The following is a 144,179-nucleotide window of genomic DNA, read 5'->3' on the forward strand; positions in this document are numbered from 1 at the left end:
TGTCACTTTCTCTCTATATTTAAGTTAAATCTACTGATGTTTGTCTTTTAACTGAAAGCATTCTGCATGCTGTTGAATACTCAAGCTTTTTCAGATGAATACATACTGTATATCACAGCTCATACTTTTTCATCGAATCCTTTTACAACATTTCTATTTTTCTCAGCCCCTACATTGAGAGAAAGTACATTTCACTGCTGGCCTCAAGCAACCCTAAAGCAACCTCGTATTAAGTATCTTGCTCAAGAAGATTTTTCCCTAAGGTACAATGGCATTAGGGGAAGTCAGTAACTTATCAGGACATCGATCGAACCCTTAGGGGTTTGAGCCTGGAACTGTTAGCTTACCACTGTAGATCTGTACATGCGTTTAAGATCCTGACTGGTTCAAGTGAACTCTAGTATAGTGAAAGGTCACAAGACAACGCATCCATTTCTGATAGACAATATCTGATTTTATTGGCTGCTGTGTTTTGTCAGCAGCTGGAAGAATGTGTCGTGTTATCTTACATGGATAACAGAGGATCTGGAGAGGGTCAGCTTAGCCTGTGGTCACAAGCACCTCTTACAGTGCTGAAATAGTCTCTGTCTGCCAATGTGTCTCGCATATTGATAAACGTGAATGTGTGATTGGAATATGTGATATAGATTCATTTAATAAATTCATCCTGAGAGAGAAATGGAGTTTGGCAATAATAATAATCATTTAATTATTCATATATTTAATGCTTAACTTCACTAAGCACTGAAGCAGTGCAAATAAATGTTCAGGAGAGGAAACCAAATATCAATTAAGGCATAGAAATTAGAGATTTATAATAGAACATTGTATTTTTGCCCATGCATGGACCACAAAACCAGTCTTAAAGGGACAGTTCACACAAAAAATTAAAATTCTGTCATAATTTACTCACCCTCGTGTTGATACAAACCTGTATATATTTTCTTTGTTGTGATAAATACAAGTAAAGATATTTTGAGGAATGATTGTAACCAAATCGATCATGAGCCCCATTCACTTCCATAGTAGGAAAGAGAATACTATGGAAGTGAAGGGGGCTCGTGAATGATCTTCATCAAAACAAAGACATTTATACGGGATTGTAACAACATAAAGGTAAGTGATGACAATTTTTTTATTTTTGGGTGAACTATCCCTTTTAGTAGCTTTGGGTATATTATAGCAAACCCTGAAATAAACTGTATTAGCGTTGCATGGCGATTAATCGCGATTAATCTACAGCAAAATAAATGATTTTACATCATATATGTGTGTGAACTGTGTAAAATAATTATATATATATATATATATATATATATATATATATATATATATATATATATATATATAATGTAAACAAAAACATTTACTATAGATTAATTGCGATTAATTGTTATGCATCCCTACATTGTATGGGTCAAAATTATTGATTTTTCTTTTATGCTAAAACATTAGGATATTATGTAAATTTCCAATGTAAATATATCCAAACTTTATTTTTGTGAGTGGATACAGTTGCCATTTAAACAACTTTAAAGGCGATTTTTTTGCACCCTCAGATACCAGATTTTTAAATAGTTGTATCTCAACCAAATATTGTCATATTATAACAAACCATACATCATTAAAAAGCGTTTTATAAAAAATTATTTGGTTTTAAGTACAAAATCATCTTATGATCAACTTTAATGTATCAGAAATATAAAATATTATCTTTTTTATGTGATTTATTTAAAACAAAAAATGCATAATATAATATCTATATACGTCATTTAATTGCACAATTTACTCATTTTATTTGTCATTTTAAATATCAATTTTAATTGACTCAAATCTCTAACTGTCATTGTTTCATTTATATAGGGATTTTTATAGTATCGATCTATCTTTTCTATTCTATTCTCTCTCTATAAATATGTAACTTTATGCAAACACAGGTAATGACACATTTTTTTTTTACATATTCAATTCAACAGCTTTTACAGACAGGTATACATAAGACACAGCTTGCAGTTAAATGTAGGCCTGATCAGCTCTTCTTAGACTCTGCAACTCTGTAAAAGAGATAAATATATAAACATATAATATAAACATAAGCATTGTATTATAAAAATAAGAAATAATGTCAAAACACGAAGCAAACACTTGCACGCCTTTCACATTTGTTATCCCATCCCAGTGACTCCTAACCGTTATAAACATGCACGCCATTGGCTCCGATCGCTGTCTATCATTCCAGGCTCAAATTCTTATAGTTAAACACTAGCCCCGCCTCTCAGACGCTACGCGCTGATTGGCATTCCCGCCGCGCATAGTCCGGCCCATTTACTCGCAGGCAGCCAATCGGCGTCAGGCACTTTCAGAGGATCCTCAGCTGGCGTGCACGGGTGGCAGTCTACAGCGTGAACGCGAGCGCAGTACACATCGTGCGACTCTAGCGAAGAGGGAAAAAGAAAGAGACTGAAGGGTTTGTGTTTCTTCCTCTCCGCGCTAAAAATCAACAGCACCGTAAAATCAGCCGTTATATCTGGAAAGGGTCGCCGCAGCGTGGAGGGGGAACAAGGGATTTGATCTGCACCGTTATTTTTCCTTTTGTGTTTTCTTTTTTTTTTCTTTTCCTGTGGAAGGATTGTGAGGGTTCGGTTGTAAAGATGATGGTCGGGGAGATGGAGGTGAAGGAGAGACCGAGGCCGAGTCCCGACTATCTCATGCAGTTATTGAACGAGAAGAAGCTCATGACGAGTTTACCGAACCTGTGCGGCATCTTCACACACCTGGAAAGACTTCTGGACGAAGGTACTTGTGTGCTTCGACCTAAACTTGTGTGTTTGAGTTTGTGGCGTTTCACAACTTTGCAAACTCTCAGTTCTGAGAGGCTCACAAAGGTGGTTAAAGTTTTTGTTTGGCAGTAAACATGTTTTGTGGGATTTATTTGTGGTCGACTTGGTGTTTAAAAAGTTTTGTCCCCTCAGTGTGTTTGACCCTGTGTGCGGGTCGCTACCGCTGCTAGCACTCTGCTAAGCAGTGCCAACTTTTTAAGTCCAAAATATTTGCTAACTTGTCCTAGTTTTACTCTCAAATTTTAATTCAACAAGTTTGACTTGAATCTATTTTTATTTTTATCGTATTTTTTTTTAAATGAGACAATACCTAGGATTTGAAGTACGGTTGCTAACTAAATCTTTTTGGGTCGGTGTGACGTTAGCCGAGCTGCGTAGCCGCACGCGCAAGAAACTTAAAACTTATATTTATACCTCCTAAATCTTTATTAAACGTTTAACTGTAATATTACCCGGGTAACGATAGCTTTGTATTCATATCTACTTAATACAATAGATTTAATCTGAACAATTAGGTGTTTGTTTGCAGATTAAGATTTTTCAGGCGTGCGGTTTTGATGCGTAAATGCGCTCCAGGGAGAGAGAGATTAGAAAGAAGAGAGAGAGGGGGGAAATGAAAGCGGGATCGTGGTGAATCTGGATGTTTGGTGGTTTGTTTTTTCTCCCATTACATCTTGTAACGTTATCTCTAAGGAACTTCACTCCGCGTCTATTTTTTGCTTTGAAGCGTTTGTACTTTATTGTCAGGGGTCTTTGAATTCCCGCACACGCGGTATCCGTCTATACGGTTTCGTAAACCACACAAATGGCCGCACTGTTGACACGCGTGCACGCAAACAGCCGCAAAGTCTGCTGTCATGTTATCAAATAGTCGCTTTGTTTGTGCTCTTATTCTCTCGGCGTGTTGCAAAATCGCCCTGTGCGTCACCGGATAAACTAGTTTGGTTTGACTGATGACACCTCCACATACCGACACAGATAGCTCACTACACAGATTTTGAGCTAAACATAACTATTCTCGTCTGCCTTTTATATTAGCAAATGAATTGCTTTTTTATGTGAAAGGGTCTGGATTTTGTCAATTTTTTTAAGTTTGTTTATGTGTGCGTTTTTAACTTTGATTTATAGTATTTGTTTTTTTTATTAGGAAAGTAAACATGCTTTAAATACATATTTTTATACCTGTTAGAATCGCAAAAGGTTTACACTAAAACGAAAACTATATTAGCGTCCGCACCAATAGGCGATAACGTTATTTTAAAGGGATAGTTCACCCTAAAATGAAAATTCTGTCATTTACTCACTTTCATGTTTTTACGAACCTGTATAAACTTTTTTTGTTCTGATAAACAGAAAAAAGATATTTTAAACAATGTTTGTAACCAAAACATTCATGAGCCCCATTCACTTCCTTTGTATCCTTTTCCTACCATGGAAGTGAAAGGGGCTCATTACAGTTACAGACATTTCTCAAAATATCTTCATTTGTGTTAATCAGAACCAAGACATTTATACAAGTTTGTAAAAACATGAGAGTGAGTAAATGATTACAGAATTTAAATTTTTGGGTGAACCGTCCCTTTAACGTTAGGTTATTTTAAGTTTCGTCTCACACTTATTTTCACTTCACTTTTTAATAACGTTGTTAATTTTTTTTTTGTTTAGTCTCGTGCTTAATTTCTCTTTTAAATGCAGAAGCCCTTTAAACTATAGTGGATTTTGAATGCCTGTCAATGTTTTATTGTTAATCAGCTGGAAAAATGTCTACTTTGTAATGCGCTGCAAGTCGCTTTAGATAAAAGCGTCTGCCAAATGCATAAATATAAATATAAAAACATCACAAAGTAATCCCACTTATAACGTTCCCTTGTTTTTATCATTATAGTTGTTATATTTTCTTATTTGGACCAGGTTTTAAAACTTTTACTATCTATATTATACATTATTACTAGTTACAAATCTGCATTAGGATTTTTTAAAACTCTATTCACAAATGGCACAGTCTTCAGTCGTCTCTTTTTAGTGATACCGTGAGGTATTTCTCATGTAGCTGCCTACTTTGACACCAAGCAGTGAGCTCTTAGTTCGTCCAGCCGTAATCTTTCTTGTCGTGTGTGTATTTGCGCTGATTTCTCTCTGTTTACCTGCACTTTGTTCCTTTCTTGCTATAATCCGTTCTCCTCAATCCACTCAGAAATGAGTAGAAACCGTAGGGGAAGTTTTGAAACCTGGAGTTGAAACCCACAGGTCTTTGTTTTTCCTTTGACACACAATTTTAAAAGCTCTCAGTTTGAACTAGGTGTAAATCTCTGCTGTGCTCAGCTGAATTTGCATACTGATTCGGCTATGCAAATGAGCAGCATTGTGGGCCAGTCGTGTATTTGTAATGGTAAATACCCAGACGTAATGCTTACAGAGGAAAATTTGTACAGTTATGCACACCATCCGCTATCTCTCCCAAACCTCTGCTTTACAACATCTGTTGTTCTGGAAAATGGTTGACCAATATGGTTATACTGGTATTTGAAAATGGGTAAATTATCCATTGACGATTTTGACCCATCCACATTATGCTAAATGCCTATTCTTTGTTAATTTTTCACAAGTTGTACGCAGTTATTGACTGTGTTTACCTACTGCTAGTTTTCGCTACTTCGGCTGTTATGGGTATTGCACTGATCTAAGATCAGTTTTCATTCCAATTTCATGTTGCAGGTCAACTAAAACGGTTCATCTGGTTGTGTTGCCTTTTCAAGCAGAGATTGAATGGAAAAGGTTTTACAGGTGGTATTATTTTAAGTGTTTTGTTAATTAGTTTTGTGAAGGCATTTATGGGGTAAAAAAGCCACAGATTTAATTTGAGGCTTTTGCGTTAAAGTCCACGCACACAATTCTGTTGAGTGAAAGAGCCGTTTGTTCGGAAATGGGAAGTTTGAAGTGGGAACACTCTCAGTTGGCTCCTTGTAAGAGTTCTCGTAACAGCTGCGCACAAATGCTTATAACTCGAGAGGATTGCTTGTATTTGCAGCTGTTGTCATGGCAAACGAAAACCAACACCCTTGCCGTCACCCAGTTTGATCCCTGCAAAAGACAACTGCTCGCTCTCTCTCAATGAGCTGTGTTTGTGAGTGCTTGTGTCAGGCTGACGTGATAGAGACAGGTTCGCGGTGTGCTTGTGATCTTCAGAGGTGACCCTGCGGGTGTTTTGAAGAGCTGTCTTTGATAAGTTAGTGGCAGCTGAGTCCGGTGCTGGAGATTAAGGCAGGCAGATCCATAAACGGAAACTGCGATGGGTGGAAGTCAGGGTTAAAGATCTTGAGAGATTTGATCATGGTCGCATGTCTTATTCGGACGTAATAAAAAATAGGGTTGTTAAATCGTCAGTAAAGCCAATTCCTTGATTAGTAGTAAATCGGCATCACCTGCTTTCAGATAGAGCGACATTAACTACACAAAGACATAGTTCACTGATAATGTGGGCAATTTCGCCTTCATTATTGCGGATGTATCGCCTGCAAAAATGAATGCGATATTGGCCAGCGTGTCATTGCACTAGGGCTTTAGGGCTCATAGTTGTGTGTGTGTGCGTCCTATGGCAGAGCCTTGACGGCGTAGGCTATGCGTCGGTTTTCATGTATACTTCTGCGTAGACGTAGCATGACGTAGTGTTTTTTTACCTAATGGGAGGGGTTGTAGTCAACCAATCACAGCGATTGCGGTCTGCGTAGAACTGAAGCACTGTTAAAAAGTTGGTGAGGTGCACATCAGGCTACGCGTAGGCTACGGATACCCTACGGCGTAGACCCTCCGCACGACTATAACGTGGGCTTTAGTGTAGGAAATACTATAGTTTGATTGCCGCATGCGATTTATTGTGCAGCCCTAATAAAAATGTATGTTTATTGCTTAGTTTTCCGACGAAGCTGTCCAATTTTTATTTATATCTAAGTACTGCGTAACACAACTCCTTCACACATAAAAAGTAACTCATCAAAATAAATTTATTTGTTGATTAGCACAATACTACACTGCTAGCTAGTCATTGTTGCAAAATAAACCTTTTCCAACCAGGTATGTTTCGCAGTATTGCCCAAGTGACTTTATATTATCACTTACATAGTAAGTTTTAGAGCCTGTCCCAATACCCCCTTTCCCCTTAATTTTAGCACTAACTCTTTCTAGGGCGTCCCATTACTTAAGGGAGCAAGACAGAGTGCATTTTCACCTTAGAATCAACCCTCAAAATGCAGTCAGGTCCGATGTAGGCTTAAAACGAAGTGGGAGATGAAATTACCCAGAATACCTTGCGGCCAGGTGAGACTGGTCGACGCTGCATGTGACATAGGTGAGCATGTTTGCTACGTTCGCTACGCTACTTTCCATATAGTGTTGTCCCATTTCATAGGGAAAGATTTTAACCCCCACTTCCCTTTTTTTTAAGGGGGTAGAAATGGGACGGGCACTTAGTGTTAGTCACACGTTGCCCTGTTTTCATTTTTGTTTTGCCCTGTCTACACTATTCGGAATACATTTGTAAAAAAATGCTCTTTTAATTAACTTTAATCTTAAACGACACTATCAAACTGGACAGCAGCTAAAACAATTGTGCTACATTGTCGTCTAGCATTTTGATTTGGGCTAAATAGGTCACATGACTAAAATGCATCTTTGCTTTACAATAATCCGCAATACAACATTTTCACGTTTATCCACTTTGGAGAACGGTTTTCATTGACAAAAGGTATGCCAAAATGAAAGAAAAAGATGCATTTTTAAACAAAGACGTTTTAGTGTGGATATAAGGCCTCGGTTATAAAAGAAACCTAAAACTTTTTCATCCTTTGAGGTAGTGCTGGGCGATAATTCGATAACGATAATTTTACCGATATAAACTTTTTCGATAAAACGATAAGGGCAGTTCGATAAGTGATCGATAATGTTTACGCACTGTGCGTAATGTTGCGCGAGCACTTCCGGATGCGGCACGCGCTCTTGGTTTACAATCACAGTGACAGTAAGACTTGTAGGAGTGGAAGATGAGGCAAGTTATTCATTTATTAGTAGAGACCTAGGATTTTCGCGATGCGGATAACGCGGACGGAATCACGGAATCCAAATGCGCGGAAACAGTTTCTTGTGTGTAATGTTGGACGCGCAAACAGGGTTCGTCAAACACAGCAGACACAATAGGTGCAGTATACTGTACTTTCATTCAGCGTCCGCCTTGCGGACGTACAGCTTTAAAAGTATATTTACAGGACATTCACAAATTCAGGAAACTGAGGAAAAGCAGCAGATCCACCACTGCAGTGAATATAGTGTTTGCGTATGTGCGCTCCCACAGCAACGTCACACTCTTGACATCCATTTATCAGCGTGTATAGCTCGTATATGTACAACACACGCGTGATCACTGAACTAAGTTTTCTTTCTTGTTTAAGTGAACATAAACAGCTGTTACTCAGTATATTGAAACTTAAAGCAGTCTGTCTTGGGTCTTAAAGTGACAGTAGTCTGCTGCTTTTGTGTCAGAAATGTGTTGATTTCATAACAAATAGATTTACATTTAATACAGATGCATTAAAACAAGATTTTAGTATTTGTATTTGTCATGTTCTGAATAAAAAGTAGTTTAAAACCATTATTAACTGTCTGGTTTTTACAATTTTCATTCAGGAGCAAAAATCTGCCTTTAAATTTGACAGGAGTAAAGATTTGTTATTTATCATGATAATTATCGATATCGACTGATATGGAAAACATTTTCTCGATAATTTTTTGGGTCATATCGCCCAGCCCTACTTTGAGGTTGGTATGGGTTTATTGCTCTGTTAGACGGGGACCTTTGTCCCCTTACAGCATTTAGTTTAATTAGCTAGCTAGATCCATTAGCACAGGTACTCCGCTCGAGCCAGGGGTTCAGTATGTTGCACGTGGAGAGAAAGAGAGAGAATAAAATTATCTTTGTTTCTCTCTCTTTTTCTGTGTCCTGCTGGGTGGTGATAAATTGGATAGCAGGAAGAGGTTGACAGGGTTAGCACAGGGAATGGAGAAGTCTCGCTCATTTTCTCTCTCCCTTTCTCTCTCCAGTGGCATGGCTGGGTGTGTGTCTGTGTACTGGCCCCTGCCACGGCCCTTGTGTGGCCCCTGATAAAGTCATGTCACTGCGCGTCAGGCTGTGCCCCGTTATCAGGGGCTCTCTCCCACGAGCCCAGGGGTTTCTTATCAGACTCTACCCTGCCAGCGCTGCTATCCGCCTGATGCCACACAGACACCAGAACGGGCCCTCCAAACACTTTCCCACTCGGAGTGAGGCTTTGTTTTATAAAAAATCGCATTCGATCGTTTAGCATGAATACACTTTTTTTTGCGTTAAACCAGTGTAATGGACTTAAGCTGATGCAATTATTCAAACTTGGTCACGACTCCCTAACCACCATGACGCATACACACACGGGCCTCCTGGAGGAGAACAGCAAGACTTTTCACAGGAAGAGGCCCATTCAGTGTTTGGGAAGGGGAGGAGCACTTTTCACACAAAACGAATTACAGTCTCCAAACGAAATGCAAAATATATCCAGAAGTCATGCTTTTATAGCACAAGGCAGGGTGTGTACTTTAGTGTTCTGGTGGTTTCGAAATGGTCCGTACAGGACTGTCTAGTGTTTATCCTCTCTCTCCCCGTTTTTGGAGAAGGGGGAAGGGCCTCACCCTTCACATTCCACAGCTGCCTGAAATTTCTCCACACCCCTTCTTTGCACTCCTGTTTTTGTGCCATTTCTTTTCTCTCCGTCTGTTTTTTTTTGGCATCAGCAGCTCGGAGACGCTGTGTTTTTCTTTGTTTTTATTTAACTGTTTTCCTTGATGTCTAGAGAGAGAAGCGCTCTGTTCCTCTCTGTAATTGAGTAACAGAGGCATTGTTTGGCTAAATCAGACAGCAGTATTCCTCCATGTGCTCATCAACTCGTTCATTAAGTGCTTGAATCTTGCTAATGTTTGTTATATCTCTTTAAACGCTGCAATTAGCCGTAATTATGATTGTTTTTAGTTTTTTTTGTGGGCTGGAAAATGGTCCTTGAATCGATCTGTGTGGACTGTGAGAGGTGTTAGTGTTTGACTGTCTCACCCTGTGATTTCAACTATTCACCTTCATTTCGTTCTCAGCAGTAAATGTAAAACACGCAGCGATGCATTTCGCTGTAAAAATGTGTGTCTCCAAACCCAACATGTTGATTTTTCCTTTGTTTTGTTCGTTACCTAATAAAGGGGCCAATCGGTGCGTACGGTGCACCAGGCCTCATGGGAGCACACAGATGTCATTGTGTGATAAGTAGGTTATTTGTCTGTATCTTTTCTACAGTAAGTGATATCAGAGTCGTTCCAGTTTGATTGTGTTATTCGCTTACAGAATAACTACTTCCCGTTTTGTCGTAGTTCTCTTTTTTTTTTAAAGAAAAGGAATTTATTTCTCATTTCTCTTCCTGTATGGAGTAATTTAAACAATGCATTCTCGCAGTTTTTATTGTTTAACGATGTACATATGCAACAGATAGTCTTCAGTGCATTATTTTTATGTAGCGTGTCAATTTAAAAGTAGTTCAAGTAATCTTAAGACCCCTCCATGTATGTCCGATTGCTATTACTAAGTGGACTCAGAAACAGAAGTTTTATAACCAACTAGTTGACTAGTCTAATAATAGGAAACATTCTGTGTATGATCCATTAGAAAAATTGTCTATGAATCGAACAATGAAATCTTATAACTACTTATGCTACTTAATACTAGGGCTACTTAGTCACGACTAATCGTTTCAGAATAAAAGTTTTTGTTTACAGAATATATGTGGGTGTATTGTGTATAATAAAATAATTGTGTATTTATATAAATGCATACACATGCATGTATGCATTTAAGAAATATTTGCGTGTGTGTGTGTGTGTGTGTGTGTGTGTGTGTGTGTGTGTGTGTGTGTGTGTGTGTGTATACACCTTATCTTTATATATAATTTGTGTTGTGTGTGTGTGTGTGTGTGTGTGTGTGTGTGTGTGTTATTTATATATATAAAATTTATTGTGTCTTTAAATTAAACATGCATGTGTCTATTTATTTATATCTAATTATTATACACCGTACACTCACATATAGAGCTGGGCAAAAAAAAAACGTCTGCGATTTTCTTGTGTATTTTATCAGTAAAGCCTGTTTGGTGATTAGTAGTAAATCGCCATCACCTGCTTTCTGATGGAGCTGCATTTGCTACACAGAGCCGTATTTCCCCAATGCGTAGCTTCTCTGTGAATTATGTCTCTGAGTAGTAAATGCCGCTTTATCTGAAAGCAGGTAATGGCGATTTACTACTAATTACTAGGGATGCCACAATTCTCAATACATTATTGAACCGTTCGGTTCGACCCCCACGGTCCAATACGCGCAGGTGAATTGCGGTTTTTCGGTTTATCCATCCAAATCTGTCAGTTTTATATTCCCTGCACTTTTGTTAATGTGCGCATGCGCGTGATCTGCACGCAACGCCACAGCGAGTTGATATCCAGTCACTGTGCGCTAGCTGCGTTAAACTCTGCTTGAACTCTGCTTGCAATGCTGGTGTCAGATTTCATTCGCGTGCACACGCACACAACAGAAGTACAACAACAAAAAGAAGCAGCACGACTGTCTTTTAAATCTGAGGTGTGGATTAATTATTTGCGCGTGTAGATTACATACAACATCAATGTAAAGATGCAAATTCGCGTCGGGCAATGCGAATGACGCAAATTGGGCTTGTTATTGATGCAAACGCGCGTTATTTGCCTCAAACACGTCTTCTGCGCAAGTTGAAAACGTTTAACTCAAGAAGTTGATATCCAGTCACTGTGCGCTAGCTGCGTTAAACTCTGCTTGAACTCTGCTTGCAATGCTGGTGTCAGATTTCATTCGCGTGCACACGCACACAACAGAAGTACAACAACAAAAAGAAGCAGCACGACTGTCTTTTAAATCTGAGGTGTGGATTAATTATTTGCGCGTGTAGATTACATACAACATCAATGTAAAGATGCAAATTCGCGTCGGGCAATGCGAATGACGCAAATTGGGCTTGTTATTGATGCAAACGCGCGTTATTTGCCTCAAACACGTCTTCTGCGCAAGTTGAAAACGTTTAACTCAAGAAGAGAATGCGCCTGATGCTAAAATAAATCCCACCAGTAATGTTGATTGAGGAACGCATTTTTGGTTTCTACACAGACAGCATGATGTTGGATTTAACAGTAGTGCAGTAAGGTATAGCCTTCATTTACAATGTAAAGTTTAATTTACTAAGTACAGGTATATAAAATGGCCAATTTATGTAATGTAATGAATTCACATGTTCCCCAGTTTGAATAGGATATTATTTTTTATATGTCTTTATTTAATTATATCTTATATTATTGTATCAGTACACTAGAAATATGTAAGATGATTTTTGCATTTACATAAAATAAAGAGAACTGCAATTAAAACCAGTATTTTTTTCTTCTTAACATCTCAATGTTCCTGTTACCTAAGCATAGAATAATTTAAAACACTTTAATAGGCCAAGGCATCAGAACCGAGACCGAACCGTAAACCGTGAACAAGAACCGAAATATGTATTGAACCGTGAACTAAGTGTATTGTTGCATCACTACTAATTACCAAACCAGGTTAACTGATGAGTTGCGCAAGAAAATTGCATGCAAATGTATTTATTTTTTTTGGCCCAGCACTACAACAATTTTTTTAATTTTGCAAACGATTAATCGTTAAAAAATTTGTGTTCCGCATGTCTGGCTGGCTGTACGATATACAATTATTGAAAGGCTATTTACCACTAGTAAATAAATGTATACAAAATATTGATTTGATATGTTATTAGCTTATATGTAAGTAACGCAAACCTTTTGGAAAAAGTTTCAACCAAGACAAACATGCATTGTTTTTTTATTTGTAAATATAATCTCATATGTTATTATTTATGCCTATTTGTGTAAAATAGTTTTGTATTAAACTGCACCTGATGACTCGCAGTACCCAGATGATGCTGTTATTGATTTTAAGCAGTCATTATTCTGGAATAAAATACCTTGCGATTATCACAATGGGCCAATCAGAATCAAGCATTTGAGTGACGTGTAGTAAGATTACTTAACATTTAGGCATTTGTGAGCCTTTTGCGACTTACAGGACAAAAACTAATTCAAGAAACCTTTTAATTTAAGGTGTTATATATAAACAATGTTTTTAAATGTAAAATTAAAGCGACAGTAATTTGAATAATAAAATCTAGTGTGTTTTGTGTAGCATCTGTACCGTTAGTACCAATAGTGAAAAGCCCCTCATTATTCTGAACGTGTAAACGTGTTTTAAACCTATAAAAACTAATTGTTGACATTCTGGAGTGAATAAAATGTTGTAGGGCAAACCATTTGTTTCTACAGCACTTAACAACTGCTAAAAAGTATAAGGTTTCATAGATAAACAGAAACTGAATAGTCATTGAAGCTTATACTCACCTGTTGTAACGCTACTACAGCTGTGTGTGTGTGTGTGTGTGTGTGTGTGTGTGTGTGTGTGTGTGTGTGTGTGTGTGTGTGTGTGTGAGTGAGCGAGATTTCTGTTCTGCTGTGAACATTACATCGGTCTCCATAAATTTTCCTGTCATATATTGCTCATAGCTTTGTCTGCTAGCTCTTTGTTACCCTGCTGCATTTGTGCTCGATTAGCTCTTAAATGTGTCAAAAACAAAAGAGCATCATGGGAGAGAGAGAGTACTCGATTTGTGGGAAGGGTTAGTTGTATGTTAGTCGGGTCAACACGGCACTGAACTGATTGATCGTGCGCACAGAGAGAGATGGCGAACTGAGCGCGGTGGCAGGAGACATGGAAAGACAAATAGTATGTGTTGTGAATAAGGTCAGCCTGCATGGAGGGGGGTAGCAGGGGTGTCTGTGCGGTTTCACAGGGTGCCTGTGCTCGGACAATGAAGCATTATGTGCTCGACATGACTCTCGTATACACACATGACATCATTGCCCAAGCAAACAGGACGTTAACCTCTGCTGGCGTTTCCTGTATGAGCTTCTTTTACAACCGGTGCGACCAACACAATGCTGATTGTATGAGGGTTTGTGTACACTTACACAATCCATAAGCCTTCAGCAAACGTAACAACAGTAGTCGCACAAAGCATTGATAGAGGCCATAAATGAATTTGGCTTTATGGCTAAAGTAGTTTAGATAAGCGTGAATGGCCGATGCATTTATGTGTGTGTGTGGATGTGCACGGTGAAAAATAACAAACATACTCCACACAACTAGGCTGATGACTACAGCTTGCTACAACTCTATTCATACATGTAAACATAACTTTGTAAAGTACACTTATTGTTTACCTCCTCATTTGTAAGTCTCTTTAGATTACAGCTGAATGAATGTAAATGTAATGGATGGTTTGCGTCTGCAGTCGTGTTATACATGCATAATAAACATGTTTGCATTAGTGTGGTGATGGCAGATCTGTTTTTAAAAGCATGATTGATTGATTGACCCAAGTATCTTAAAGTGTAGGTAGCTAGCTATAAACATTGAGGTGGAATCACACTAGCATATTTGGTGCGCACCCGGTTTCGATTGCCTTCGGAGGTCGGTACGTTTAGTTGATGTGAAAAACTTCCAAAATCGGAGTCTGCATATAACGGGTGGTCTCTAATGTTCTGCTATTAATAATGTGCACGCATGTGTGCTCATTTACATTGGTGACAAGCAGTAGTGGCGGCACTGTAAGCATTCTTTCTGATAATTTCTGCTTACCCCTGCTAACTTCGCAGACAGTAGGGTTGGGCAGGTCTACTAAATTAGCATCAGACAATGTCTACAGCATCTTAATACCAGGTTAGACGATGGCATCGTCTATTGGCCCAACCCTAGCAGATAGCACGCTTTCTTCGGTAAATTTTGTAATTTCGCAGCACACAGATGCGAATGGGTTTCTGATTTTGTTGTATTGTTTAATAGCAAAACCGAAGGTTCAAATAAAGAACCTGAATGATGTGAACATCTCTGTACATTTTGCCGCCTTCTCATTCTTAGCCACGGCCTAACAACATTTGGTATATGGCTGCAGCTTAAAGGCCCTGTTTAAACCTTGTATTAAGATGCATTTTCGTCAATCGGATTACAAGTGGATGATGCTAAAGACAGGTGAGGTGTAAACGTTTTGAGCTCGTACACTTTCGACCACATTCAGAGGTATTTGAAAACACTTTCAACCGTATTGGTTTTATGGTGTAAACACGCATGTGGTCTAATGGCCACAAACGACTGTATACTCTCCGCCCATTTATTTAATATGATGAACGGAGCACAATGTTTAACATAGTTTCTGACTTAAACCCACAGTTTACAGCGCCATCTTCAGGCTTTCATCGATAAAACCAAAATGGCTGCTATTAGCATCTTTCACTAGTTTCATTTTGCGAGTGTGTGTGAAAGTTGCGCAAGCATGTTTCATCAATTGCTCTGATATATCAGAGAAAGCTCTTACATTTACATGTACAAAATAATGTTTAGCATGTTTATTAACAACACAAGCAGCGGGCTCACCTAATATTACTTTGCGTCAATTTAAACGAAAATGGACAAAAGTAGACAGGATGGATTTTCGTGCTAGGCAATCAAAGAAAGTACGAAAGCACCCTTAAACTGTTTGACTAACATGCTTGACAAGATTTTCTTGATTCACAAAGTCAGTAGTTGATCTGATAGGGGCTACTGGTTGTAGAACGTTAATGCTTCTTACAAAAAACTTTTTTTCTCCCACAAAGCAATGCATGCAAAACTCTTTTTGTGCCAGAGGGCTGCATCTTCCTTCTTTAAACTAAATACTGTTAGTCACATTTAAACTCCATAGCAATGTCTGTTTGCATTAGTCAAGAGTCACATGCACACACTGCTTTTAGCATGTTACTCGTACTTTCCACCCCTCCTCCATCTTTCTGTTTTTGTCCTTAGGACCATAACTTGGAAACTCATCATGGCAGCTACTAAGTCAAATTGCAACTCTTTGTGTCCTTAAAGTCCCCCTGTATTCGATAATTTTATCACTTAAAACTTGTCTCTTGGCCTCATAATAGCATATGTAAAAGTTTTTCCTATGACAGTAATTTTTTTCAGGCTTTAAAACAGCTTGAATGTAACACTATATCCTTGCCTCATTAGTGTATGTGGATCTATGAATATGCTAATTAGTCCCTGCCTCCACTCTTTCTCGCCATGTCGGATCTAAGAGCCTGTTTACACTTGGCATTAACATGTGTTTTCGTCGATCGGATCGCAAGTGGACGACGTTAATGCCAGGTGTAAACGGTGTTCAAAACGTTTTGAGCTCGTCCACTTTCGACCACTTTCAACCACATCCAGAGGTAGTCGAAACCACTTTCGATCGGATCGCTTTGGAGTTGTGGAACGCATATGTGGTTGAATGCGTTCGAACAGCTACGAAAGACCGCCTAGTCCCCGCCTACTGACCTAACGCGTAATCATTGTGGGACGTGTTTCCGGGTCAGACAGCATTTAAACTCTGTGTAGCCAAACGGAAAGTTTATTTTAAAACCAAAATCAGAAATCTAAGCAATGGATCCTCGTGGATGGAGTTCGAGTGAGACTAGGTGCCTCATCTCTGTGTGGGCAGAAGAGGAGGTGCAGCGAAAACTCGTAGATTCCTATCGAAACCGTCGTGTTTTCGAGGTGATTTCGCAGAAGATGGTGGAAAGTGGACACAACCGGTCGTGGCAGCAGTGTCAACGTAAAATAAAGTACTTAAAGCTTGCATACAGAAAGGCAAAGGACAGCAATAGCAGGTCTGGCATGGAAAGGGTAACCTGTCCGTTTTTCGACGAGCTAGACGAGGTTCTAAAGGACAAACCATCATTTTGTCCGGCGGATGGGTTTGTTTTGGACTCTGCAGACGCCGGAATGTCTACGGAATCAAGAACAGACTCCACCGACTCCGACCCTACCGGCGATGCCACCCCTGAGGAAAACGAAGGTAAAATTTATTTTATGTAAGTTTTGATTGAACCAAATTTGATTGGCTTTTAGAAACGGAGGGAACCAACTGAGAATTTGTAAAAACATTATGAGCCCCTCAAAACGGTATCCATTCTTAACTTAAGTGAACCACACGGCTACAATCGGTTAATAAATGTGTTTTGTGGCTTATCAATGCAATTTTGTAAGAAAACAAACTATATTTTAAACTTTAAAACCCACAATCACTAGCTTCCGGTATCGACGCCATCTTGGATTCGCGCGTTTACCATGTTGTACTAGTGTGAGTATATGGTTTGTTTGTTTTGTTTGCAAAATCACATCGATTACCCACAGAACACCATTATTAACACCATTTTAACACCGTATAGCCATGTGTATTACTTATGTTAAGAATGGATAAACTTTGTAGGGCTAATGTCAGAATTTGTTTCCTGTTATAAAGTTTGAAAGAGCAAGGCCATTTATCCCAAAATCTAAAATGTGTTTGTCTGAAAGATGTTGGACTGAAATATTAGGGTCATTTTGAAAGTTTGTAGGAGTGTCCATTCGACGTATCTTAACATATCAGTGCCAATGAGTTCACATCAGTATTGTTTTTCTGTACGGTATGTTTGTAAAAAAAACTACTTAAACGTCCTAATAAGTAAGGGTTAGTTTGGGAACCTCCCAAAATGGGATTGTGCAGCAGTAGATCTCTGAATGTGAAGATGAAAATGACAAATAATTACTGCAACTGTTCTTAACCAATGTTATTTGTTTGTTTATAGATACTACAGTTGAAAGTGAGGCTGATGCTTCTTCGTCACAAGTGTCGTCGAAGAGAAAGAAGCCAACCCGAGGTCGAGGCCAAAAAAAGAACAAATTTGAAACAACCCTCGAGATGTTTGCGAACTCTATCAACGAGGGAAATGGTGACGAGGTGCTGCTGAAGATGCAGGAGAGGCAGCATGCCCACGAAGAGAGACTCTTTAAAATGATGATGCAGTCAATTTCAGCCATGGCATCACCCGTGCAACAATCCCCCATAAGACCATCACCATATTCGTGGTACCAGCCGCAAGGGCCCTGCACATCCACATCTTTCCAGCCCCAAGCACCATCGTTTAACCATCCATCGGGTTTTGCCCCTGAACTGCCGCACACATCAGAATTTGTACGGTGCAGCACACCTGACTTTAGCTCTCCTCGCTCGGACGACTACTAGCATAAAAAGGACACTTAAAATATATGCCGTAAGGACATTTAAGCAATATCGGCCATAATGACACTTTTTTTTAAATGCACAATGAAACGTACAGTCCGAAAACGTTTCCTTTACAAAGAACACTTAAAGACATGAGCCAAAACATGTATATATTTTTTAAAATATTTTTTTTGTCTTCTGTGTTCAAAGAACTGTATTTTAAACTGTTCCCTTTATTGTTTTATAACAAGAAGACGTAAAGAGAAATGGGCCAAAACTTGTATATATTTTTTTTTAAATATCTCTCTTGTATTCTGTGTTTAAAGTACTGTATTAAAACAGTTCCATATTGTTTTATAAAAAGAACACTTAAAGAGAAATGGGCTCAAACTTGTATTTTTTTTTATTTTGTAAAATCTCTTTTTGTCTTCTTTGAACACAGAACTGTATTTTAAAAAGTTCCCTTTATTGTTGTATAAAAAGGGCACTTACAGAGAAGTGGCCCAAAACTTGTGTGTGTGTGTGTGTATATATATATATATATATATAAATTTTAAAGTTTGTCTTGTGTTAAAAGAACTGTATTGAAACGGCTGCTTTTTGTTGTTTCTATAAATGTTTATTTTCAAGATCAGAGTCCTGGTTTTCATTTTACTATTGTTTCGTTGGCTTCTGCAAAACATCAAATAAAACAAAAGGTTACTCTTTAAAGACATGTTATGAAATCCATCCCTAATAAAGTAACGCAATGCAACTACAAAGTAAAAATATAATTATGAGGCTTAAGAATCTCACCCAAAGAAAATTTTTTGGTTTTTATAAATGATGGTGAGCACACAGCTTTTGTACCCATTGAAATACATCTTATAAACGATATCTCATATCTTATCAGAAGTCAATGGTCAATGTTTGCAATCAGCTGTGCGCTTATCATTATTGGTCATCTTGTGTGTTCAACTGACTTAAGAAACTCTCATAGGTTTATAACAATGAGGATGAGTATTGAATATGTATGTTTTGGTGAACTATCCCTATAACTTCTTGCCAGTCAATCTCATTTAAAAAAAAGTCACACTCAAACTAAAACAGATACATTTCATGATGCCCTTGCACAAAATAATACATTTTTATGGTCTCATTTGGATCGCAGACTTTTAATGTAATACAAGAGTTATTGTTTTCTAATACTACAGTTAAGTTATGAAGGCCTTAAAAATATAGGTATAATTACTTTAAGATAACTATATATCATACGTTTATTGATATGTAATTTCAATTGAATTAATCTATAAATGCACTGTAGCTAAAGCCAGAGGTCAGACCATGTACTGTTTAAAATCTGAAGAAAATACATGTAAACATTGGAATTATCTGAAAATATGTCTTAACACATTTTATTATTACTTATATGTTATAAAACAACATTAAGTGAGAATGTGCACATTAACTGTAGTTAGTTGCATGCCATTTTAACAAAAGCCCTGAAGGATGTTGTTTTTGTGAAGTGACCAAAAGACACGTGCTCATCTATACACTGTAGGTCAAGATGAAATAATGTGATAAAATGTTTGGACATCATAATAACAAGGATAAAGCAGACGCAGTATGCAGCTGGACAAAAATCAGAGATTTATTGAGAATAACACAATCAAATCAATACGAAGTAAACAGAAACCTAAGTTTAGATACTGTACAAGTTCTATACAAGGTTTCAGTACAATCGTTTAAACTGGATTTTTGTCAAAATATAACGAGAGTGCCCGTCTAACACACTGTGGGCCTTCAGCTCTCTCTTGAGTCACTGGAATGTCAGGTGCATTCACTTCCACCGGCTCCTCTACATCCTGCATCCAAGCATCCAAGAATGTGTCGTCGTTCATTGAACACAAGTTATGTAGGACACAGCAGGCACTGATAATGGTTGGGACTCTTGTTATGCTGACTTCAATTTTTTTCAGCAAACACCTCCATCTCCCTTTCAGCTGTCCAAATGCACATTCAACAGTCATACGTGCACGGCTCAAACGGTAGTTGAAGAGCCTCTGTTCTCTGGAGAGATGACCATTGTCAGGAAATCCCTTCATCAACCAGCTCATGAGTGGGTATGCAGGGTCACCAAGTAGCATCACTGGAATGTGCACACCCTCAATTTCTTGTGTTTCCTACAGTAGAAACAAACACATATTATACAAAAGTAAAAATCATGCACCGCACAGCTGCCAGAAAATGTAACAAATGTTTTCTATTAATTTGCACGTCTTACCGTTGGGAACAGCTGTCCATTCTCTGCTAGATGAAACAAGGTGGAATTACGCAACACTCGGGCATCATGAACACTGCCTGGCCACCCCACATTTATATTGGTAAAGCTGTAAATTAAACAGGTATTAGTTTGTTTATAAGAGACAATACAATAAAACAACCAAAAGTAAATACGGATAAGAAAAACTACTGAATGTGACTGGTTACTCACCGAGATCTGTGATCCACAACTGCCTGTAATATAATTGAGTAGCTTCCTTTTCTGTTGTAATAGTCCTTTGAATCCTCAGAAGGTGGGGTAACCGATATATGGGATCCATCAATTGCTCCAGCACACTGAGGAAAACCCCATCTCTCTTTAAAGCCTTCAACAACTTCCTGGAGCTTCTCTCCCTTTGGCAAATTAATAAAAAAGCTTTGCAGTGTTCGTATTGCTTCACACACTTCCGAAACAATGCGGTGCACAGTCGCTTTGCCCATTCCAAACAACTCAGCCAATGTTCGGTAGTCTGTTCCGGATGCAAGGTACCACAGAGCAGCTGCAACTCGCAGTTCTACAGTAATAGTCTGTCGTAAATGGGTTTGTTTTTTCTTCAGCAGTGGCCGCAATTTGTCGCACAGAACATTAAATGTGCGTCGTCGTATACGAAAATGTTCAAGCCATTGATCATCATTATACGTACCGAGCACAATATTGTTCCACCATTCCCGACTTCGCCGACGATTCCACAATATTCGACGGGGTCTTGATGCTATCATTGCCGAAACGAAAGCGGCAGCTCTCCGCCTATTTCTCCTCTGTTTCATATTTTTAACTAGTGACATTTGTGTGAGCGTATTTCGTCCATTGCTCTGAAATATCTGAAAGAGCCCGTACATATACATATACAAAACCTCGTGCAGCATGTTTGGAACAACAATACAAGCATGGAAGCTCTGACGTAATGTTACGGAGCATAGACTCTTAAGTTCCGGCACGCGCTTATGACGAAAGCATTATAGACCCTCCCACTGACCCTCCCATGAGGACATAAGTGGTCGAAAGTGGACAAAAGAGACGGATTTAAATACCAGGTGTAAACGCAATGTGTCTCTCTCGTCCACTTGCGATCCGATCGACGAAAACACATGTTAATGCCAAGTGTAAACAGGCTCATAGATGTATATGTAAATAGATGCTACTTTCTTCAGTTTCACACACATGACTGCTAAGTCTTGTTTTACATTGTTTAGCTTAGTTGTTAACAGGTTAGACCATTCACATGGCACGAGTAGGGTTGGGTATTGTTTTAATTTTAGTGATTCCGATACCAATTCGGCTTAACGATTCTGGTTCTTATTGATTCTTGGTTGCGATTCCAATATTTTTTAGTAAGAGAAAAAAAAGAGCAAATACTTTAAATAATTTTTATTCTATTCTTTCCACATTTAGTCTGTAACTTGTTGAGTGTAACTGTTAACAATATTAAGTAATGATCAGAAGCAATTACGAACCAAAACTATTTAGGTATAACACAAAACAATAAAACAGGCAGTTTGCTATTGGAGACAGTAATGTACAGTAAGAGGGAATAAAACCCTTCATGGTGAACGCATTGTCTTAAAATAATAATAATAATAATAATAATACTGAATACATTAGTACACTAGGTAACAAGTGACTGTTTAAAAAGCATTCAATTAGAGTCATTTTAAGCGATAGCTTGTCCATTAACTAGTTTTTTTATTTTTTATTAATAAAACATTACATTTTGAAAGTGCTAGAATGAACGATTCAAATGTATATAATCTTAAAGTGTTTAATCTTTGTTTTGTACCTGGGTCGAAGATGGGCTATTGCTAATATTGCTAGTTGCAGAAGGACTTGCAGCTTAAACACGGTACATTGCTTCAGATTAATGCCATGTTGAAGCAGATGTTTCATCATATTAGATGTATTTCCACTTTACACGAAATATCCTTACCACATGTATTGCATTTGGCAATACTACAGTCTTTTTTCACAAAGTTTAACCAAACGTTTGCTGCGTTCAGTCATAGTGCCCAGTGTAATGAACTGCGCATGTGCGTAATGATAAAAGGTTCTTGTCTCAGGTCCTGTAAAACTCTTGAAAAACTCAAATTTTATGAAGAATATGCTCAGCAGTGATGTTGAATGATACATTTGCACATGGTTTGTCTCAAAGCCTGTTAAAAACAACACATAGACATTTAAATAAATATAAACTTTTTAAACGGTAAATTTATACCATAGGGGGACTTACAAAATTAATAGAGGCGATTCTGTTCATGTTGCATCTAATAATGAAGAGTTTTACTCAACTCACATCACAGCCCCCGAATCTCACACACATGGAGAGTAATGCTGTAAATATTTGTTTTTATTCGGATGGCCGTAGGCAGACGGATTTAAATGACTAAACCTCATGTCAGCACTGCTCTCTCATTGGCTTTTGAAAGCAAATCTTGAACAGGTTTTACAAATCTTACAGACCTGTACTGCAAATTTTGTGATAATTATCTACCTTATCGCTTTCTAGGTTTCGGGCAGCACAAGATAACTAGGCGAGAGGCTTCACAAACCATCACTTAGTTGTTTTCTACTGACATTCCTGAACCGCTCCGTGTGTTTCCACCTCACAGCCTTGGGCATTTCCCCATTCCCGTGTATGTCACATCACATACAACAGTTTTCTTTACAAATTTCATGTGTAGATTCAGCGTATGACCATTGCTTCAAAGCATTAACGTTTTGCTGTACAGTGTGTATGCTGGTCGCTACTGATAAAGGTTTGCAGTTTTCCCAAATGAGCGCTGTCACCGTTGTGTGAGATAAAGTGGCAAAAAAATAGGAGTACTGTAATACCTCTCTTTCTCACTCATTAATTTGTGTCGCTATATAAAATTGCTTGACAGTATCTTCAAAAGAGTGGTAGACGGTCTCCTTCCCGTCGCACAGGGACTTGCTCAGGCTTGTCTGGGAAGTTTCTGTTGTTGTGATGCCGTTACCCAGAGTGCTTTGCTGTCATTACTACTCCCGTGAAGGACGGCACTTTATGTTGTCTGCCTTCCTGTGTCCCCAGGCATCTCTTATGAGATCAGTTACATAGTGAAACTAGCACCTTGAGATCACACATTCCCTCTCTCTCTTTCTCGCTCGCCCTCTCGAGCGCTGGTGTAAATGGTCCTTGTCATTGACTGCCCTCATTTCCTGCTAATTAAAAGCAGAGGAATGCAGCCCTGCCACTCCATCTCTCTCGATGATGGAGAACTGAAAAAGATGAGATGATGAGGAATGCAGACTCGCAGGCCTGCAGTTTTTTCCAACGCTTGCTTTTGACCACTATATCCGTATGCAGTCCTGCACATAACTGCTTATTAGTGCATTTGGTGGTATTTTTGAGTTGCTTTTTGACAGCACACATTTATTAGCTAGTAAAAAGACATCATTTGTCACACTAAATCACTAAATGAATTGGGAGGATGTGGGGGTGTGTCTTGTCCAGGAGGAAGGGGATGGTTGGTTATCTGCTCTTAGCACATTTTCTGACTGCTTCCTTCCTTTCTGCCTTTAGTTCTTCCTGTCATTGTTTAGCAAGTTTACGGCACTGTATGTGTGACTACCCGTGAGAGCATTCCCAAAGAATAATTAGATACCCAAATTATGCATTTGCATTGTGAGTGATTTGTTAGCGTGTAACCTGCGGCTGATCAGATTTTTTTCTATCCTAAACTTGTGGGACCGGGTTCCTGTTTTCTTAAGTCACACGGTGTCTTCCTGAGCATAGCAGGAAGTCTGAGCACACAGTGGATGGTCTGTTAAAACATCGATGGCTTTTCCTTTCTGCATCACTTCAACTTCCTACGTTAACATCCTGTTATTCCTCTATCCTACATCCGGGTGAACCTCCTTTCTATGTGCGCACAGATGGATTTCATTTCAAGTCATATGGTAAATGTAGTGAATTATCTGTACATTTGTTATTACAATCGGTTTCTTTTCATCTCTCCATTACAACCTGTTTAATTCAAGAAACATCTGCTTGGTGTCTGTGTGTTAGAGAGATTTCTTGGTCCCTGATGTGTTTATGCGCGATGTTACATGGCAGGGTTTAACAATGAGGATGGCTCTAGGCCATTTTGAGATAGTTTCAGGCCAGTTAACAGAACATTCATTTGCCTTATTGGGTTGTGGCTGTGTTGTAATTAGGTCTTGTTGGTTGATAATCAATTTGTTTTTAATTGGCATTTACATTTTGTTTCATGTATTCCGCATTTGGCATCACATTCTGACAAATTTGGTGAAATTCTGCTTTGCATCCAAACAAATGCCTCCATTGCCATCTCTGTTTGGAATATCATCACTTAGTATAACATTTAATATTTGCGTTTTTTTGTATTAAGCTGCTATGAAACAATGTAACTTTGTAAAAAGGCACTGTATAACAATTATTTTTTTTATGATTGAAAAAAGCAGGGCTCCAGACTGCCCCCAAATGGTGCCATTTTTCCCCTAAAATTTGAGAGTGTGCCACTGAATTTTACATCCAGTCGCACATGTGCAATATGTAAATTTGACCTTTTTTTTCCAAAAGTTCACAATAAAATGTGACACTGAATTTGAAACAGCACATTGTACTTTCTGCATCTATCATTAAAGTATTTATTAGTAATACAGTGGAAATTAGTAGAAATGTGAGTATTTGGTTAGCATGATGATTTACGGTGTGTGCCCCTAAATTTTCTGGTTGCGCCCCTAAAATTTTCAGTTGGGGGGCCACTGTGCTCCTAGTGAAAAAAAAGTTAGTCTGGAGCTTTGAAAAGCATTTTTTTTTTTAAATATAAAGAGATTTATAGTTATCAAAAATTATCATAGATGACCCAAATCTATAAAAAAATTAATTTGTAAGTTTGAAACTGTATATCACAATTATAGTAACCATAATCACAATGGTATTATCATGGTTTTGCGAACAATTTTTAGAAATGTAAAAAAAAAAACATCAAATAAATAACATTAACCATAGCAAATTTGGGGATGTGAGAGAAATGTTCATGTAGTTCAGATAAAATACAAGGGAGTAAATCAGAAAGTCATCTGTCTGCATATGTTGCGAGAAATTTGGTGTAATTTATGACCCAGGAATAAGCTGACCGACACTTGCGCTCACAGCAATGGCAAAAGAAAGAGTAAAAATTTGCTTTAAACTCACTAGATCACATAATTTAATGGAAAATGAAAAGAGAAGATGGATCTGTCTAAAGAAATATTAAGTACACTGCAAAAAAAAGATTTTCAAGAAAAACTTTTCTTAGTACTTGTTTTCAGTAAAAATTCTTAAATAAAGATGCTTTTTCTTGATGAGCAAAACGGCCCAAGAAAATAAGTTTAGTTTTTAGACCAAAACTATCAAATTTAAGTGATTTTTGTGCATAAAAAAAGCAAAAAATCTGCCATTGTGGTAAGCAAATTTTTCTTGAATTTTTCTTCAATTTTAGTGTTTAAGAAAAATGTTCAACATTTCTTTGCTTGTTTTATGCACAGAATCACTTCAATTTGATAGTTTTGGTCTAAAAACTAGACTTATTTTCTTGGATCGTTTTGCTCATCAAGAAAAAGCATCTTTATTTAAGAATTTTTAGATATTTTTACTGAAAACAAGACAAAAATACTAGGACATTTTTTTCTTTAAAATATTTTTTTGCAGTGTATGTGTCAGTGTACAACTAAATTTCCTAAATGTGAAATTTGTTTTGTCTCACGTTCTTGCTTAAATTGGTTTATGCTGGAGTCACACTGGCATGGTTAAATGTTAATTAAAAATGACGTGGTAATACTAACCGTTTTACACATCACGGTTTACCATTAAACTGTTTATCGTTACATCTCTAGCTAACTATATAATAAACAACACATTTTTTCTAGTATTATTTTTTTTTGTTTTTCAGTATTAGTTTATTATATTAAAATTCATATCACAGCTGTAAATTAGATTTTTAAATGCTCTAATGTGAGCATCTAATAACTGAGTCGTATGATAATTTACCCCGTTCAGATTCATAAGACTGATTCAGAGCGAAAAATTGTGCTTTCATGATGATGTCTTACTTCATAAGTCATGACTTTTAAATATTAAACCAACCAAATCATGAGAGTTGTCACTGTTCTTAAAAACCCAAAAGAACTGACCACCTGTGACCGGCCTTTCTAAAACGGCATGTTCTAGATTCTTAAACAACGTATGGTTGAGTCTCCAACAAGGATGTGGTTAGACCCGTGCCACTGCAGTGACTGTGGTGTGCTCTCATCCTGAATGATAACCCAAACCCCTCCCCGACCGCTCTACTCTATAACCCTGCGCCATATCATCAAGTGTGACAAGCCTCACTGCTAAATTTAGCTCTTCATAATGGCTCTGCGGAAACCCGGACTGCAGCAGGACAATCTGGGAATACGCAGGGGGATGAAGGAGAGCTCAGTCTGTGTGTTTGGTTAGGGATCAGGTTCATTCCAGTACCGATGTTAGAGTTGTAATCTTTTAATCCGCAGTCTTTCTGATATCATATAACTCAGAAACACTTGTTTTTGTTGGCTGAGATCTCTCAGAATGTCAGATATGACTGAATAATCTCTCCTAACTTGTTGGTTCAGTTGGTCCTGTTGATGCTCTCTGAAACTGTCCTCTTGTCTCTTTCCCCTTCCTTACTGGCTTATTTTAATACAGAGGATATTTTCCTCATGACTGATGATCTCTGTCCTGTTTCTGTTGTCACTCAAATATCTGGCCTGAACTTAAATGATCTGTTTCCTTAAAGTGTGTTAAGGGTGTTTGGGTGCATGCATGCGAGCAAAAGAGAGAGAGAGAGTTTTGAAGTGGATGTGGTTTTGAATCTTGAGTACTCAAGTGTCTCAAGTAAACTTAAGTGTTTTTGTGTCAATGTTAGTAACCAAGTTCAATGTTAATGTCATGTCCAGTAAATTTGTGCTCATTTCAGAGTCAAGACCAATGCTTGGGTTGTAAATCCAGAACTGGTTCTTATTCAGTATTTAAACAAAACACCATGCCTGCACGATACTAAGAAAAAGTAAGATTGTCGAATAACTTGCTAGACAAGTTAAGTGATATATGATAATGCAAAGTTTGCAAAATCAATTTAAATTGTAATAAAATATATGTAAAAACCTGCATGTGTAACCAGCATTTGTTTTACAATCTATTTGCATTTAATCTTTGACTGTACAAAGTTTATAGATAATTCACTTCAAGACTATACAAATTATTAAAACAATCCGTTCTTGCAAACTATTGCAAAATGCACATTTGCAATAATTTTGATGTTGCAGCGGAAAGGAAATACTGGAATGTGTACTGAATGATTTGTAGGATTCAGGTTGACTAACAGTGCCTAAACTTGGCTTAACGCTGCACTAAATACTATAACAGTGCTTTCTCCAATGCAATACAGATTAACATTGCTGCAGCAAATCCTTTTAACACAATTGTGAGCTTGTACTATGAAATAAGTTGGACAAGACCGTGATAAAAACAGTGGCGGCAACAGGACTAATAACTTGAACTTGTGCTGAATGATGCAGGAGTTTCTTTAGCAGATTAGGGGAGAGCGGGGTACAACCTAACGCTTTTTGGTTTTGGCTCAATCATTCAAAAAATATTTGAGTTTGATTAATTATATTTTTACACAAGCAGCACACACATCTCTGCTACAAATTATCATTTATAGTTTGTTTCTAGTACTTACCATTCTTGGAAAATTACATCAAACGTGACAGAAGTGCAAACGTTACAACTTACCCCATAGGCAGGGGGTTAGTTGTAACACTTGCTAAAAATTAAGTTTGCAGTCAAATATTTCAATACTATTTTGTCTATATACTTGAAGTGGATATTGTTTATATATCTGTCTATAATAGACAGGCATCCACACTGTATTCATTCATCCAGCCCTTTTCTTACAATAGTTCAATTATAAATGGATACAAATGTCTAAATATGTGAGCACAATTATGACAAAACACTTGTTTTATATGTGACCCAGTCTGTAATAACCATACTACAGTTTCAAAAATCACATTCTGAGAAAATGAGCATCAAAGTCTAATTTTTAGCCATTCATTTTATTATAATTTCAGTCTTGGACGTGACCTTAATCAATCAATATTGAAGATATGAACAAAAATTAATTTGACACGATTTTTGATAAGACCGGCACATTATTTTGTTGGCAGCCAGCAATCTTTTGTGTGTAGCTTATTTAAAACAACGTCAAGAATTACGCTAACGTTAGTGGTTTTCATATCGTAACTGCTGAGGGGTTAGTTGTAACACAGCGTTACAATTAACCCCGCTGGGTGAAAATATTTTCAACCCCACCAAAAAGGTTGCTAAGACACTGGTTAATATGACATGGCATTGGATTTGGTATCTTACACATCTAACTTAGAAACCGAAAAAAACATATGATGAAAAAATTTACTTACATGCCACCAAAACACTCGTTCATCAATAACTCTCTGGAAGAACATTATACATTTCCAATAATTTGCGGGAGATCGTCATTTGGCAGCGTGAAAAAAATACTGGGAAAATAAAACTCTCCACCTTGTGCAACAATGTAAACAGTCCGTGTTACGACTAACCCCGCCTTAGTTTTTGCCCCACGCACCCCTATAATTTGGTTTCTGTTTACTTATTACTTTTTACTTGGTTCGTGGCAGCACCAAACATGTAAGTTCGGATAAGAGAGACAGATTCTTCACCCCCGTTTCCTCTCTCTGAAACACAATTCGCTTAAATTTTCTTCTCTCCCGACAGGGGACTGAGGCGCTGCCCAAAATAATGAATGTTTATTTATGAAATTTTGTTTTCAGCTTCAATATTTGCAGAAGGCAGTCACTGCGGAAATGTGATTCTCCAAGCTGTTTTTGTTTTAGGTTTTAGTCACGTAAAGAAGAGAAGCAATATGTTAAAAACCAAAATCGGTTACCCTGAGACCAGCAGTGAGTGCCGTTACTTGAATGATAATCTTGCATTTCTAGATTTTTCTTTTAAAGTAAAATGTTTTCTCTAATAGAGTTTTTATGTGTTACCTATCCAGAGTTTCTTTGTGTAGTGTATTAACGTAATGCTTTTTTGCCATAATGAGTGTATATTGTTAAATTCCTCAGCGTTCTTTGTTTATTCCGACAGCTTCAAGGAAATTTCAGAATCTTTCCCGAGTGTTGTATCTGCGTAAACAAACACCCATCACCTGATTTGACAAGCTGTTGCATCTCTTTTCTGCAAAAATGCTGTATTAATGCTGCCAGCAAATCTCCTAGGCAAAACATGAAATGCAATGCTGAGCTCACAAAATTCAAACATTTTCAAGGATAGTTTTACTTGCTGGTCGTCAGCAGCAAAAAACACTAAAGTTTGGTTTCGGAGGCAGAAGATTTTACTTTTTTAAAGGAGAAGGTGTGGACATTTGATAAGACTGCCCCCTCTTCTCTCTTTGGAGGTTTTAAGAGTAGAATTGAATTGTCTGTTAAGAGGCCGAATAAAGCAGCGAATGCATTAAGGAGAAATCTTGGGGCTGCAGCTTGATGTTAGGTGAAGTGCATTGCTTCAAAGTGAAAAAACTTGTACATCAGCAGACTTTCATCTCAAGCACATCTCTTTTATTTTAATCTTTAAGAGCTTTGAGCACTCTCCATTCTTTTGTGTAGCATCTACTACAGTATTGGTGGAATGACTATTTCTTTTAGTTCCTGCATTTTCTTTTCTGTATCAATTAAGTTTTCTCCTTGAACTGAACAAAAGCCAGAAAGCCCCGTGTAACCATTTTTTATGTCTGTAATCTTGTTTGGGTGCGGTAAGGCTTTTTTGTTGTTCTTGGCTGTAATAACGTTGGTGCATTTAACTGTCTCGAGCGTTATTCTCCTGTGATGGAATGCAGCGATCTGATTGGGCACTGTTTTCGATTTCTGCACCCTTTCATTCCTGCTTATTACTATAGATGTCTGTTTAATAGCTCCTAGCAGCTAACTAGTTTTCAGATGGCTGGAAGCTGATGTTTGCCGAACTGCTGAAAGCAGCAGGTTTCACGGCATTTTATGTGTCTACTTTTTTCTTGGCCATTTTAAAATGAGAGCCAAACCTGCATTCCCTGAGGACGAGCACCTCTGGACGCCACTGATAGCATTAATATATAAAACCGTTTTATGTATGGTCTTAGCTCATCTTGACTGCGGCGTTGATGCTACTTGTATATTAAATGTATAAAGGCCGGGATGGTTATTTTGGCGGATGCTGATAGCGGGGAATGTTTTGGAGAGGGATGAAGAGGAGAGAGAGTGAAGTCTGTTCAAACAGCCTTTGATTGGGGGTCTCAAGATGTTTAACCTTGCTTACCTGCTCTCTGGCTTTGAGGATTGTTTTGCTTCCTTAAATGCGCTCTGTCCGTCTTGCTTACCAATATTGTGTGTGAAGTTACATCAGCGACTGCAAGCACATTTCCATCTCTCTGCTGTTTCTTATCTACCACTTGCACCCTGTGTTACTCGGTTAAGAAGGGGTGGGAAATGCGATTTTGAAAACAATTGTAAACCCATGTCTGTTTTCAGACTCCATTAGTTTTGTGTACTGAAATGTATGTCTGCTCAAATCTGATATTACTATTAATACGAAGCCACACAGTAACCTCGAATTTTTACACGTCATCATTGTTGTTCAGTTAATGATTCATAATTCTGGTTTAACATCATTGTTTTTGGCTATTAACACGTTTACATTGTTCAAAACACAATTGTGTATTGTCACTCTCTTGTGATGTATGCAAATATCGTGATGCATTGCACTTCATTATATGCTAAATAATTGCTAGGATGCAAACGTCGCTAAATGCCACATCAAAAACGAGATAATATTAAAAGGTAGACCGATTAATCGATTTTAAGTACATTTGTGGAATGGTCGATTAATCGGTTCTCTGCATCCCAACTTCGTTATCGTATTTGTAAATCCACTATTGGACGACCTCTGAAAGTAGTAGCCGAATGCTCTCTGCACATATTGTACGTTCATCAAATACTTTAGCCTAACATCAGCCTTGTCCCGCCCTTAAGGGGGTTGCACACCAGACGCGCAGCTAGGACTACTAGGATGTATCGTAAACACATTAAATAGCACAAGCTAAGCCAGATAGCGAATACTTCAAAAGGCTAAATAGAAGTTGGCAGCCAATGTTAATTGTTAAAGATTTGGGACAAATATGATGTTATTTAATGTTAAACTATTTTAGTGGCACTCTGTGGTGCGACAGGGATTTGAGTAACTTCCTGATTCAAAGCTGGGCACCGTGGACAGGCGCCACCTGTCGGTGCCAGTGTGCCCATACTCGTATAAAACTATGTTTGTGTGGTTTTTTTTGTTTTGTTTTTTTAATGCCGCAGCGCTGAGCTGCACGTCCGGTGTGCGACCCCCTTTAGGCCACTCTGAAATACCGGATTGTTGGAAGAATGCTACTGCTAATTTACAAGAAAACACTTCAGATGTTCTTAGCGGGTTTTGCATCTGAGCTCTTCAATTGCAAAAATTTTTTAGTTTCTTACGTTCATCAAATAATTAAGCTTCACACCAGCTTAATCCCGCCCTTAGGTCATTCTGAAATACCGGATTGTTGGCACAATGCTAATTTACAAGAAAACATGTCTGACGTTCTTAGCGGGTTTTGCATCTTAGCTCTTCAATTGCAAAACATTTTTAGTTTCTTATGTTCATCAAATAATTTAGCTTCACACCAGCTTAATCCAGCCCTTAGGCCATTCTGAAATACTGGATTGTTTGCAGAATGCTAATGCTAATTTACAAGAAAACATGTCAGACGTTCTTAGTGGGTTTTGCATCCTAGCGCTTCAATTGCAAAACATTTGTAAAGTTTCTTATTGTTTTCTCCCTCCTGAAATCTTAAAACAAACCCACGTTTTGAGTCCTAGTACAGGTAGCCCTTTTTTTCAGTAAAAAACCTGAATCTTCATCATTAGCATATACCCATCACACTGACCCCAGATCAGCCACACCACACAAATAACCAGCGAGCACGCAACCAGCCTGACCCATGAGCGAATGTGTCACTTTGTGCCTCACCCCACAGTTGAATTTAAACCGTGACCTTTGTGCTGGCAAACAGGATATACTAACCATTAGGCAACCAGCAGCATGGGCTTTAAAATTAGGAACTCATCTCGAAGTTTGTGCCTGCTAATGGCCTCCGCTCTCTCTCGCATTATGGTAATGTGGCATTTCGCTGTGCCTCTCTCGTTCAGCCAGAGGACAGAAACACTTTAGTTTCTATTTTTCTTTGGCTCTTTTTTTTAAGTGCACACTAAAAGGCTGTGTGAGTGTATGTGTGACAAAAGGCAACTAAAATATTTCAAGTAAAGTAATATTGCACTGCTGTATGAATGCCGCAAATTCATTGTTTACGCGAATGTATGATGTACGCACAGATTAAAAGGTCACATGGATGTTAAAGCGTTGTGTGTGTCTGCCTACCAGGCTTTTTTACATGAACGAGATTTTTGTTCATGACCCACTTCTGGTTCAGTCAAGGATATTTTGATATTTTTTTTAATTCTCTCACAGCAGTCCAAGAATATTAAACATGCAGACATGCAGCAGGCTTACTCCAACGAAACCGAGAGCGAGAGATTTTTTTCTGTGGCGTGGAAAGAGAGAAGGGTGGAGAAGTGAGGTTGCTCTCGGGTCAGAAGAGGGAAGATGAATTGGATTTTGTAAATGTGGCTGGAAGGTTTACAGTAGATGCGTCACCTCCTTTGGCGCTCTGTACATCTGAGAAGATACGCTGGGCTAAAGGTTTCATCCATACGTGGCCTATTAGCTGCTGCTGTTCCCATCTGGGTGTTGCATCAGCCCACCACTATACCCGTCCCGTGGCCCAGTGGAAAAACAGTGTGTCAGTGTACTAGCTTTCCTCCACGTCATCTTTAAGCCCGGAGTGTAGTCTGTTTTTACGTCTATGCGAATGTACGCTAAAAGCTTTGCAAAACATTGTTTATTTTACTCATACATGCATGAGGACATTCGACACATGAACACATTGTGACAAAATGCAATCTCCTGGGCTACATATCATGCTACCCACGCATAAAATGTACGTAAGGTTTTGAAAGTCCGAGGGGTGTGCGTACATTACGTGCACACTCTTCTGATGATGAAAATTGCGTCACGTGCACTGTATGCGGACCCTCGCGTACACGTAAAAATGTACCGTATTTCCGGACTATAAGCCGCACCGGAGTATAAGCCACATCATTCAAAAAAGCGTCATTAAGACAAAAAAACATTAATAAAATACGTTGCATTTATTTGGAAAATTATTTCACAAAACACTAAACAATAGCAGACAGAACAGCAGGCTGAATAGATGTCTGTACGTTAAAGTAATATTATCAGTTATTTAAACGATAAACCATAGCATACAGAACTTACCTGGAAGGTTGAATAGGCTAAATTAACCGAAGCCAACTAGCGTGAAGTTCGCATACTCGTAATTCCACGTTACTGAATCCATTGAATTACATAAATACAGAATCAACATATTGCGGACTCTCGCGGCTGTAGATGGTAATGTTGTCTCTTGCCTCCATAAATGTCAAAATTAATTCATGCTGACTTACAAGGCACACCTGACTTCGGCTTTAAGACCGAAAAATACAGTAAGCATACTTTGGCCTTTAGGGCACCTGCATGCTAGATGTAATCTTGAAAACTATTGCAAATGTTTGCAAAGTCCTCTTTTTGTCTGGTTCTGAAGTCTAGTACATTACTGATTCCAAAATGTTGCTTTGTATACCACAACTAGTTAGGTAGCTCTAAGTTTTGGTGCACAGCCCCTGTGTGTTATAGAGAAACAATCTAAAAGGGAGGTAATTTTGTGTAACAGGAATTACTCTTAACAGCTTAATCGTGTTTTTACAGCAGCATTTTGATCGTATTGGGGACTGCCAGCTATAAAAGATTTTGGAGGGAGTGAATTTTTGTAGATTTTTGTTTTTGCTCATGGACTTTGGCAACATTGAGTTTGACAGAGAACGTGTTGGAATGTGAAGCGTGCTAAAGCTACTTTCTTGCAGTTGATACGTGTTGGAATGCGGCAAATTAACTCAATGAATGTTCCTTTTCTTGTGTGTTTGTTTCTCGCTCTCTTAACAGATCTTTTTGTTTCCCCACAGAGATAACCAGAGTGAGGAAAGACATGTATAACGACTCGATAAACGGTCTGGTGGACAAACACCCGCTGGAGTTACCCGAGGCAGTGGGAGCCATCGTACACCTGCAGGAGAAACTTTTCGTACCAGTCAAAGAATACCCAGATGTGAGTCTTGCGTGCAAACACTTTCTCAAATCCTAATAACCCCTTCATAAATGAGTCCAGAAAAGTAACATTTACAGTATTCAATCCCTACTGGTGGTAGCTGGAAATGGTGCCGAATTTTCTTAGAGATCTGCCGTTTGCTTTTAAGGAGTTTGAGAGGAGGATTCCGGCTAACGCACGCATACTCGACAATGTCGCTTGACTTTTAGATGCCAGTATTTGACATTTGTCTCTTATTCACAGACACAAATGCACGCACACAGATACCATGTGTCGCATGGGGAACAATTTTACTTCCTAATTCTTCTGCTGGGTGGGTTAGAGGGGAGGGAAGAAGAGAGAAAGGGGGCCAGCAGAGCATGAAATGCATTTTCCCTCAGACAGCCCTGATAAAGACCACACCATCCGTCCCGATGGACCGCCACACAAACGCAAACACGCTTGTACTTTAGGTTCCCTGCGATTAGAATGGAGTTAATTATGATGAAGGCTACTGCTCTGCTTATCTTTATTTTTTGCAGAATGGTACATTTGAAATCTTCACTGAGGGCATTTGTGCTGTTAATTGTGTTGTTTAATGAAGCCTGCTTTACAGAATTAAGTTCACCTCTATTTGATATGTGAGGCTGTGAGTTACAGTGATTTTACTATGCATTGGTTTGTACCCTATGGTTTGGCTTGTGGTGCAAAATTATTTCGCTGACATGAATATCTTGAAACAAACACAAAGTATCATTAGTATAATTAATTATATGAGCGAATGATGGACACATCAATATAAAATTAAAGTTGATCGTCATAAATGCAAAGTTTATGGGGTAGGGATGCATAACGATTAATCATGATTAATCTATAGCAGAATAAAAGTGTGAACTGTGTATAATAATTATATATAAATATGCACACTTGTATGTATAATTTCAAGAAAAATATATATTTATATATTAAGTATTTATATATAATAAAATTATACAGAAATATACAAATGTATATACACATTATATAAAAATTTCTTAAATATATACATGCATGTGTGTGCGTACAAAGTTATTATACACAGTTCACACACGCATATGATGTAAACAAAAACTTTTATTCTGCTATAGACTTTTTCATTGGACACACATGCGCTGATACAATAAGCGTCTGGATCCGAACTTGACTTCCGGTTTCGTTTTTTTAATGGTCTGACTAGTTGCTAAACGGATCTCTTGAACAAATGCCTCGTCGAAAATAACAAATGTTCTGGTTTCCTAGGTAATCTATGTGTTGTTTTTTTGCTTGTTCTATAAATAAACTACGTTTAAAGAACTTTGTTATTATTTATTCTTAGCGGAGTTTACCGGAAGTTACGTGCGGACCACGACAGCCGCTTGTTTATGTTGTTACTGCTGAAACCGTCTATACATTAATCGTGATTATTTGTTATGCATCCCTAGTATATGGATATATTTTAATTTAACAATGAGCTTTTATAATAATTCGGATTGTGCAGTCAGAGTTATTAGTTATATATTAGTTATATATTAAACGTTACAGGGAAGTTTGTTCAGTTCTGTAGGAGCTGGTATACTGCTGATTTTTTTTTTTTTTTTTTTTTTTTTTTTTATAGGGGTGAGCGGGGCACAAACTAACACAGGGTTAATTGTAACACAGCTACTTTAGATATTTATACAGGGCCGAGCAATCTGTGCTTTTGGTCTTTTACCTTATTGTCAGAAGATGATCTCCTGTTAATTTGTGAAACATTTTGATTGTGTTTTGGTTAAGATATCGAGCGAAGCGTGTTTTGGAGGCATGGAAGTTAATTTCTTCATCTTGTGTTTTTTGAGTTGGGTGTGTAAGTCACCAAATCCAACCTTATATTATTTTAATGACTGTCTTGTTACTTAAACATAACACCATTTTGAAACACATCAGCAACTCCTGGTAACTGATAGTTGGGATTGACATTTTTATACAGTGGGATACACCCACATACTGGTGCATTTATTTTATTAGTTAACTGACTGTAAAGGGACGCTTTCTCCTGTAGTGTCCTGTTGTTCAGTTTTATTTATTGCTGTGTGTGTGTGAGAAGTGTGTTTAAGTGACCCTCTGCCCCAAAATAGCAGTAACCGCTACTCGAAAACATGGCCGACCTGTATAGTGTGAAAACCACATCCCCACCACGCCATGGAAAATACTAAGTGACTGCAAGCATGATGAACACATACATAAGTGTTTACACAATCCCCAGCTGACCCATGAAGTCTGCATCTTTATCACCAAGTTTTCTGCAAGTCATGTCTCATTATTCATCCCCCTGGTGGTTGGCATAAGTCACCATCTCGAAACATGCATGCCTATCTCATGCTTAATGTTTTAGACGTGTGGGGAAAGGCTGCATAATTGTAGCTTCTAAAAGTGTGCTTTTAAAAAAGGAAACCATTGAAGCGTCGCTGCTCTTACAACATTTACTTTGTTCTTAGGATCTCTTTTGATTGCCTCTTTAAGATAGGAGGGTTTCTCGGTCATCCAATTAGCATGATTTGCTTTCAAGACCTGTTGGCATTTAAGTTTTTTTGGTTGTCTTCGGATGAGAGGAGTTTTATAAGTTTTGTGTTATGCAAAGTCACTGTATATTTAACATTGTGATGTTTTAATCCTGGTCGACTTGCGGTTTAAGTAGTAACTTAAGTATTTGTTTTATATATTTAGCTTTATTTAGGTTTATATTGGCACTGTGGGAAGGTTCATTAAAGTCTAATGAAGGACAGAGATATTTTGTTTAAAAAAAAAACTTAACGGGTGAGGTAAAAAACGGCACATATGGGCTCATCAACCAAGGCCAGACTCCTCGTTCCAGACTAAACGTCCGCTTCTGCTTTTTGCTTTGAAAATGGCTAAATAAACCAATCCTTTCCTTGTCACGTGTGTGTCTGAGTGTCTGCAATTGTTTTTCCATATCTTCAGCTGCAAAGTCACTATGCACTCAATATATTTTATCTCATACTCATCTTTGACCCTCTCCATCTCTTCTAAAACACACATGCAGGATATTAGTTTGTCTTCGAAACAGAATGTCAATTTCATAAAAATAACTTGTCTTGTCAGCGTGACCCTGTTCACATTCCCTTATCAAGTCGTGTTTGTGCTTGTGCATGCATCAGCGGGCAAATCAAATCATCTAACGTTTTATTAAAAGTCTGTATTGACCTTTGAACACACTAAAGTAGTTACCCTGTTCATTTTTAAACACCGTATCGTCTCCGTCTCCCGAGTTCTGGAAATGGAGTGACTGTTTAGCTCATCTTTTGGACAAAATCTTATTAAATCACTTTTCGTTTCTGAGCTACTTTCTGCTGTAATGTTGTAAGGCTGGGTGATGCTGACCAAAATGCATATCATATTGGACCCTGGACCAAAAACACACTCACGGGTATATGTGTAGCAATAACCAAAAATACATTGTATGGGTCAAAACTATAGATTTTTCTTTTATGGTAAAAATCAATGTATAGAATTATGTTCCATGGAGATATTTTGTACATTTCCTTCCATAAATGTATAAATAAATGAATGTATTCAGTGCTAAGGACTTGGACAACTATAAAAGTGAATTTTTTTCAATATTTTTTTGCACCCTCAGATTCCAGATTTTCAAATACTTGTATCTCGGACAAACGTTGTCCTTTTCTAACAAACCATACATCAATGGGAAGCTTCTTTATTAATATTTAATCTCAATTTCCACATTTAGGCTTATGACTGCTATTTTGGTCCAGGGTCACATATATCATTAAAGAAAAATAAATATTTACAACGCCTCGTGTGAAAGATCACAATCACTTTTATTTAAAAGGGACCTTTCACAAGACTTTAAGTTGTAAAATAAATGTTTGTTTTTTCCCCAAAGTATGTATGTGAAGTTTTAGCCCATTATAACATATAGAATTTTTACTATACCATGTTAAAATTTCCACTTTATACAGTGTGTCTGCGCGGTAGTAAAAGGTGGTAGTAGTAAGAATCTACCAAAATTAAGGCCCTTGAAAGGTAGTAAAACGCATTTTGACTTGGTAGTCAAATTTTTTGCTTAATATTTGTGTGTCTGTTTTAACTTCATCTAGCATAGTTTAAAAATATAAACGGTGCTAACAGAACCTCAGTGAGTCGGAGTTGAAGTTTAAGCAGTCTGTGCAGATTGAGCGCACACACTTAACTTGTAGTATTTTCTCATTCGAGGTTACGTGCCCATATCACGTTGCTGTGCACGTGGTCACAAAAGATTAACATTTGTACATGTATTTAAGCACCACAGTTTTAAATTAAGTGATTTCAAGCCGTTGAAAAACAAACAACTGTTCTATATGCGCGCACGGTTTCTGTTTAAGATGACCGTCCAAACCGCGCATTCGCTTCTCATTGAGCTTGTGAGTATTTTTGCAGCTGTATTACCCTTAAATACACATATGCATCAAAATTCAAATTTTTTGCAAGTATCCTCATAAACACTAGCCTGGCTCCGCCCTCCTACGTGCTTCCGCTTAATTTTCATTTCCCTTCAGCAGTACGTCTGGGATTTCTCTATAGAGTTTCGTTTTCTCCTGCAAAAATCTGCAGGACCAATCAGCAAACAGATGGGGGTGGCTAAGAACGATGACGTTGAGGTCGCGCGTCAGTTTGAGTTGTAGTTCAGTAATGGCAGCGGAGAAAGACGGGAGAAAAGCTATTCGGTCCGTTGTTGCAAAACTGCCAAATATACAGAAGTTAAAGCCAGAGCAAGAACCAGGTTTGCTAAGTTTTGTTTGTCTGATTATTCTGACTTGTTGTTTCCGGACGGTTTCGGTGCATGATATACGTCACGACCTCACGTTAGCGATTGGCTTTGGCAGATCCTGAGTGACTCTGGGCAGATCCAATAGTTTTAAACCTCAACAATGGACCCTCCTTAACGGAAGTAACGCTTTCCAATGGAGCGTGGCCAGACTCTCTGTACAAATGAAATGAATGTACGAGAGTCTGGTTGGACCAGGCTACATAAACACGACCATTAAGATCTTAAGAGAAAGTAAACGGTTAAAAGAGAAAACGCATGTGTAACAGTATTAGAACCGGACTTTGGTCTTAAAGGGGAAGTAACCTAATTTAGCTCCTGTCTGTCACTCGTGTTAATAAAAGAGCAGTGAGATAAAATCTCTCACTGATCTTAACTAATCACTCTTCTATCTTTAATAAGATTTGTAGGTAGAATTGTACACGAGTTTGATTCGAGATGCTCGTTCAGAGTTTATATTCATACTGTATTAGAGCTATGACTGGAAACAGAACAAACCCTGAATTATTTGTTTGTGTAACGTACTGAATAATATGAAATACAAATTTCTGTAACACAAAAAGGTTGTATTTGTTCGTAGTAAATGCATTTTGAAGGTGCACTATTAACCCCTTCTGACATCACTAGGGGAGCCAAATTTCAATATTTTTCACATGCTTGCAGAGAATGGTTTACCAAAACTAAGTAACTGGGTTGATCTTTCACATTTTCTAGGTTGATAGAAGCACCGGGGACCCAATTATAGCACTTAAACATGGAAAAAGTCAGACTTTCATGATATGTCCCCTTTAAATGGCATATGATCAAAATAATTCAAAGGGTTTCCTCCTAAAAATACTACCAAAACTCCATATACAACACAGCCCCATGTTGCTCTTTGTGTTCAAAAACAAGATACATATCTTCAGTTTAATCTCTGTGGCCTTGGGGTTTTGTTTTATTGATTTTATTTAGCTGGCCTGGTTATGTAATTTCATTTGTGTGCCTTACAAACACCTGTACAAAGTGCGTTTGTATGCAGACCCACTTGTCTTAGCATATTTTGTTTATTATCAGCAAATGTAAAATTGTGCAAATACAAAAATCTGAATTTTCTTGATGTGACTGGTCAGGTTTTCTTTCAGCGTTTCTCGCTTAATGTCTGCGACGCTTCTGTTTGGCTGCAATCAGCTCATTGAAGCAACAAGCTATTAATAGAGTCATCCTTGAGCTGAGGGTGGATGGGTCTTCTGTCTAGTGCTGGGAATGTTATTGAAGGTTTTCATCGTGATTTTCTGCCCTGTCAGACAGCATTACCCTGCATATGAGAGAGCAGGGTGGGCTTGTTGGGGGATGGAAAGCTGCGTTCTGTTTTTATTTATGCGAGGGTATATTGAGGATTGCTAACTTAAAGATCAGACCGAAGCCTCCAGTTTTAATTTGCAGGTTATTACTGGGGCTTTTGAAGCCAGAGGACTTTAATTTAGCCTCGCAAATGACTTTCAACCATTTCTGAAAGGCCTACTGATTCATCGGAGTCTCCACCGCCCGCTGCACACATGGTCCCCTAGTCAGCGCTTACCATTTTCTCAGGCTTTCTAAAGACACTATTTCATTTCCCTGACGTTCACTTTTAATTGCCATTTGTGCATGCAAATGTTTTCTTGCTCTGGTGTGTGTGCCATCTCAGATGTGCCGTTTAAAAATTTTTATTTTTACGATGCTTTTTCATAACATTTTTAATGTCGGTTGTCCTGCAGAACTCCATGGGAGTGTTCCACAGCTTTTTTCTATAATTGTCGCAAAAGGAACGGTGCTATTATCGCAATTTGGGGCTTTTGTGCTTTAAAACGTTGTAAGCTGCCTACCTGGTAGAGATCAGTGGAAATCTATACATTGGCTAGTCTGGGTTACCTGTAAAGGCAAAAGTGTAGTCCTTTTTTTATTTTTTTATAGGTGCGCATGATGCAATTTTAATAAGAAGTGTGCACAGAAGAGTGCATGCGTGCTATACGTGCACCATTGCACTTTTGCATACACATACAGTAGTATGTAGTTTTCAGGGCCATGAGAGGTATTGCAGTTTGTCGCAATGCATATGCATTAAACATCAGCGCATGTGTATGCATCAAATTAACTGTGCTTTGAAAGGCATGTGCACTCGCGTATGCGTAAAAAATACTTATCACAAGTCGACTGGTTGTTCTTAAGTAGTAAACAGAATAAACTGATAAATCATAAAACCTTTAGCTGGTTCCTTACTTGGCTTTTGTAGTCATTAGCGAATATTAAAGGGCACCTATTGTCCGATTTATGTTTTTACATTTCACGTTTTTACATTTCCTTTGGTGTGTAAGTGTGTGTTAGTACATGTTAACAATATGCAAAAGGTACAAACCCCAAAGTAAACGAGTTATCGTCTCCAACGTAAATCTCTTTTCTTGGACTACAACAAACACACGGATTGTAGGCAACAGTTTACTTCCTGGGATTGGTGATGTAGACAAGACCGACATTATCATAATTCCTCCCGCTTTGTGCTGTAAGTTAACTCCTGTTAGCATTGCATTGTGATAGTCTTTTAAACATTGTAAGGAGCGTCACATTTCCCGCATTTTTCAGAGGTATTTAGGCCAATCACAATGTATAGATTAGCAGGCCACTCAGGGATACAGAGCTTTTCAAATCCGTGCGTTTCAGGAAGAGCGTGAAATCTGGGAATACAAAAATGTACGTATGTGGAAAATGTGTTTTTTGAACCATTAACTACGCAAACACATTGTTTTATACCAAATACACAAAATAACGTTGTTTTAGCAATGAAATATGTGCACTTTAACAGGGTTTCCGCGGGGTTGTAAAAAGTAGTAAAAGGTAGTAAATTAAATTATGCCAAATTAAGGCCAGTAAAAAGTAGTAAAAGGTAGTAAGCGTCATCTGACGAGGTAGTAAATTTTCGATTGCCTTTTGTAATGTTATGATGCCTGGAAATTAGTTCAAATCACCTGCATATCTGGGCAAATAATCAAAGATCTTTCATCTCTGGGATGTGATCAAAGCCTGAAGTGGAGCCAAATCACGTTCCTCTCTCCGCTGTAAGCGTTCTGTAATCACTACGGACCGGATCCACTCCGGGTTTTCTGACTGTATCACGTTAAGCTGAGGTAAAACTTTTTCAGCTAGCATGGTCAAACTTATAATGCAGGAAGGCTCCGATGTTTTGAAGATCGATAAAGGTGTAAAAGACGATTGACTTGGCTTAGCGAAATAATGAAGATTGGCAAGCCTTTCAGTTCGTGGGATAAGAAAACCAAACAGGTAATTGCGTGTCTTTGCACAGTATGACTAACGTGTAAGGGGTCCTGTATTTTGGGGGTAAATGATTTCTCACGTTACTGATCATCCGCGGCACGCTTTTACATGCTATGCTGATAGCCAGTGGCTGGTACAACGGGTTTGTTTAACTCGTGGGTAAACTTCATGTGGATCCACAAGAACCAAGAGGCAGATGACATCCAAATCCTGTGAGAGCGATTGACGAGGAATCATAAGAGGAGACTGCTTCCGAAATGCTCTCGCGGGACTTTGATGTCATCCACCTGTCGGTTCTTGCAGTTGCATTTACGTGTGGTCACAAAAACGTAACATTTGTACATATATTTAAGCACAACCGTTTAAAAACAAGTGATTTTAAGCCATTCAAACACAAACAACAGTGCGTCCGCTGTTTCTGTGTCAGAGGAGCAGGCTAGGCGCGCATTCGTTTCTCATTGAGCTTGTGTTGTACGTATTTTTGCCGCTTTATTGGCCTTAAATAACACATATGCCTCAAAAATCCCGTCTTTGCAAATATCCTCATATAAACACGACCATTTAGGTCCTAGGAGAAAGTAAACAGCAGAAACATTGCGCATAAACTAGCAGATCAGCGCTGCCTCTATTGTAACATAATATTTTGTTGATAAATGTACAGTCATTCAATTAACAACTGTCACGATGGTTACAGACATCCTGTGCGAATTCTACACGAGTTTGACTCAAGTTACTCGTTCAGGGTTTATATTCATACATAACGTTACTGTATTAGAGCTGTGACTGTAAACTGTTGTGTGAACAGAACAGACCCTGGATTATTTGTTTATGTTTACTGAATAATATGATATTAAAAAGTTGTATTTGTTCACATTAGTAAATGCATTATATAACAAACAAACAAACAATGAATAATATAGAGTATATAATCATTAATTAATTCTTGTTTATGTCATTACAGTAATTGACGGTGGTTCATGGTGCATTCACTAATGTTAACAGTTTCAACTTTGATTAAAAAATTATTAGTAAATGCTAAAATAAATACATTTACAATTAATAAATAATTAATAAAACAATCATTAAAGGTGGTGATATTCATGTTTTCTTTTTATATAGTGAGTTATTTAGCTGTTTCGCCTTAATCTGAAATGTCCTGCAAACTACAGCTACCTATATGCCACATGAGACTTCAATGTGGAATTTATGGCAAAAAAATCTCCCCTTAAAATGCTATTGGTCTCGCCTACATAAAGTGTTAGGTAAAGGAATATGACTTGGCCTGAAAAATATTTCAGTCAGAAGAATTTTTTCACTTTAATTCTTTTTTTGTATGTTATATATGTCAAAATCTGTGTAAATAATAGAAAGGTCGCTGATTAACACTTGCAATTCAGTGTCGTGATGGTTTTAAAAAATATTCTGAAGGTAGTAAAAAAGGTAGTAAAAAGTAGTAAATTTAACTTAAGGATTTCTGTATAAACCCTGTTTAAGCTGTAATATTAACACACCTGTTTTTGTTGTGAGAAATGTATGCTTTCATAACATTTAATGCCTGTATGCACAAAAAATCTGTCTAGGTAATCAGCATAGGCTTTCAAACGTAGCCGTTGTTTGTGTGGCTAATACATTTTAGAAACTGTAATTGGATCCCTCTTCAGACAGTTTTGGCAGGTAGACGGGAAGCCAACAGCATCTTCAGGGATGCATGCGAGATGCATGTGTGTGTCTATTGCAGAGGGCTGACTCAGAAACAGAGAGATTACTCGCTGTTTTCCTTGCCCTGTTTAGCATGCTTGTGTTAATTCAAACACAAATTGCATTTGGCTCTTAGAGAAAGGCCGAGTGACGTAGGTTCATTCTCTCATTTGTCTTGAGTCGGGATCTGCTCGGCGTGCTTTTTGCCCATCCCACTCTCTCTCGCATTTTGTCTAATTCCTCTCATTTGATTCTTCACGATCTGCTGAGACATCACAACCTTCAAGAAATGTCTGAGAACCTCTTCAGCAAGCACTTAATCCATAACCATAAATAAAGGACAACAATAAAACTGCAATCCATCTTCTCTGGTTTACTCTTGAAATACGGTAATGGGAGAGCGCTAATATTGTTTGCTCTTGCGTGATAAATTGCCGGTGCTTTTTCCCATTCGTAAGTCGTTTAGGATAAAAGCGTCTGTTAAATGATTAAACGTAAATGGAACTGTTGTCTTACAGTAACACTAGTCATCTGTTAAACCGCCTGTTTACCACACCGCTTCGGCTTTTGTTTGTTTATATTTTGTTATGGTGTGTCAGGACTAAATGCTGGGAGCTTACAAAGATTGATTTTGCTCCTGGTGTTTAGAAAGGATTAAACAAGAAGGAAAGAGAGGTAACTAGATGAAAAAAGATGATTTATATTAAGGATAACAGCCTGCTTCTCTCTCTCTTTCCCATTCATCCATCCATCTCTCATTCTCTTTAGAGAGAGTAATTACTTTGCTCTCAAAGGACTCGTGTCATAATGTTTCAGATTGGATTTTCTGCCCTCCAAATTATAACACACACACACGCATACATACACACAAAGTGAGGAGTGTGGCATACGGCTCTAATTTGGACTTGCTATCTAAGCTTTTATTAAGCAACTTTTATCTTATGTACTTTTAGATTAGGTCATTTAAAATGTCCATTGAAGTGTGACCGTCTTTATTTTTTATTTTTTTAAATGCGTGGCTGTGAATTGTGTCAACACTGATTTGCAATTTACCAAAAAGAACCATTCATCGACTTATCCGTTCACGATTCAGACCACATTGGTAGCTTTTCATCGGTTGCTGCTGTTGTTGTGTGCAGCCAGCGAGAACAAATGCAATTGTCTATTTATTTTGTGTTATTTTGTAGCACTCAGGTTTTCTTTTTCATTGCATTCAATTCAGGCTGCAAGCTCACAATTCAGCCAAATCATTATTTGGTTTGCAGGGCCGCTCTAGATTCAGTAGCAGTAAAGTGGTGTGGCATAATAGCGGGGCAGGAAACCGTGGAAAAGTATTTCGGTACGTTGTTCCATCCACATTAAGAAAAGAATGCGACATCTGGTTCTGATATTTTATTTTCATGAAAGGATCTGGTTTTAAACTAGAACCGGTTTTCGATTGTTATTCATACTGAGATCATCAGCCATCCAGAAAGATTAAACTGGTTCACATTCACACCACACGCTTGCCTATCACAGGTTAATTAGTAATTAGCAAGGGCACTCAATAGTCTCTCACGCTCTCTCGCTCTCTCTGTTTCTATCTCTCTCTCTCTTTTTCTTTCTTTGTGTCACTCTCTCCAGTTTATAGTATATAGATTAATTAATTGATATGAATAAAACTTGTGATTCATTTTGTGCTAAATTAATAATGAAAACCGGGCAGTTGCCACATAGACAAAACACAATTGGGTGAGTCTCATGAAATCCAGATTTAGAAGGTGTCCAGAATCAGAATTTTTTAAAAGCCCATGAAGACATTTTTTTGCACGTATAAGATTAAGGTCTGAACTTACTATAACCATTATTTTTAAAGGATTAAAAAATATATTTCCTAAATAATTATTAACTTCTGTAGATTATCATTATCAAAAAGTATTATTACCGCAACATGATATTACATAAAATATATGCATTTACAAACTCATGTTTCGGAAATGAGAACTAAAAAGTTGTCAAACAAAATTTCAACTTTTATCTGGAGAAAAAATAAGAACTGCTTACCTGGTAGCCATCTTGAGTGTCACAGTCAATTATGTCCCTTCCAACAATTTTTTTTTAAATGTTTGTTCCTCGAGGGTTTAAACAATGATTGAAAATTGTTGCGGAGGATGATCAAATTGGTCTTGGACACATTTATATTCCTTATTATTGTCTCTACATTTACCAATGATTACCAAATACCACATGTTTCTTTACTTTGAATGTTTATAGTATAACATGCACTGAAGCTTTTTATTTTTTTTAGATTTTTTTAATTATAAATATTTCCATGTCAAAGCACCCAAATCCAGTCATGGACACGTTGCGGTAATGACAATTTTCCCCTTAAATGTGGAAAAATCATCAAAGTTGCTTTGTATGATGTTAAATCATGTGCAAAATAGGACATGAAGAGATGTTTGAAATTGTATGCTTCTTATTTTGATACTCTTACTTTGCATTTACTTTATCAAAATGTTTCATGACACCTCATAAGTCTAATTTCTCGAGAATCACCCAATTGTGAATTTAAAGCTTTTCTTTAATTGCCCTACTGTCTATCCTTCCAGGGATTGATCTAAATGTGATCAATAGAGAGAGAAATAAAAAAGTGAGAGTGAACCAGACAGGAAGAGTTTTATAAGGGTGACCAAGGTAGAAAATGAGGTTCTGAATGGTGAAGTCAGAAAGCTGCAGAGGTGATGTTTGTGTGCTGACACTTGTTTACAGAACAGTCTGAAAAATACAGAGGACAAAATACAGAGGTGATCTGTGGAGAGAGAGGGAGAGATTTCTGACGCTGTTTTTCACAACTCCAGTGACAGATGTGCTTACACTGTGGCAAGCTGATTATTTTGCTATGTGTGTGTGTCATATCACTCCTTTGGGAGGCTGCAGTTGGATGCATTTCCACAGATTTCCTCTTCCAGATCACTGGATTACCTTTTCCCCCAATTTCAGCTGGAACCTTGCTCAGCAAATCATTTCATGCAGAAAGGTTCTCCGAAACCATATGAGGAAGTCTTCAAACAGTGATGTTTTATTCTTTCTCATTTTACATGCACAGACAGCTATGCTCACTTTTAGCCAATGGGTGCGAGTTTATGCCATGATATTAAGGAGTTTTGCAAACAATGCCAGAGAGTTGAGGAACCCTTTTTGGAAACGCTGTTGCTGCTGGTGGCATGAATATTGCACATTCAAGCTTTAACACGTATTGGCTTTCTCTCTGTGCCCTCAGTGGATAACGCGGGTACACAAAAAGCCATTTAATATTAATGTAGTGCCTCTAACTTTGTGTGTGTGTGCGGTTAGCATCAGCGCTACATCTCTGATGCTATAAATTAGATTTGGGTTTAATGCTGACCACTCATTTAAGAAAATGCATGCAAGCTTATTCAGTGCTTTGTGTAGTTTGATCTTTTGACCCTTTGTTTTTTGGGTTTGTATAGGTTTGATTTAAATAAATGCTGACAGCTGCAGTCTGATTGGTGTAAATGCTGACTGTCTGTGTTCTGATTGGCTGTGAAGATGTTAAGATCATCAGAATTGTAGCCTATCTGCAGACATTTCCTTATTTAGAAACTAAGACCCCAGACAAGATATGACACAGCTGATGGTGAAGTGTGCAACGGAGATGTTTTACTCTAAATGCGTTTGATCTTCTAGACCAAAGCTTTTGAACTCTGACCTTTCCACGTCATTAAATTAAAGTGGCAGTTTGACCTCTATCCTTCCTTACTTAATGTTTCACGTCAATCTTTTCTTGTCCCTGATGACAGCCTCTTTGATAGTCTCAACTTTTTCTTTCCTCTTCATTGGCACAGACGTGCATTTAAAGTGCTGCCAGTTCTGATAGGTGTAAATGTTCAGCAGTAAAGGGTCGTGACCTTAAATGCGGGGTGGAGTGATTGTGATTGGATGAGAAAGAGCAAGAAGGGGGCTGGCAGGAGGTATAATGTTGCGTTATTGCTCATTTGTCTCTGTCAGGTCTCTTGGCTGCGTCCCTGAACTGCTCAACTCTCGGCTTGCTCGCATTTAGGTTTTTCCTGTTGTACATCCCTACAGTTTAACACCCGCACTTTCACATATACACGCACATGCGCCCCGTACAGGGCTTATGGATTTTCAGTTAAGCAGATATATGACCATGATCGGAGTGACGTGACAACCACAGCACAAATATTGATTTTCAACCCATTTTTATTTGTCTATTTATTCAGAGCACCAGGGTGATTTCTGAGCATTGTTTTATTTATATTTATGAATAAATAAGATTGATAAACAAGACCTTTTAACAACCTATTTTCCACCAACAGGGTGTCAGTACTTGAACTCTCCTGTTGCACATGTTCCCCACCAAAAACAAAGTTGTCCTAAGGCAGAATAAAGAGGGATAATAATAAAGTACAGTTTTTGAGACACGGATCGGATAATTTTTCGGATCAGCCGATAAATGGGTGGGAAAAATCTAAAAAACAATTAAGAATTTACAAACATTTTAAAAAGAAAAAAGTTGCACATTAAGTAATGTCTAAAATTAGCATTAGGTACAGAAATCTTTACTGTATGAATTAAATATATTTATTATTTTTTTTAGAGCTACAGAAGTGATTTTTCTCTTTGTCTTGGGATGTTTGAATAACATTAATGACACAGACTTAAGTGGGTTAGTTGAGGTTACTGTCTCTTTAAGATGGGCACGGACTGGTTTCTGCCTAATCTATACATATACTTAAGACATAAACAAATATTTTTATTAGAAAAAAATGCTGTGGAGATCATTTTGTTTGTATTTGCCTTTGTCAAGAAGTTCGCTTGCTTTTTGAAACGCGTCTCTCCGTGTATGCACTTTTGAGTGCACTTAAATGGGTGCACAACGAGACGGAGGGCGAGTTGCAAACACTCCACAAGAAAACGTTCTGTTGTTTTTCATTGCTCTCTATTTATTAAATGTATTTTAATCGACTACAGTATGAGACATAGCAGCGCAACTCTCTCTAAGGTTTACATATCAAGCGTTTTGATCTTCGAAGGACATAGGGATGATCACGTATGACTGGAGCTGCACCGGACACATTCAGCCACATGTGCGTCTGTGCGTACAGAAAACTGTTCACTTTATCACCTTTTGCATTTAAATTGTTTTAAATCACAAGCTTTTGAAACGTGTGCAAATTATAAACTTTCCCCATTTTAATTTGCGTATTTATCCACGAATCGCATGCGAGCCGAACCGTGGGTCGTGAATCATGGATCAACTGCGATCTGTCACAGCACTAAAAGTAATTAACTCTTTCCCCGCCATTGACGAGATATCTCGTCAATTAAGAGAAAACGCTTCCCCCACCAATGACGAGATTTTCCGTCTTTCCGCAATACCGCTATTATCCACCAGGTGGCGCCCTTCCGCAACTTTTTAAACCCGGAAGTATTGCCCTATGGCAAGCGGCTGCATGTCCGTGTCTGTTTTAAAGATCGCTCTGAATGTGATCTCTATGAAAAGTCTGTCACAAAGATGGAATTATCTCTGCTTTTTGCTCAAAATGTGGTGTTTTTGCAGAAACCTACCCATATTCAAAAGCTGATTGCAAAAGAACCACTAAAGGTAGGATGAAACGGTTTTTTTTTGTTTGAAAGCAGAGGGTCTGTTCTTTCATTTGGTATATTGTATGTTTATATATTTAAAGAAGAGCATTTTCTGGAAGGCATTAAACTTTGGTGAAAATCATGAAAAACGCTGGCGCTGGCTGGCAACTTTTTTTAAAAACGCTGGCGGTGAAAGAGTTAAAAAACTGGCTAGAATGATGTGAGCGAAGTAAACGGCAATAAAAAACTATCCCTCCTAATGCACAGGTTGATTGTCAAATGTTATTATGAATGTTAATGATATTTTTATTTCTGGTTTTTGTCCGTCTGGTGTGCATCTTAATTTTATTACATTTGCCATATGGGTGAGATCCTATAATGAGCTCATATGTGGTCTGTGTGTTTAACACGCACCCAAAGCTTTGTTTTCATGTGGCTGACGTTTACGTGGTGGCTGTGTGGAATTTTCCAACGTTTGTGGTCGAGGGTTTCTCGCAAAGACAAAGACCACCTGTGTCCCACATTACAGAGAAGACATTTCTCTTATTCATCCATTTAAAAACGGCAGGATTGCTCTCTGATTCTCTCCCTCTCGTATCATTTTTCTCGCGCATCCCTTTCTTTACAGGAAGTGAAATGGTAGTGTCTCCTCAGGCTGTAATTACTGTCTGGTTCCAGTATTCAAAGTGAGCAATTTCCCCCATCGCATCAGGCCACTGCTCTCTGCCATGTCCAATCAACATCAACACGCATACAGAGGAGAATCCTCTCTCATCTCTCACAGAGAGAGCGATCGAGCAGGTGTGCTCCTGAAAAGAGAGCGATGGATGAAGTTTTGATGATGTTTGTGTATTGCATCGAGGCAAGCTTTAAACTGACCAATATCCCATTGGCGTTCTCTCTCTCCCTCCCTTTACCCGGGTTCAGAGAAATGAACTGATATAAAAAGGAGTGGAGGATTGTTTTTAGCATTTTACTTGGATATGTGCTCTCAGAGGCGGGCTACAGCTGGGAGGATTATGAAAGTAAATAGCCGTGTTTGCACTATCGGGCTTCAAGCGGGCGTGCCAGTGCCTGCCGAGGCCTGTGGCGTTTGCATTGTCACTTCCGGGGCATGATCGTGCTTCACTGGTGCTTCGTTGGGGCTTAAGGCCCGGCTTTTCTGGCCCGCCGAATTCCTTGGGCCAGAGCGGGCTTCTCCGGGCTAGAGGAGTGGTAAAGGTCAAAGGCGGAGTTTATCTGAGTCTCTGGCAAGATGCGCATCCATCTGTCTGCAGATATAAAACTTTAAAAATAATCGGGATCACCAGTAATTTACTGTTTAACGGAAGATGCCTGCTATGTTTGTACTTCGGACTGAAGAAAATGATCTGCATATGTAAAAAACAAAAGACGCGTTACGACGCCGAACTCGCCATGCTAAGGATCCGGCGCACACCGCTACCGGTTCGGGAGAAGTTTATAAAGTTTCGGGCACAGAACAAAGTGTTTAAAGTGCAACAGTGCTGAGAAATTAAGGATGTGTGTTGGATCATCATTTCATCGTCCATGTATTAAAGAAGCGATCACTCGAGTCACGATGGTATCTACAGTCGGTGAGTTAATGCTACATAACGTTTGCATACAAAACACTTAAAATACGATACAAATAATGATTGCATTAGTGTTTTACATGGGTGTTTATTGTGTTTTTTGTGTTATATTGTCATCTCTGTTGAATTTTTTAGTCAGCCCTTAGAAAAAGTATGGTTTTATTATATTAGTCATAGCCATGCTTTCTGGCATTTTGGAGATTAATTTGACTCTTATATGAATGTAGCAAACTTTATATGTCGGTATACTGTATGTGTATTTACAAACCCTTTATACAAAACATCACATGATGTGCTGCTTTCTTTTGTGTCCGTTTTACAGAAAAATGCCAACGTAAAGCTTTCAGTTTGTCATCCAGGAGTTTTTATTTAGTATATGAGAGATGACACAGCAACAAATGCAAGAGCAGGAGATGAAACGAAGATGATGATGATGAGACGACAGGAGCCATGGATCTTAAAATCCGTCCGGAGGAGATGTCTTTAAATACACCTGTTTGTGCACTGATATAAACTTCATATGTAAATAAAGTACCGCGCTATTATTACTACGGCTGCTTGTCAGTTTATTGAAAATGTTCGCTTAATAAGGATCACATCTGAAACACAGAAACGGTATGCAACAAAATGGTAAATATAACCATCATTAACTTAACCACTGTAATAGCTTTTTAAATACTTGTGTATATTCAGAGTTGATTCTTACATTTTCTAATGATTTCTCAAACGTTTTGAGATGCAAGTAAAGTGATTTTCAGTCCTATTCAGCTATTCGAGGCAGTTCTTTATAGACAAAAGTATTTATTAATTGACACATTATTGAAATAGCTATTAGACAGTTACCTTGTGTTTCATGTGATGCTCAACTATTAACGTTTTCATGATTAAAGATATCACACCTCTTATAATGTGTAAGTATGTTTACATCGCCATAGAACTATAATTACAAACTTAACGTTACATATTTAGACACACGTGCATATTTTAAAATAAGATTACTTTATATAAATGTAAAACTATGACTCGTGATATTCTTTAAAATATTGTGTATATAGTTTAATGGAACATTAGGTAGATGAACGCTTTATTTGTAATTATCCTACTTCATAAAGTTTACTATTGCTTATTGATCTGATATTGTCTCGTCGTGAGATCGCTTGTGTGCAGCCAACATAAACTTCAAGAGTAACACCGCGGATGGAGCAAACATCTCTATCTTCTCATCTTGGCTTTCACCGTGCAAACAGCCGCCTCAGTTATGTTCTTTATGTTTGTTGTATGATGATGCGATCTCACTCCCGTCTCCTGTCAGATTGAAGTAACTTCCTCACGGTAAAACAGGCGGAGTTGTGTGACGTTACATCCAGGTAGGCGTATTAAGGGCGGGTTTTCTGAAGCGCTGCGGCGCTATTGGCTTGACAATGCAAACGCGTTGTGATTTTGGCTACACAGCTGGAGGTCTGAGGCTATTGGCTCCGCGAGGCCCGTTTGAAGCCCTGGCTCGCAGAGGCCCGATAGTGCAACTGAGGCTAATAATGCGCGCTCTCAGGCAAAGCCCCAAAGCACAGAGTCCAGGGACGAGAGCCACGATAAGACCCCCCTTAATTCTCCCCCGTTGTTTTATTTCTTATTTACATTAAATTCAGCCGGCTTTCCTCCTTCAATGCCTCCGAGTGCGATAACCGAAAAAGAATTATAAAGGAAATAAAAAAATGAAGAGATGGAAATGCACAAAAAGAGGCTTTGCAGTGCTGCTTAGCATTCTGTTTGGCAAACATGAGCTTGCCAGTGTTTTGGAGATCTCGTGTTTTTGATTGGCTCATAACCTGCTGCTGGAGAAGGAAGAGTTATTAGCTGCTTGTTCACTTGAGGTTTTTTTGGATTGCATTAGAGCAAGTGTTTCAAAATAAGGTTGACGTGTACTGGTCAGAAAGCTACACTGGAACTAATTGAATGATTAGAACGGGAGGGGGGATCTTTTGTGTTTTTTGAACTCTTGAAATACACAATTACACATGAGGTCAAAGCTCCAAGGAGTCATATAGTGCAGCTAATTTAATTTATGTTTGTGCCTTTTGTTCCCAAAATCATTCCACGCCAAGTTCTTTAAGATTTATGTGGCTTACAACATCGCTCTTCCTTCTTTTATTGATGCCACAGAGTAATTTGTCATGTGTCTGTGTGTGTGTGCATGAAATGTCTAAAGTCAAAAAATATTCTCATTTTTTCAAATGCTGATATTTTCAATTATTGTATAAATTTGGTTGTTGTCATGGATCAAGATGTTAGACCATAACAAAATATTTTCTGTAAAAGTTTCTTTTTATAGCTGATAATAATGATTATTTTAAGGTAGAATAACAGTGTTGACACTCATCAAGGCTCGAGCATTTCACTCACATTTGTGTCTAAAAATTAATGCGTGCAAACTGAAAAATGCTTGCCTGATGTGAAAAAAAGCGAGCGCGTGTAGTGCAGCTGTGAGAGCATAGAAAGAGTCGAGCAAACGCTCATCCAAGCTTGACTGCATTTGTGCGCACTGAGCGTAGATGTGCCCTCGCGACGCTTGGGTCTGATTAAATGCCATACGTACTTACCAGCGTGCGTGCGTGCGTACTTACCGGCGTGGGTGGGTGCGTGCGTGCGTGCGTACTTACCGGCGTGGGTGCGTGCGTGCGTACTTACCGGCGTGGGTGCGTGCGTGCGTACTTACCGGCGTGCGTGCGTGCGTGCGTACTTACCGGCGTGCGTGCGTGCGTACTTACTGCCGTGCGTGCGTACTTATCTGCGTACCCATTTCTGCTATGTGGTTTGCGATAAGAGGAATACTGGATGACTTCACCAGATTAAATTTCTGCTTTGAATTTCTTGTATAGCTTACAGAGAATTTTTCCCCCCGTTCTTACATAGTGTAATACTGGAAAAGGCATTCGGAATAGTTTTCGTTTAGAAATGTTATGAATGTCCTGCGATGTAACTATTGCAGAGACGCACAGCACGATGTCGGTGCAAAAACTAAATATTGTGCAGCTGTATATTGGAGCATGTGTGCGAATGTGCATGGTGGTGAGGCGCAAGCACAGAATTACTCTGGAAATAAATACCATTTTAATCCGTAATAGCAGAAAACGTTCCCATGGTGCATTCTTGAGGAGAACCTAATGTTTTGCAAGTACTGCAAAGGGCAGAAACTTTTAGAAAACTCAGCATTTGTTACATGCAATCCACACCTCAAACGAGATGGCAGTTCACATTTCCTGTCTTGACACCAAATGTACCTGCAATTATTTTTTGTGTGTGTGTGTGTGTGTGTGTGTGTAATGGCTACTGAGACAGAACTTTTTGGCGCTACTTAACAGAATAGTTTGCCTAAAATGAAAAAAATCATAGTATACTCACCCTAATACCATTCCAAACCTGTCTGATTTTTTTCTTTATAGCAGAATCTTCAATTGTTTGTTCTTTTCCCAAAAGCTAAAAGGACACAGATGTGGCTTATGATCTCATCACATTTAAAAGATCAACATTTGTGTTTGGAATGACATTAGGGGAAAATTACGTATGAGTTTATTTTAGGGAAAGAGCTCAACTTTCAAGCTTCTAAATCTAATATCTGTCTCTTTCTTTTTTCTCTTTTCAGTATAATTTTGTGGGGAGGATTCTTGGACCTCGTGGACTTACAGCAAAGCAGCTGGAAGCCGAAACGGGCTGCAAGATCATGGTGAGAGGCCGAAGCTCCATGAGAGACAGAAAGAAGGTGAGACTTCCGGGTTACCCTTAATAAGCCAGTCTACTTTTGCTACATCAAGTGTCTTTTTTTTACTTTTAAACGAATGCGCAGTGTTTTTGCTAGTGCTTGTGTATTGGCATGAGTCTCGTGGTACGATACATATCACAATACAGTTGTTGCTATGCAATATGTTTTTTTTTTTTTATTGCTGTGTTGTAAATGAGGCGATATATTGGGCTATTTCCTCTTTTATGCATATAATAGGATATAATTTTCGTAAAGCTGTCATTGAACACACCACCATTACAAACCTTAGCAAAACATTTTGCTGTGCGCCCCTATGTTAGAACTTCCTATCACTGCTTATGTGCAGAGTTGAGAAGAATGCTATTTAGTGGGTGGGATTGGGTTTGGACTGCAAATAAAACAACTGCAATAAATCTTGTTTTATATTTAAAAAAATATTGATATTGCATTTTTGAGAATCGGTACAACATGCCAAACAAAATATCATGGTACTCCCTTGTATCCGTATTTTCTTACACCCCTAGTTTTGGCTGGCAGGGCTATGGCTTAGGCCCACGTCTATTTCAGTCCTGCCCATAGTGGTGTAGGTGTCACAGCCTATAAAAGCACATGGTAGACACACCAGGAGAAAGAAAAGGACTGATATCTTTTATACTCTGAGAAGAGACCTGCTGGGCGACCAGCTAAGGAGCAACTAAACCCTGAATGATGGGAAATTTTAGCTCCAGGTGACGGGTATGTAGCTCAGGGACATTACATTACTGCCCTGTCAGCTCCAGGGGAGCCTAACTCAAGGGTCGAGGCGACATTTGCACGTGTAACTACCCCGTACAGCAAGCTGCAAAATTGAAAGAATTAACGCATTGTGTAATTCGTAACCATGCAGATTTTTTTTCGAATTTTTTTAACAACCCACGCAGACCTTTTAACCTCCTGCTAATCTGGCCTGTGATTTGAACTCAGCAAATTTTAAACCTTTTCAGTTTGTGTATCGCCCAGCAGAGGTATTAGTCATTTAGACCGGTTACTTGGTTTATTAAAAACAGAATAAACATGGATGAGCTGTTTTCCTGTCAGTGTCATCCTGTTTGTCTCAGGAGAGACATACACAAATAAACCAAGACTGTTAGCGAAGTTAGACGGTTCTATAGCAAGACAGGCCTGAACTGAGGTGGTTGTTTATTTAGCGTCCATTAGCAGAGCTGTTTTTGTGTGCTCAATAATTTAGTTTGCTGAAGCCTCTGGGGACCCAGAGCAATGGAGACAGAAAAATTGAGGCAATGGGAAAAGTGACCTTTATTCAGAGAAAAGCTGAAGTAGGAGTCTATTGAATCACAACAAGGTTTGTTTAGCTCATTTGTGAGGATGGCACAAGGTAGTTCAGAGTGATTGCGTAGCTTATATTGTTATCGCCCGGTACAGCGTTATATAGTCTTCGCTCTCAAAGGTAACATCATGGATCACTAGAAGACCCGTCTCGGGAGAAAACCCTTCGTTAGCCTTAAATCAGACAGACATTTTATTTAGCAGCTCCCCAACGGTGGTTTAACCCCGTTTACCCTCTCAAGAGCTGCATGCACACCGAATCGCACATCCTCCAGAGACGCTGCGTCCTCGCGCTTGCTGTGTGTGTGCGCGAACCGATGCCGAGCTCAGTCAGATGTAATGGGAGAGGACAGGACAGACAAACTCTGGATAATAACCTGTCCCACTGTGTAGCCTCTTCCTCTGATCAAACACTGTTCAAATGAGGGCTCTCAGAAACCACAGCGCAGATCAAATGTAACAGACGGCCACCCTCACCACAACATCACACAACCTCTTCAGAGCCACACAATTGGCTTTCCATAGCTATATTGTTTTCTAGCTGGGACTCTTTGTTCTTGCCAAAAGTGAGTTTAATTTCTTTTTTTCTTTAAACTTGTTTCGTATGTTTATTAGGGCTTCAACAACGGATCAATAAAAATCGTTTAGTGAAAGGGTTGGCAACGAATTTCATAATTGTTTCATTGTGTCGCGCAACACAAAATAGTTGAGTATAACGCGGAGCGAACACATGCGGTCTCTCTCGCGCACTGTGTTCTCTATTGTTTCCGAATATGTCATTCAAGCACAAGTCCACCGCTGCCAGGGATTCCCCATGGTCTTAAAGCCCGTAAAAGTTTTTTCTAAAATTAGCGCTTTTATGCGGTTTAGAACTAAAAGACGTTAAAATTTACTTACTTTCCATAGCATTCTATGTGTGAGCACTCGTACACACCAAACCAATTACTAAACAATTACTAAAAACACACAAAAATAATTATCCATGGGCACTGCACTAGTGCTTCTAATGACAGCTGTCACACAAGTTTGCAATGCAGATTATGATACATTTACTAAACAAGAAAAATGGCATGGGAATTTTATTGTTTTCAGGAAAAAAAACCCTCTTCAAAATTAAGTGATTGTTTGCTAAAAAACAAGCAAAATTATCAGCCAATGGGGTAATAAAAATAATCTTGTTTCTGTTTGAGATATATCGTTAAGATTATTTTTCTTTCCCCATTGGCAGTACCCCATTTTTTTGCTTCGGATTTGTATTTTTTTTTTTTTTTTTTTTTTTTGTTCTGGCAGCTCAGGTGCACTTCATTTTTAAAAAGTCTATATATGGCAGATATAAAGCATACACGTGTATGTTTTTTGTGTTAGTCCATTTTTATTTTATTTTATTATTACTTCAACAGCTCAGGGATGTTCAAGAAACAACATGTTTGCGGACTTTCTGAAGATTTTAGTTCTGTTTTTGAATGGAGGGTTGGAAATGAATGCTTTTTATTATCCGATTAATCGAAAATAATAATCGATAGATTAATTGATTATTAAAATAATCGTTAGCTGCAGCCCTAACGTTTATTATGGAATATTGTACTTGATATACTATAAAATGTACTTGAATGTTTAGCATTTAGAGTGCCTTAACTGGCGCTGTGCCCAAAAAAATCTGCTACATTTAACAAGATTTTAAAGTTTGCATTTGATTGACACTTCTATCCCTTGATGTTTTCGTCATGTCCGGAAAGTGGTGAGGTGGCTCTATTCAAATGTAAATACATATGGAAAACAGTTGTTCCTTGTGGTAAATTGTGCATGTTGTCATCATCCAAATTTCATTCACACAACCAAGCGTGCCGCACAAGCCCTGAAAAGTGAAGCCAAAACGTCTCGATCGCCCCCCAGTGACTGGTCCCAGTATAGGTCATAAACCCCGCCTCCCCATGTTATTCAATGGGACTTGGGACCAACTAAAAAAATTAATTACACTTCAATTATCTTTTTTCCGAAGCTGGTTTCTGTCATTTACTGTAGTTTTTATCACGCTGATGTAAATTCAAATGTTTGTTTTTAAAATAGGTTTGTGTTTAGTTAGTTATTTAATTATATAAAAACGGTGGTGTCACGTCATGATTGACAGCTGTGATATCTTGTGATATGCGCATTCTACGAGAGCGAGGGCGGGGTTTTGACTTCGCGGCTTCCCTTCCTGCCCACTAGTGCGCATGACTGGCCCCGAAATCGCTAGTGCGCAGACTCAAGACCCAAGATGTCAGCGCCATATCGGGACACTTGCGGCTTCACTTTTCATCAATGGAAGAGAGTGAACAGGCGTCGTCCATCTTTTTTTACAGTCTATGCACACAACTCATACTCGTACTATATTGTATGCACTGATATAACGGTCGATGAGAATGTCCTTCATCTAATTCAGTACATACTGTCACAGTATGTGATTTCGAGCGCAGGGTAAGTTTCAGGTCAAGGTTTATTTAGGACCCTTGTGGTCTTTGTCACGGGTTTGGTTGCTTCTTTTAAACATCAGGCATTTGGGTGTTTGCATTTATCTGAATTTCTTAGTTAGCAACTCATGCATTGATGTCTGATCTGTACACCCAATGTGATGGTTTCTTGGTCTGTCAAACCACACTTGCTTTTGACATGTCGAACTCAAGGGGATTTTCAGAAGAGCTCTTATATGTGACCTTGGAACAAGTTGCTAAGATTGTAGACAGTGATTTTCTCTTTTTTCAAATAGTTATATCTCTACCAAACATTAACACATCCTGACAAACCATACCTTAATGGTAAGCTTCTATATTCAGCTTTCAGATGATGTCTCGAAATGACCCATATGGTTTTGTGGTCCAGGATACATATGGAAAAATAACAAAGCTTTAAAGCTCACTTAACACACGCTGTTTCTGCATTTCTGACGTTAATCTGGAGTACCTATAGAGTAGTATTACATCCTTTATATCTTCGAAGAGTCTTTAGTTTAATCAGATTTATAAAAGTAAGATTAGCTTTACCGAATCTTTCCGATAACGTTTGAAAAATTAAGAACGAGGAGTTACTACCGCTGGAGGAGCGAGTACGAGTCACGCAACACTACAACACTTATAACTTATAATTCACTACATGTTCGTGTCATTAATATAATATGCACGCGCATAAGTCTTACTTACCGCATGCAACTCATAACCCGGTTGGGAAAATCCAGTGCATCAAACACACACGCAAAACTCCGCTGCTACCCCGGATAATAAACTATATCCATTGTTTCCATAAGGCTGCCTTTCTTCTCCTTACATCCAAAAATACACTTCTTTCTTGCCATTGTTGAGTTTTGAAATTAAACAAAGCTGTCGCGTGATGTGAATGTAAGTTCTAGCGTCTCCCGATGATTGACGGGTGGGCGGGGTTTCCGGGGGAAGCGGCCATATAAAGAAGTGATGCGTATAGAAAACCCCTGAAATGTCAGCTGGAACTGTAATCGAAAAAAACTTTCCGAAACTTGTACGAACCCTGGCGACATGCATTCGGCACAGAAATACTCTGTAACACGTAACTGTGTTAATAAGTCAGAATGCTTGAAATACCATTGAACCACCCCTTTAAAACTTCTTTGTTTCAAAGTTCTTGGTAAAAAAATGGACATGTGCATGTCCCTTTTGTTGGTGAAACCCAACTTGTTTCACAAGAGCTCTGGTCACTGAATGCCTATACTGAAAAAAAAAAATAGTTTATAGAAAAGAGTAGAATAACATCTTTAAAAGATCTTTTTGTTTTCCACAGTCAAACATCTATACACATTTTGGTCCTCGGTTGCCTGTACTGGTGTCACTATAAGAGAATGCATATTAATGTTAACATGTCAGTAAATATGTAATACATAGATTCTGACTCATGTTTGTTCATGAGACTTCTCCGAAATTGTTTTCAAACACCTTATCCTGCCTCTGTTAGTATGAGTTTTTTTCTAGTCAGTTTTCCATTCCTGAGAAACAGGTGCTTGTAAACTACTCCACCCAGGACAGCTGTTTAAGACTGCTGCCTGGGTTTAGTCTGCTCTGGTTGATATGAACAGTATTTATAGGCTGGTAGGATTATTTCCAGGCTGACTGCCAGCCACCCTCTGCAATGGAGTCGAAGCAGGCGGGCCTACAGGCATTGGAGACTGTAGCTTTGAGATTAAGCCTCATTTGATTAATGGTAAAACTTTTGTTTTGCAAATCTTGGCTTGTTGTGTTACTGTTAGTGTGGTGCTTATTCAGTGCAAAATGGCCCTCGATTATAAATTAAACACACTCCATAAACCAGTGGTCTCCAATAGGTTGCCCGCCAAAACACATTCTATTAATAGCCTTGGTTTTAATAGTTATTTATTACAATTTTATATTAGCTTGGCTTCTTCTGTGCACGTTAACATTTTAAACATGATAAACATATTAAAAAGTAAAATAAAATAAAATGAAGTAAAACAAAAGTTTTGAGCAGACTATATCAAAGATGTAGCCCTTTAGATTGTTTTATCCATTGTGGTGACACTTGCTTGTAGACCCCTGCCATCAACCATGTAGTCGGGCTTCATGCTTCAGATGCCGAAGGTGTACAGACCGGTTCACATTTGCTGACAGGCTGTTTTGGGGTTCTCACTCTCGCACGCCATTTTTGCTTCTTTATAGATCTTGACATCACACTTCACACATTATATTTGTGTCGCCTGGTGCTGGTTTCACATGTCAGTAAACAGAATATTGCCCCCTTCAAAAAGATTTTGTGTTGTCCCTGCTTGTGCTCCGTACCCCTCACCCAGCCTTGAAGGACATGGCATGACCTTGCTCCCAAATAGGCATGAGAGTGTGAATGTGTTTGTTTACAGTCTGTGACTTTGCTTTGCTCGGAGCGTAAGGTCTCTGTCCTTACATGGTTTGCACAGCCTTTACTGCTTTCGGTCACCTTGAGAATTTAAAAGCTGGGTGTTAAAGATTTCGGTTAGAAATAGTTGGTATGGATTATTATAAGCTCACCAGACAGACAACATCATTGCAAGTGATCTTTATAAAAAATGACTCTTGTTATGAACATAGAATCGGGCATGGCGTTATAAAAAGAGAATATCTGTTTAAAAGCAAGCAAATTCCTTGTTTTTCCAGTCATAATTCTTGTTGGAGGTTGAATCTGCATAAATATAAATTAATGAACTATAAGTGATTATGTGATTCACCACTACAGAGTTTCTGATTGGTCGCTGGACAGGAAGTTGCCCGTTTAAATTCGTAAAGTGTCCTGTAAATGCTTGTATTTGTGTGATTATTGCCATGGCAACAGTGTTCATGCTTGTGGGATGTGACATCAGACACTCGACTGGGTGTTGGTTTATGTTTTAGCAAGGCCTGTTACGTGGACGCTTTTCCTTCTCTCTGCTAAAATCCACCATGCTTTGCTTGCTTGTGATACAGGCTTGGTAATTAAAGTTTTCAACCAAGAAATCATCTGCGAGCATCATGGGGGACATGAGGCATTCGGGGTCAAGCAAATGCTGAAATGTTTTTTAATTTTGTTTTTTGCTGATCTTTTCTTTTTATGTAGGGTTATGTGATTTTAGCATGCTATATTATGCAATATTCAATATGTGATTTAAAAAAAAATTATACGCAACATTTGTTTCCTATTTCAGGGAATAGAAAACATCACAACAACTGGTGAAAGTTAACAACCATGTTTTGATATTGCATAAAATAAATCAGACATTTTAACAATGAAAACAAAAAAAAATACTGCTGTCATGCACAATTACATGCACAAGCATATCCCAACTAACTTTGGCTTGCCAGATATTATATTATCTGCATTTACTTATAACTTTGACCATACTTTCCTTTTTGATGCGTTATCACAATAGTGAGCGATTTATTTTTTATTTGTTTTTATTTTTAATGTATATTGTGTGCACAATTGCAATATTTCTGTAATTTTAAATATTTTGTGCAGCCCTAATTTTGCCTAGTTATACGCCCATGTCCCAGAAAATCTCATTTCACCCTGTAAATCAAACATCTATTTGAAACTAAAATTATAAGGAAAGCTTTCTCAAACCTTTAAGCATTTTCCTTAAACATCCTTAAAAGATGATTCATCCTTTTGGACATGTTCAAAATGGTGCAAGTGTTCAATGCAGACTTTTTTCTCACCTCTTCAATCGTTGGATATTAATTTCTTTTTACACAATGGGCTCTGTTGAATATTCTTTGTACCTTTCATCCAGCTGGTTCAGAAGTGCTTCATCTATGCAGAGCAGGATGAACTGTCAGGCTGCTGAGAGGCGCTGAAAGCTTGGGTGGTTGGTAATTGTTGGCTTTGAAAATGGCCCACCCTCAAGAGCGTAACGCATTTTTGTTCAGTTTAGCACCTCCGACCGTTCAGACAGCTCGACTCGAGCATAATGGCTTTCTTCGGAGACCACTGTTAACCCAGGCCAATCAAATGGTCATGCACACCAACTGCAGGCCATTTTAAACGATCACCACGAGAATTGCATTCAAAGAACCTCATTGTCTCGCCCATTCTGCTTCGAATTTTAATATTTTCGGACTTCACATGCATGAGTGTTAACACGTTTGAACGTGGATTGTTAGGACATGCAATACACCTCCTGGGCTGCATATTACATTCTCCATTAGGCGCATGCTGAAAATTGCATCATGCACACTGTACACAATGTAAGGTTTTAAATACAAAAGCACAAAAAAGTGTAGACGCAATTAAGTGAAAATGCTATATTAAGTTTCTCGTTTTAAAGTTATTAATACTTGTGCAACCCATCGAAAATGCAGCAAGGCATATGAGACACGTGGACGTTTTATTAGTCTGAAGTTTATACTGACAAACAGTGGACATACGGCAGCGCGTTTTCAAGAGATGAGTTTCCCTTGCACCGTTAGCTTTAGTGTTAGTTATTAGCGTTAGGGCTGTAACGATAAATCGCGTGTCCCATTAAAAAGACCTGTCTATAATCGATTCTTTATCAATCTAAAATCATTATGAGTCGGAGTTGTTTACAACGTGCATTTAAAAAGGAATATTCGTTAATTAAAATCATTCAACATATTCTCTATTATCATGAAAATACCTGAAACAATCTGAAGAACGGCGATATAAATATCCTTCTAGATGTCCTGGAATAGCGTCCTTAATGCTACTACTTCTGTGGCACAATTGGAGTTTCTGCACGAGAGCGCCCTCTGGCATTTGTGTATGGCGGCATTTCACCGTAATTCAGTCAAATTCGTTCATTGAGAGAACGCGCATTTGCACGATAAATCGTTACAGCCCTAATTAGCATTTCCGAATCGGAACAACCCTAGTTTTCATTTCAAATAAATTTAATACCAGCACCTATTGGTATCCTAACACATTTTAGATCACTTTATTTTAGAGCTGCAACTATCGACTATTTTTTTCAACCGATTAATCTATCGATTATTTTTTCGATTAATCGAATAGTCTAATGATTTTTTTATACATATAATTCCCCAACAAATAATAAATGTAACATCTGCCATTAACGCCAACATTTTATTTAAGCATTTTCCTAATTAAACAAACACACAAACCAAAATTTTCAACATGAAAATAAAGTGGCAGTGCCACTTTAAAAGAGGCATTATTCACCTTAAACAATAAAATAGGCATATATTAATATTTTAAACATTAGTTTATGATTAGTACATGCATTAACTCAGCATTAGTTCAGACTGAAGTAAAAATAAGTTCATTGTGATTCATGAACCCTTATATAAAATGTAATGGTTATATTATTACTGTTAATATTATTACTATTAGTAGTACTGCATTCTCATTTAACTTTAACATTTAACTTTTCTTAAGTTCCGGGTAAAAACAAGTTCAGTTAGTATGATCTTCTAATATTTTATAAACAGGGTTTAAGCTGCTGTTACTTTAAATAAACGCATGTCAGGAATACCTTAGAAGACGAGCTTCTGTAAAATCTGCGCACATATTCGCAAAAAAGACGTTCATTGGGAACTCCGCACTGCCAGCTGGCTTTCAGTGCACGCGGGCACATGCCTATCAGTTCTCAATGTGACAGTAACTTATTATTTCATAACTTCTTAATATAAAAACATGTCCTGCTCTTTATTTACTGTTTCAACATACTGCCCAGAAGCGATGCAATGTCGCGTCTGTCAGGCGTCTCGCAGCTCGTATTAAACGAAGATGTAAACGCAGCTGTATTAAGCACAATATGCATTGATTCTATTGTTGTATAAAAACTTAGTTCAAATTCTTACGCTGACGTCTCGTCATTTTGAGGTCGGAGAGCCCCAGGTTTTCTTCTTTTAAGATGATCATACACGGGTGTTGCGCTGCTGTGGTATGCCATTTCAGTTTTACACAGTATGTGTTTTATTTGGTCTCTGCTTAAAGTATTCCCACACTTTTGATCGCGTTCTGTCTGTTTGGTATAACACTTGTATCACCCGGTCGGAGCTGAAGCCGCCTTCATTTCAAAATGTAAACAGTGCGACGCATTTCCGGCAAATCGACGTAATTACGTAATCGACGTAATCGACTACGTCGACGCGTCGTTCCAGCCCTACTTTATTTTAATGCATTTGTTTAATTCAACTTACCAATATTTTAGCATTTTTAATAGGATTATTTGTACGAAATCATAAAATTAACACTAATTTTAGTTGACTTCTGTTTTACTTAATATTGAGTTTTGATTTTTAGAATCTAATTTATAAAAAACATCTAACCACATTTAGAAATAGAAGCAGGAGTACTAGTTACCAGAATTTGACACTTATTGCATTGGTGAATGCATGCGGCCGCTAGCTGACTATTTATAAATGTTGTGGTAAATATCTCCCTCTTGACTTTGTTAATGTGTTGTAGCGTAATAGCTGTTGTTAAAAAACCGGCTTGACTTTTTGCGAGGGCTATACTGAAACCCCGACTGTCATTTACAGCAAGAAAATGTGTCACTCCATCTCTCGCACTGACTCAAAGTTTAATATCCCATCACAACCACTGACATCTGTTCCTCTTTCTTTCTCAGGAAGAGCAGAACAGAGGGAAACCGAACTGGGAGCATCTAAATGAAGAATTGCATGTACTGATCACAGTCGAGGACACACAGACACGTGCGGAGATCAAGATGAGAAGAGCCGTGGAAGAGGTCAAAAAGCTACTGGTGCCTGCAGTAAGTTACAGCCGCACGTTTGTATTTCCTAATCCTAACCATGCTTGTGATAGTGTATAACTTTTTTTGCCCTAGTGCTTTGCAAAGTCGTGAGATTTTGATTTAAACGCAACAGTTGTTGGCGCCTCTTGCTTCCTCTTCTGGGTGTGTCCCAGAAGGGTGCCTTTGTGCATATGGGCAGAGTTTTAATCCCACCCGTGACCTGTAGTCTGGCTACTGTTGGATTTTGATATTTTTATCTTAAGCTCCCAGCAGAGAACAAATGGCGCTCCCCAACCTCCTTCCCAGATATTTCCGCCCCATTCCTCCTTGCTATCTTCGCTCCCTGCCGGCCTCCGTTGGTTGCCATAAGGGCTGGAGCCAATGAAGTCAGGGTCGGTGGCTCCGGGCAGCAGTGCCTGCCGTGAACAGAATGGGCGGACAGCTGCAAGTGCCTGTTCCCTATCAGGCAACATAGTGGAGAGTCTTCGACCCGCTAAAACCTTGCCAGAACAAGCCGCTCCACCCAGTCATGTGCATCTTGCTTCATTTTAGAGAGGGACATAAAGTCCTTGGAGTTTTTTGACTGCTCTCAGGCTCTGCTTTTTTCTTCCTTGCTTGCTTTTTTGTATGTTTTTTGTTGTTGTTGTCATCGCTATCTTTAGGGCACAATAGTGCAGTAAACCCTACATTTCGTCTCTTGTTTAGGGATTAGTCTCTTTTAATGTTGAGCTGAGAGGCCTTAAACCTTACATGCACATGCTCATGGGTATACACGAGCACTAGTCAGAAAGAAAACAAACACACGACTGACTGAATATGTGTGAGTCATTTCTAACCGTGTGTATGGGGGTGGAAGATGAGTAAATGGCTACATGCTCTCTCTAAACTCTTAAATTTGACCGTATGTACCCTTGAGATCAAAGTGTATATCCCTCATACATGCTTGCTGTTAAGGAGCTTGTTTTTGTACTGTCTATGCATTTATAGGTGCATAGATCTGAACGATTTTGCAGCTTGTGTGTGTTGCTCAGCATTAATTTACGGTACTCGAATCCTCTCACTTTGATTAGTTGTAATGGCATAAGTGTTTAATGTTAGTTTTTCATTCAGATAACATTTTTCTCAAGCATGTCATATCCCTGCTGCTTCTGCATGTGGAAGATTGACTCTAATGCCCTTTATCAAGCCAAGCTAAAGTGGATTAAACGACAAACCGTCCATCTCTCAACCCGTGCAGTCTTAATGAAGGATATCGGCGGCTCATTTGGAGGCATGAAATTGTCTTATTAAATACATCATAAAACAGACGGGGTCACAGTCTGTTCCCCTACGGCTCTCTTCGTTTTGTCATTGTGAAAAAGGATTTGATTGGTTAGGGCAGGGGGAAGAAGGGGGCAGAAGCTTCTGAGAGACTCTCTGCTTTATAAACATCTGCGATATTGATTTTTGCCTACCTTGAGAGGCAGCTAGCACATTACGGCATGAATCTGTAATCCTGACTCGGGCTCTCAAGAGTTGCCACAGCCGAACGGTTCCCGCTCGCAGTGCCCAAATTGAAATTTTCAGCCTTGTTCAAAGAATCAGTTCTACACACAGCATTTGAATGATCATCGGAGTCGGCGAGAGTGCATGAACGGCACACATACACGGAGGCTGGGGTTAGAGGGGGGTGATTGAGGGTTTCGACTCAAAGGCCCTGTGAACTTTTCAACTCCCAGTGAGGGAGATATAGTAAGGGAGAGAATTAAGTTGAAGGCGAGCCGGTAATAATGGTAGTATTGAGTGGAAACGAGGTAAGGATTTAATACGTATATGTAATACCTGGAGAAAGCTGATCACTGTGGATATGTCGTCATGATAATGCTGATAAGGGCACCAGAATATATCGAATCACATATGGCGCTTTTCCATTGCATAGTAGCCCACGGTTTCGGCTGGGTCAGCTTACTTTTGGAGGCTTTTCCACTGGGTGCAGTGGACATACCAAAACGTGACGCAAAAACACTTGAAATCACTGATTGGTCTGAGAGAATCGTCACTACCAGCATCATCGCTATAATGTAAAAGATTAGCTTTACCTTCGTGCTAGCTTGCGCTGTCTGGAGTAAACATGATGTCATCTGTGCTTTGCTGTATGTGGTGTTATATGTTTATCAAATACCTTCGCTTCGAATCTGCCTTATCCCAGCCTTACGTCATTCAGAAATACCGGTTTGTCGGCAGAATCTGCTAAATGCCGCGTTTTGACTTTGTGTACTTGACCCTTTAACTGCACAAAAGAATTGACGTAATTGAGTAAAGACGTGCGAAACCTTGTTCCTTGTGAGTACTTGGACCTGAACACAACTCGTATATCCCAGTTTTGCAATTGTTTACTGCGTCTTATGGTGGATTTTTTTTAGAAGTTTTAGTAGAGTTTTTTCGCCAAATTAATACTCTTCAACTTAATTTAAATTAAAGCAAGATTATGCATCGTTGACCTTTTGGTGAAATCCTCAAAATCCAGCCCAGTATTTCGAAGACCAAGTAAGCTTCTGCAACATTCAGCACCGTATCACAAATTGTACCAACATGAAACCTCTAATCTCCAACAGATTCGATGACAAGCTCAGACGCCTGTAAACAATGACGTCTGTAGTCCAGGGAGACTACGTATCAGATCCCTGTTAATTCAATTTACGGTTTATACACTCACTCATTTGGAGTTGATAAGAAAGAAAAAAACACTGGTACGATTTTCTTCCTACGAGGTAATTAGCCTCTCAGATGTGTTAAAAACCTGGCAAATCAGTTTTCTCATTAGGGGTGCTAAACCCACTAGAGCTGACACCCATGATAGGTGTTGTGCATTTAGATGTTTAAAAGATGTCATTTGTAGTGTAGATGTTGCCAGGAGAGATGCTGTGCTACAAGGTGACATTTTTCCTAGGGTTTATATATGAGGGAGAAGGAGAGAGAGACAGCAGCCATTTCGTGATTAACGAATGACAATAGCTGCGTTGATATCTGAGGTCTGTGTTAATCCTTTTGTCCTTACATTCTCAGTAAAAGGCCTTCTGGGAAAATGTGAGCCTGACATTTAGCATAAATGTCCACTTGTGAATTGTAAGCCATTTCTACGAAAGCACACTTGAGTTCCCGATTGGTATTCGTGCACTGGGGAATGATGGGAAATGGAACTTCACACCTATGACACCTCATTAAGAATCTAGGCCACTGTGTGTCCATTCCCTTTAACTCGGCTAATTAAAACGGCGTGTCAAAATATTTTTCTGGGTTATTTTAGTGTCAGTGACAGGAGTGAGCAAAGGTTTTATATTACGACGCTGGACAAAAAACGAATCCGAGATTTAAATTCAGCACGGTACCACTTGTAGTTTCATTGTGGATCCTCCTAGCCACGTACAGCATGTTGAATCATAAGTTTTCTGTTTTTATCAAAGAGGCATTTCCTAGATTGCACCGTATATGTAGTAACATTTTGCCCCCAGAGCTTGGTGATATTGGATCTTAACGTGGGCTCGTATCGTAGCTGTCTGGCCTTTTTCTTTGTTCTTTCCTTACTAAGAACGATCTTCTTTCCCAATAACATTTCGTTTCAACTCTGCTTGCGCTTGTGGGCAGAATTCGTCTAGAGAACCAACTAGCTGCTCCCTGTGTCCTCCATGATGCATCCAATATCTTAAAAGGCCACAAAGGAGGCGGGGAAGTTGGTGAAAGAGAAGAGAAATGGAAAGCTGTGTTCATACAACGCTAGCAGCATCTCTCCATGAATGGGCTCGTCCTTGCCTGTAACAAAGTGACTGGTTTAGCAGTATTTGCACTGTAGCCTGGAGCCCTGTTCCCTACTCGAGTGTTTCGTTCTCTCTCGTGCACACTCCCACTCTTTCTCCTTCTTCTGGCATGTCTTTTATTCAGTGTATTCTGATAACCATCACATTCAGTAGTGTTTGCTGAGCTCAATGAGTCCCCAGTTTGGTGCAGTTTCAAGCCTCTCTGACTTGTCATAGATGCTTTGCATTTCTAATTTTTCCCCAATTCTGAAAAGCAGTTAATTTCACACCCTACACCTGGTTATAGACCTCTTGGTTGTTCTTTGCCTGAGAGGAAAGGATAGAGAAGAGACAGATGGTGTATAATAAAAGACAAGCATCGTGGTCTGTGGGGCGTAACGCCCTCATCAGCCAAATTCTTGCCGTCAGCTTGCAGGCCTCGTGCGTTGTGGAGTGCTGCCTGAACGAGTCTGTTCTAGGTGGCCAACTTATCTTGATCAATAAGCACATTTTCTTGAACATGCATACTCTCCTCTTATCAGACCCAAGTGACAAACCAGAGTGCAATGCCTTCTGGCTGCTTGCTTGGTTCTGCTTGTGTATGCAAGAACACGAACCCACTTCATGATCACTCCTTCGTCGTAAAAAATACGTAATTTAGTTTTTTGCTTTGTTTTTTATAGAAAGCTCGATTTTATTGTGCAGCTGCTTTCATTATTGGTAGTATACCGCATCACTTCAATGGGCCTCGAGTTTCATAGGCCGAGATCATTGGCGTCCAAGGACAGGAATCGCGATGATAGCAACCACCTGTGACGACAGCCTCCTGAAATGCGTGCAAGTTGCCCGGGGTCAGTGTAACCCGTCTGCGAGTGCTCTTGTGTCCCTGTTTTCGGTGCATCTGTCGCATCCAGTCAGGCTCAAGCCCCAGCTGCAGGGTTTAAAGTGAAGGATCATGGGTAATGGGAACATCCTCAGCCGTGAGGTTGTAAAAGCCCAGTGCACTGGCTTGGTGACGTGACTCATTGCTAACTGTAGAGGCATCAGCTCTTATCGATGCTGTTTGGTACAAAGGGTGAAGGGGTGCAGTATTGTAAACATTACATATTGTAGACACTTAATGTGTTTTTAAATGCAGACAAAAATCCAAAGACTTGTTTTGTAAATGTCCGTCCCCAATCTCTGGGTTGTTCTTGTGCATCTGTGGAGTTTTAAATCTATGGAAAACCAAAGTGACCTCCTAATAAAGTGACCATGTGGTAGTCTTTTTATTTTCCGATATGATGGTGATGATGCAGTAGCCTTTTTAAGTTTTAAAAGCCCATCTAAAAAAAGATTGGAGGGTTATTTCTCTCTGCTGTGTCCAGACAAGGTCAGGTCTTCTTTATGGGATGTTCACCCTCTCTATCTTATTCCCCAAAGCAGCTGTCCTCTTAGTTTCTAGGTTTTCTGGATTATAGCCATGGTTTGCACCTCAGGCTTATCGACCACCAGAACCACCACAGGAAAGACTTCTCTTGGGGTCTGTATGCTAATCCGGTGTTAGCTGGCAGCTGCTTCAAACGCTCCAGTGGACTGGCAGTTCTTCATACTTAACAGAATAGAAACAGCAGACCCAGAATACACTGCGATTTATTGTGTGCCTATTTTCACCTGAGCACCTGCCATTTAAAAGCACAAATTCAAGCGGCAGTGTGCGAAATGATCCACTTCACACCGTGCAATAGGATTTGTCATTTAATTTCCAGTTTTCAAAAAGCTTTTCCTGGCAAAACAAGTGTCACCACAGAGAAGACGACTGTGTAGTGTTTCATAAAAATAAGACTGTCATTATTTGTGAACTTAAAAAATGGAGTGCATTTTGTATCTGGTATTTTAGATGCCTCATGTTGGCAACTTAGCTCTTTTATGATCGAAAAATATTCCCAGTAATGTTAATTGCCTTTCTAATGTAAAAATGATAAACGGATGCTATTGGGATCATTTTATTTAACTGCCCTGTTTTTTGGATGGTGCCATTAGAACATCTTTCTATGAAAGTGATGCATAATTTACAGAGGATTCCATCTCTTTCTTTTGTATGGTTTGGTTTAATGCCACTTATCTCGGTTAGTGAACAGGCGGTCTCTTACTTGTTGTTCTCTCTGGGATTTAAATTGCCCAATGTTCACAATCAGCTATGCCCCTCTTATGTACTTCAACTATGACCCTGCCACCCAGCAATCTGCTAACTGTACTGATTAATCAACGATCAGACTCTTAAATAGCATAATGTTGCTGGAATAGAAATAAGGCTTGGGGTTTATGATTTCCCCCTAGTTATGGAGTTGAATTGCCAATCTGGGCTTGTAATTTCATTTAGGGTGACCTTTTTGCTTCTTACTTACTTACAAAGTGTTTATTTTTATGCCCAAATTAGATGTTCTCCATGGGTAGAACAGGTGGTCTTCACCCAGGATATGTTCCCTCCTGTTGGGTAAAGCTTGGTTCAGGCATACAACCTCCCTGTAGACCAGCTTTCTCTCTGTTGGATTCTGTTTAATCTGCAAGTGTTACAGTATATATGATGGTGCTGTAAGTAGAGGTCGACCGATATGCTTTTTCTCTGGCCGATGCCGATTTTTTTAGAAATCAGGGCAGCCGATGGCCGATATGTTTGGCCGATTTTCTATATGTACATAATAATCAAAATGTTCTCATCATTATTAGCAGATATTTTAAATGCAAAAATGTCACTATTTAAGTCAAAGTATTTAAAAATATATGACTGGTCTTTCTGAAGAGTTTTACAACCTCCTCTGCACCATGCATTTATCAGACATTGATATTACCTGACACTCTGCTGTCATCATCTTTGATCAGTTTTTACCATGGCTTTTATTGCTTTGTAGGATAAAATCCTTATTTGGTAGACCTGATAAAATATTTATTCATCATAAAGTTAACATAGTAAATGTTTATGGTTTTTAGTTGAGACTGTTATTTAGGGCAAATCTTTTTAAACACATTTACATTCTCATTTCTGAGACGCTATAAGTGACTGATTGTGCTGACAGTGACGTCTTGTGAGTTTAGTGTTGGGACAGATCTGTTGTTTCAACCGTTCATTCAAACGAATCCGTTCAAATGAGTCGGTTCGCGAATCGGACGCGCTGTGTTCTAATCCAGGCTGAGCAGCGCAAAACTGTAAACAAAGTCTTACTGTAACATCACGAAAAACATTTCCTCGGTGGATATAATTTGGTCTTCCGACCTTTCGCCATCGAGTCAGTTTTGTTTTGAGTAATAAAAGCAGGGAGACAGAAAGCGTGCGGGCGCGGCTCTTCTCTCTCTGTCACGCAAACAAAACTCATCATCACTCATTAATCACATGAAATGAGCCTAATCTTTGCACGGACAGTGCACCGCGAGACATAAGCCCGTCGCGCTGTTGTACTGGCTGCTTAATTCGCGCGATCCGCCACCATAAAACATATAACAGTAAAGCTGTTTGTGAACAAGGCATGGCTGCACACACACGAGACGGGAGTGAGCTGCTTGCAGCAAGAGGCAGTCAGCGTCACGAGTTCTACAACAGCGCTTAGGTGCCCGCAGATGCGCCTGCCTATTAATCGGCCTAATTTTGCAGCAAAATATGCCAAAAATCGGCCAATTAATCGGCCGGCCGATAAATCGGTCGACCTCTAGCTGTAAGAGCCTCAGGTGACCGTTCTAGATCTTCAGTCCAATGATTGTCTCTCTGGGTGTTAGGAAGGTGACACAGAATTACCGAGCAGGGCGTTTTTACCATTTTGTCTCCACAAAAAAGAGGGACATAAATGCAGAAATGCTTATGTAGATTATTTAGAGGATTTTATCTACAAACTTTTGTGGTTCTTGATGCAGACATTTCTCTGAAAACATTGTATCTGGCAAAAGAGCTTTTGGAGAAATTATTATATTTACTCAAGCGTGCAGGAAATTAAGGATGGTTCCTTATAGGAAAAGATTAATTTGGTTCAATTTCCAATCTCTACGACTCCTACACTCCATATTGGAAATCTGGAAAAAGTGGTATGCCGAAAAGATGTAGCAGTGGAGAGTAAATCTGTAATAGAAAATTGCAATCATTTGAGGGCTCTATGGTGATGTGTAATGGGGATCAGGGCAGTTAAATGAAGGAGGTACGCTGATCTAAGGCTGGCATTTTCTTTATATTCTTAAATGATTGTGAATCTTGCAGCTGAATGTTAAACTCTGTACCCGTGACCGCAGGGCTATTGCAGCTTCAGCGATTTTCCAATGTCATTGAACATGTTTAATATTATTGTTGATAGTTAGTGGGAAAACATACATGTCTTTGACCATTACCAGTAAGCTGCTTCTCCTACTAATAAACTGCCATTGTTCTGCTCTATACTTTTTCTGTGCAAATGCCTGCAAGCGTGGTGAACAGAGTTTTCCATGGCAAGCATTTTCTGGGTTTTACCCAAAAAAATAAATGACTAATAAAATTAGAAAACGGAGGCTGAACAGTCTGTCTATGTAACTGTCAATTGTTTACTCTCTGAAGCTGCACTTGAACCCATTCTTTATACAGCGAGCCCCGAAGCAAAGTTTTAGTATATACCAATTGTTTGCATGGCACTCTTGTTTTTATTTCTTGCCAAAACGGGCAGTTGCAATAAGTGACTGGGAATCAGGAAGGGATGTAGGGATTTAAGCTGTTTGTTGAGTGGGACAGACCACCTGTGTAGTGAAATAGTTAGGCAACAACAGTCAGTAGGTGTGACATCCCTTTGTAGTTGTTTTGAGATGCCTGCTCAAGATGCCTGCTTAAGACAATCCAGAATAAAGATTCTTTAGGTATTCCTCGCACACATCACTTGTTCTGGTAACAACGGCACAAAGTCAACTGGCAACTTTGAAAAGTTGGACCATCCCCAAGCTCAACTTCCTCTAAGAAGCTGTCTGGATGAATAACGAACTTCTTATTTTGCCGCCCACCTCCAGAGGTTAGTTCAGCCTATGACTCTTCAGAAAACAGTTGACTGTAATCTCTTCCGGTTCCCGTAAAAGATCCCCTCCAGACATCAGTCCAACTGCATTCTCTTTGAACAGGCAGCTAATCCTTTTACCTTTGGGAGAATAGCTGCAGACTGAGAACGCCAGTGTTTGCGCACTAGCCTGATTCTGGGGATGTTTTCACCCCTATTCGGCTTTCCACACTCCTGCTCCCGTTATATGGTGTCTGGGATAATTACCCGCTCATAGAAGGGGCAGGGACCATAAGGATCAGCCCTGGTGTCTAGAGAATCCCCTCCAACCAATCTCATGGTTCCTATTGGCCATAGTATTTGGAATAGTTTCTTTCATCTTTTGGCACTGTTTTCGAGGGCGTAACAGGATTGCATTAAGGCCTTTATTAGTGCAGGTCACGGCACATATTCATATGAATTCAGATGCAAAATTGTGTTAGGTTCCGTGATTTAATTTTTATGGCAATGAAAAGGTTAGTAGTCGATTTACTGAAATGCCTTATTTTTACAAAAGTCCCTTTTATAGTCATTTTTATTGGTATATAACACATTTGTCTGTCTTTCACTACAGACTACTTCTCATTTTTGACAGAGGTTGTTTTTATCGGCTTTTGCATCTGAGCTCCTTATATATCTTTATCCTGGAATATGGGTTTCCCAACCAGGGGGCCGGGGCCCACAGGGGGGCCTCAGCAGATTTCCCAGGGGGCCTCAAGTTGACTTAAAATTTGGACAAAACGAGCATTAAAATAAGCTAAAACAAGAAAAAAATCAAGATTTTTCTTTGGCCATTTGAGCAGCGAATATAATTTATCTGTCTAGTCATTCCAAGGTCCAATTAATTTTATTTGTTGTGGAGGGGCTTCAAAAATTGTTGTGGGCAATTAACTCTTTCACCGCCAGCGTTTTTAAAAAAAAGTTGCCAGCCAGCGCCAGCGTTTTTCATGATTTTCACCAAAGTTTAATGCCTTCCAGAAAGTGTTCTTCTTTAAATATATAAACATACAATATACCAAATGAAAGAACAGACCCTCTGCTTTCAAACAAAAAAAAAACGTTTCATCCTACCTTTAGTGGTTCTTTTGTAATCAGCTTTTGAATATGGGTAGGTTTTTGCAAAAACACCATATTTTGAGCAAAAAGCAGAGATAATTCCATTTTTGTGACGGACTTTTCATAGAGATCCCATTCAGAGCGATCTTTAAAACAGACACGGACATGCAGCAGCTTGCAATAGGGCAGTACTTCCGGTTTTAAAAAGTTGCGGATAATAGCGGTATTGCGGAAAGACGGAAAATCTCGTCATTGGCGGGGAAGCGTTTTCTCTTAATTGACGAGATATCTCGTCAATGGCGGGGAAAGAGTTAAGGGGGCCTTGAAGTGAAAAAGGCTGTGAACCATTGATCTACATTATACCCAATTTTGTTTGCATGTAGAGCATTTTAGCCCTTTTTTCCCTTTTTTACTTTAGACCTCTGTTAGCCAAGTTAATGGGCTAGATTTCACATGCATGTTTCAAGCAAAACATATTTCCACACAGAATGCATTGGTAAATCAGGCTTTGTTCTTTCTGCCTGCTAATGTATTGGCCCTGACCCATAGAGCAGTTTGGCAGTGAGTGGTGAGACCTTGACTGTGCAGGCCAACAAACTTCATTTTGCGCATTCGCTTTGCAGCTGCTAACCTTGACTATGGCATAACCCCTGTTAGGCCTTTAGGGAAGCAGTGCTTTGAAATGAATTTTATGAAACACGCTCACAGTCTATCGGCCAAGAGGTGGTCATATGATTGCAGCTTTCATTGGGATTTGGCGATTTATTTGTTCTGGGTTTTTCTTTAACGGCATCAACAAGGTTAAGAGGTTGTTGAGGTTGGGTCACAGTCCCGAGCTGACAGCCCGGGCGGCACGCGGATAAGCTTTGACTCTAAAATCTCAGAATCTGATGCAAATCCGGCAGTATTTAAACCTCCAGATCAGCCTTCCCAAATCCTTTCAAGATATTCTCGGCTCGATTGGGTGGCATTAAAGGATCATAGCAGCCGAACAAAACATCGTCTGGCAGACGAGAGAGAGAAAGCAACAAGGAAGGGAAAATGAGAGAGAGAGAGCAAAAAGGGCGAGTCAGCTGGAGGTTTTAAAGTGAGTTGCACCAATAGAAATCACTGATCGCTTTAATGTGTCCTTTGTTTTTCCAGCCTCTCCAACCCGTTTTGTGTGCTCACAGCCCGCTTTGGTAAAATCCAGCGTAATCCCCAATGGATGCCCGCGTCCGATGCATGTCAACATCTGTGTGGCATTTTAAATACAGCTCTCACGCTCCAACCTGACCCACATGTATGGTTACTTGTCATTTAATAGACGCTTTATCACAAGAGGCTTGCAGGATACAAATTACATGTCTAGCTCAAGGGCAAGACTGCTGTTTTCTCAGGGATCAAACCTGCAACCTTTTGCATTTTTTGCCTGGAGATACAACCGTTAGGCTTCCACAATCTTATGAATAGTAAAATCAGGTGCAGTGGGAATTCTTGTTTTTTTTAAATCCCTACAAATAAACGCAATCCTTTAGTTTATGTATGGGTTTTAGCTCATGTGAACTTGAACCTGTGCTGTATATTTAAGTTTATTGATCACTCTAGGAAATTTAAAGCATTACTAGATAGGAAAGTAACTGTATACAGTTATACAATATTTGTGTAACATTGACATTTTTATCTAATGAATCCCGTGTCGTAATTATGTCACTTCCTAACATTCCCATGACAACATGTGTGAAGTAAATGCAAAATTGCTGATTATGCATTGAATCATGCGATCGCATATTTGCGTTTTTCTGGATGGACTGATATAGATGTATATGTAGATTGGACACTGCATATATTGGTGGTGGCTTACACTAGCTGTTACGTTGAAAAAGAAATGTTCAGCTACTATAAAAAATTTTGTTGTGAAGAATGTATGAAACACGGTCGATGAGATCAGATCTGTCACATGTAGCCCGCTGTCCTCCGTCCTACCCCGTGGCCAATGGGAGTTGCTTTACTCAGCAGCCCTTACAAATAGATGCCATTGATTGAATCTGATTCCTGTGGATAGAGCAGGATTATCGAGCGGTCGTCCCTGATGTCTCATGCCCTGTATTTGTGGAAAAGTTGTCTGTTAGTGTTGGTTAATTTAGAGAGAGGTTTCCTGTTAGCTTTCTGAGTCACAAGTGTTGGGAAATGCACTTCTGTTATTTTCTATCTCTTTAACCATTTAACCAACATCGCTCTCAAAATATAGTTGTGAGTGGCATGAATATTGAAGAAAGGTTGCATAATGTAGATGTCACATTCGTTCATAACTGAACTGTATGCAAACACAATTGTATAACAGGACTTACAACCATACCCTGCTGCTATGTTAATACATCTTCTCTGACTCATTCTCTCTCTCTCTCTTGCCTGCAATATACTTTACATAATTTACACACATCCTGAGAACGCCTCTGGCTATAAAGAGACAGGCAATAATAGAAATAGGATGTTTAAAAAAAAATCCTGACCTCAAACCGAAATGTCCAGTTTTATTTCACCGTGTCTCTGAGATGGAGCATCACAGGCCCTCCGTGCTCCACTAACCCCTAACTTCTGGGACTTGTGAGAAGTTACCTCTAGTGACCAAAGGCACTGCAACCTCATTAAATACCCCGCAGAATGATCATAAAACAAAGGCCTTGTTCGTGAAATGAGCGTGTTGGAGAGTAAATCGACTCCATCGGCGTTCACGGGCGGCACTGAGATGTTGTTATTTGGATTTAAGACCGAGCCAAACACGCAAAGTCCTGCGTCAGCAGAAATGAGAGCGTGATGGTTTATGGTGTTTTGGGGCTTTTTGAGTCAGTGAGAGTTTATGCTGTGCTTCACTTCTCTTAAAGGGACAAATAGGCATGAATGCTGTCAACAGACTAGCCACAGAGATTATAAAGAGGCACTGATTTTTTTTTCACCCCTCCTTTATTTGCCCAGTACCTATACTTTATTCTTCTATAAAACAGCTGATGTTTTGTTTTTTAGGTGATGCATCTTTTTGCTGTTTCTTATAGCAAGTTTTAAAAAAATCAATAAGTTAAGATCAACACAAATCTAGTACTCTTGAAAGCTTGAAAAACTTTTAAACAAAATAATAGTTTGAAAGTTCACTTTCACTGGGGTGAAGGGGTTGTTTTTTTACTTTTTAAAACCCTAGCTAGCATTTTTTCAAATATACCGCACTTTCGCTGCATAAATTCCAGATTTCTGCGGGCAAAATAAGCGGGGCTTGAATAATTTCATAATCTCATAATCTTCATAATCTCCAAAAAGTCACATATGTTTTAGCAGATTGAAAAAAGTTGAAAAATGTTGCATTTACTTCACAAAAACCAGCCATTTCCCCTGTTGCCATGGGAACGTTATGAAGTGACGTAATTATGTGACGTGAACATCATTGAAAAACTGCAAACCGTTTCTGCAAGCTCTTGAAATTTTTGCAAGTCCCGCAATTTCATCTCATAAAATTTCATAAATATCTTGCATATTCTATTATTTTTTTAAGAAAAAGTGCTGCGTGATCAATGATTTCTGTCCGAAACGATCACAAAAATACTTTGCATTTTTTTCTTGAAGGACTGGTACTGGCCAAGTAAAAAAAATTTCACTAGCCCCACTACAAAAAAGCATATAACAGATTATATTTCAGGGCTCAACGCAAATAATTTTTTATACTGGCCCAGTTGGGCCAGTGGTTCCGGTGTTCACTTGCCCTGCCAAAATGTTTACTGGCCCCCCAAAAAAAATTCAGTGTCACATATTTAAAAAGAATAACTCAGTTAATTGTATACATGTACAACAAACACGTTCCAACGAAAAAAGGCTCTAAACTTTTCTGCTTTAGCTTGTAAACTGATAGCAAACTGTGCAACATATTGCACTGTTTCTTTGTCTGCTTCCAAGATGTTAAATAATATACATTGATGAAAATATATTTTATTGATGGAGGGTGAAGCACTGGCCCTATCGGGCAAGTGACAATACTTTTCTACTGGCCCGAACGTCTCTCACGCTTGCCCCGGGCCACCGGGCAGTCCTTTATGTTGAGCCCTGTATCAACATTAAAAATTGCCCCACTACAAAAAAGCATATAACAGATTATATTTACATTAAAAATTGTGTCATTGAGATTTAAGCACAAGAAAATGTCTGGCTTTCTGGTCGCATGCGCTCAGTTTCCGATCGGTCAAGTGTCAACTATCCCGAGCATAGACTGTAAAAAAGATGAACGACGCCCATTCGCTCTCTCCCAATGGTGAAAAGTGAAGCTGCCAGTGTCCCGATACGGCGCTGACATCTTGGGTCTTGAGTCTGCGCAGTCCCCGCTCTCGCAGAATGCGAATATCACAGCTGTCAATCATGACGTGACACCACCGTTTTTACAGCATTAAATAACTAACTAAAAACAGACTTATTTTAAAAACAAACACTAGAATTTACATCAGCGTGATAAAATCTACAGTAAATGACAGAAACCAGCTTTGGAAAAAAGATAAATGAAGGTTAATTAAATTGTTTAGTTTGTGTCAAGTCCCATTTAATAACATGGGATTTTATGACCTATACTGGGACTCAGTCACTGGGGGGGCGATCGATACGTTTTGGATTCACTTTTCAGGGCTTGTTCGGCACGCTTGATCCCGAGCATCATTCAAGTTGGCCTTGGGGCTATCAAGCTGTCCTTATTGCTGAGCCCAGGTTTGTTTAAATTTGTAGATGCGTGGAATAAGTGAAATGTATGGTTGAAGATGAATTGATGTTATTGTAACACGCTTCGAGATTATGTTCATTTGGCTGTTCACAAGCTCCTTACATGTGAATGTTCGAACTGAACAAAAGCTGGGCTTTCTAGAAGATGTTTTTGTATCTGTATTGAATAGACGAGTGATTCACTTGGGTGCATATTTTTCTGATTGTGGAAATTATTCTGGGTCCTCAGCTTTGAGTCATATGGGTGTGTAGATTTGTACCAACCTAGAGGAACGTTACAGTCCTTTAAGGACTACTTTCCAGATAATGCTCTCATATGTTGTCTATCAAAGCCTATGATGTGCGGTCTTACTCAGAAACTCTATAAGAAGTTAAAGGTATTTTAGCTCTCTAGTGTATCTCAGTGTTACTTGATGTGTAAATCCGAATTGAGATGGTTTGTGCTTTTCCTTTCTTTCTCACTCCCTCTCCCATCTCGCTTCCCATATTTTGTATTTAAGCTGCACTGAGTTGAGATTTATGTTTGGTTTTCTCTATTTCTTAGTAATTGGGCATCTTTCTCCATCTGCCGTCAGACTTTTAGTTCTTTCTGAAAGTTATGTTACTATATTCGACTCTATTTTGAGCCCGTGTTGTGCATAAGAGCAGAAGATGGTGATTATTAATAAAAGACATATTTATTTGCTAGGGGTGGGAATCTGCAAGGATTTTTGGAAACACATTTAGCGTGCTAATACCAAATGTCTCCATTTTCTATTTATGAATGCTTTTTGATGATTGTCAGTACAAGTGTTGTTCTAATTGGTCAATTTGATTTGTTTTTGCTAGGCGGAGGGAGAAGATAATCTGAAGAAGATGCAGCTGATGGAGCTGGCCATTCTGAATGGAACATACAGAGACACCAACATCAAAGCACGTAAGGACACGCATGTTCAAAAAGTAGCTTAGGTGTCACTTGTGCATACACTACAGGAAAATACTTGAGCATCAACACAGACAGATAAAAGACTAACTGTTAGGGATTAAAGGACACATATTATGCAAAATTCACTTTTACAATGTGTGTTGACAGTGTGTGAAAACAACAACCCTACAATGAAACAAATCCACCCACTGCTTCTTTTTTAATCCTTGTTAAACCAAAGCAGTCTTATTAGACATGCTATTTAGTTTCTCTTGTTAATGTGATGTCACACAAACAAAGCCCCGCCCATGGCCTCTTACTACCTGCTTAATTTCTCCCAAATGTTTTTCCAAATGTGTTTGTTAACTTATTTTAGTGCTAATGTGATTAAATATACTATTGTCTTAGACTGTATTCACATGAATCAGATTTATTTTAAACCGAAAGTGCTCTGTTGGTAAGGGAGTGAGGAGCTGTAGCTCATTTACATAGGGGCATTTTGGACATGGTATAACGAATCATCTGTGGGGTATTTTGAGCTGAAACTTCGGACACATTCTAGGCACACTCGAGACTTATTACGTCTTGTACAAATTGGCATAATATGTGCCCTTTAATGTGAGTTCATCTGTGATTTTGTTTTGTAATCTGACTGCAGAGGTTTGCTCGAGTGCTTAAGAATTCACACTGAATCACACCCCACTTAATAAGAGCGGTTACAAGTATTCAAACTAAAATCTCTTAAAGGGCACACATTATGGCTATTTTACAATATGTAATATAATGCTGCGTTCACACCAGCCGCGTAGAGGGGTCAAGCACAAGTGATTTACATTTTAAGTCAATGTAAAGACACGTTGATGCGCGTAAGGAGGTCTTGCTGCGCAAATGAGGCGTTTATCAACGCGGTAGATGCAATTCCGCCTCATTTGCGCGAATCGAGCGTTGCTGTGGGAAACGCGCAAGTTGAAACATTTGAAAAACGCGCCGCGTTAACCAATTAGAAACTTCCTTTAGTAGTGAAATGATTACAGGAAGCGAGCAGAGTCACAGAAGCCCCTCCCATGACGCGAATTTCTGCGTGAATGTCTCGATGACTAGAATTTTATGCAAGAATGAAACGAGTACACTGAAAATGTTCAAGCGTCCAACAACGCGTGGAAGACTCGAATTTGACGCCTCAAAACGTGTCTGGTGTGAACCCAACATAAGTCTCAGGTGTGTCCAGCATGTGTCTGTGAAGTCTTGGATCAAAATACCCCACAGGTCATTTATTATAGCACCACATGTTTTGTGTGTGTACCTTTAAATGCCAATAAGCTATTGCTCTCGTCTCACTTACCAGAAGAGATGATTTAGCTTAAATAGATCTGATTTTGCAACAGAAAGCACAGAAAAAATTGCATACCATGTCCAAATCACTAAAGGCAGAAACTATGATAATACAAGGCTGTCAGTCACTGTCCGTGGGCGGGGCTTTAGCAGTGTAACATCACATTGCTAAGCGAATCAAAACAGCATATCGTTTGAGACTGCTTTGGTTTAATACGGATTAAAAAAGAAGGGGTGAAAAAGGGGTTTTTTCATTGTATGGTGGTTGTGTTCACACGCTGCCTACAAACATTTATGCCCAAACACTTTGTAAAGTGGATTTTGTATAATAGGCGCCCTTTAACCAACCATAATTTACCCGTATAGACTTAATTCGCCTGTATCTAAATATACATGCAGTGGTATTTTTCCGTGATATCTTATTATTATAAATAAACAAAGTATTAAGTTCACGAGTTCATTAGTCATCAGATGCTTGTTAATTCTAGGTAGAATCTTATTTACTGCATAAGCTCCTCATATAAACCATCTGACCTACCCACAGTCTAGTCTCTCTCTTTCGCTCTCTCTCTCTCTCTCTTTCTCTCTTGCTCTCTCTCTCTCTCCCACCTGCTTTTAAAGCTGGTCCAAATGCAATCAAATTTTAACGTCATATTTCTTGGTGTTGCATACAGAATCACTCTGCTGCATGATGAAAAAATGTGTTTGAGTTTCTTTAGGTGAAAAACACATTCACAAATGACTCCTCCCATGTCATACATATTCATTATCATAGACCTTTAATGGATTTTTGCTTTGATTTGGGCTTTTAAATAAATCTCTAGGATCTCCACATTTGCATGAATGCTTTGCACAAATAGATGGGAAGAGATGTGTATATGTATGTATTTATGTATGTGTGCATGACCATAGATCTGTATAAAGAAAGCAATCATTTGTTTTCTACAATGTGATTTTAGTTTGGCTTTATGCAGAATGTTAACTAAAGCCATATTTTTAGTTGTGTTGTAGTTCTCCACATCTTTATAAAAGGTCCTAGTTGCATGTAGAGGTTTAGATGAATGCAAAACGAATCCAGCACTAGCAACATGGAATCAACATCTGGGATCCACTATGATACCCGTAAGATATATATAAAAAGGCGCGTTGAACATGGCTGGACTGGAGCTAAATTGAGCGCTATGTCTTCCTCTACATGCTACAGGACATTGAGTTCAGATGTGCTTATCTGATCATTTACTCTGTATTGTGCATTAGAGGGGATTGCTTTGCCAAAGTATGATCAATCATCAGTTTCTCCTTATTTTAGTTTGGATTAAGTTTGTGCAATGATTTTGGTTGTGGGTGTAACTTTTTTGTGGTTGTTGGCCATCGCATGGACTAATTTCCTTTTTTTATTTGTTCCCCTGCCCCTTTTTTTCCTCTGTTTGTGTACTCCTGTTGTCCTGTTTCTGCCTGTGCTTTTCTCACATCTGCTGTCTAACTTTTCCTGGTTCTGAAAATTTTATACACATTCCCAAACTCTTTCTATCCATCTCTCTCGCTCTCTTTTCCATCCCTTTCTCTCTTTCTGTCTTTCGCTCTTTCGTTTACGGCAGCCACCCTTGCGTTCTCTCTTGCAGCCGCGGCAGCAGCCGCTCAAGGTCCGCGCCTGATGGCGGCACCCGGGGGTCAGGTCCTCCCCCAGTCCCTCAGGCCCCCAACTCCGGCAGGGACCCCCATCATGAACATCATGCGGCCAACTCAGATGGCCACCGTGCTACCCAACGGCACCCCCACCCTGGTGCCCCCGTCGCCCGAGGGGGGCATCATCTACACCACGCCCTATGACTACCCTTATGCCTTGGCGCCCACGTCTCTGCTGGAATATCCCATTGAGCACAGCGGAGTCCTAGGTAAGCGGGCGTGGGGGCTTGGCACTTCACCCTTTGGTGCCCCGCAAGAGGGCACAGCCGGGTTGTTTTACGGGGGCTTGTTGGATTGGCCGATGCCAGGCCCCGTTCAGGACTCAATGAAAGGTAAATATGTAACGACTAGCTCATGCAAGCTGACTAGCTTACCCAGGTAATTAACAAAATACCTGTATTCATGAGCCTGTAGGAACATTGAGCTACCACTGAGACGGGTTGGGAAAGGGACGACTTAACTCGGTTTTAAACCAGGTGTATCAGTCTTTCTTTCTTTTAGATTTTTGGTTTTTACTGCTGCGTAAGAAATCTCCTCTCAGGACACACACACACTCTCAGACGGCGGCGACACGCTTGCTCGCACACAGCTTTTTCCTCCTCCTCCTCGCTTGCCGGAGGCTTTGTCAGGCAGGCTACTGGTGGATCCCCTCGGATTTCTCCTGGCTTTTGATATCATTTCTCTCTTCTCCGCTGTAGCAGGCCTTGGTACCCATGCTGAGCGTCAGAGAGAGAGAAAGAGACCAGAGTCCCGTTGGGGATGTTCATTAAATTTTTCCACTATTCTCACCGTCTCCAATAGTCTTATTTTTACTCTTATGAACTTGCACGCTCGACCCTTTTTGTAGAAAATTGCCCGTACTCCTTCGCCTGGCACAAGGGTTTGCTGGAAACGCTCAAAAAGAAGATAATAAACATTGTTAGTAAATAGGATGTTACATCATTAACTCAACACTTTGCATCCTAACTGTTTGTAAACCTTAAAGGGACAGTTCACCCAAAAATGAAAATTGTCATTTACTCACCTTCATGTTTTTACAAACTCGTATAAAGAAGATATTTGTAATGAAGCAGGAAACAGAAGCACCATTGACTTCCATAGTAGAATAAAATACTACTATGGAAGTCAGTGGTCAGGGTTCCCACGGGTCCTTGAAATCCTTGAAAGTTTGTGAATCTGGGGGAAAAAATTCAAGGGCCTGGAAAGTTTTTGAAAATGTACATACAGATACAGGTCATTGAAAGTGCTTGAATCTTTTTTTATTTTAAGCACACGTGCTAAACTGTTAGTTTTAAATGCTTATATCTTCTGTATGTGAATGTTGATTCATACCAAAATGCTTTTTTGCATAGTTGTTTTTGACACATGAAAACGTCTCTGGTTACATTTGTAACTACTGTTCCTTGAAAAGGGAACAAAATGCTGCGTCTCCCTTGCTATACTTCCTGCGTCCCGGTAACGTCATCTTTGGCAATATTTCAGATAGCGATATACTTCCTGACTCCTGCGTTATCCTTTCTTTGTCGTTAAGCCTCACCATTGGTTGAATTTGATTTACACATTTAAGGGCGATTTATAGTCGTGCGTAGGTCCTACGGCGTAGGCTATCCGTAGCCTGTGCGTAGCTCTGCGTAGCCTGACGCGCACCTCAAAAAATTTCTAACAGCGCGTCGGCTCTACGTGGACCGTAAGCGCTGTGATTGGTCCACCAGAACCCCTCCCGTCAGGTAAAAAAACTGCGTCATAGGTATTTCCGTTTGAGACGGTGAAAACAAAGATGAGCCAAGTTGAGGAGTGATTTAACTCAAACTGAAACATAAGTCGCTGTTTATTTACTTCCATCATTGCTGGTCTTCTCAAATTATACACAACAAGTTGCTATTTCTTCTTCGTTTGTGGGTTAACTTGCTTAGCTTCTTCTTCTGTGACGACTTCTGCTGCTACTGTGGTTACACGCGTGATTACTGCCAACCAGCGGTTTCACGTGTGTTTGCACGTCGACGCGGACGGCGACACACAAGTATAAATGAAAACCGACGCGGAACCTACGCCGTCGCTGCTACGCTGTAGGACCTACGCACGACTATAAATCGCCCTTTAGACGCACTTACCCCTGAAGGCGTCCCCAAAGTGTCACCGCAGTGACGCAGCGCAAGTTCCCTCGAAAGGGAACTGTAACAATGTGTCTTAAAAGGTAACACGAATGTAACCTTGCTCTCACTTGAAATGTGTCCCCACATTTAGTCCTTGAATTTGAGGGTATTGGACCTGGAAAGTCCTTGAAAGGTCCTTGATTTTGGAGTTAACTAAGGTTTGGAAACCCTGTGTGGTGCTCAAAAACAGTTGCACAAAATATCTTCCTTCATGTTTAGCAGAACAAATAAATTGATGCAAGTTTGTAACAACATGAGAGTGAGTAAATGACATCATTTGAACTTTTGGGTGAGCTTTCCCTTTAAGTGTTTAGATGCGAGGTGAGAGTTCATCAATCAAATTGATCAGTTTCTCTTCCTTGGTTTAAACCATTATTGATGAAGATGACGCGTTTGGCAGCAGTTGAATGCTTGAATGGCTTCACTCACGTGGTCGTCCAGAGCCGATTAAAGTTCAGCCCACTGAATGCTGTACAGTCATCTCAAGTCAGGACCTTTGGGTCTTCTGCTGTTCTGACTCTAGCAGGTTTACACTTTCAGCACTCACAAGCTTAGCAGCCTTTTATTTACTTACTGTATCGATCCAACATCTAACCACCCCCAGACCAGACCATGTTCTCTCGCTCTCTGTCTCTTGCTCACTGGGCTTTTGTGCAATCAGGAGTGATTTGTTGGACATCTGCTGTTGCAGCTTGCCGTGTGGGTGTACACACACACACACACACACACCCATGTACACACAGTAAAAAGGGAAACATCAGTACTTCAGAATTTCCCCTGAGGAGAGTAAGAGTTTCCTTAGAAGCTATTCTGTATTGTCATTTTTAGTGACCGTGTCATGTGATGTGTTTTTATGGCAGGTGCCACATGTTAATTCAACTTTTGGTATCATAATTAAAGGGACAGTTCACCCTCAAGTTGTTACTTTGTTCTGCTGAACACAAAGGAAGATATTTTGTTTGTAACCAAAGCTCCATAGTATTATTTTTTTCTCCTATGGAAGGCGATGGTGCTCCTGCATCCAGCTTGATCACACACATATTAATTTGTGTTCAGCAGAACAGAGAAATTTAAAAAGGTTTTTAAAGAGTCATATTTGGGTAAACGATCGCTTCATTTTTATTTACGCAAATTTTAGCATCTCTGCCTTACGCGGCTTTTACACAGGACGTGGTGCACGCCGCGCTCGCCGCTGGGTTCAACCCAGCCAAGGAGGCAGAGTTTTCAAAACTGTATGCGGGATTACTATAAATTACTACAGTTTTTATGGGGTTAAGTAGTGGAGGAGGAATATAGACGCTGCTGTTGCCCGTCTCCATTTCACGTAACTTAAGCTGCCTACCTACAATAAGCTATAGGGATGCACTGAATCCAGATTTTTTAGGTTCGGCCGAATCCCGAATCCACCGTTTAAGATTCGGCCGAAACCGAATACCGAATCCTACTCGCATCCTTATTCCATTAACAGAGTAAAACACATTAATGAAGTAAACAACGTCCACAGCAGTGTATTTTTCATTTTATTTAATTTTAACTGTACATTATGCCAGGATGACAAGTTGGAAAAACTATTTTGACAATTACCATAAGCCTATGCATAATGAAAGCGATGCGTTGCGACACGCTCGTTTTTACAATAAGCAAGCAGCTCCGCGCTGAAAACTATATTTAACTGAGTGAGAAGCTCCGCTCGTCAATGTCAGGTTTCACACGGCCGTCCAATTACAGTGGAGGAGGGTCGGGAGATTACCACAGCAACCAACCGGCTCACAGCTGAAGCATCACAGCTACCAAGCGCTCGGCTGAAAAACAGCTGGAATTTGGCGTCCTCAAGGCATTTTCAGCTGTGTTTAAAAGTTTTGGTGTGTCCAGCCCCTAAGGCTCACCGAAAGAAAAAGCTCATCTCCACGTCAGCACCCGATGTGTGTAATCAACGGCCGCGTTACGTCGACCAGCGTAGCGCAAGCCTAGGGTTCGGTTCGGTGGAAAAAAAAATCTAGGATTCGGCCGAATCCGAACCCCGTCAAAAAGCCCAGTATTCGGCCGAATCCGAATCCTAGATTCGGTGCATCCCTAATAAGCTACCTGACTTTAAGATCACGTTCTTCCTGATCCCATTTTTCAAACTTTAGTTAGTGTGTAATGTTGCTGTTGGAGCATAAATAATACATGCAAAATGATAAAGCTCAAAGTTCACTGCTATGCGATATATTTTCTTTAATAAAATTCCCCTTTCATAGCCTACAGTGAAAGGCCGGTTTGGACTACAGCCCTCTACTTCCCGATTGAATGACGTCAACAAAACCATTTTTGAATAAACTCCGCCCACCGGAATACGTCAGTCAGCAGCTTTGGCTCAAACGGCTCTGAAAAGCTAAGCTGCTGTCAAATCACAAAACAAACTACACAATCAGAACTCGTAACGCATTTCTTAAAGAGGGACTTCATAGAACAAGGAAGACATCAGTCCGTTTTTAGTACAGTGAAAATAGCGGTACACACAAGTAAATTTGTGTGAGAAATACCGCTTTTTTACACGTGAAACGTGAACACGTTATGATGCGCATTTTCATGACAACGTCTCTATAGGAGCGTAAACTTGTATTAAACAGCTCAGGGAATTCCAACACACAAGCTCTTTATCCATTTTGCTTTTTGCGCTTGTTTGGATGCCCAGTTTCTATTGGTCGTGCACGTAATCGTCACAAAAGTTAAACTATTTTGAACTTTGCGCTCACACTTTGGTGGATGCAAAAACAAACAGTCTTTGCGCACACCGCGTCCTGCGTGAAAGCCGCATTAGTATCCATTCTTTCTGTGTAGTTTAAAAACTTACTGTATTGAAAGTCAAAAGTGAAATTAATATTTGGAATTATCAATAATAAATTATCAAAATGTTATACATGGTTGCTTTCACCAGTCAGTTTCGTTGCCTGTTCACATCAAATATAAAATTTTGTCCCTGTGTGAACGGGTCCATAGGTATTCAGTGTTTTATTTCAGATTTGTGGACCTTTGAGGTTGACTATGCAGGTAGATTTTTTTGGTAGATAGTGGTAAACAATACCTTTGTAAGCATTAACATGCTTAACATATGCAATCTGTTTGTTTTCACACTTTAAGTTCCACATTAGTTCTACATTCCACACATTTTTTTCCTTTTTATTTTTTTTTTGCTGATGCTTTTCTGTGAACAGGGCAGAGAGTGATGTTTTCGAAATATCTTAAGCATTAGCCAGGTGATGTCGTAGTAATCAAAGGGTGTCAAAACTTGATGAAAATTTTCAATTTTTCCACTGTAATGTGTCATTTTTTTTATAAGAGATGTTTTTGAAATCATGAGTCCTTACCCGCCCGTCTCAAATCTTGTGAGTCAAACCCAAATTACTGTGTAATTTTTTCCTTTTTGTATGCATTTGTTTTTCATGCATTTTCTAAAGTGTTGATTATGTGAATGTGTACAAGCATTACTGTATATGTGAAAAAGGATATGGCACATTTAAATACAGATGAGATTTCAAGTAAAGCCTGTTTTACACCCAGCCTGCGCACGTCTAGCCATATTTTAAACAATCTTTTAAATAAAAGCCGATTTCGTATTTTACTCTGTATTTTACTCAGTAATTTGCTGGTTTCTAACCCAGCAATTGAGGCAAGTCACGCCGGCTGTGTTCCCACAGGCTTTACTCATATCTGTTTTCTTCCTGGGATGACGCATGTCTAACCTTATGGACCTGTTGTAATCTAGGTGCAATGGCTACTAAAGTGCGGAGACATGATTCACGGGTCCATCCTTACCAAAGGATAGTGACCGCAGACAGAGGTTAGTTAGAAAAGATACTTTTACCTTTTTAAATTCTTTCTGTGTTGTTTCTCTGAATAGGTGAATTTTAGTGAGCCCACACATCTTTAATGTGGAAATATGTTTACATAGCCTATCGAAAGCCTCAGGTTTACCAAAAAACTGACTCAAATAGACTTTTGATTGTAAGTGATGTAAATGCTATTGCTATGATAGCTATATGATGTATTTTTTGACCAAATCTTTATCCAGAAAACTTTGTTTTGTGTTGTATCTTTTTAAATGGCAAAGAATGGACTGAAATAAGTTTTGTTGCCGAACCAGCTACTACTACTTAAGCGTACCTCACGCATTTATTTCAAATTTTGTTTATGTAAAAGTTGTACCTCATGCCCAGTCAGATTTGACAAACACTTATGAAAGGTACACTTTCATACAAGTGTATTTTAATAGCAAATGTATTTTTGACTGTTTGCAGAAAAATAAAAAGTTCAAAAGCGATATTTCGCGACCTTTTATTTGCGTAACGTCGCGCTAGCCATCTTATTCCCCTCACAACTAATGACACTGTTGGTAACATGCATTTCAACTCGACACTAAAATATTACTAGTTTGTATGTGTTTGTCTCTGATACCTCTCTGCTTTTGTTTGTGGGTACGTGGGGCATTTTTAGCGCTTCAATTACATCGAAACCGTGATCATGACGTTAGCGTGTCATGATCTTAACCCAGGTTTAGCTTGTGTTTGTGTTTTGGCCAATGGAGTTAAGGGGTTCACAGAGATTGCATTCATTTTGCTGTTAAAATGTTGTCATTCCGGTCTCTTCTTGCTGACTAATATCTTTTCTACCTTTTTTCCTTTTTGTTGTTTTCATTTTTGTTCCTAACCACCTAGCCGCCACCGGCAACTAACAAATGACCTCTGAACTCTTCACCCAATGATGAGCCGCCCAAGCCTGCCTGCTGATCAGATTAACTGGTAATTGCCTTTTGCTAGCCTGGTGGACGCAGAGAGAGGCACCTGTCCAAGCAGTGATCCTAACACAAACCAACATAAAACGCAACCCTCCATACCAACATGTTGTGTAGCGATAACAACGATGATACTCTTTTTATTTTATATATGAGTTCTTTAGTTTGTTTCTTTCTTTTTCTTTTCAAATCAAACGATTGGGTGGATGTTAACAGCGATGTTGCGTCGCCCAAAAATCTGCACTGAAGTTGAAAAGCAATAAAGAAGCGTCTTCAGCCCTTAAATGCATTTAACACTCGTAAGACAAACCTGGTCGTCCTGGTGTCATAATCGGGGCATCCAGATTTCTCAACCCCGTCCTAAACAAAAAACATTGTGTACCCCACCCATTAAATCTGTCTATGGTCATTGAATCAACAATGAAAGAAAAAGAAGGAAAGAAAATCCGCACTCACATACCAACTTTTTGTGAATTTCCTGTCCTTCTCCAATAATGTAATTGTGTGTTTTTCAGTTTGACTTTATTTTTACTGTGCTGACACATTCTGGGTGTGCCTGATCAGCTGACTGAGAGCATGGCTACAATGACCGATTGCAAAAGGCTTGTTTTTTCCTGTTACCTTCTGTTTTGACTTTTTCTTACGTTTCCATGTATCCTATTAGTGTTTCGCAATACGTGCTGGTATAATTGCAGTATTGGTGTCAGCTCAATAGGGGGCAGTATGCAGAGACTGGCAGGGGGGCGATATAGATTTGGGGTGAAGTGTTTACGGAGTTAATCTAAATCTAGGATATTCAGGGTTGGAGAGCTGGGATACGAACCGGAATCAGTTTACCGAACTATGCCATCCCAAAAAAACACTCAACCCCCACATACAGTGCCTGAACTTTCTAGAAATCTTTCTGAACGAGCTGTGAGATAAAAGACAAAAAAATAGTTAAGTATTACGTGTGCGCATTTAGCCAAAGGGTTTCCATTTTGATTAATTTCTATATACGAGCATATGTATCTAATCGCCAAGGGTTCTGTCGTTTTAGTCTAGAGTTTGAAAAGGTTTGATGTCATGCCTGTATGTTTGATAGCGAATCAAATATGGATGAAATGATGATGAATTTTCCCACGAGACGCTAATTTTCTTTGAGGATGTGCAAAGCCAATGAACACTAAGGAAGATGAATGAGGTCGTGAGATCGGGGGAGGAGCTTAAACTATCTTTGTGTAAACTTTTTTTCTTTTCTGCTTTATGTATTTTATTTTATTAAATATTGATTGTCGATTACTAAGTTGTCTCCCCCGTCACACCTTACCAAAATTAGCCCACTGAAATAAAATGCAGGTGTTAATTGAAACTTTCCTCATCAGCTGCGAATGATTTATTAAGATGCGCCATTATCCACAATGTGTCCCGCACCGTCCCAGCTACAAAGCCCACCTTCATTTCTGTACACCCTTTCAAGTAAACATAGGATGTGAAAGCCATGTCTGCCTGTTCAAATTGCTTTATACATACATGATAGATAGATAAATATATATATATAAAAATGTATACAAATGTAGATACGTCATTGCATATTAAAATCCAGAAAGATCAAAATTAGATACTTTTACAGGGTGCTGGAGAAGAAATATATATTTTTGCCAATTTTAGCTTTTTATACTTAACTTGCAGTTATAAAATATGAAACGTAAAAAAGATATAAATATAAAAAAGTTTGTAGAGTAGTACAGCGAAAAAAGACGTTGCGTGACTTTGGATACTATTGACGGGGGAAAAAACAGACCAAAATAGTCAAACCATGGAATGTCGGTGGAATCGCGTGATGTTTCTGAAAGGAGAAAATTCATCTTAAACGGACATAAGTGCCTTACCCGCGGTCGTTTCTTTTTCCGAGTGTTACGTCGTTCAATAATATCCAGCACCAACTAGGTTAGTGCAGAGCGCGGGAGGGGTTCAGAAGCTCCCCGGGAGTTAAACCACAAGGCTGTTGCAGTGTTGTGCCACTGAATCTATTCTATGCAAAGGAATAGCAGTCATTTGACCAGCTAACTATGTGCCATGATTCGTCTTCCCAAATTTTTGGTTTCTTTAATTCCCATTTGAACAAAGTGTTTTGTTTGTCTTTATTTTATTGCATTATATTCTTATGTTATGAGGACAAATGCTGTCTATATAATTGGTTACTGTGATTTTTGTCAAGAACAACTGCCAATCATGTTATAGAAGTCTGCCAGGTGTAAATTTGGTCGTTTTATAAAGACCCATAAACCTCCCATTGTTTCAAGATTTGCAAACTGGAAGCTTTCGATCACGGTCTCATTCTTTCTTGAAAGCATAAATCGTTTGCCAAAATTAACTCTCATTTTTATGCCAAGGAAGTTTTTTTCTTTTTTTTAGGGGTAGAGGGTAACGTTTTTTTGTTCACATGTTGTTGTTTTTTAGACAAAGACGAGAAAGGTCTTGCACTGATCAAACAATGGAGAAGTAGAAATATTGCATTTAGTTAAAGTATTACTGCATTGTAAAAAAAGGTTGCCTAAAGATTTACGTTGAATTAAATGAAAATGTTAAAGGATTAGTCCATTTCCTTAAAAAAATCCAGATAATTTACTCACCACCATGCCATCCAAAATGTTGATGTCTTTCTTTGTTCAGTCGAGAAGAAATTATGTTTTTTGGGGAAAACATTCCAGGATTTTCTCATTTTAATGGACTTTAATGGACCCCAACACTTAACAGTTTTAATGCAGTTTAAAATTGCAGTTTTAAAGGACTCTAAACGATCCGAAACGAGGCATAAGGGTCTTATCTAGTGAAACCATTGTCATTTTTGGCAAGAAAAATTAAAAATATGCACTTTTAAACCATAATTTCCGGTCCTGTGACGCGCCAGCGCGACCCCATAATACGTCATCACGTCAAGAGGTCACGGATGATGTAGGCGAAACTACGCCCCTTGTTGTATGTTGAATGATACTAATTAATGTCTTTGTGTCAGTTTATTGTTTAAAATGGCCCACAAATGTGCGTTTCATATATGTAACACGTCACCTTTTGACGTCATTACGCAATTACGTGAGTGCAATTAAGTGCATATTTTTTATTTTTCTTGCCAAAAATGACATTCCTTTCGCTAGAAAAGACCCTTATGCCTCGTTTGAGATCGTTAAGAGTCCTTTGAAACTGCAATTTTAAACGGCATTAAAACTGTTAAGTGTTGGGGTCCATTAAAGTCCATTAAAATGAGAAAATCCTGGAGTGTTTCCTCAAAAAACAATTTCTTCTTGACTAAACAAAGAAAGACATCAACATTTTGGTTGACATGGTGGTGAGTAAATTATCTGGATTAACCCTAACTAATCCTTTAAGGCAACCAGGTAACTTTTTTACAATGTGGAATGCGGGATTGCCGGGATATTCACCTGCTGCCGCACCAGTGCCAAAGCTTAGCCACAGTATCAAATCTCAGCACCAGTTTTCGATCTCTGAAACAACCGGGAGCGTTTATCTCATTGCCAACGATGACAAAAAATTGAAGTTTTGTAACCCTGGCAGTCTCTGGTGTGGTCTTGTTGTTTAATTTTGTTACACATAAAAGGTCAATGCTTCTTTTTCTCAGTGTTATAAAACATTTATAAGCCTATTGAAATAATGAAATGCAATATTAGAGAGGAGCAGAGAGAAGACTGCAGAGAAATGGACAGTATTATGAGAATCCCCTCTGCTGTGTTACTTTGTGCTGTTAAATGTTTTGGACTTGGGTTTAGTCTATCAGGTGTAAGGAGAGAAATCTCTCGTTCTCTTCCGCCTGCCTACTACATGTGTAATAATGTAAATTACAGCCATTGTTACAGGTTTCTAATGTATTTTTCTAACTTCATTTTCTATGTACAAGTCATTTTTTCTGATATCTTTTTTTGTGACGAAGCCCACTACACGATGATGATGATTTTTTTACATGACATTAATTTCTCTCTCCTCCGGCCTCCGTCTCAGCCCACTCTCTTTACTCAGATCTGTCTCTCTCTCATCGGGAGCGTTGCCTTTCCTAGTTATATTTTCTTGCTGATTTCTTAGCTTGTTTAACTCATTAGCGACTTATTATTCTCTCTTGTCATAGGTATTTTTACATGCTTGCATTTAGTTTTTATGGTGTATGCTGTTATTTTTTTCTTATTAACCTCCTTGGCATTTATTTTAATAAACATTCTTAGTAAGAATTTTACTAACTTTGCTGATATTATTTTGTGTGTTGTTCTTTTTTTAACCAATTTAATGAATCTACTACCTTGGTCTGGTTCACGGACTAACACGATTAAATCTGGTGTGACCACCCTCACTGATATGCACATATATTTATATACACGCACAAAAAAAGCATATAAACATTCTCAGAGGTCCACATCTCATACACATGTACAGTTTATGCATTCTCACATATGTACACTATTTTTTTTTTTTAAATGATCCTTAGCTGTCACTGAGGCAAAAAGTACACTTTTAAAGACTTCAAATGTATACATAAATACCTAAATAGTACATATTCGGACCTACAGTGACGCTAGGGACCATTTTTAACACTTATTTATCATGTATCACGCAGTCTAACAGGAGAATGCACAAGGCAGTCCGTCCCTCACACCGCTACTGCACTTTCATATGTGTTGCTGTAGAGATTTTTTCCAATTGTGTGCTGCCACACTGTCTGCATTACTGTCCACACAGTCTACTGGTGCTACTGGCGTTGCTTTTGTTTGGTTTATTTGTTTGTTTCTTAGAAAAAAGCTGCTTTCTTAAAAACTGGAAGTAATTGGGATTTCGTACCCGAGGGATTTCAAACAATAATTGGGAGAAATGTTTATTTTTTTATTTTTTAACATCTCTTTTGCTTTATACATTCTCTAAAAAACGTAATGTCCAGCAATAACATGCAAAGCTTTTTAAAAAATCTAATAAATTTCATATTTTGTTCTTGTATATGCCCATCATGCTGCCATGTCCATCTTGCCCAACATTTATATATGAGAGTAAGACTGCACCATTTATTTAGCCATCAGACCGGGTCAGATACTCTTTTGACCTGCAGAGGTGGTGGTGAGATGACGTCTGGAAGTGCCGCTGGCTGTTTGCTTTCAAAGCATCTTTTAAGTGGACGAAAGTGCTAACAAACAACTTTGCCCTTGTAGAAACTGCTTGGCCTTTGTTGCCATGGTGACTAAAGGTAGTGTCCTCACTGTACGAGACCGTTTTACTTTTTATTTATGCAATATTTTCGTCATGGGATGTCATTGCTTTGTAAACAACCCGGAGAGCGTGTGTTACTAATTTTATATTTTTAATCACCCTGAATATTCACTAATCTGAAATGCATTACGGCTGCACGTATTAAGTTCGTGCGTGTTCTTTAACCCACTGAGTGAAGCTTTAGGATGGAAATGTGTATGATGTGTTGACAAGCTGAAGTAGATATCCATCTTCATTTTGAAGAGCAATAGAGACTTGATATTATATTAATAAAGGGAAGATTTCGTCTATGCCCTCAGGGAATGTTTCCTTAAAGGTCGGAAAAACCAGCATCTGATTCATTAAACAATCATTCATTGTGCGTCCAGTCAAATAATAATTTGTATTTGAAATGTGAGGACTTTGCATGAATTTCTATGTGTAGCATCTACCAGTAAAACATGATGAATAAAATGACTCGAGTGCGTAAGTGATTTGTTTTGTAAAAGCACGACTGGCTTTTAGTACCTTAAAATCCAAAGCCATTTTCAACATCATCTGTTTCTCCAAAATCCCCAAAGTTTAGTGCTGCCTCATGAGTAGTCGCGATTAGTTGTTACATAGTATATGTGTGTGTGCTGTATTATAATAATTATGTTTATATATAAATATGAACATGTATATACACATGCAAATGTTTCTTAATTATATACATGTGTGTGTAATTATACACAGTACACCCACATATATTATGTAAACAAAAACTTTTATTCTGCAAACGATTAGTCGCAACTAATCGTGAGGCAGCATTGCCAAAGTTAGTATCTTTTATACACCTTTATAAAAAACTATTTGTAAATTGTGCCTTTAATAGTTTTTTTGTGTGTGTATTTTGCACATGTTATTTACAATCCCCAAACTATTTTGTGATTATACCCTCATTTCACTCCTTTCTAAAAGCAGAATGTCTTTATTATGGCCATATATGTAGCACTCAAGGGGTTAAAGTTGTTACATACTACTTTTGTCTTTCGATTTATGTTTTGTTTGTTAAAACGCTTTACGCAATATAATTCAAATGGTGCAGAAATCTCAATTTATCTGTTGTTTTTGTTTTTTATTGTATATTAAGATAAAGAAAAACGAGCCTTTTAAAGTCCTGTAAGCACAGCTTGTTATTCCTGACACGAATAAATGATTAAAGCATTGTTATGTGTTTAATAAACTGCAGTATTTTTAGTACTACGCTGTGTGATTGCTGTAAGGTGTATTTACTGAGAACCTCACACCAACATTATAAACGTGACCTTTGCATACAGGTAAGTGATGGTTAGGCATTACAGTAAGATTTAAATGGAGACTCAAGTGTGTCTGTAATTTATGCTAATGATGATATTTATAGTATGCTTAGTGCAACGATGAATCAATCCATCCATATATCTGCATCAACTGTCATCTCTACACTACCTTGAGAATTGAAAGCGATGATTTCAGAAAGGCTAGCCATGCCAAGTTAGCATTCCCTCCAAAGCTATGCTTCCTCCAAAACACATCAACACTTTCTTGATCCAGTCGTGTTTTTTTTCTTTATGGTCGTCTTTTAAGACTACCTTTGTATTTGTTCTTTTCTTGTACTTTTTTTTATCAATTCAAGAGTAACATGGTCAGTTCTGTTTGCCTTCAATTCTTGCTTGGTAATGCAACATGCAGGGTTGCCAGATCTGCATAACAAAAAGAGCCCATTGGCCAATCATAACTAGCCCATACAATGTACCGGGCAGTGTCCTGGCCCCTGTACCATGAAAATGGTTAAACAAACTCAGGGTTACAGGATTAGTTTCAAATTGACAAAACCAAGCCAGTGCGATCAGGTTATTTTCATGGTACCCAAAACCCAGGATTTGCACAAACTAATCCTAAACAGGACTAGACAAAATCTTCTGCATCTTCAGACCAAATAACGGCACTGCTATATGTTAAGGCAGCATTTTAGTCTGGGACAAGGATGAGCCCTGTCTGGGTAACCGCCCTCAAAACGTATTAAAAAATTAAATTGTAGCTTAAGATTGACAGCTAATGAACAGCGGATAGCTACTGATTGAACCCCTAGCAAAAACATCCAGCGGCAACAATTGAAAAGTAATCAAATTCTGCAAAAAACGCATGGACTTGACGACACTGCTGATTACTGCAGAATGCAAATGTATAGTTTGACTGGCAAGTAGGATAACCGATGCAATGATTGGGTGAACATTTTATGGTCATCCGCCTTTCACAGATTATGATTTAACAAATTAAGATTTTTGTACGGTGTGTTAGAATAGGACAATATTTGGCCGAAATGCAACTATTTTAAAATCTGGAATCAAAATATTAAATAAGTTCATCCTTTGAAGTTGTCCAAATGAGGTCCTTAGCAACACACCTTACTAATGATAAATACATTTACTATAGGAAATTTAGAAAATATCTTCTTTAGAAGATATCTACTTACCTTTGTTAAGATGTCAAGGCAGCACAAACATGCCACTGCCCCTAAAACTTTGATTGACAGCAATGAACAGCGGATCCCTTAGTGATTGAACCCCTGGCAAAAACCCACCAGTAACAACGATTGAAAAGAAATCCAATTCTGCGAGAAAACCACAGACTTTACACCGGTGATGACTGCAGACTGTATGCAAATACGGTACATAGTTTAACAGGCAAGTAGGATATATCCTATGCAATGGGACCGAATGCAATGATTGGGGAACATTTTATGGTCCTTGACCTTTCAACCTATGACCCTATGTAAATAAGCTTTCCATTGATGTATGGTTTGTTACGATAGGACAATATTTGTTCGAGATACAACTATTTGAAAATCTGAGAGTGCAAAAAAATATTGTCAAAATCACCTTTAAAGTTCTTCAAATAAATTCATTAGCAACACATATTACTAATAATAAATGCATTTTTGATAAATTAACAGTAGAAAAATATCTTATATATATTATATATAGAGAGAGCATGATATTTACTTAATATCCTAATGATTAAAAAGTGCTAGTTTTGACCCATACAATGTATTGTTGGCTATTGCTGCAAATATACCCATACTAATGACCAGTTTTGTGGTCCAGGGTCACATATATATTTATTAGGGCTGTCATTCAATTAAAATATATAATCTAGATTAATCTATATTTATTTATTTCTATATTTACCTTAATTTAACACTTTTCAAGTTTTTAATACTTTAATCAACATGGGCATATATGGATGCTTTATGCAAATATGTAAGTGAATGAGTCAGCTAAATAATTTCAAAACAAATCCAGTTAAAGATTTTTCAATCTTTAAGGTTCAAAAACGAAATCACTGCATCAATACAGTACCTTTAAATCGCCGGTAAAACAAAAAATTTGGCAAAAAACACAATCAATATGTTACTTTTTTCTTTCTTTTATTGTTGAATGACATTGAGACGGACAGTGTTAAAATCTACTGTAATGCAAGGATCTAATATAATGTTTTACATCAGATATTTTCCCTCAACAGTTTACCAAACATTCACTTAAGACATAACAGATTATATCTGACACCAAAATCTCAGACGCACAAGTGGATGGACACGCATCCTTTGCATTTGGGATGGTACGCCTCTCAGAAAATGTACAAATAAAGATAGTTTTAGACGTTTAATGACTACTGTCTAAGGCTGCGTCTCAATTTATATAACAACGGGTTAGGCCAAAAGTCAAACATAAATTGCCCATTGCATTAATTGCACGTAAATAAAATTAGTAGTGGTAAAATGTATTTACGTTAACGCTTTATTAACGCAATAATTTTGACAATCCTAATATTTATATTAGGATTAGGATGTAAGTAGATTTTGAACAAAAAAAATGTTTCCGGAAAAATTGCCTACCCCGCCTTTAACACCAATCTGCCCTGCTGTAGTAGAAGCACATGATCACCCACAGAGTTTTCAGTGTTTAGCGTTTTGTATCAAGGCGGAAGTGAGTTTTGGCCAGTGGAAGTTGAGAGATCAAAAGCGTGTTTGTAACTGGAGCAGCTGGCAGCTTTATCAAAGCGAGAAATAAAGAGGAAGAGAGGGAGGGTGTCACAAGTAACAAATGATCCCAGTTCCTGCAGAATATATCAGGAGCATTCATCAGGACACAGCTGCGTGTGATCCACACACACACACACAGAGAGAGAGAGAGAGTTTTTCGGTGTGTGAGGAAGAGAGATGTTCACTTGTGTGTAGTTTTTGGCATCTTATGGAGGTTGATGAATGGCATCTTGTGCTTCTGGTCTGAATGACCAGCTGGTGTGTAGGAACTTTGTACAACTCTAACTCCTGTGTATTGAAAGAAACATTTCCAGCTTTGCTGTTCATTTGTATTTCTAACCATGACCTCTTAATGATGTGTCTGTATAAATCATACATCAAAACAGTTCAGATCTCAGTTGTCAAAAAGGAGTTTATTCATTTGCATTCACATGAGGTGAAACATTATTACGGTCTTTAAAACAGAGCAAAGATGCCAAAATTGTCCCTCCCCTAACTTGTGTATGGATCGACCTTTCTGAAAAAAAAAACTTGTTAATGGATTAACTCGCCATGAATAACACCATAGATGGTGGAATTGTGTAAAGAAAGAAGGAAAACAGAGCAAAAATGTCCCATTTTAGGTTATGAGATAGATTCAATTAATCATAACATTATGGGGTGGTTTCCCGGACAGGGTTTAGATTAATTTAGTTAAATTATACATTGGCTATATAAGAAATTTTAAGTAATTTGTTGCAATTCATAATGTAATAACTGCACATAATGTAATAAGCATTGTAATAAGATGTTCATAGTATAATGATTTTTTTCAAATTGTAATAAAATCTTAGGCTTGTAAAAATATAATGTTCATGCAATATTACTGGTACTAGTACTACTAATAATAATTATATATGATATAATTATTATAATTATAATAATTTATGCGAAGCATTACAATATTTATTCCCCAAGAAAATTTTTCTTCTTTTTATGTCTGGACAAATTTTGGCATGCATCTCGTCCCGTACATCGTAGACCCATAAATGATGGCACAAAGCTTATTATGCAGAGGTGTGCGATTGCCACAGTGTGTTCATAATGTAATACATATCTCATACTTATTACATTATGTAAAAAAAGTTATTACATTGAAAACATTTTATTACATTATGAGCTCAAGGTTTTATTAAGTTTTGAGAAAATTATTACATTATGAACATTTAATTACAATAATAATGTAATACGTATTACATTATGTGCAGTTATTACATTATGACTTGCTACCTTACAAAAAACAATACTGGTGTGCATCTTGTGACAAAACAACGGCACTGATACATGAAAAAATCTGACTTTTTTCATGTTTAAGTGCTATAATTGGGTCCCCAGTGCTTTTATCAACCTAGAAAACGTAAAAAAGATCAACCCAGTAACTTAGTTTTGGTAAACCATTCTCTGCAAGCAAGTAAAAATAGGTAATTGAAATTTGGCTCCCCTTGTGATGTCAGAAGGGGAAAATACCGCCCCTTAATCTGCACTATACAACCACGACACTGCCATTTAGTGCAGAGATCAGCTCATTTGCATTTAAAAGGATACACCCAAAATCGCCACATTTTTGCTCACACCTACAAAGTGGCAATTTATAAATTATCTATATGATATTTTGAACTTAAACTTCACATACATACTCTGGGAACACCAACGATACATTTTACATCTTATGTAACATTTTTGATATGTCAGTGCAAAATGTTTTTAAATTAGCCGGGACTAGGATAAGCCCTGTCCAGGTGACCACCCCAATGTTGATTTGATTTATTTCTTAACAAATTTTGTTTAGCCATAAAGTGCTCTATATGTAGAATCAACTTTGTTGCTTTACTACCCAATATTCAGGTGCATTTTTAGAAAAAATGGTCCCAAGCTGTCTGTCACTGGGGCAGTACCTTTTAAAATGCCCTAACATTTAGGGGCGGTTTCCCGGACAGGGATTAAACTAGTCCTAGACTAAAATAAATGAAAGAGCTGTCCAAACTGAAAACATCTTGCACTGCCATATCTTAAAACACATCAGCGCCCTTTGTTTTGCCTCAAAATGCACACAAGTAATATTTTTAGTAAGGCATGTTTGTTAAAACTAGTTATATTTCCTAATTAAACTAAGACCTAGTCCTGGTTTAAAATAATCTCTGTTCGAGAAACCGCCCTGTAGTATTTAGGTACAGATATTTGTATCAATATGTACCCTTGAGGTACTAATACTGTATGAACTCTTTAGGTGCTTTTTGAAAGGGTACCACCCATGTGACACCCTGAGTTTGATAAAGACTGACACTAAATGATGTGTAAATGTGTGGGACAGACAGAGATGAATAAAAGGAACACAAGGAAATTAAATAAACATTTTATTAATGTTTTACGATTTCATCTACATGTTTTCTTTGAGGCCATTATGGGTCGGTTTACTTCTAAACATCTCCAGTAAAACCAACCTAAAATGCCGAAGACTCACCTTGCACTCCATGAAGTTTATTTAACCAAATTCGAGAGGAGCATGGCTTTATAATCCAAATCAGCGCAAAGAGGTCTTAAATATGATCAAGTTTGTGCAATGATTTAAGAGCAGAACAGTGATTGGCTAAAGACTGCGGTTGGAGGATTTAAAATATTCAACAATAAAAAATAGATGGAGTGAATTATGAAAGCCTGACTTGATATTATTGTGCTGAATATTATATATTTTGTGTCAGTATGGTGTTCATTTTCACAAGATGGGAATGCTGTAATGCGATTCGCTGCAATTAGCCCACCTCTTTGTGGAGCAGTCGGACAGCGCATTAACATCTGTGCCTCTCTCTTTCTCTTTCTTGCTCTCTCCATCATTTCCGTCCTTGATAAATGACGATGTTGTCTCTGGTTGTGTGCTTCCTCTATTCCTCTAATTAATCTGTTTGGTGGGTGTAAACATAAAATAGCACGCTCTTGTACTTTAGATTAATCTCTGTTGTCAAAATGACTTTTACAGAAAGTGAGAGAGGAAAAGATAAGTGTTCACAGAGGCCAACGCAGGTCTTGGATACAGAGCAGTAAGTTCACAGTGGACTCATTTATAAGTTGACATGTCTCACAAACTTGTTATTGTGTTAAACTCAAACCTAGAAAATTGCAACATTTAATTTTCTGTTGTCTTAGTACACGATGTAACTACAGAAGAGTCAAGTTTTAAATAAGAAACTTTGGTTCTTTGCGATGAGTGCGATGCTAATGGTCCAATCAGATTCAATGGATTATGCTAAGCTATACTAAAATTGGTACTGCCAGACCCAGAGATCAGCTGAATGGATTCCAAAACGGTAAAACTCTTAACACTAGGGGAGCTGGAGTCTCCCTTTAATTCAGTCAGTTTGACATCTTTTTATTTAATCATGACTGTTGACACCACAAATGTGCAAAAAACGTTAACCTAGGGTTTAGCAGTGGACAGTGAGATTATGATTTCCCAGGGTTATTTCTTAACCCTTGGTTAAGTATGAACAGTGTGAAACAGATAACCCAGGATTTTGTTAACCCAGGGTTATTTATTTTCAGTGTGAAAAGCCTACATATGTATCAATTCATAGTAGAAGGAAGGATTGTGGTTGGATGGATGTGTAGATATTTTGTGGATAATTTCCATTTCTAGTATATTGATAGACTAATATTGCAATATTTGTGTTAAATATTCTAGCGTTACAACAAACCCTCTGTCTGTTACAATGAAACCACTTATGGTGTAAGCAATTGCCGGTGACTTCTTTTTCGAGGGTGCATGATGTGAAGCACAAAATGTATGTAGCCCATCATATGTGTGACTCGTCATTTCAAAATATGTGTTTGGCACGTTATGTAAACTTATGTGCATTGCGTGTGATGTCAAAATATGAGCCTGCTGCAGACACATCTGGGTGATTCTCATGAAATCCAGCATCAGAATTTTATAAAAGCCTTTGAAGCCAATTTATTTTGCACATATAAGGTTAAGGTCTGAACTTATTATCAATATTATTTTTAGAGGATTTAAAAAATATTTCCTATAGAATTATTTACATTTTTTTGATTATCATTATCAAAAATTATCATTACCGCAACATGATATTACATTAAATATATGCATTTAAAAACTCATGTTTCGGTAATGAGAACTAAAAAGTTGTCTAGGTACTATGACAAACAAAATTTCAACTTTTATCTGGAGAGAAAAAATAAGAACTGCTTAGTGTCACGGTCAATTATGTCCCTTCCAACAATTTTTTTTAAAAATGTTAGTTCCTTGAGGGCTTAAACAATGATTGAAAATTGTTGCGGAGGATGAGAAAATTGGTCTTGGACACATTTATATTCCTTATTTTTGTCTCTACATTTACCAATGATCACCAAATACCACATGTTTCTTTACTTTGAATGTTTATAGTTTAACATGCACTGAAGCTTTTTATTTTTTGATTTTTTAATTATTAATATTTCCACGTCAAAGAACCCAAATCCAGTCATGGACACGTTGCGGTAATGAAAATGTTTCCCTTAAATTTTGAAAAAACAACAAAATTTTGGTTTGTATGATGTCATTTGAAATCATGTGCAAAATAGTACATGAAGAGATGTTTGTAACTGTATGCTTCATATTTTGAAAGCATTTACTTTTTTATCAAAATGTTTCATAACACCTCATAAGTCTGATTTCGTGACAATCACCCATCTAAATCTCATGTGTAACCAGAGTTAACTTTTAAGGGAGTGTCTTGCGTGTATTTTGTGAACTTGAGCGTCTCTTTTATCATAAATTGTTTAGACGCGTGTGCAGCAGGCTCATATTTTGATAAGAGACATGATGCACATGGTTCATACATATTTTGAATTCGTGCCCCTCGGAAAAGAAGTCACCGGCCGCCAGTGTGTATAAGTTGTAATGTTTGCACAACCAATGCTATCTCATGGCAATTCGTACGTATTTTATGAGGTGGCTAATTTGAATTAATTCATACATTTTTGTACAATTTTGCCCCTGTGATGTTGGGGTAAGGGACAAGGTTAGGGGTGGTGTTTTGTTCTAATTTATTTACGATAATCATACGTTTTTTGTACAGTTCACCCCCCTACGAATTCATACTATTTAGCCAACTCATAAAATACTTCAAAATTCCTGTGCAATCAGGATGGCACAACACATGAAAAACTCAAACAGATATGAATGGAAGATATCTAAAACTTGATTCACATAAGAAAGGTTTACATTGAGGCATCTTCAACTAAATAAAATTAAAACCTGTTTGTTTGTGTCTTTCTAGGTCATGTTAACTAATTTACTTATAATGATTTGAGTCATAGTTGTAAACCAAAGATGACATTGACATGAAGTGGAAAGTTACAGAGGTCTTCAATCATCACTGTGTCCTTGGGCAACATCCTCAACCTGTGAAATGACTCCAGAGGGAAACACAGTGCTGAGTCAGAGGAAAGTCTCCTAATATCATTTATGAGCCAAACTACTTCACATCTGTGAAACTGTCGTTTGGCCGGTTGATAATGATATGTGTATTTGTCCTTCTTGCTGCTCTCTCTCTCGGATTTCTATTCTCCAAATGGACCAAACCAGCTCTAAGAAAATTTAATTTGATGTGACAGCCACATCTATTTCTTAGCCAGAATCGCTGTAGCGCTTCACTCCACATTACATGCAACTCTCTGCAGGTGAGTCTGTGACACACAGAAAGCCAACGGCATGGAAACCAGTCTGCTAGTCGCGAGCTTTATCCCTCATATCCTCTATATGAGCGAGACTTATGAGTTTGTAAAATAATTACATAGATAAAGAAATTTTCCCCACTTGATTTGATCTAAGAAGAGCTTTGGGACAACATCCCATCCAAATTGATTTTACAGGGCATTGTGACTTCTGAAATCCCATTGCATTCAATTCGCCTGTTATACGTCTGACAAAACACATCACAACTTCTGGGTCCAAATGCTCCATCAGATGCCTTTAAGGGTCATGAAATATTTAAAAAAAAATTCTGAGATGTAACAGAGGTGGTTGTGTTGCACATCATAGTTCTTATTCAATGAGATTAATTATTCATGGCAGTCAGCACGTGGTGATTGACACTACACACTGTAAGATTACGTTCATGGGCCGTGGGTTTTTGTTTCTGTGGTGTAAGAGTGTAAGCCCCTGTCCCAAATGGCACCCTAAGCACTGACAGTCTTGCGCAACCTGATTTTGCCAAGTGAAAAATGTCCTTAGGGCAACATATTGTGTTGACCCAAGGACATCATTTTTCTCAATAAAACCTAAACACACCCAAACCATAACCGAACCATTAAATTAAATTATTTCTGAAATCCGACTGGTTGATTGAAATGTTGTCCCAATGTCAACACAATGTTGCCCTGAGGACATCAACCACTAGTGCACTATTCATTTTAAGTGGTGTCCAAAATTATAGTGGACATTATTGAGTGCACTCATTCAACCCCACAATGCACCGCAATACTGAGTGTACAATAGCTGTGGCTAGACAGGATATAGCTAAGGCCAAAATTTTGTGAAATCTTTTCATCCTAATCCTACCCCCAAACCTGATTTGGCCGTAGCTGCATCCCCTCAACCATCTCATAAAAAATAATTTCAATCACAGTTAAAGTACATTTTCCAATTTGTCGATTTATTAAATTATATATTTTTTCCTCACAAATGCAACTTATTCAGCTTACTGTGTGAGGCCTCTCCTCCATTGTCTTCCATTCAAAGAAAAAGGTTTCTTGCAGGCTTTCCTAAAGAGGCATTTGGTCTGCTGCAAAGCTTGCACAAGTGTGGGCTCAGGAGAAGTATGCGTCAAGGATGCATATTGACCAAAAAGGAGACGCCCATAAAGACCCTATTGAAAACTTTTTGAAACGTCAAAAGGGATGCCCCCTGCCATTGTAAGGGGGTTTGCATTTCCACCACATGGAAAACACGACTGTGCCGCTTCCCATCCTTCTTTTTGATGTGGCATTCTGAAAACTTACCATCGGTTTTCATTCATACTTCTGCAACATCGTCCTCCTCGACGTGCACTTACACATGCAGACCGCTACTAGGCAGTGTAATCCACAGTAGCAGTAAAACAGCTGAAAAAGAAGCAGCAGTTTGTCGTGTATGATTTGAGAAGATGAGCTGTGATGGAGATAAATGGACAGTGATTATTGTTGCAGCTTAAGTTTATCACTCCTCAACTTGACCCATCTTTTGTTTTACCGTGGTAAGCGGAAATCAGAACCTGATGGGAGGGGTTGTAGCAGAGCAATCACAGCGCTTGCGATCCACGTAGAACGGACGCGTTGGCCCTGTCCCAAATGGCGCACTTCATGTGATCTTTAGTCTTGTGGCCTTAAATTGTATGTGCTCGCTTAGTCTACGAGTTGGTAGGGTGTCCCATCTGTCATTTTTACGATACAAAGTGTGCACATCAGCACCCCCTTTGCACCCTTGATGTGGTCTTCGGTGAAGCCCACACTGCTGCAGGTTCCACGCACTTTACCTGCCCAGAAGTCCTTGCGCACTGATGGGCAACTTCTCTTCCTTTTCCAGCGTGACGCTCGAGTCTGTCCCAAAATACGACTCTGATGCACCATCGTGGACTCACGTCAAGGGTCCCAAAAGTCTGCACTACATGATGTCATCAAAGTGTGGACTCTGAGGAAGTCTACAAGTCCGGAGTGTGCCATTTGGGACAGGACCTACGTTAAATTTTTTCAAAGGTGCACGCCAGGCTACGCAGATCTACATATAGCTTACACATATGCCTATGGTGTGGCTCTGGCGTAGAACCTACACATGAATATAAAACGCACCACATGAAGTGCACCACTTGGGACAGTGCCAAGGACGTTGGCTTTATCCGCAAAGCATTCAGGGCTAGACTTAGCCGATTGTTTGGCCTTGAGCTACTCATTTTCTCAGGAAAACTTTGAGAACTTTATACAGGTGGACTTCAACCTTGCTCATGAAGGCAGGTTGCATCTCAGCAAGGATGCGGTATGAAGTCCCAAGTACTACTTTTCCATCTCTTCAAATACGGCACTGTCATTTCAACTCTACCAGTTTTACTTGAGTTTTGTTTTAATTAAAAATTCACTATATTACGTTTATTTTATTCTTTAATACTGCCTTTTACTATTTTTAGGAAATCTTACTATGCGTTACACGCTAAGATTTAGAGAGGCGACTGACAGATGGCAGTAACTCGTGGACTCTTTTTCTGCCTATCCACTCCTCACCCTTCTTCTCACAGCGTCCACACCCATTTAAGTTGCATTTATCAAAAGTAGTACGATTTACTGGAGCTGAAATTTATGACATACACTCACTGTGTAAAACTACAAAAAAAAAAACACAAAATCCTTAAAGATATTGCAGAGGATTTTCTTTTTCCGGGTGGATCATCAAGACTATTGGTCCTCCTAGTTGTCAATCAGGAGTGTTGCGCAATTGCATTTTTTTAAAAGTGGAGAAGGTGGTTCTTTTCTAAAATTCGAGGAAAATCCTCCCCTACACCTTTAACTTAATCTCCATACCAAAATCTCAGATGGCCAGAAAGTAATTCATCTTTTATAAATTGCCAACGTACGGAAAACGCCTTGAATTTGGAAAAAATTGCATTCACAGCCGGCTCTCCTGATTTTGCGTGGTTGATGTTGATCCTGGGAAAATTTTTAATCAACCAATCAGATTTCAGAAAGCTTACAACCAGGATTAGCAGTTTCTAGATCATTGTTTTTCACCTATCATTTCTTCTGATTTTAGGGTTCAGTTATGGTTAGGGTTGGGGTAGGTTTTATTTACAAAAAATCTCTCACTTGGCAAAATCAGGTCAAGCTACACCACTAGTTTATAAAAGCATAGCTTAAAGCAACACCAAAGAGGTTTTTTTTACCTTAAAATAACGTTTCCAAAATAGTTTCAGTCGTTCATCCACTCTGAACAGGATGAACGGCACTTTCATATTCGCTTTGCAGCTCTTTATCGGCCAAAACCGCACTAAAAAAGTTCCAGTCGTCGGTCGCGGTCCTGTAGTTCGAGTGAAAACCAGAAAAACTTGCTTTATGGCAGACCTACAATCCAATCAGAGCCATCTTTGCTGCAGTAGCCTAAAATACTTACAACAGTGGTAATGGACAATTCTTCTTCCAACCTGTAGGGGGAGCAAAGAGCAAAAACTCTTTAGTGTTGCTTTAAATGTGTGATATAAAAAAACTACTGTTGAGATATGAAGCAAGTGGAGGCTTTGACCTGGAAATGGTATTCCTTACGTCACGACTTTAAAGGCGGATAGATGATGTCATATTGATGTGATTTTGTTAAGCAGCTGAAGATCTGTGTGACATAACCGACAGCATTTATTACACAACTACCCTGCAGCATCCATGGATGCCTGCTGCCTTTGTTTTTTCCCTCTTGACCTTTTGAAACGATAAGAAAGAAATGTCCATCTAGCTCCTACAAACCAAGTCTGAATTTACAGGAGAGACAACTCGAGAGTCTGACCCAATCTGGCCTACGGGCAAAGCGTGTGTAGAGAGAGCGTAAGTGTCCTATCATGGCCGTGTATTGAAGGTAAGGGTTACTCCAGTCAAGCATTTCAGTCACTGAGGGACTTGTCAGATTCTCTCTCTCTTTCTTTCTCTATTCTTCCTGCTTTCTTCATTTTGCTTTGTCTTTGTCTCTTTCCATCGTTTTGTCTGTGCTCCAGTAGACCCGCAGGTTTTAATGGTTCAGTGAAACAGTCTAAAAGCAGCGGGTGCATTGAATCATTTTAGCCTGAGGTCTTAGACCGACTCGGTTTGTCTTTCTGTTTCAGCTGCCACTCTGCACTTCTCCACACTCACTGCTCCGCTTAAATGCCAAAACACAGAGATAAAATGGTCGTTGTTATTTTATCGTGCTCAGAATAGCCCTCGCCTGCTCTCTTATATCAATCAGCAAAATAAGGCGCTAGGACAGGAGCACAGTGTAGCAGTAATAAGAGAGTAAATTCTGAAAGTCAAGTGCCTTTATGCTGTCAGCTGCAATAAAGTTTACAACAAAGATCAAAAATGCTACTGTAAATAGATCTTGGTGAGGCTGTGTAATACAGGAATTTTTTATTGCGGGTAAAGCCGGGCATATTCAATTTCAGCAATGTTGTGCATAAACACACTTATGTGTCAATTGAATGTGATGTAAAGCCAAATCTCACAAATTGTGTGCTCAAACTATACGGTTCGATACTGCTCACACTACACGTCTGAAATAAACATGTGAGTTTTTTAAAGAAACATACAAACATTCCCGGGAATAATAAATAATTCCTGACTGCATAACTGCAGAGTAGGTGGTGATATGCACACTGGATGTAAAGCACCAAAAAACAAGTTTAGGGTAATTGGTTGGTAGCTTGGCTTCAACTGTGCCCTCACGAAGAGCGACCAAAATAATTCGATTGTGGCTAGAAGGAATACAGCAATGGCCAAAATCTCATGACATGTTGTCGGATGAGTGCTGTTTTTGTCTTAATCCTACCCCCAAACCTAACCATAAACCGAACATTTCATGAGTTAGTGTTAACTATCTAAGGTGGCCGGACGCGTCCTGGCCAGAATTTCCAGTAGCGCCTCACTGCAGAACACGACATCCAGGGGGCGGGGTTGGATTTAGATCCAGGGGCGGAGCTGGATCCCGATCCTGAGATCCCATTGGTCGCCAGTTTTACCACAAGACACGTCATACACGTGTTGCTGCGTTACCATTTCCGCATTTAGTCGTAACTAAATTAAGTTATTATTTTGACATAATAACTAACTTCACTTATGACTACAATAAAAGTAGTGCCTTTAGGGTGAAATGTCAGTTTTTTGCTATAATGTTTTGGAGTAAAACATTTCGGGTAAGCCTACTACGAGTAATCTTACCACATGCAGTTTAATACCTATTAATGGATACAGTATTAATATGCATAATTATGAAGATATATAGGCTATGGCATGTTATTTAGAAATTAATAAATTGAATGTTTATCTTGTATGGACTTTGAACTTGTTTTAACGTGTTTGCTTACAGCCATTAGGAAACAGGTTTACTTTTTTTTTTATTTGCTAATAAAAGATTTCAAATAAATAAGTTTATATATTTACTCGTATAGGAATAGCTGTGTAATAAGTGGGATAATGTACAAATAAATCCCTTCAGTGATATCAAACTGTCGGGAACGTGTCCTTACCTCCCCTTACATCTAACTGTGATACTTTCTAAATTATGAATCTTTCTCAACTATATTATTAATCAAACGTACACTTTAATTGATAAGAGCAAACGTGTGTGACCACAGGTTGCAGCTAATTGCGGGCTGCAACAACGCAAATATACTGGTTCATTTGGCGGAACAAAGTATATAAAGTGGGAGGAGTTGGATCTAGATCCAACCCCGCCCCCTGGATGTTGTGTTCCGCAGTGAGGACCATCTCAGAATTTCGGGTGCATCCTCCGGAAGTCGCATTGGTCGACCGGAGGTTCTTACATTTCAGTTAAAAACATTATAAAATTAAGATGTATTTCTCTTAAGACATACACTCATTATGGTTTTATTCTTACCTTAAAATGTAACGTTTGCTTTTCTAAAATAGAACCTGAAATATTAAACCTTGATGACGTATGAGGTCGACCAATATGATTTCCGGAGGACGTACCCGAAATCCTGGCCAGGACGCATATAGCTATAGCTGTTACCCATCTAGACAGAGCCACTGTTTTCATCCTAATCCTAGCCAAAACCTGACCCTAAAGTAAAAAAAGTGAAAGTGACAAACATGCAATTGAACAAATGCACTTGCAAGTTGTAAACACCCACAGCTGGAGCAGTGGGCAGCTTTCCCAACACCCAGTGAGCAATTAGGGTAAGGTGCCTTGCTCAAGAGCACCACAGTCGCAACCCACTGGCCATGAGACTCGAACTGGCAACTCTCAGGGGATAAGTCTGACTTTCTAATCTGGAGATGTAGGCATTCGCAATGTCCAAGCCAAAACTCAACATTTCTGACTAGTCAGAATATCATCCGACTATCCGATTGCTGGTCGGAAGAGGTAAATTGCTTCTCGTTTTCCCTGTACACTTTGCAATAAATGACTTTTCCAAAATTACTAGCCACTCAGCATTTTCACTGGCCCCAATTTTATTGTTACATTTTGTATGATAAGAGTTGACTTTGGCATGCAAAAATAACTTGATTTAGAGTCATTTTACTTGATTTAGAGATATTCTTTATGTTGCGCTGGGTGCAGTTAGTGCTCATGGGAGTTGCTGTTTCCCAGTGTTGCGTTGTGTATTGTTTATTTATTTCACAGGACGAAAACTACAATAAAAAACTTACCGGCCACAACTAAAATCTACCAGCATTGGTGAGTGTTCATGTCAAGCCCTGACTGTAAATAAGTTGTGGTTGCCTTAAATTTTTAAGTAAGTCTTTTCAAAACATACGTCAAAAAGTAAATAAAATTGTAAATATATAAATATAATATAAAATATATTTATAAAAAAAATATATGTACTTAAATATATTTTGAAGTATGTTTACACAAACTTATTTTTGACTAATATATTTTTTGCCATTTTTTATATGGTATATTTTAAAATCTATTTTAAAGCATTTATATTCACGACACATTGGAAGAAAGCTTTGTTATTGAAATATTAAAATTAAATATATTTTTAACTGTGAATACTGCGGAGCCCCTAAGGGGACATGGAGCAAAAATTAAATCAAGTTTATTTTTGCGTGCTCACGTGAAACTATCGCGTGCTCACGTGAAACTATCGCGTGCTCACGTGAAACTATTGCGTGCTCACGTGAAACTATCACGTGCTCACGTGAAACTATTGCGTGCTCACGTGAAAGCGAAAGTTTCACTTGCGCACGCGAAAGTTTCACTTGCGCACGCGAAAGTTTCACTTGCGCACGCGAAAGTTTCACGTGAGCACGCGATAGTTTCAGGTGAGGACGCGATAGTTTCAGGTGAGGACGCGATAGTTTCAGGTGAGCACGCGATAGTTTCAGGTGAGCACGCGATAGTTTCACGTGACGTGAGCACGCGATAGTTACACGAAACTAAACTTTAAAAAAAATTCTGCACATGAAGGTTTCGCGTGAGCACATGAAACTTTCACATGAGCACATGAAACTAAACTTTAGAGTTTTTACTCCAATGACACCTTAGGGGCTCGGTAGTACACAATATACATTTTATACAAACTTTAATATTTCGGCCAGGAAAATATATTTTTTTCCATATGGGTATTTCCAAAAATAGAAATGTATTTGTTGCCCCTGAAATACATTTAAAAATATATCTTAAAATATGAAGGTATATATTTTCAAAAATATATTTAATTAAGCTTTTCTATCTACAAAATGTATTTAGCATATATTTAAAAAATGTTTTTGGCCAAAGAAATTTACTTTTTAGCCGTGTGGGAACTTCCTTTTTTATCTTTACTAGTGAGGAGTTACTGCAAAGTAGAAATAAGTTAAGCTAATTCAACTTTATTTTTTCAGTGTTGTTTTAACTATCTTGCTAATTAGTTATCTAGTTCTAATCTGTTGCCATAGTTACCTATTATTTTCTGTCTTGTTTAGTTGGCTCTTTAGTTCAGGTGTATAGCTTTGGTTCAGTCTTTGTGTTTTTGTTTCGGTTAGGTGTATTAAGTTTTCCCATCCTCCTGCATTCTAGTTTTGAGTATTTAGTAAGTATTTTATTGCTTAATGCCTGCTAAACGACATATCTGATCAATTGCTGTTAGCATGCACCATGCTGTTGTAGTTTCATATCTCTCATTTTAGTTTTCAGTCTCTTTCTTTGACATTCAAACATAATTTTATTTCAATCAGTAATTCTTCTCCGTTATTTATTCAGCAGTTGTTTTATTCGAAACAATGTACAGTCGGTCTTTGTTAGAATATAAACCCAGACTGCATGATCAGGAGGCTGCCAAGCAACATAACTTTGCGCATTATAGGATATCCGGCCACAGGTGCACATTTATACAGTATGCATTTTCAATTGCTTCAAGCACAGCTCATCCCATCAGAATTTAAAGTTTAGAATAAACTAAATTTTAGTTGGTACACTTACAGATGCATTGGAGACAGATGCACATATAAAGTCATGGTTCTCTCTCTCTTTTCATCAACAAAGCCTTCATTTCCCATCTCAAAAGCGATCCACCAGAGCATGGCGGCAGAGAAAGAGAGATGAACTCCTGTTCTCATTCATTCTGCTCTGTTACCGCAATGGTCCGTGTCATGTTTGACTGGATCAGTTTGGGCCAAGGAAGACTGCAGTGATTTCAATTGAGCCGTGTGTGTGTCAGCCCGAATGACCCGGGAAGTGCCGATCACTGCGTAACGGGAGACAGATTGTACATTACATTTTTCATGCAGAGGTTTCATGAAACTATTGGGAGACGTATATCATCCGTATAAAGATAGAATGAGAATTATTCCCTACACGCATTTGGTTGTGCCACCCAATGGTTTCGAGCGAGACACACTTTAATGCGGAAGAGTATTTTCTTTTCCTCTCACAAACCATGAAGCTATTCTTGCAAACAGGGCAGGACTTAACAGGGTGGAGGCCCCTGGGCTTGAATAAATTTTGGGCCCTACATTATCAGAACAAAAGGTACAAAAGCTGTCACTGGGACGGTACCCTTTAAATGGGTCCTAATATTTACCATTTAGGTACAGATATAGGTAAATTTTTACCCATTATATGCACTCTTTAGGTACAAAGGTGTACTATTTGAAAGGGTACCACCCCAGTGACAGTTTGTGTAAATTATCTTCTGAGAGTGCACACATACAGTAAACAACCTAAAATAAATAATATATCATAGAACTATATTTTAGGGAAGTTTCCCGACATGGTTTAGATTAATCCAGCACTAGGCCTATTGCTATAGGTTATTATTAGGGAATTCAAGTAGTTTTTACAAACAAACCTTACAAAAACATCACTGGTCTGCGTCTTGAGACAAAACAATGGCAATGATATATGTTAAGATATATCAGTGCAAAATGTGTTTAAATTAAGACAGATCAAACATGCATTTTAGTCTTGGACTAGGATAAGACCTGACTAGGAAACTGCCCCTATATCTCTAAAGCAGAACATAAGCCCAGTCTAAAATTAAATCATGTATTTTAGGGATGTCACAAATCCAAATTAATCATGCACATTAAAAAATGCCCCATAACAACATTTAAAATCATTGTGTTAGACTTAGCTTAAGAAGAGAATGATATGTTTTGATTAACATTCACCTTATTACACACCATATAATGTTATAAACATAATCAACAAGCGTATTTTGTGCATATAAGTGCATAAAGCATATAAGTGGTGCAGTGAAAAGAAAAGATTTTAGGATGTAATTTAATAATTATGACAAGACCATCATGTAATATTAGACACCAAAAACCAAAGTGGAGAAGATGATCATTAATTAATTTTGCGTCTGATATGAACGTAATACAGTAATACTTTGAACGTAGATATAAAAATGAACACTTTTCAGAAGTTTAAACTGTGATTCTGTTAGCAAACATGCTGAAAGAGAAACTACAGGAAAGTTAGTCTAGCTAGCTAGTGGATTATATCAAAAAGCATCAGGACATCAACATGGCCATGATTTAGTGAATCCTCACCTCCAGATGAAGTAATAAACTGGACTGATGATTTAAATGTTGACATAATCATACGTGCGTTGTTAACTCTCCGGATTTTGTTATGTTTCGTAGCCCTGCTCCACTCGTTCACTTTTCCACAGAAACTGTTTGGTTACAGGGTCGTGTGAGCTGCAGACTTCGAGCAGATTGTATTTCATTTGGCGCTACGCAGACCGCTTGGTGATGATGTCGAAGTACCGCGAGAGCGATTAGAAAGCAGACCTCTCCGTGTGAGCTCTCGCGGTACTCTGATGTAATTTTTTGGCTGTTGTTGAACCACGTGAATACACCCGTCTGCTTTACAATCACTTTTGCGCCGTGATAATTTGATTTCATATGATGATCGGATCGCGCAGTGCCGCATGAAGTTAAATGTACCAAATATCAAATAGCGGACTGTATATGAGGTTCAACCCGCCAATGTAGCAAGTGGAGCATGCGAATGGTGAGTGATTCAGATGTCAATTTATGAATGAAAGTGTCAAGGGTTTGTCACACACTGTTAAGTATTTTCACGCTTTTTTAAATGGGTATACGGAAATCCTTGACCATTACTAGTGGATATACTGCGTATACCTGCTGCGTATCACGTTAGATTACAAACAAACAAGAAAAAACAGAGTTACAAGACCATAGCCTACTCTAGTAATCTTTTTCATACTGAGCGCTTCATTTTCGCGTTGCTCTTTCTCGTTATCTGTAAAGCTTATTTATGACTCTCATTTCGCGTATTCGCTATTATACTAGCATCTATGGGTTTCAAAAGCAGTAAACGCGTCATATTCAGCACCAAGATGACTGACATATATATATTAACGAATTAAATGCAGCACCAAACAATTCCGCACCAACCAATAGGCTGTAAAATAATAAATGAAAACGACTGAACAAATCAAACGAACGCAAGCCGGCACGGAGGCCCCTATTGGCCGGGGCCCCTGGCCCTGGGCTCAAGCCCAATCAAGCCCAATGGTAAGTCCGGCCATGCTTGCAAATGACTTGCATTAGCACATCTAATCTTTGCGTGTCAATGCAATGAAAAGCGTCTGTCCCCGACTACAGGACACTTTTGATGAACATTGGGAGTCTTACCACAAACCCATTAGAAATTCTCCTGCTGGTTTAAATCCAATAATTTGTGCTCATCTTCGGCAGATCAGCAGTGGGTTTTCCTGCAGCTCCCTGCTGTTTCGGAGGCAGATTCATTATCTGTTGTTTGGACAGGGATTATGCTGATCAGAGCAGCTTAAGGCCTCCGATATAAAGACTCTTAATAAAATTCGTCAGTCGAGCTGGAACGCTGCATTATTTCATGCCGCGTGAGCACACGCTTTCCAAAACTCCACACGCTGTTGAAATTGCAACTTGAAAGGATTATACGTTCAGAATTTACACTTTTCATTAAAGATGATTGAAGTAAATGAATGAATGATGCACTTTTATGTATTTAAATGCAAATGCACTTATGAATAATTCACTCTGACTCTATCATCACTCACCATTTTAAAATATAACCAAATATTGTTTTTGACATAAAAAAGTTACAACTTTCAACTTTGTGCAAAATGTCATGGGCTCGATCCCAAAGGACACACATACTGATAAAATGTAAGTCAATTTGGATATAAATATCTACGAAGTATATAAGGGGCTGTTTACACCTTTATGATGCGTTTTCGTCGATCGGATCACAAGTGGATGAGAGAAACACATTTACATTTACACCTGGCATTTTAATCCATATCTTTTCTGGCCTGATTACTTGGGGGGGGGGGGGGGGCGTGGAGACTGTGGGCGAGTCCCTCTGCTTTCCTTTAAAGAGCACCTATTTCATTGCTAAAAACAATGTTATTTTGTGTATTTGGCATAATACAATGTGTTCGCTTGGTTTATGGTAAAAAAACACACACACTATATTTTCCACATACTGTACGTTTCTGTAGCTCAGGTTTTACTCTCTTCCTGAAACGCACAGATTTGAAGAGCTTTTTGTCCCTGATTGGCCAGCTAATCTGTACGTTGTGATTGGCCTGAATATATGTCAGCAGGAAATGTGACAATCATTACCATGTTTAAAAGATTCGCTCACAATGCAATACTAACAGATGTTAACTTACAGACTGTGAGTCCGAAGCGGGAGGAATTATGATAATGTCGGTCTTGTCTATCACCAATCCCAGGAAGTAAACTGTTGCCTACAATCCGTGTGTTTGTTGTAGTCCAAGAAAAGAGATTTTCGTATGAGACAATAACTCGCGTCATTGTTTACTTTAGAGTTTGTAACTTTTGCATATCGTTTATATGTACTAATAGACACTTACACACCAAAGCAAATGTAATAATGTGAATCTGACCGTAGTTGCTCTTTAACAGAATTTCTGTTTTCGTGTGATTATCACGTATTGGTTACTCAACTGTTTTGTCCTCTTTTCTTTACATTGTAACTTCGGTTTAGGGTTAGATTTACATAAAATGACATCCTTACCCAAACCCAGCTCTAACCCTAATGCCAGGCGGCATACAAAAAATTAATCAGAAAAAATTGTATAAAAAATACACAAAGTGACTTTCTAATGCAAACACCAAATCTAACCCTAAACCAAAGCAACAATCGTTTGAAAATAGGAAAAAGCAGTTGAGTAACCAATATGTGATAATCACACGAAAACAGAAAGTCATTATACGATCACAAAAATGCGGACATTTGTGATAATATCACAAAAAAAGAATAAAAAATGTACCTCCGTTGTAGTCCAAGAAAAGAGATTTACATTGGAGATGATAACTCGCATCATCGTTTACTTTGGGGTTTGTACCTTTTGCATATCATTAACATGTACTAATACACACTTAAGGAAATGTAAAATCGTGAATCGGACCATTGGTGCTCTTTAAATGCGAGTGGGAGAAATGACGGGTTTAAATTTTCACAAACAAATATTAGGTCAGAGTCGGCTGCTTGTGTTGTTAGTAAACATGCGGAACAGTGCTGCTATTTCAGCGCAATTGAAGAAATAGGCTTGCGCAACTTAATGAAATGAATGAAAGACGCGGAGAGCAGCTGCTTTAGTTTTATCAATGAAAGCCTAAAGATGGCGCTGTACACTGTGGGTTCATGCTACAACCCTTACGAAACAAAAATATATTGCAGTATATTAGAAAATATAATGTAATATATTAGGCAACATATTCCCATATATGGGATTTAATATTTATATTTTCCAATATATTGAAATATATGCATGAAACATACATGTATATGTGATACAAAATATATTGCATTCAAGAACAAAAAGGGCACTATATTTTTTACATGTAATAGTTTGTCTTTATATGCTTTGATATATTGCAATATATGCATAGACCATACATGTATATATGAGACAAAATATATTGCATTCAAGAACAAAAAGGGCACTATATTTTTTACATGTAATAGTTTGTCTTTATATGCTTTGATATATTGCAATATATGCATAGACCATACATGTATATATGAGACAAAATATATTGCATTCAAGAACAAAAAGGGCACTATATTTTTTACATGTAATAGTTTGTCTTTATATGCTTTGATATATTGCAATATATGCATGTAACATACATTTATATATGATACAAAATATATTGCAATCAAGAACAAAAAGGGCACTGTATTTTTTACATGTAATAGTTTGTCTTTATATGCTTTGTTATATTGCAATATATGCATGAAACATACATTTATATATGATACAAAATATATTGCAATCAAGAACAAAAAGGGCACTATATTATATATATATATATATATATATATATATATATAAAATGCTCGAGTAGGAAGCTGAGATTCAGGCGTGAAGAGAGGACAGGATGCGTAACAGACACCAGCAACAAGGAGGCTGATAGATAGGTCCTGACCTATGATCCTGACCCACACTCCTAATCAGTAGGTGGCGGTAATGCCACTAAAAGTTGTTTGCCAACTGCCAGTAAAACTCAAGAAGAAGAAGGCTGATGTCAGCAGGCTACCCAAGGAAACTTCAAGTTTTAAAAGGTATATAAGTTTTCAGAGCTGGTGCTTTCCAGTTGTTATTGCATCTCTGAGAGATTTTTGTGAACAACTTGTTGTTCTGCTCCACAGATGCTGTTTTAAAACAGTTTCCTATAAGGCCAAGGAAGCTGATGTCAGAAAATCTATCAACAGTAGAATCTGCGAGCTAATGGCATTAAGACACCAGGTGAAGAGCAAAAGCATGGGTATGTAAGTGGTTTACATCAGTGAAGATCCAAGGTGGACTCCTAACCAGGATAATGGACTGTTCTTTTGGCAAATTTTTTTTTTTTTTTGCTTTTTCACGGTTCCCAAAACTTCTTGAAAGTTTGTTTATTATTTATTTGTTCATTATTGTCTGTGCATTTTGTTTATTGATATTGTCTTTATTGATATTGTCTTTATATTGTATAATGGCACTGCTGAAATTTTGAAATGGACATTGGTAATTTAAGTTGCTTTAATTTATATTTTGTATATTTTTTGTTTAATGGCACTCTTTTAAAATGTAATTTATGTAAATGCAATGCAACACATTTATGTAATGTAACCTCTTGTGGTTTTAATAGGCCTATAGAGCTCTGTACCTCAAATTGGGTTTAGTATCTGTGCATGATTAAAAGAAAATAAAGGTGGCTTTTGATAGATTACCCATCAGTCTGTGTTAATATGTGGTGTAAATGTTTGTATATTGCAGGTTGCATATTTAAGTATTTATATATTTTAGATGTTTCATGTACATATACTGTATATATCCCAAATATATTCATACATTGTATGTGCATGTTCTCATATATGTACATTATTGTGCATACATTTACAATAAATATGTACATATATTTCCATCTAATTTTAAATATATGCAAAATGTATTTCACAATATATCAAACACATATCTACATATATATTTCCATATAGTTGTACATATATTTGAAATATATTCTACCATATAGTAAACATACATGTGACACTATATCTGTACATATATTGTTAATACATGTTCCCATATATGCACATATATTTCACATATTTTCCATCTAATTTTACATATATGTTAAATATATTCCACAAGATATCAAACACATATCTACATATATATTTCCATATAGTTGTACATATATTTGAAATATATTCTACCATATAGTAAACATACATGTGACACTATATCTGTACATATATTTTTAATACACATTCCCATATATGCACATATATTTCCCATCTTATTTTACATATATTTAAAATGTATTCCACAATATATTGAACACATATCTACATATATTTAATGTACATTTCCATATAATTTTACATATATTTGAAATATATTCTACCATATAGTAAACATATATGTGAAACTATATATCTACATATATTGTTAATACATTTTCGCCTATAAATCAAAATATAATATTGCATATATTTTTAAATATATAAACACATATATTATATCCATGTATAATATATTGAAAGTGGCAATAATTTGTATATTTTGCAATATACTGTAATATATTCCACATATATAGAATATATGTACCATCAATATATTATTCCATGTATTGCCAATTTATAATATATTGGAAAATGGAAAGTAAAATAATATATTGCAATATGTTACAATATATTTCAAGTAATATATTGGTAAATATATTTTCCTTTCGTAAGGGAAGTCAGAAAGTTAGAAAACATGTACTCGGTACATCACATTAGATAAATAGGCGGAAAGTAGGCAGTCTTTTGTGGCTGTTTGAACACATTCGACCACATGTGTGTTTACACTACAAAAGCAATCCGATCTAAAGTGTTTTTGACTACCTCTCGAAAGTGGACGAGCTCAAAACGCTTTACACCTCTTTCACACCCGTCTTTAGCATTGTCTACTTGTGATCTGATCGACCAAAATGCATCTTAATACCAGGTGTAAACAGCCCCTAAATGTTCCTATTAAAGCTTTGATGGCCTCTAACCTTAGATCCTTAACTTTACTTACAGATGTGTTTTTCCAGCTAAATTCAGTCTGGCACTGTTCTACTGAATGCTTTAATTTCTTTCCAACTGGATACTTGTGATTCATTGTATGTGGGAGTTTTTTCAATCATCTTACAATCATCCCTCCTACTGCTAGACTACTGATTGGAACCAAGAAAGAAAGAAAGACAGTATGTAGTGAACTTGAAGCCAGGCTATTACAGGAGAAATATCTTATTCATTAAACACTGGAAGCTGTTAACTGCGTTTACAAAATGGTTGTAATTTATTAAAATAATTCCAGATGGTAGGGAAGCTGCAAAATATTTTTGATTCACCATTTTATGTGTTTTGAACAAGAATAAGATTATGGGTTTTCTGTTTGTGGCAGACAGGTGAAGAGAAATCTCAGCAGTGATTTCAGTATTTATGTACATGTATACAACTATGCGTGCAAGACATCTGGTTTACTTTCTTTTACAAAAGTCAACCATTGTTATATTATAGTAAAAGTCTATAACTGTGTTTTTGCCATATTGATTGCCATTTCCAACATCATGGTTTTAAGGAACACGCCCACATTTTGGGAATTTAGCTTATTCCAGGGCTCCAGACTAACTTTTTTCACTAGGAGCACAGTGGCCCCCAACTGAAAATTTTAGGGGCGCAACCAGAAAATTTAGGGGCACACACCGTAAATCAACATGCTAACCAAATATTCACATTTCTACTAATTTCCACTGTATTACTAATAAATACTTTAATGATAGATGCAGAAAGTACAATGTGCTGTTTCAAATTCAGTGACACATTTTATTGTGCACTTTTGGAAAAAAGGTCAAATTTACTGGTTGCACATGTGCGACTGGATGTAAAATTCAGTGGCACACTCTCAAATTTTAGGGGCAAAATGCCACCATTTGGGGGCAGTCTGGAGCCCTGTATTCACCGTATCCCCCAGAGTTAGATAAGTCCATACATACCTTTCTCATCTCTGTGCGTGCTGTAACTCTGTCTGACGCAGCCCCCGCTAGCTTAGCTTAGCACAAAGACTGGAAGTGAATGGCTCCAGCTAGCATACTGCTCCCAAGTGACAAAATAATGGGAAAATTTTCCTGACAAAATGCTATGATTATATGACGTACATGATTCTCTTCAAATCTGATTTATCTTTATAGTAATTTGTTTTTTTCCACTAGCAGCAGATGATGCACAAAGAACTACCATTTATACTGCTGACCACTGTTTACACTGTGCTTGTTAATGTGATACTGGAATTCAACACTGGTTTCCTGCCAGTAAAGCACCAGAGGGAAATCTCATTTTTTCACACTATATCCTTTTTCTCTCACAAAGTTAAAGCATCCAGATTCAAAACATGCCCTGAGATGCAGTCTCAAACACACACGTATCAATCAGTGCATTAATAGCGCGTTTCCATCTACAAGCTCTGGTGTGGCTTTTTTAGTTTCGAACCGTCTTCAGAGAGTCTTTCTTCTGGCAGGGGCGAATTTCAGCCAGAACAACAGGACTTCAACTAATTGCTGCCATTGCCCCGAGGCCCACGGCAAGAAAGAGCAAAGCGTATCGGTAAGAAATATCAATGAAACAGGTGAAGAGAGCAAGAGAACGAGAGAGTAGAAAAGAAACAGATTTCGTTTCGGCAAAAATATTAATGAAAAGTGGGAATAGGAAAAGGAGTGGGTTGGACACGATCAATACCGTGTCATGACACCAGTCTGTAGAAAAGAGTCGGAGTAGCCCGTACCCATGAGGCAGTGGAAATGAGTTTTAGGCTCTTCTGAAATAATAAAAAAGCAACCACCACTTTAAAATACTACTAGTGGTAAATTAACTGGCACTGCATTTATATAGCGCTATAATAGACCCACAGCCATCCAAAGCTCTTTACATAGTGCCTCACATTCATACACCGACAGTGGTATCAGCCATGCAAGGTGCCATCCAGCTTGTCGGGAGCAGCAGGGGTTAGGTGTCTTGATCAAAGATAACTTGAAAGTTGGTCAGGTCTGGTCAGGGCGGGGATTGAACCACCAACCTTCCAATTTGTAGACAATCTACATGAACCACTGAATCACTGCCGACTACTGAAATATAACCAGTACTCTTTATATGATTTGTGATTCATTTCAATATTTGAGCAGAGTTCTGGACTGGCATGGGTTTAATTAAATATTGACTGACAAAACAGTTTCTACAATAAAGTCATTGTTTTTGGGCGGATGACAGAAAGCTGGACAAAAGTTGGTTAAAGGATCAGTACACCAAAATGACAATGCCATAATTTACTCGTCCTCAAACCCATATGCTGTTATTTTGTAGATATAACACAAAAATAGATGTTTCTGAAGAATAATGAAGCTGTATGCTAGAACAATAGTTCATAGTAACCAAGGCTGTCAATCCTTTAAGATTACAAAAGCACATTAAATTCACAAAAGAACAAAAAAACAGAAAAATTATTAATTTTATTTACAAAATCATACAGGACCAAAATCATTTTACTTTAATCAAGTCAATTTTCTGTATTTTTTTCTTCACTATTCTAAAGCATACAATCATACACTGTAAAAAAATTCCGTAGAAATTACAATGTTATTGCAGCTGGGTTGCCGATAATTTACCGTAGATTTAAATTTATGTTATTTACTGGCAAGATTTTGTTCAAAGTTAAATACATTTTTTATATTAACAAGTCTTTATCTTCACAGAATAAAACTATACAATAACAGTCTCATGAAAAGCTTTCTGGGAGCCAGAAATCATCATCAAAGTTTTTTGCAGATTTTATTTTATTTTATTTGACTTGTTTATATGTTTTAGTATTGTTTAAAATTGTAACATACGTAAACCAAGCCAAGCTAATATAAAAAATATGTAATGAATAAATATTACAGTTGAGACTATTAATAGAATGTGCTTTGGCGGGCACCTTATAGACTCTGTGTGGGCTACCTGGTGCCCGCGGGCACCACGTTGGTGACCCCTGCCATAGAAGAACCATGTTTGGATCCTCAAGAAGCATTTCTTTCTATAAATAATATGAAAAACCTTTATTTGTGAAACCAAAAGATTCTTTAGACGTTAAAGGTTCTTTATATAACCATTTATCTAAAAATAGTTATTTTATGGCAACTTTATTTTTAAATTCCCCAGATGTCCCACCTGCAATACTAAAAGCATTCGGCCTAGATAGATTTTTTGTAATCCGCAGACGTCCTTTTGAAACTGATCACAAAAGACACTGTAATTAACTAAATGTATTTGTTTAAAGAACGTCTGCCCACTCTCTCTCCCACATCACAAGCTCAAAAATCCACGAGGTGTGACCGCGTGTGTCAGCATCAAGCAGGACGACATGACAGGCTCCTGACAGGGCTGGGACACGGCTACCATTTTGAATACATATTTATTTCAAGCTTTGTTGCTACGAAAGAAAACAGACAAACTGAATCAAACATGCTGAGGTTTGGCCCTGGCACCTTGGCGTGAAGGGACCTGTGTGTGTGTGTGTGTGTGTGTGTGTGTGTGTGTGTGTGTGTGTGTATATGTTACAAAGTTTGACACAATGTCAGCCAGAGTAGGTGCTGATGCATCCACTGGCATTTGTGTTTGTGTGTGCACATGTCTGTTTATGAATAACTCTTCTAATTTCTGTCTGTCAGATGTATGTGAGTCTCCTATTACCTGTCTGTCAGACATTACTGTGGAGTGTAGGAATGTCCACCTGACTCACTGTCTTAGGCGGTCATCTTAAGGTGTGTGTGTGTGTGTGTGTGTGTGTGTTTACTTCTCTCATAGTACATTCTGAGTCAGCCAAACACCGTGCAGACAGTAATATCCAGTTCCTCTGGACCTCCTCTGCTCGGCCCGGTGACAGCATCCTGGTGCAGTTAAAGATGAATCACACTCTTGTCCTGTTTAAAAATGATTTATGTCTATGACGGCTGTGACGAGCTTTTGATTTCACATTCAAGAGGGAAAACTTTGTCCTCAATCAATAGTCAATTAATAATCTGCTCATCAAATTTTCCAACTTACCGACATCCATCATGAAAACCTTAGACGACGGGTAGAGTTGATGACATGATGAAATGCTTCTGGCAGACGCCTCTTCATTGTGCAGAAGGAAGAGAAAACATCTGTGTCTGACCTTGCGGCATGTGTTAAACTCATTTCTGTTAGGTGTTTGCTCACCGGATGAGGCTGAAGGCTTCTCGCGTGTTTGTTTACTTTGCTCTGAGGAATGAATGCGCTTTAGATGCTTGTGCAGTAAATGTGAATGTGGAGTGCAGCAGGTTAGGGCCGCACAAGGTGTTTGTATGGTCTTTAGTCGAGGTGTAATGGCTTAGTAACTTGTGGGTATTTAATTTGGTTGCAAGACTTAGACTGCAAGCTCTATAGTAGTATTGTCTAACCGTATAGGATGACATTCACCTACCATATGCAGTATTTTTTGCTTTAAACTTAAAACTGTCACTGCTTATAAATAAATTTCCACAGAAATGCAATTTTTTAAAGGTGCTTAAAATGCATTAAAACAATGTGTTAAATTGTTCTCTGATATCTACATAGAAGGTATGTGGTTTTATTAAGTGCAAAAATGATCCAGAAACTTTGAATGAAATGGTCTATTATTACCTTATTTAAAAGAGTCATGAATAATAATATTGAGCTCTGCTCTGATTGGCTGTTTCTTAGAGAAGCTCTTTTGAATAGCTCTGTGTGTGTGTGTGTAAACAGACCTTTTGTTTGAGCCTTTATCAGATGAAGATACAGAATTTGAGGAATAATAAATTGTTTGGAGATTGTTAATAGACATTTCTAAGTGGTAAGTTTGTGTTTTTTATATGGGAAGGGATATAACATAAATGAACAATAGTTTTACAGCATATATTATTCTGAATACATGTTGATTTTAATATTAACTAATACTGATTTAAAAATCTAGAATGGCCCTGTGATAAAAACAACAAATAATAACTTGTATCACATTTAATAATTTGTCAAAATGACATGTGATTAAAATATAAAGAGCTATTATGTTATTTCAAAATAATATCTCATTATTTCAAGAAATTAAATTCTTGTTTTGACAAAGATATATTAAGGGGTTATTTCAAGATATTAAGGTGTTTTTCGAGATGTTAGATTGTAATTTCAAGATAATATCGCATTGTTTGAAGATAAGTCGGCCTTAACTTAAGATTTTATCTCGTTATTTCAAGTCATTATTGAAGATAGTATTATGTTATTTTTAAGATAATGAGTCCACATTTCGAGATATTAAGGCTTATGTCGATATATTTAGTTGCTATTTCAAGATCATATGTTATTATTTCAGGATAACAATTTATTATTTTGAGATATTATCTTGGTTTTTTTTAGATACTGTTAGTCGTTATTTCAAGATATTTTTATTAAGACAATTTTTATTAACATAATTGAATTGTTTATTTTTTTTATTTTAGCATTAACAACATCTGATGATTGCTAGTAAATAAAAAAATATGTTGCTAATAAGTTCATATTAGCTAATGCATTTACTAATGTTCACCTTTTTGTAAGGTGTTACCACTGTATCTAAAGTATACTAGAAAAGTTGACATTTTGAGTTTATTTTTAAAACTTCTTTACTATCTGTTTTAAGCTAGAAAGCTACTAAAACACATACAAAATGTTTTTTAAGATGTACATAGTCAACATCATATATGATGCTTTTCCAATGCATATTACCTCACGGTTTGGGTTGGGTCAGATTACTTTTGGGGGCTTTTCCACTGTGGGTTCAGTTCGTACCTGATACTACCATCTCTGTCAGGGTTCCAAGCAACCTGGGCTGATACCAAAACCCTGTAGATCACTGATTGGTCTGAGAGAATCGTCACTATACCAGCATCATCACTATAATGTAAAAGATTAGCTTTACCTTCGTGCTAGGTTGCGCTGTCTCAACCAAACATGTTGTCATCTGTGCTCGCTTCCCAAACACCCTTTAAGCAATGAAAAACATCCACAGGTTGAGAATCAGGAACACCATAACAGTTTTTCCAGACTTGCAGTTTGTGGCGGCACTTTCTCGATGTGCACTTCCACATATATGCTTAAATGCAACTTAAATGAGGCTCAGCGGAGCGCGTCGACCGATGCCAAGAGTGTTTGTACAGAAACTGTCATGTGAGACAGAGGAAGTGATAAACGCGATATGCAAACATTTATTTGTGGTGGTCAATTTTAATTTTGTGGCGGACCCACTCCGAAGTGTTACTAAACTCGATGGAAAAGCTAACCAAGCTAAAGTGAGGTGAGCTGACCCAACCTGACCCAAACCAAACCGTGGGGTACTATGCAATGGAAAAGTGCCTATGGTGAATAATTTGGATGCAAAAAAGCGCTTGACAAGTATTATACTAACACAGTCTCACCCCATGGCGTCAATATTTGACGACACTTGACCATTCGTCATATGTTGACGTGAAGGGTATACCTTTCGCGTCATTTTTTGACGAACTGGGGACTTCAATACTATTACGTCCGTTGCATTCTCTTTCCTATTTTATTACCATTTGCGCGTCGGTTTAGGGTTAGATTACGCAAAATTAAACAGTGTACGCGAAATTAAACAGTGTACGCGAAATTAAACAGTTGTCACCTGGCGTTGGGGTTAGAAACAGTTGTCACCTGGCGTTGGGGTTAGAGTTAGGTTTGGGTAGGGATGTCATTATGTAAATCTAACCCTAAACCGACGCGCAAATGGTAATAAAATAGGAAAGAGAATGCAACGGACGTAATAGTATTGAAGTCCCCAGTTCGTCAAAAAATGACGCGAAAGGTATACCCTTCACGTCAACATATGACGAATGGTCAAGTGTCGTCAAATATTGACGAAATGGGGTGAGACTGGGTTGATTATACAGTACTTTCATCAAATACTTTAGCATCAAATCCACTTAATCCCACCCTCAGGACATTCAAAAATACCATTTTTTATGCAGAATTCATTAAGAATCTGGTAAAAAAAAAAGACTAAACAAGATGACATGCCAGACGCACTTAGTGGGTTTTGCATCTGAGCTCTTCATATCTTACTATAGTGCAGTATGTGTATGTCTGGAAATATTTTCTAGACATTACACCCGGTCAGAGGCCTTTCTAAATCATTAGCTTGCAGTATATGCTGTGTTACGTTTCAGCCAGGTTTAATCGTGCGACGCTCAAATGTTTGGTAGCACATACTGTGTAAATGACTTCCCAGTGCCCATTTACGCCACAGCTAGACTAAACGGTTTCACTTTATTTTGATAGTCCACTTTAGACATTCTACTAACTATAAATAACTTTGCAACTACATGTCAACTAACTTTCAATAATTTCCAACTATACGTCAACTAACTGTCATTAGTGTATTAGTAGAGTGTAAGGGTTGGGGTTAGGGAGGAGGTTTGGGTTAGTGGAATAAGTTGACATGCACATGCAAAGATACTTATAGTCAGTTGAATGTCTGTTGAGATATCATCACAATAAACTGTTAGTAGATATTAAGCAGACAGTCTACTAATTCTCTAAAGATTGGTAGTTGATAAGTAGTTATAAGTAAGTTTCAAATTTACTTATAGTTAGTAAAATGTCTAAAGTGGACTATCGAAATAAAGTGTTACCGACTAAACTGTAACTTACACACATCTGGTGCAAAGGCCTCTGAAAATGACCCAAGAGACTTCTGCTTGCATGCTTAAGTCTGTGAGTTCTTCTCTATTCTTCTTCACAATTAGCTCCTCTAATGTCACTGAATGAATATTCGAGTGAACTGAAGGCGCAGTGCTTAAGCACAGTGGACATGATGTGTGTAGACAACTAGTGGACCATACTGAAACTCTCTATTCATAGTCGCACAATACAGTATTCATTCTGTGCACACGCTTTCATCTGACAGACATTCTCCACAGTTCAAGAGTCTCAGAGCTTTTTGTGAGGTTACGGCATGAAAAGCTGCTTCTCTTTTGAGAAAAAGACACTCTATTTGTGAGAAATAAAGGAATTTCGGACCAGTGTGTACACCCTCAGGCAAGTCAATATGACTAGAGCAAACAGCAACTCTTTTGTCTTCTTGAAAAGATTCTGTCAGATGAAGAAAATGTGGCTCCCAGCTCTTTAGACTTGGTGTTCGCTATTAGAGAAATCATTTTTTGCGATGTCTCAAATAGGATTTTACTAACTGTCCGCCAGCAGCTTATTATGATGCTAATCGGCCAGAAATCACATATGGGTGATTCTCGCTAAATAAGTTATTTTGGTAAAAAAAGTAAATGCTATCAAAGTAAGAAGCATAGAGTCACAAACATCTCTTCATGTACTATTTTGCACATGATTTCAAATGACATCATACAAAAAACAATTTTGTTGTTTTTTCCACATTTAAGGGGAAAAGTTTCATTACCGCAACGTGTCCATGACTGGATTTGGGTTCTTTGACATGGAAATATTTATAATTAAAAAATCTACAAAATAAAACGCTTCAGTGCATGTTATACTATAAACATTTACAGTAAAGAAACATGTGGTATTTGGTGATCATTGGTAAATGTAGAGACAATAATAAGGAATATAAATTTGTGCAAGACCAATTTTCTCACCCTCCGCAACAATTTTCAATCATTGTTTAAGCTCTCAATGAACTAACATTTTCAAAAAAAAATTGTTGGAAGGGACATCATTGACTGTGAACTCAAGATGGCTACCAGGTGAGCAGTTCTTATTTTTCTATCCAGATAAAACTTTGTCATAGTACCTAAACAACTTTTTAGTTCTCATTACCGAAACATGAGTTTGTAAATGCATATATTTAATGTAATATCATGTTGCGGTAATGATCATTTTTGATAATGATAATCTAAAAAAATTTAAATAATTCTATAGGAAATATTTTTAAAATCCTTAATAATGGTTATACTGTAGTAAGTTCAGAGTTTAATCATATATTTGCAAAAAAAATGTCTTCAAGAGTTTTTTTTTATTCTGATGCTGGACACCTACATTTGGATTTCTTGAGAATCACCCATATTGATTGGGGAAAACTACAAAATACAAGTAAAGGGCTGTTTTTGGGCTTGCTGCAACAACTTATCGATAAAATTGCTAATGAAATTCATGGTCAACGAATGTTTAAAAGCAACTCAGCGTTGCCAGGTCCCCCGCCTTTCATTGGAGTTCTGTATTGGGCTAGTGGTGATGCAAAGCTATTTAGCCCGTATGTGTATTGCTCGTCATTTCAAAATATGTGTTTGGCGTGTCATGTGAACCATGTGCATGCTGCACACGCGTCTAAAGGGTTTATGATAAAAGAGACATTTACGCTTGCCAGATACTCGCTTAATCTTATGTTAATTTAGTGTTGAGTGAGTGTCTAGCGAGTACTTTGTGAATGTGAGCGTTTTATGGAACACTGAGAAAATTAAATGAAATCAAATTCAAATAATATAAATGTTCAACATAATTCAACAGTTTTAGCAGCGGGACGAAAGTAACAATTGTTACTTTCGTCCCGATAGGAACTCCTGACATTTAAACACGATTCACTTTTATTTTGGAAAAACTCTAAAAGTCAAATTTCAGGATGTGTTAGAGCACTAAATAACCTGTAGATTGATCAGTATTACACATGAAATGAGAAAAACAACGCGTTATTAGAAAAAATGACCACTTTAGGAATTTACATATCATGGTTGAAAACAGCTTTCTGGACCTACACGTGCAAAACGATGATGAAATAACGCTATGTTTGTCAGCTGTGTCAAGGGTTGCGTGCTAAAGACGCTGTCATAGTTTGCAAAGCCAATGTAGTCAGGGCTCTGAGAAAATCGCTTTGTTACTTTCTTTTCGTGTTAATTTTGCCCCGGATATCCCCTGAATTTTTCGTGAATTTTGTTGTTTAAGAAAAATGTTTATTTGTTTAAATGTTTATGTTAATTTAAGAATTTTTAGATATTTTTTACTGAAAACCAGACAAAAATACTAAGTATTTTTTTCTTGAATTTTTTTTTTTGCAGTTCCTTATTTAATTATAATAAGTTAAAAATGGAATTAAGTAATATTTATATTTTATCCGATTGGTCGATAAATCGAAAAAATAATCTTTCGATTAATCGATTATGAAAATAATTGTTAGTTGCAGCCCTAGAGGTCACCATAAAACCTCAGGGCAAATCCATCAGTGACATCACACTGGGTCTCGTCTCCCATTGGCTCTTTCATTGTTATCAAAGAGTCATCTGTAAATATGCAGAAATATGCACATGAAAGTGGCACATTTCTGCATTCGCTGGCAAATGTGATAACGGTGCACACATCTTCCGCTCTGCAGAATGAAACTGCTTACATCTGAAGTCTTCGAAACGTCCACGCCGACACAAAACATGAAAAGAAACGCGGTCTTATTCACAGCTGTCAAACCTACGACGGATTGTAATCTTTCTCCTATTGTCTGTCTGGTTGAATCTTCTGTATTGTCCCCGTCCACATCCCCAAACGCTTTTGTTACGAGTTCATTTCACAACAGCGCAGTTTTACGCTGTCTTTCCATGGAGTTTCAGGCATCTTCGAGGTCCACCTCCTTGGAAACTCTCTCACCGACAAGAAATTGAAATAACACAGTACCCGTCTTCAGTCAAACCTTTCCAAATCTGATAGAGAGAGGGGTGGTGAGAAAACAAATGCGTCGTCACACGCTGAAGTGATCTGAACAAATGCAGTAAATGGCAGCAATCATGACGGCCTCATCAGAGCAGACTTTTTTATTTTTCTTCCTGCAATGAAAGCGCCACTCTGTAATTACAAGGACAGCAGATGCACAGATAGGAACCTATGCTGTAATTTTACCCAATTTAGACAGCAGCCTGCCAGAAACCTGCAATTTCTTTCCCCTTTAGCTTTATGCTAATGCATCAGAGCACTTAGAGCAAACTGTTCGGCTTCACTAGACTTTCGCTGCCTATGAAAACCCAGCTAAAGTCATTTTCTTGTGATTTACCATTGATCCTATATAATGTATAGAATATTCTATGAAAATATAACCTTGATATCTTTATTATTGATCATAATCTAATCTCATCATTAGATTACAAGACACTATCTTGATTTCACACACAAGGTCAAATTTACTCTACACTAAATCTCTGTTTTCAACCAAGCCAGTGACTGTATTCTCTCAGTGAGGATCAGGGGCGCCGCTAGCAATTTTGGGCCCTATGAAAAAATAGGGGGTCAGGCCCCCCCATACCCATTTCGTACCAAACATACAATCCAACCTACTGTAGCTATTCAAAATCATTGTCTGTAATTTAATAATACAGAACTATTTATTTTGCTATTGTTTTGACCACAGTTATCAGTATTTATAGATACCTAAAATGTCTGCAGCTAAGATAATTTATTGTGCAATGCAAATTTAATTGAAAAATACAGTACATTAAATCAAATATTCAGAGAAAATGCAACATTCTTAAAGATTAAAGATAAATGTGACCATGCCTGTGAAAACCCAGCTGAAGTATTTCTTTGTGATTTACTGTTTTCCACATAAAATCATCCTATATAATGTAAAGAACAAATTTGATATCTTTAATATTGACTGAGTATGTCAGACAGTCTTATTAATTTTAATTTTCAGAGACAGTCTTAGTGACATACTGTATACTTGAGCTGTTACACACACGACATTGTAACATTTAAAAATGGCGAACAACAACAATGCATCTTTTCTATGTACATTCTGCCTGAAATAAGACTGGGTCAACAATGCTTGACCAAAGCGGCGTGGTGAGCTTGAATCTGCTTACATCACGAGGCATTTTTTGGACCCAACATTCAATAGGAAAATTCAACTGCAGTAGCCACCGTTCAACCTGAAGAGGGCAGCACTCAGACGTTTTTACACTATATATTGTAGTATTGAAACACTTTATATCCAAATGTCAAAAAACTTACTAAAATCAATGAACAGCACTAATAAAACCCAATTCTTACAGATCATTAACCAAAAAAAGTTGGTTTAGGGTTTAGTTACTCTTAAACAGCTATACTGTTATTAAATGATTCTTCAGACTGTTTTTTAATCAACGGGGCTCTAAAATGAAATGAATGACAACTATAGCAGATTACGACATAGATTTCCATTGATTTCTTAACCCTGTTGCAAGTTGAGAAGCTTTAATATACATAATTTGACTAGTTTAGCCTTAGTTGCATTTCAGTTTTATCACAACCAACTCGATTTACGACTGCATAAAAATCCTTCCTTGGCAATTTGCGTTACAAAACAAAACAGTGTTTAACCGATCGCATTTCTAGTTTATGTTAATTATCTTATACGGGCTACGTTAATTTAAACAGCTTATAAGGGCTGACTTCGCGTTAGAATCATAACATTAAACAGGGAACGTAAATCACCTTGGTTTTTTGAACTGGGGTGAACAGTGCGAAGACTTTACAGTGGAAAGAAAACTGCATTGTATTGCTCCAGCGTCACATTGTGTAAACTGCATTTATAGTAAGGAAGTGCACATATGCAGATATCATAGGAAATAGCAGTAAATACACACACCTTGTTCTCTTCTGAAGTTCACACGCACTGTGAGACCTTGGATTGAAGACGGCGCTAAAACGCAGAGTAAAGACGGGGCGGAGCTAAGAGGGCTCAGCTTAAGGGGGTTGCGTGTGCGGCACAGTCCTTGGCTGGGGCCCTCAAAAGTTCTTGGGCCCTTAGAATCGGCCTAACTTTCCCCCCCTTACGGCGCCCTTGGTGAGGATGTCACTTTAATGAACAGGAGCTTTGCATGTTAAAAGGTCAGTTTTGTTTATGGTTAAATGTGACCTGGCAAGCACAATCAGGAGTGAATGCTATTGATGCTGGCAAGCGTCTCATGATATGTCAGGGGGTGTCCATTTATATATTATGGAAGTGACAGCGAAGTTGTATCTGGAAGTGCCTTGTGTATAAGAAACAACATCAGAATGCAGTGTTAAGACCTCCCCCCATTGCAAAAAATTACTTTCTTACATAGTATTTTTGTCTTGGTTTCAGTAAAATTATCTAAAAATTCTTAAATTAAGATGTAATTTCTTGATGAGCAGAATGACCTACGAAAATAAGTCTAGTTTTTAGACAAAAAAATATAAACTTAAATTAAATTAATGCTTAAAACAAATAAATAAAAATAATGCCAGTAGAACAAGAATTTTTTTTTTAAATAAGTTTACTTTTTTCATAAATACTTAGAAAATTGTTCTTATTCCATTGGCAGATTTTTTTGCTGGTTTTAAGCATACATTCGCTTAAATTTTATATTTTTTGACTAAAACCTCTTTTTTGACTAAAAGACTTATTTTCCTAGGTCATCAAGAAAATACATCTTAATTTAAGAATTTTTAGATTTTTTTACTATAAAAAACAAGATAAAAATACTAAGTAAGAAAGTAAAATTTCTTAGTATTTTTGTCTTGTTTTCAGTAAAAATATTGAAAAGTTCTTACATTAAGATGCTTTTTCTTGATGAGCAAAACGACCGAAGAAAATAAGTCTAGTTTTTAGACCAAAAATATCAAATTTAAGCGATTTTGTGCATAAAACAAGCAAAAAAATCTGCCAATGTGATAAGCAAAAAAAATCTTGACTATTTTTTTAACACTAATTTCAATGCTTGTTTTATGCACAAAATCACTTAAATTTGATATTTTTGGTCTAAAAACTAGACTTATTTTCTTGGGTCGTTTTGCTCATCATGAAAAAGCATCTTAATTTAAGAAATTTTTGATATTTTTACTGAAAACAAGACAAAAATACTAAAAAATTTTTTTCTTGAAAATCATTTTTTGCAGTGTATGTTAAACACTGCAAAAAATGAATACTTACCTAGTATTTTTGTCTTGTTTTCAGTACAAATATAAAAAAAATCTTAAATCTAGATGCATTTTCTTTATGAGCAAAATGTAAAATTTAAGTCAATTTATGCTTTAAATGAGCAAAAAAATCTGCCAATGGGGTAAAATAAATCTTAAATTAAGTGTTTAAGAAAAGGGTAAACTTATATAAAAAAAAAATGTTCCTACCCCATTGACGCATTTTTTTGCTTGTTTAGGCAAAAAATTATGTAAATTGTATACTTGACTTTTTTCTTAGGTGATTTTGCTCATCAAGAATTTTTTGATCTTTGTTCTGAAAACAAGGCACCCAAAATTCTAGGTAAAAAAGTCATTTTTTGCAGTGCTTTACCAACCAACAGGCTGTGTTTGTCCGTTTTTGACCCAACACTGGGTTAAAAATAACTTAATGTTTTTTTAAAGGTTTTCAATTACACAGAGGAACGACTCAATCTAATCTTTTATAGATGGTCGTTCTTATTGCAGCATGAGATTTTGATACACGCCTCCTCTCTCCACCAACATCTCACCTGCATGTAGACAGGAAGTCTTGAGAAAAGGGCACCAGCGGGCATGCGGACAGCAAGCTAAGAAAACGCTTCACATTTCACCATTTTAATGTAATTTTAACACAGTGGCCTGCTCATTAGGAGATTATAATTAATCTCCATTCACTTTACAATAAATTGGACAGGCAGCTAGCATTGATCCCTGGAGCCTTTAAGTCTCGATGTGGGGAAATTTAAAACCCCCATCGGAGATAAAAAAAGAGGCAGAAAGAAAATGTCCGCAAATTGTTAGACAAGGTTGCAACGAAAACCTGATCTAACCCCATTTAAAGTCATTCTCATTAATCAGCGCACAAATCCTGCGTGCTTGGGCTGCAGACTGTGTCAGATTTTAAAGGACAACATTCCCATTTGAACGGAATTTCAGTTATTTCAGGTTCAGGAATGAATGGAAAGCTTAGAGATTACAGCTCATTATAGCAACCAAACCATGCATGAATGACGTAGCTTTCGTTTGAAGAACATTTCTGCATTTGCATGGTGTTGGAGAAATCAGAGCATACTAATTTAATGGCATATAAAGACGAGAAAGTGTTGTTTGTGCATGTGTTGCATCATATGCAGTGTTACATCTGCTAACAGATCAGTTGGAGAGACGGCAGCATTTATTTGCAGAAGAAGTTAAATCTCCAATGCACAGGTATCCTACACAAGAGTGGCATATTTTTTTAAATTTGCTAAATCTCGAAAATACTACCCCACACATACTTCCTCCCAGGGTTTCTAATGTATTTGGTAGGATTATAGATGCAGGATGTATGTGTGTTTGAACGTTAAAGTTCTGCCTAACTGCATGGTTGGTTGTATTGAAGATAAGCTGCTTTTCTTGATAGTCCTCTATCCTGCTTTAATTAGCAAACTCCTGAGTCTGTGGACGGCTGGTCTGGAGTCTGTATAAACAGAAGTACCACTGCACTTTAATCCAAGGACTAAAGAGAGACTGAACTGCACTGGCCAGCCAGACTGAACACATCTGAAGTGCTACTGTCAACCTGACTTCATTTCTCAAACTATAAGCATTCCCTACAAAAATTAACCATGGCATTATTATACTAAGTAGACTAAGTACACTTTCATTTCTGTAGCCATGTTTCCATAACCATAAAAAAAGTTTTTGCGCTCGCTTGAGGTGGCTTTTGACGTATACGAAAAAGAGTAAATGCGAATAATGGGAGTTTGAAATGCATTTGCTGAATTAATTCTGATGTAGGGAACATTAATCCCACAAAACTGACGTCTTAATGCCCTTGCTGCTAGGGCCTGCATCAAAAATGTTGCATTCCTTCTTCTGTGCACATCATTCAGTTTGGCAATTACAAGCTGCACTGCTAATAAATTAATAATTTACCCCATTGTGACTACATGCAGTCCTGTCTCTATTTTCTAATGTGCCTTGTTTTATTTACTGTTGCTTACTAGGTTACCAATACCATGTTATCTGCTCAAACAACTTGATGGAAACGCACCTAATTCGCATTTGTTTGTTTTTCTTTTTTGCGAATTTTGAAAAGATTCGCTTTATGTTTGGGATTAAAACCCAGCTTGTAGGAAAACCAATGGTTTAAGTACAGTAAATTAAATTTAAACTTGGATACGAGATTAACAAAAACATTTTTCTTCAGCAAACATACCTTACAAAAATTAAACCTTGGTTTTGTTATAGTAAAAGTGTAGTAACCATTGTTTCTTTTTTGCATACTGGCATATGGTTTTAATGGTTTAAGCACTGAGATTACTGAATATTATTAAGTGTTAATACTCTGTCAAATAGTTTTATAAAAGCGTCAAAAAAACAAATTCTTGACCTCAACTACAGTGGTACAAATATATTTTGTCATTAAAATGTCATTAAGTGTTAATACTCTGTCAAATAGTTTTATAACAACATTATGAATATTTTTCTTGACCTCAACTACAGTGGTACAAATATATTTACCATTTAAGGTCACGTTCCTCCTGATCCCATTTTTTAAACCCTAGTTTGTGTGTAATGTTTCTATAATATCATAAATAATACCTGTAAAATGCTAAAGCTCAGAGTTCACTGCCAGTCTATATATTTTCTTTAACAGAATTCGCCTTTTAAAGCCTACAGCGAATGGACGGTTTGGACTACAGCCCTCTATTTCCTGCTTTAATGACGTCAGTAGAACCGTTTTTTGACTAAACTCCGCCCACAGGAAAACGTCAGTCGCCAGCTAAGCTAACGGCAAGCTAAGCTGCTATCGAATCACAACACACTAAACGAACTACACAATCAGAACTCGATACAGATTTCTGAAGAAGGGACTTCACAGAACAAGGAAGACATCAGCCTGTTTTGAGGACAGTGAAAACAGCGGTGGGTGGGTGTGTGTGTGCGTGTGTGTGTGTGTGTGTGTGTGTGTGTGTGTGTGTGTGTGTGTGTGTGTGTGTGTGTGTGTGCGCGTGCGTGCGTGCGTGTGTGCTTGGCTTCAGGCTGGAATCTGGTTTGCCTCATGGTCTTCATGTGACATAAGAGGTTGGTGTGTGTCCTCTCGGGATAAATTTTCTCTATTCATTTCATTTCTCAGCAAGTCTTTTATTCATTGTCCCTTTGACTTCATTTATACATTTACACTTTCACTCACTCTCTCACATCGAAACACTTTGTCTCACCTACTTTTCTGTCAAGAATTGTGACATTTTCATTTCTGTAGACTTCAGCCTTCTCCATTCTTTTCCCTCCGTCTAGTGACCTGTAACAACATGAGTTCACTTTTTGCTGGAGGGGAGAAAAAAATGTCTCGTTGCATTTTGTGAAACACAAATGGTTTTTTAAACATGATTTCTCTTTTGGCACGTTTTAAGTTCTGTGTCACAACCGTTAGCCAGATGATCATAACGTCACAGGCTCATGTGCATTTTGTGACCTCATTGATTTGCCCAAATTAGCCACTGCCAAACAGGATCCCACCCATATGACCCTGTCCTCTTTAGAGCTGCCAGTTGATCGGATGTTACCAAGCAACCATTAATAAAGTAATTTTACGTTGTTCATCTGAAAGAAACAAAAAGATATTTAGCGAAAATCTAGATATACAATGGGTCGCCGTGATTTCACAAAGTAATACTGTACGTGATCCAACTTACCCTTAACTCAAACCCTTAGAATTTTTTCAGGACCGTATCACGAACTTCTGTTTCTTGTCATTGTCACGTATTGGTTACTCAACTGTTTTGTCCTATTTTCTTGCCATTGCCACTTCGATTTAGGGTTAGGGTTTTTGACGCAACGATGTATTAAAAGTATCTCAGCATTTTTTGGACTACAGTAAGATTTAAAGTACAGTTTTTATTTTTTGGAAAAAATACAGTGTGCCAGAAACAAATGGGAAACTAAAGCATACATCTGATCGTTTTGCTTGTTTTACTCGTCTCGAACCCTATGGTATATAAACACAGACATCTCTTTTTTACGTCAAGTGCTGCAGATCTTCTTTATTACCGGCTTTGATCAAATGAGATGTGAGAGAGGGATTTTATTTTTATTAATCTATATTTCCTCTGTCAGATCAGTAAATGCAGGTCGGCGTTGTTGTCAGAGCGGAGAGTAGCTGACGCTTCTGGTGTTGTGTTTCTCTCGACGGGGCAAAATCAGTCAATAAAGCTCACCGAATATTACACAGTAAAATCCCAACAGACAACCATTTATTATGGATTCTTTCTCACTCATTTTGTCTTCAACCTTCTCTGTTGTCTCTATTGTATGTAGGTCTGTGTGATATTGATTGTGATGTCAGGACTAGGACTCACTTAACACCATTATTACCCACAACAATCGCACAGAGTCCATGCCTCCTCTTAACTGAAGTTCTGTTTGAGTTGCTTTGAATGTGGCCAATAACATGACTGACATTTATAAACAAATGACCACAATGGTAGTGAATAAGGATGTGTTAGAATTTTGTTTAGCGTAATTTTAAGTGTATCACACATCGTATGGACCACTCTTTTGGATCCTGCGGCGGAGATAAACTAGAGCAAAAATGGTGACAAAATGTTACATTTTTACTAGGGATGCACCGATACCGATACCTCGATACCACATTTTCTAAAGTACTCGTTAAAAGTCCACCGATACCTGGAATCGATACCACGATTTGAGAAATGTCTATGTTTGAGCGGCGTGTAAGGGGTTAATGCCTCGTGTTGTCCAAAGAGTTTACAACAAACTGTCCTTTGTTTTTTTGTTAAATTATATGACTAAAGCTGTTACCTGTAAATTTAAATCATGTTTTTTTATTAAGTACTCTGTATCGGTATCGGCAAGTACTGAAATGCAAGTACTCATACTCGTACTCGTATTCCAAAAAAGTGGTATCGGTGCATCCCTAATTTTTACATTTACATTACATTTATCTTGTCATCTTTATTTGAGGAGGGTGTTTCTTTTTCTTGTGGACTGGAATATTTTTGGAGAACAGCAGTAGCTGCATTTCCATTAGATCGGCATAAAACTTTAGTGTTATTTTCTAAGTGTCGACAAAAAACTATTGCAAAATGATGGGGTTTCCATTTCTATTAACTGTTAAGCAACTAAAACATTAGTTTGTTGTCATTCCAAAAACCACACTGAAAAAATAAAGACTGGATTTACTTAAAAATATAGTGCATAATTTTTGCATCCATTTTTTTAAAGTAAGCATTACATGATATTTTAAGCAATTATGCAATTTATTAAAAAAATATGCACTATATTTGGAAGTAAATTCAGCGTATTATTTATTACAGTGCACACCGACAGGTGTGTTTGGCTTCATACGGCTCCGTGCAGACCGACATGCGAATGACATCACAATAAATACCGCGAGAGAGTATACTCTGGAATCACTATTGTAGTATTTTAATGTCATGCGTTAATTGTTTTTTGTGACTCCACATGAAGTCGAACACATCTCTGCCTTGTCCTCCAACCAAACATAATCGTGCCATATTAAGAAAACTGATCATGTGACTTTTACGCATGTCAGGTGACCTAAAAATGTGTTTTCATTGGAGTTTTGCAATATATTCCTTTATCGGATTGAGTAAAAACCTCCACACCCAAGCGTACAAACTTTCAATATTTAGAGAAAGAGTTTATGCGAAATTGCCTTGTTTCCATTGGGAACATTTTTTATTAGCTATGTCAATTTGCCCAATTTAATAGAAACGCAGCTAGTGTCAAAAGTCAGTAAACACAGCATCGTCTCAAGAAATATTGAAATGTGGGGTGATGACATGTATCACAAATTATACGGACTGGCTGTACACATGAAACTGCACCAGTGACGGCTCGTGAGTGCTTTTCCGAGGGGCGCAAATTGCAAATATGTGTTTTCGGAGTGTCATGGGTGTTGCTCACGTTTTCAAAATATGTGTTTGTTGCGTAATTTTGCGTTTGTCAAAAACCGCCTATGATAAAAAAACGCTCACGTTCAAGTTCAGTAAACTCTGATTACGCATGAGATTATGCGAGTATCTGGCAAACGCGAGCGTCTCTTTTATCATAAACCCTTTAGGTGCGTCTGCAGCAGGAACTTTTTTGACAAGACACGTGATGCACATTGGATCACTCGACGCGCAGAACACATATTTTGAAATTACGAACCACACACATGACGGCATACATACATGTTGTGATGAACTTCGCATCGTGGGCCGTTGAAAAAAGAAGTCACCGGCGGCCACTGAACTGCAGTGGTGACGTTTTCAGATTTATCCACTCTGGGATCCGGTTACGAAAAATAATCCGTCTTGACAAAAAGCTGATATAATACAAATTCTTTCCATATATAAACCTGTTGACTACTGCAAATTGTCCTTAAGTCTCCTCTGCCTAAACAATAAAGTGTTGAACACTTTATGCAATCTCTAGAACATACAGCTTGTGATCTGTGAATGATGGGATGGATGTGGTTGCCATAGCAAGACCTTGTTTTTGGTGTAGTTACAATAATTGTTGATAGTAAAAACTCCCAATCTCTCTTCATGCTTTTGTCAGAATTACATGTTTAAAAGCAACTCTTATGTTCTTATTAAGAGTCCAGAGTTTTGGAGGATGTTTCTGTAAATAACTCTCTCAAGATCTCTGTCTGTGCTTAAATGATGAGAAAACATGATGAATGAAAATAGTCATTTTGCATTTATAGCTACCCACAGTCTCCCTGCTTTACCACCCAGCTTAAACAAGACGTCTCAAAGCAGTTCATTTATGTGGTTTGTTGTGAGGTCATCGTGGTAAATCTGGCTCGGAAAGAAGAGACACACCCACAGTACACAATGATTAAAAAAATTCCAGACTCTTTATTTTGCTTTTCATTTTTACACAGAAAATTAAGAAAAAAACTGTTATCTAGGGGTAAACAAATCTAAATATTAAGAATATCGCTTTTAAAGTTATTTAAATGAAGTCCTTAGCATCACATATTGCTAATGATTAATACATTTTAATAGCCTGGTTTCCCCATGCTGCCTTGCACGCAAATTTATTCACGCTGCAAGTCTAGCATAGAAATTTTCGCCTGAAATAGGGAACCAGAACGGGCAGGGGGCAGCAAGACGATGACGACGTCTATGCGACACACCGATTGGCTATGAGCTACGTACAGACGCATCTGATAGACATTCGTAGTACCCAATAAACGGCTCTGGGCATTCGTAAACCACGCCTCAAATACGAGAAAATAAACATGTGGTACCCAAACCACGTCTCATTCTCTATGAGACGGGTCTGGTGTTAGCCAGGCTAACATTTTACAAAATATATTCATGTAACTTGACCTTTACATAATATCCAAATGATTTTTGACTTTTAAAAAAATATATAATTTTGACCCATAATATGTATTTTTTGCTATTGCTACACATATAGCTGTGACTTATGACTGATTTTGTGGTCCAGGGTCACATTTCTCTCACTGTGAATACATAATTTGTAGGCATTTTGGTTCACTTTTTGGCTTGCTTGATTCTTGGTGTAAATGTGCTTTTTCGATAGTACATGTTGCATTTAACAAAGCTTCTGTGGTTGTTTGTGCATGGGTGAAAAAGAGAGTCTGAGGTAAAGTTTCTAAAAAGTTAAATAGTTTTACTATGTAACTTTTTATTACTTTTATCCATTATTACTCCACATATCAAAGTTACTTATT

The 144,179-nt window shown here is 38.1% G+C and overlaps 2 protein-coding genes and 1 long non-coding RNA gene across 6 annotated transcripts; 2 read left to right on the top strand and 1 right to left on the bottom strand.

The window, feature by feature from the left end:
• Positions 1-2,382: 2,382 nt before the first annotated feature.
• Positions 2,383-93,390, top strand: qkia (QKI, KH domain containing, RNA binding a). 4 transcript variants are annotated; one of them, XM_065288267.2, is made up of 8 exons: positions 2,383-2,796; positions 34,614-34,756; positions 55,407-55,523; positions 65,929-66,072; positions 81,455-81,542; positions 84,461-84,880; positions 90,450-90,524; positions 91,399-93,390. In XM_065288267.2, the coding sequence occupies exons 1-8, from the start codon at positions 2,652-2,654 to the stop codon at positions 91,413-91,415; spliced, it is 1,149 nt and encodes a 382-aa protein (XP_065144339.1). In that variant the 5' UTR covers positions 2,383-2,651; the 3' UTR covers positions 91,416-93,390. The 4 variants fall into 4 exon arrangements, with proteins under 4 accessions (XP_065144339.1, XP_065144341.1, XP_065144340.1 ...); XM_065288269.2 differs by having other exon boundaries at positions 84,461-84,757; XM_065288268.2 differs by having other exon boundaries at positions 84,485-84,880.
• LOC135747232 (uncharacterized) lies at positions 19,711-21,160 on the bottom strand. The gene is made up of 3 exons (XM_065265871.2): positions 20,571-21,160; positions 20,361-20,466; positions 19,711-20,259 (listed from the first exon to the last, which is right to left on the bottom strand). The coding sequence occupies exons 1-3, from the start codon at positions 21,116-21,118 to the stop codon at positions 19,822-19,824; spliced, it is 1,092 nt and encodes a 363-aa protein (XP_065121943.2). The 5' UTR covers positions 21,119-21,160; the 3' UTR covers positions 19,711-19,821.
• Positions 51,205-52,314, top strand: LOC135760117 (uncharacterized). Its single transcript, XR_010537323.2, has 2 exons — positions 51,205-51,769; positions 52,089-52,314. It is a non-coding gene; the product is annotated as an uncharacterized lncRNA (long non-coding RNA).
• Positions 93,391-144,179: the final 50,789 nt, after the last annotated feature.

Source organism: Paramisgurnus dabryanus, chromosome 17 (genome assembly GCF_030506205.2).
Source record: "Paramisgurnus dabryanus chromosome 17, PD_genome_1.1, whole genome shotgun sequence".
NCBI classification, from domain to species: domain Eukaryota; kingdom Metazoa; phylum Chordata; class Actinopteri; order Cypriniformes; family Cobitidae; genus Paramisgurnus; species Paramisgurnus dabryanus.

Coding starts and splice junctions, on each gene's coding strand:
- qkia (XM_065288267.2), top strand. CDS start 2,652: ATGATGGTCGGGGAGATGGAGGTGAAGGAGAGACCGAGGCCGAGTCCC. Junction 34,757..55,406: donor CAGTCAAAGAATACCCAGAT/GTGAGTCTTGCG, acceptor TTCTCTTTTCAG/TATAATTTTGTGGGGAGGAT. Junction 81,543..84,460: donor AGACACCAACATCAAAGCAC/GTAAGGACACGC, acceptor CGTTTACGGCAG/CCACCCTTGCGTTCTCTCTT.
- LOC135747232 (XM_065265871.2), bottom strand. CDS start 21,118: ATGATAGCATCAAGACCCCGTCGAATATTGTGGAATCGTCGGCGAAGT. Junction 20,467..20,570: donor GTTGTGGATCACAGATCTCG/GTGAGTAACCAG, acceptor TTTAATTTACAG/CTTTACCAATATAAATGTGG. Junction 20,260..20,360: donor ATGGACAGCTGTTCCCAACG/GTAAGACGTGCA, acceptor TTTCTACTGTAG/GAAACACAAGAAATTGAGGG.